The sequence below is a fragment of the Canis lupus genome, chromosome 30 (genome assembly GCF_003254725.2).
Source record: "Canis lupus dingo isolate Sandy chromosome 30, ASM325472v2, whole genome shotgun sequence".
Taxonomy (NCBI): Eukaryota; Metazoa; Chordata; class Mammalia; order Carnivora; family Canidae; genus Canis; species Canis lupus.
Window position 1 is genome coordinate 15,120,663 of NC_064272.1, and position 121,896 is coordinate 15,242,558.

At 36.6% G+C, this 121,896-nt stretch overlaps 1 protein-coding gene across 2 annotated transcripts; it reads right to left on the minus strand.

The window, feature by feature from the left end:
* Positions 1–30,039: 30,039 nt before the first annotated feature.
* Positions 30,040–119,069, minus strand: CEP152 (centrosomal protein 152). 2 transcript variants are annotated; one of them, XM_025472859.3, is made up of 27 exons: positions 118,922–119,069; positions 113,377–113,470; positions 104,671–104,774; positions 104,382–104,454; positions 104,022–104,300; positions 102,053–102,218; positions 99,659–99,799; positions 98,431–98,570; positions 94,701–94,901; positions 89,869–90,016; positions 87,942–88,033; positions 86,950–87,113; positions 72,166–72,370; positions 65,721–65,849; positions 65,036–65,145; positions 64,122–64,250; positions 63,854–63,989; positions 58,781–59,062; positions 55,997–56,128; positions 50,449–51,099; positions 46,767–46,908; positions 42,722–42,889; positions 39,387–39,483; positions 38,516–38,619; positions 36,436–36,592; positions 36,083–36,186; positions 30,040–31,457 (listed from the first exon to the last, which is right to left on the minus strand). In XM_025472859.3, the coding sequence occupies exons 2-27, from the start codon at positions 113,461–113,463 to the stop codon at positions 30,442–30,444; spliced, it is 5,157 nt and encodes a 1,718-aa protein (XP_025328644.3). In that variant the 5' UTR covers positions 113,464–113,470; positions 118,922–119,069; the 3' UTR covers positions 30,040–30,441. The 2 variants fall into 2 exon arrangements, with proteins under 2 accessions (XP_025328644.3, XP_025328645.3); XM_025472860.3 differs by lacking the exon at positions 42,722–42,889.
* Between the last annotated feature and the right edge of the window lie 2,827 nt (positions 119,070–121,896).

Consider the following 121,896-nt stretch of genomic DNA (forward strand, 5'->3'; position numbering starts at 1 on the left):
AACCCACCTAATGGGGTTTTTAAAATCATTAAGGCCAAGCCATTTCTATTATGAGAATTTCATGAGTTTCATTTTCTAAGTCAGTGGCTATTAAGTGGAAAATATGCTAAGACCCAAAGTCCCCAAATTACTATCTTTATTTCCCCTTCACTTTAATTTTAACCAGAGGTCATTCTCATTAAAAAGCCTCTGGGGTCTTTAGTAAATGTAAATTTTATACTCCCTGAGAGATCCTTGGCCCTTTCCTGTGGCTGTACTCATGCCAGTCATCCAGCTGCTATCAATTAACATTCCATCAATTTCTCTGTCAGTCTGGGTTAGGCTTGACTGAGTCACAGGTACAGTCTACTTGGCAATATTTTGATCTCACAATGTGCTCACCATAGTAGAGTTAGAACCTTTAATGAAGTTTCATTCAAAACCAAAAATGTTTATTGAGTGCTTACTATGTGAAAGGCATTATAAATTTGATTTAGTTCCAATGACACGAAACCTCTTTGTTCTTATTAGTGATGGCTAAGCTAATTTTCTAAAAAGAGATAAAATATTATTCGTAGGCCAAATTTTTTGGTCTTTGTTAAAAAAATTACATGAATGATAGAAAAAGGAAGGACGAGGGCAAGAAAGATAACAAAGAAAAAATAGAGAAACATGAGAATAAAAAAGACAAAAAAGAAAAAGACAACATCAAGGACAAGTGAAAAGAAAAACAGGATGACAAAAGAGAAAAATGGAATAATGAAAAAGCAATTGAAAAAACTAAGAAAGGCAACAAAGAAAGAGAGAAAAGAGAGAAAAGAGAGAAAAAGTCAAAAAAGAAATCGAGTGAAAGGAAGCAAGGTATTTCTGTTTCCTTCAATATGCTCAACTATATTGCCCCTAATTTTCTTCTAATAAATATATTTTAAAATATTGAATAAAATATTATTTATTATTATTTTTAACATACAAGTCTTTCAATGAATAGTTGACATGATAAAAGTAGAAATAATTCTTAGAGGCCCAATAAAGGATGAATTGAAAGGGTAAGCCAGCAGTGAAGCCAAAGTTTGCATGAAAAACATGTCAAGCCCTTGTAGCCTATGGAAAAGGGGCATAGAAGAAAAACAATGGGGCCCATGCAAGGTGAGTCAGATCAGACTTTCCCACATTAAGTCAGACCCCTGGAAGGTAACACTTTTAGTGAGCAAAATAGAAAATAAAGATACAAGAGCCCCAAAGAAGGATATTATAAAGGAATTTGCCTACTTCATTCTTGCTTTAGGTAAAAGAAAATAGAAATTGTTACCTGAAATTTCTAAGCAAAATCCTGGTTTGTGGTTGAATTTGTTAGGTGCTAAAAAAATTATTTTTTTTAACTCTTTTTAGGTTGTAAAGTCTCCCCAGACATGTGCAGAAGCAAACAGAATTCTTTGCAGAGTAACAAACCTTAATTAAGCCCAGGCTTTGGTGAATCCCTAAGGATAAAGTTTGAAGGCACTGAGTTCTCATTAAAAAAAAAAATCACCAAATTCAAAATGAAACAAAATACCATGAGGCAGAAGCAGAACAACAGACTTCAGGATTATACCTTTAGAGACTGGATATATTAGAATAATCAAAAACTAATATTAAAAAAATCCCTGTGTTTAATATACTTAAAGAAAAATGAAAGCTATCAAAAATTTACAAAGAATGAGAGTTTATCAAAAATGGCTAGAAATCATCTTTTTGAAAAACACATAAAATATTTAGAAACTAACATTAGAAATTCAATGACAGGCTAAACAGCAAATTAAACACAGCTGAAAAGAGATTTGTGAAGTGAATAATAGGGCTGAAGGAATTGATTAGAATGCAACTCAAGAGATATAGAAATAGAAAATATGAAAAAGAAATCAAGAGCCATAGATCATAATTTGAGAAGTGTTATAACCAGAGTTCCAGAAGGAGATAATGAAAGAAGCAATATTTTGTAGAGATTATAGCCAAGACTTTTCCAGTCTTTTTAATATGACTATTAATATGAATTGTCATAATCAGGAACCTCCAATGAATCTCAAGGAGAATAAATACAAACAAATCATCTAGCTGCATTGTAGTGAGAATGTAGATATTATATTTAGAGAGTTGTCTTAAAATTACTCCTAGAATGAAAGAAGAACAGATTATCTTCAAAAGAATATCAATTAGACCAAACGATCTCTCAACAATAACAGCAAGACAATGGAATAGTCTCAAAATCCTGAATGAAATTAATCAATTTACAAACACAGAAAATTTCTCTTTTAATATTGAAATAAAAAAATAGAAGGAAGACATTTTCAAACAAACTGAAGAATTAACTTCCAACATATCTTTACTAAAGAAAATCTCAAAGTGAGTAAATCAGGAAGAAAGAAAATCTGAAAAGAAAATTCTTTTTTTTTTTTGGAAGTTCTGAAATACAAAAAGAAATACTAATGAGAAAAATGATAAGAATATGGGTAAATCTCAATAAACAATAACTGCATAAACAATAATAATATATAACTTGTGGGATTACCTTTAAAATGAATTAAAATTCTGTACACCAAAAGTATAAAACAGAAAGTTTCAAAGTAGAAGGATGACAGGGCAGCCCTGGTGGTGCAGCAGTTTAGTGCCGCCTGCAGGCCGGGGTGTGATCCTGGAGACCTGGGATCGGTCCCGCGTCCGGCTCCCTGCATGGGGCCTGCTTCTCCCTCTGCCTGTGTCTCTGCCTCTCTCTCTCGCTCTGTGTCTCTCATGAATAAATAAAAAATAAAATCTTTAAAAAAAAAAAAACAAAGTAGAAGGATGACAGAGATATACCAGGAGAATACAAATGAAAAAATCTGGAATAGCTATATTAATTTTAAATGGAAGGGGAAAATACTACTAAATGTAATAAAGGCTACTAGGTAGTTTTTTTTTTTAAAGTTTTAATAAACCAGGAAGGAATAAGAATTCTAAATGTACATGAACATAATTTCAAATTTATAAAGAAAAATCGAAAAATTGAAATGGTTACAAGGAGAAATTGATGAATTCACTGTTTTAGTGAGAGATTTCACATATTTATTAAATGGACAGATTGAGTGAACAAGAAATGGTAAGAACATAGAAAATTTAAACACATGCACATTTGTCAAGCTTAATCAAATGATCACACATGGAATGTGGACCTCTAGAATGGATAATATATATATTTTTTAAATACACAAAGAACACCTGACAAAAATTGGGAAAACTGAGTGTAAACTATTCTGATAGAAAAAAGAGAAAGAGAGAGAAATCATTAACACCTTTTCTTGGGCTCTAATCCTTGCCCTAAATACTAACTAGTAGCCATTCTAAATACGAATGAAACTCCTTCAGAGAATCTCAGAATTGAGGGACTTTGAAGTCATTTACTCCAACTGTACGCCTAATATAAAAGTTTCCATAACATCCCCTAAAACCTTAAGCTACCTTCTCCTTAAACTTCTTCCATGATGGGGAACTGTGGTGGTCCCTGAGAAGCCCTATCATGTCCAGCCCCACTCAGTCTTTCACCAACTTGCATGCCTGCAAGGGAGTCATTCTTTCACAGAAGCAATTCAACTGTACCTCTAACTAGTTCCTATCTTACAGTCTGTGTCACAGGATGGGTCTGGTGATGATGTAAAAAATTCTATGTAGAACCCAGATATTAGATCCAGAAGACAGGGCTTACTAAAAGCAATTGTATCACCATGCAAGGCAATTATGTGGAGTTTCAGTATAATGTAATTAGACTTTGTAAGCCCCACTTAGAGCTTCTTGCAACCTTGAAGTATTCCAGCTTGGACTAGTGGAATATCTATATCTATATTGATATCTATATCTATATCAATATCTATATATAGATATATCTCCCATTAAGAGTTTTAAAAAGTTATATAGAAAAACACATAAAATGAAAAACAGCACAATTCTGCCCCCATCTTTTCCTATTCCCAATTCCTACCCTCCAGGGATAGCAACTTTCAATTACTTAAGCTATAGTTTGCCAGTATTTACCTCCAAATTTCTAAACAATGTGTTCAAAGTAATTTTTCTTAATTTTTAAAATTTTATATTTCATCTATTTATTTCCAACTCTAATAGAAACTACAAACTTAGCTCCTATACAACCTATCTGACCGTACATTTATATACTTTTCTAGTCTGATAATCTCAATGTAGCTTTTTATTCTTCTTTGCTTACATCAGTTTAAAGTGTTTACATTATTAGAATTAAATAAATATTATTTAGGGATGAATATATAGTATACAATGATAACATTACTTTTCACATGCAAGTTTTTGTCTTCTGTAGAGGAAATACTGCCTTTTAAAAGATGTTCTCAATTTTTTTTTTATATACCTCTTACTGCTTCATCCACAGTTCAACAAAACTAAAAATATTATCTCAAGTTCAAACTCATCGGGTATTCTACAAGTTTAATTTTTCTTGAAGAACTACCTCTTGTGGGTATTTCCATCCTTTCCCATTATTTTACATTAGCTGCACTTAGGGCTTGTTGTACACTGGGACTTCCCTTCATAATCACTCTGGGAATTTCCTTCCTTCTCTATAGTATTGCATTGCATACTCATTCTCTGGGTCCTGTGTCTTCTACTTTCTTCATTTCCACCTTGTTTGGGTGAAGTACATCCCGTAATAGTTTTCTTTAAAAAAAAAAAAGTAAAGTTTAAAAGACATTGCATTATTCACATTGACAGGCTGAGTATTGAAGTATGAATTAGAAATATTTTTTCATCAGATTTTAAAAGTACCGTTTCACTGTCTTCTAATTTTATTCATTGCAACTGAGAGGTCTGACTGTCCTTCTGGTTATATTATTCTTTTTTTAATTTTTATTTATTTATGATAGTCACAGAGAGAGAGAGAGAGAGAGAGAGAGAGAGAGAGAGGCAGAGACACAGGCAGAGGGAGAAGCAGGCTCCATGCACCGGGAGCCCGACATGGGATTCGATCCCGGGTTTCCAGAATCGCGCCCTGGGCCAAAGGCAGGCGCCAAACCGCTGCGCCACCCAGGGATCCCTATATTATTCTTTTTGAAATATTTAATTTATTTATTTATTCATGAGAGACACAGAGAGAGAGGCAGAGACATAGGCAGAGGGAGAAGCAGCCTCCCCAAAGGGAGTCTAATGCAGGACCTGATCCCAGGACCCCAGAATCACAATCTTAATTTTTTTTTATTTTATTTTTTTATTGGTGTTCAATTTACTAACATACAGAATAACACCCAGTGCCCGTCACCCATTCACTCCCACCCCCCGCCCTCCTCCCCTTCTACCACCCCTAGTTCGTTTCCCAGAGTTAGGAGTCTTTACGTTCTGTCTCCCTTTCTGATATTTCCCACACATTTCTTCCCCCTTCCCTTCTTTTCCCTTTCACTATTATTTATATTCCCCAAATGAATGAGAACATATAATGTTTGTCCTTCTCCGACTGACTTACTTCACTCAGCATAATACCCTCCAGTTCCATCCACGTTGAAGCAAATGGTGGGTATTTGTCATTTCTAATAGCTGAGTAATATTCCATTGTATACATAAACCACATCTTCTTTATCCATTCATCTTTCGTTGGACACCGAGGCTCCTTCCACAGTTTGGCTATCGTGGCCATTGCTGCTAGAAACATCGGGGTGCAGGTGTCCCGGCATTTCATTGCATTTGTATCTTTGGGGTAAATCCCCAACAGTGCAATTGCTGGGTCGTAGGGCAGGTCTATTTTTAACTGTTTGAGGAACCTCCACACAGTTTTCCAGAGTGGCTGCACCAGTTCACATTCCCACCAACAGTGTAAGAGGGTTCCCTTTTCTCCGCATCCTCTCCAACATTTGTTGTTTCCTGCCTTGTTAATTTTCCCCATTCTCACTGGTGTGAGGTGGTATCTCATTGTAGTTTTGATTTGTATTTCCCTGATGGCAAGTGATGCAGAGCATTTTCTCATATGCATGTTGGCCATGTCTATGTCTTCCTCTGTGAGATTTCTGTTCATGTCTTTTGCCCATTTCATGATTGGATTGTTTGTTTCTTTGGTGTTGAGTTTAATAAGTTCTTTATAGATCTTGGAAACTAGCCCTTTATCTGATATGTCATTTGCAAATATCTTCTCCCATTCTGTAGGTTGTCTTTGAGTTTTGTTGACTGTATCCTTTGCTGTGCAAAAGCTTCTTATCTTGATGAAGTCCCAATAGTTCATTTTTGCTTTTGTTTCTTTTGCCTTCGTGGATGTATCTTGCAAGAAGTTACTATGGCCGAGTTCAAAAAGGGTGTTGCCTGTGTTCTTCTCTAGGATTTTGATGGAATCTTGTCTCACATTTAGATCTTTCATCCATTTTGAGTTTATCTTTGTGTATGGTGAAAGAGAGTGGTCTAGTTTCATTCTTCTGCATGTGGATGTCCAATTTTCCCAGCACCATTTATTGAAGAGACTGTCTTTCTTCCAATGGATAGTCTTTCCTCCTTTATCGAATATTAGTTGCCCATAAAGTTCAGGGTCCACTTCTGGATTCTCTATTCTGTTCCACTGATCTATGTGTCTGTTTTTGTGCCAGTACCACACTGTCTTGATGACCACAGCTTTGTAGTACAACCTGAAATCTGGCATTGTGATGCCCCCAGATATGGTTTTCTTTTTTAAAATTCCCCTGGCTATTCGGGGTCTTTTCTGATTCCACACAAATCTTAAAATAATTTGTTCTAACTCTCTGAAGAAAGTCCATGGTATTTTGATAGGGATTGCATTAAACGTGTATATTGCCCTGGGTAACATTGACATTTTCACAATATTAATTCTGCCAATCCATGAGCATGGAATATTTTTCCATCTCTTTGTGTCTTCCTCAATTTCTTTCAGAAGTGTTCTATAGTTTTGAGGGTATAGATCCTTTACATCTTTGGTGAGGTTTATTCCTAGGTATCTTATGCTTTTGGGTGCAATTGTAAATGGGATTGACTCCTTAATTTCTCTTTCTTCAGTCTCATTGTTAGTGTATAGAAATGCCACTGACTTCTGGGCATTGATTTTGTATCCTGCCACGCTACCGAATTGCTGTATGAGTTCTAGCAATCTTGGGGTGGAAACTTTTGGGTTTTCTATGTAGAGTATCATGTCATCGGCGAAGAGGGAGAGTTTGACTTCTTCTTTGCCAATTTGAATGCCTTTAATGTCTTTTTGTTGTCTGATTGCTGAGGCTAGGACTTCCAGTACTATGTTGAATAGCAGTGGTGAGAGTGGACATCCCTGTCTTGTTCCTGATCTTAGGGGAAAGGCTCCCAGTGCTTCCCCATTGAGAATGATATTTGCTGTGGGCTTTTCATAGATGGCTTTTAAGATGTCGAGGAATGTTCCCTCTATCCCTACACTCTGAAGAGTTTTGATCAGGAATGGATGCTGTATTTTGTCAAATGCTTTCTCTGCATCCAATGAGAGGATCATATGGTTCTTGGTTTTTCTCTTGCTGATATGATGAATCACATTGATTGTTTTACGGGTGTTGAACCAGCCTTGTGTCCCAGGGATAAATCCTACTTGGTCATGGTGAATAATTTTCTTAATGTACTGTTGGATCCTATTGGCCAGTATCTTGTTGAGAATTTTTGCATCCATGTTCATCAGGGATATTGGTCTGTAATTCTCCTTTTTGGCGGGGTCTTTGTCTGGCTTTGGAATTAAGGTGATGCTGGCTTCATAGAACGAATTTGGAAGTACTCCATCTCTTTCTATCTTTCCAAACAGCTTTAGGAGAATAGGTATGATTTCTTCTTTAAACGTTTGATAAAATTCTCCTGGGAAGCCATCTGGCCCTGGACTCTTGTGTCTTGGGAGGTTTTTGATGACTGCTTCAATTTCCTCCCTGGTTATTGGCCTGTTCAGGTTTTCTATTTCTTCCTGTTCCAGTTTTGGTAGTTTGTGGCTTTCCAGGAATGCGTCCATTTCTTCTAGATTGCCTAATTTATTGGCGTATAGCTGTTCATAATATGTTTTTAAAATCGTTTGTATTTCCTTGGTGTTGGTAGTGATCTCTCCTTTCTCATTCATGATTTTATTAATTTGAGTCTTCTCTCTCTTCTTTTTAATAAGGCTGGCTAATGGTTTATCTATCTTATTAATTCTTTCAAAGAACCAACTCCTGGTTCTGTTGATCTGTTCCACAGTTCTTCTGGTCTCGATTTCGTTGAGTTCTGCTCGAATCTTTATTAACTCCCTTCTTCTCTTGGGTGTAGGATCTATTTGCTGTTTTTTCTCTAGCTCCTTTATGTGTAAGGTTAGCTTTTGTATTTGAGTTCTTTCCAGTTTTTGAATGGATGCTTGTATTGCGATGTATTTCCCCCTTAGGACTGCTTTTGCTGCATCCCAAAGATTTTGAACGGTTGTATCTTCATTCTCATTAGTTTCCATGAATCTTTTTAATTCTTCCTTAATTTCTTGGTTGACCCTTTTATCTTTTAGCAGGATGGTCCTTAACCTCCATGTGTTTGAGGTCCTTCCAAACTTCTTGTTGTGATTTAGTTCTAATTTCAAGGCATTACGGTCCGAGAATATGCAGGGGACAATCCCAATCTTTTGGTATCGGTTCAGACCCGATTTGTGACCCAATATGTGGTCTATTCTGGAGAAAGTTCCATGTGCGCTTGAGAAGAATGTGTATTCAGTTGAATTTGGATGTAAAGTTCTGTAGATATCTGTGAAATCCATCTGGTCCAGTGTATCATTTAAAGCTTTCGTTTCTTTGGAGATGTTTTGCTTAGAAGACCTATCGAGTATAGAAAGAGCTAGATTGAAGTCACCAAGTATAAGTGTATTATTATCTAAGTATTTCTTCACTTTGGTTAATAATTGATTTATATATTTGGCAGCTCCCACATTCGGAGCATATATATTGAGGATTGTTAAGTCCTCTTGTTGAATAGATCCTTTAAGTATGATATAGTGTCCCTCTTCATCTCTCACTACAGTCTTTGGGGTAAATTTTAGTTTATCTGATATAAGGATGGCTACCCCTGCTTTCTTTTGAGGACCATTCGAATGGTAAATGGTTCTCCAACCTTTTATTTTCAGGCTGTAGGTGTCCTTCTGTCTAAAATGAGTCTCTTGTAGACAGCAAATAGATGGGTCCTGCTTTTTTATCCAGTCTGAAACCCTGCGCCTTTTGATGGGGTCATTAAGCCCGTTCACATTCAGAGTTACTATTGAGAGATATGAGTTTAGTGTCATCATGATATCTATTCAGTCTTTGTATTTGTGGACTGTTCCACTGAACTTCTTCTTAAAGGGGAATTTTAAGAGGCCCCCTTAAAATTTCTTGCAGAGCTGGTTTGGAGGTCACATATTCTTTTAGTTGCTGCCTGTCTTGGAAGCTCTTTATCTCTCCTTCCATTTTGAATGAGAGCCTTGCTGGATAAAGTATTCTTGGTTGCATGTTCTTCTCATTTAGGACCCTGAATATATCCTGCCAGCCCTTTCTGGCCTGCCAGGTCTCTGTGGAGAGGTCTGCTGTTACCCTAATACTCCTCCCCATAAAAGTCAGGGATTTCTCGTCTCTTGCTGCTTGAAGGATCTTCTCTTTATCTTTGGAATTTGCAAGCTTCACTATGAAATGTCGAGGTGTTGAACGGTTTTTATTGATTTTAGGGGGGGATCTCTCTATTTCCTGGATCTGAATGCCTGTTTCCCTTCCCAGATTAGGAAAGTTTTCAGCTAGAATTTGTTCAAATACATATTCTGGCCCTCTGTCCCTTTCGGCGCCCTCGGGAACCCCAATTAAACGTAGGTTTTTCTTTCTCAGGCTGTCGTTTATTTCCCTTAATCTATCTTCATGGTCTTTATGTTTGTCTCTTTTTTCCTCAGTTTCCCTCTTTGCTATCAACTTGTCTTCTAGGTCACTCACTCGTTCTTCCACCTCGTTAACCCTCATCGTTAGGACTTCTAGTTTGGATTGCATCTCATTCAATTGATTTTTAATTTCTGCCTGATTAGCTCTAAATTCTGCAGTCATGAAGTCTCTTGAGTCCTTTATACTTTTTTCTAGAGCCACCAGTAGCTGTATAATAGTGCTTCTGAATTGGCTTTCTGACATTGAATTGTAATCCAGATTTTGTAACTCTGTGGGAGAGGACTGTTTCTGATTCTTTCTTTTGAGGTGAGGTTTTCCTTCTAGTCATTTTGCTCAGTGCAGAGTGGCCAAAAGCAAGTTGTATTGGGAAAAAGAGAAAAAGAGAGGAGAGAAAGAAGGAAAGAAAAGAGAAAGAGAAAAAAAAGGGAAGAAAAAGAAAAAAAAACGAAAAAAAAAAAAGGGAAGAAAAAGAGAAAGAAAAAGAAAGGAGAAAAAAAGGGGGTGGGGGAAGGGTACAAATCAAAAAGCAAAATAAAACAAAAACAAAAACAAAAACAAACAAAAAAAGAACCACCGGGGAGTATCTTCTGATTCTGTGTACTTTAAGTCCCTTGGCTTCTCCTGGAAGTTGTCCGTCTAGCTGGTGTTCTGGGGGAGGGGCCTGTTGTGCTGATTTTCAGGTGTTAGCAGTTGGGGGAGCTGCTGTGCCCCTGCCTGGTGCAGGGCTCAGTGGGGGTTGTTTACCCCGTGAGGCCGCAGGAGGAACAGCCCCAGTGGCGGGGCAGCTCTGGAAACCTGGATTCAGCTCCGGCAGGAACTCCGTCTGCAGGGCCTGGAGGCTCCGGGCGGGGCCGCTGATCTGCTCAGCTGGGGCAGGAGCGTCCTCGCTGTCCTGGGCCCTCCCGGCCTCTGCCTGTCCCGGAGGAGGCCGGATCCTGGGCTGTGTCCCGGCGCCCTGTGCTCCGGAGCCTGCGCTGGTGGATTCGCGCTCCCGGGCCGCGCAACCCCCTCCGCGGAGCCGCCGCCCGAGCCCCTCCGAGCTGCTCCTGGAACCGCGCAGGCCCCTCTGCACGGAGCCTCTTCCTCTGCCCGAGCCCGGCCGAGCTGCTCCCGGGGCCGCGCAGCCCCCTCCGCGCAGCCCCCTCCGTGGAGCCACCGCCCGAGCCCCCCGAGCTGCTCCGGGTCCCGCCGTGCGCGCTGCAGCCCTTAGGGAGCTCGGCGCACTCTCCTGGGTGCGCAGTTGCTGTTACTGTCCCCGGGAGCCCGAGGGCATCCTCGCCCTCCTGGTTCCTGCTCCCACTCCCCGCGAGCCCCTTTCCGCCCGGGAAGGTCGGTGCAGCTCCTGCTCCTCCGGGACGGGGCTCTCCTGTCCTGGGGACACTCGCCCCGGCCTCAGCCTGGCTCCTCGCGGGGCCCCTCCCCCTTGGAGGCCTTTGTTCCTTTATTTCTTTTTCCCCGTCTTCCTACCTTGATAGAAGCACGAACTCTTCTCACTGTAGCATTCCAGCTGGTCTCTCTTTAAATCTCAGGCCGAATTCATAGATTTTCAGGATAATTTGAAGGTTTTCTAGGTAGTTTGGTGGAGACAGGTGATTTGGGGACCCTCCTCTTCCGCCATCTTGCTCCTCCCCCCCCCAGAATCACAATCTGAGCCAAAGGCAGACACTCAACTACTAAGCCACCCAGGTGCCCCTGTTTCTTATTCTGTGATCTCTTTTTATGTGAACATTTATTTGAAAATTCAAAAACAACATATATGTCAAATAATAGGAAAATTGTTAAATTTTTACAACTTCATAAAATTCATAAATTTAGCCATTAAAATCATATTTTAGAAAAACATTTAATGTTATAATAAGATCAGATATATTATATCTGATAAAAAGATATAATAAATGAATGTTTTAAAATACTGAAAGATAACTTACCAAAATGTCAAAAGTGATACTTGGTATATGATGAAATGTTGGGAGTTTCCTTTTTTAGTAATTTCTTGTTCTGGATTGAATATTTAAGCCCCCCCACCCCCAAATTCATATGTTCAATTTTCAACTTCCAGTGTGATGGTATTTGGAGTTGGGGTCTTTGGGAGGTAATCAGGTTTAGATGAGATCATGAGGCTAGGGTTCCCATAATGGGATTAATATCCTTGTAACAAGAGAGACTAAAATTTATTCTCTCCACATCATGAGAGAACACAGGGAAGGGCAGCTGTCTGTAAACCAGGAGCCAAACCTTCCAGAACTAGTCTTGGATTTCCCAGTCTCTAGAACTGTGAGAAATAAATGTCTATTGTTTAAGCCCTTCAGTCTATGGTATTTTGTTATAGCAACCCAAGCTGCCTTGGGTTCTGTCATGTATATTTCTGAAACTTGTACTTTTAGAGTTGGGTTTGCAATTTATTTAAATGTCATAAGTCCTCTTTAAACCAGTAATAAGGGATGCCTGGGTTGCTCAGCATTTGAGGGTCTGCCTTTGGCTCAGGGCATGACCCGGGTCCCAGGATCAAGTCCCACATTGGGCTCCCTGCGAGGAGACTGCCTCTCTCTCTCATGAATAAATAAATAATTTATTTAAAAAATTAAAAAATAAATTAAAAATAAACCAGTAATAAATATCATCATCATACTGAAAAAAATCAATAAAAGAACACATTGATGCAAATCTTTATAATTTTAGTTTTAATCTCATCTTTCCAACCTTTTTAGTAAATACTTTCTAATGTATTTATTAGAAGTAGAAATGTAAAAGAATTTTTCAGTGAACTATAGACCTATTAAATTATACCAATAATATTTTACTATATTTGCCTTATTGCTTATCTATCCATTCCTCTAGTCATACATTAATCTCTCTTATTTTCTTAGGTGTTTCACAATAAATAGCAGACATGAGTACACTTTAAAAGTTTCAGCATACATATTATTAACTAGGGCTTAATATTATTTGTAGTACTTTTAAAAATATATTTTATTTATTTATTCATGAAAGACACAGAGAGAGAGAGGCAGAGACACAGGCAGAGGGAGAAGCAGGCTCCATGCAGGGAGCCCGACATGGGACTTGATCCCGGGTCTCCAGGATCACATCCTGGGCTGAAGGTGGTGCTAAACTGCTAAGCCACCCACGCTGTCCTATTTGTAGTACTTTTGAGGTAAAATTCATATACATTAAAATGTACATATCTAAAATGTACATTCATTGAATTTTGAGAAATGCGTACATCTAATCTAAATTATGTACGCATAATTTAGTTTTCTTTTGTCTGAAAAGGTCTTTATTTTGCTTTCATATCTTGAAGAATATTTTTGTTGACATAGAATTTGAGGCTCACAGGTTATGCTTTTTTTCCTTGCAAGTTCTTTAAAGATGTCAGTTGTCTTGTCATTGTTTCTGAGACTACAGTGCTGATCAAATCATTGTTCCCCTATATGGAATGTATTGTTTTTTTCTGGCTGCTTTCAGGATATTGTCTTTATACTTAGTTTTCAGCAGTTTCAATGTTCTCTGACTTAGGATTTCTAGAGCTTTTCTAAACTGTAAATTTATAATTTATATCAATTGGCATTATTTTGGCCATTATTTAAAAAAATATTTGTGTCCCATTTGCATCTTCCTCTCTCTTCTGGGCTTCCAATAATAAATGTGTTAAACCTTTTGATTTCGTACCACAAATCCCTGAAATTTTATTAAGTGCTCTTGCTCACTGTACTTCAGATTAGTTAATTCCGTTGATTTATCCTCAAGTTGAGTAGTTCTTTCTTCTCTTATTTCCTGCTGTTAAGCCCACCAGGTAAATTGTATATTTAAGGTACTTTAATTTTCAGTTCAGTAATTTGATTATTTTCATGATTTATTTGCTTCCTGAAATTTCCTATCTTTTCATTCATTGCAAGCCTATTTTCTTTTATGTCATTGTGCATAATAGCTGCTTGAAAATTTTTGTGCAATTCCAACAGCTAGATCATATTGAGTTTTATCTTTATTATCATTTTTCTCCAGAATAGATCATAAATTTTTGTTTCTATTATGTTGAGTAATTTTGGATTGTATTCTGGTTGTGACCATTAACTGGTAAGGCTGTATTCTATTACATTCTTCTGAAGACTATTACATTTTGGTTTAGCAGGTAACTTATTAAATTTAAACTGTAGTCTCTTGGGCATTAACCCAAATCTCAATTCAGTTATTTTGTCCTTAATTAAGTTAAGGACAAAATAGAATTTGACCCACATAATACAGAGTTTAGGAATCAGCAAGGATTTTAACAGAATTTTAACAGCATTTTTGGTTCCCTTCTCTGTTTTTCTCATTGCCAGGATTTTCCTCTCATTTTCCAATGGCTTTGGTTGCCTTAAACTCTGTTCTGATTCTTCAGACCAGAAATATTGTTTTTTTGTAGACATTTTTCTTGCTGCATATAGTCAAACATGGTCTCCCTTGAAGCTAAAAGCTATATTAAAGGAAAAAAAAAAGAAAAAACAAAACTCACACTTTCCCATTTTCTCCTTCCAAATGCCAACTTCTCTCCATAATCTGTTTAATTTTATTCAGCTTTCACTGCCTCCAGGTAGTTGTTTTTTGTTTTATTTTGCCGAGAGTTTATAGTAGTTATCTGTGGGAGGATCAGTCTGGTAAGTGCTTAATCAGACACTCTTGAAATGAACAACCATTGTAGGAAATTATTTCTTTTTAATACTTTCCTATATTGTCTATATTGAATAAGAGTTACTTTAATAAGAAGAAAAAGTTCTTTTTTATTATTATATTAGCATAGTATCAAGAATTAAAACTTTGCATACAAAATATGTGACTAAGTTTATATGGAGAATAAAGGGAAGTAGAATTGCTTTGGAGAATGATAGTGAACATTTTAGGAGAGTGAAGCAGAACTGAAAATTACACAGCAAGAATTCAGACTTAAAACAGTAAAGTCTCTAAGCCAAAGGACACCTCTGAGCAGTTACTGCATCCATGAGCAGCACCAAGAGGAAGCCAAACCAGAGCTTATCTGTTCTTAATTTTCAACAGTAGGTATCCTTCTTAACATTTCATCTTCCTTTCCCTGTGCAAGTCCCTCCCCTCCCAGAGTATCCATAGTCAATAATACGCTTACTGAATTTGATTTCCAATTTCCTCTAAGGCATGTCTTTCCTCATTTGATGACCGTTGGAGTGGACAGATCTAGGCTTTCTACTTCCATGAGAACCACAGGTTTATATATTTTAAAATTGCCATTAGTGATACAATGACCTATTAGAAACCAACTGTGTGATCTTGGATGAGTCATTTCCCCTTCCTAGATCTTAGTTTCTTCACCTGCAAAATAAGGAAACTGACAAAACTTTACTTTTTTTAATCTTTGATATTCTACACAACTGCACAGAAATTCTATGGAACATGAATGTATCTTAAATATATTTTTAAATTCTTCTTTCCTTTAAAACCTGCTATCCTATATCATACTTGGGGTATCATGTGCTATAAAAAAAAATCCACTAGAGGGGAGTAAAACATTAGATGAGAGTTTACAACTCAACTTGGGTAACCTGCATAAATTATATTTGCAACTGTTGCCTAAGAACTATTGTTTCCAATCAATCACACTTAATTGCTTTAAATTACAAAGATGTGAGGGAATCACCATTTCCATGTGGAAATCTTCTGCCCAGTGGAATAAAGCCCACCCCTGGGGCTAAGGAGTCTTTGTACTCTTTAAGGCCACTCAGTAATGGAATAAAAGCTTGTTCCCATTCCATTTCTAGTTTTCTTTTCATTTACAACTGAGTTACAGTGACCAAAAGGATTCCCTAATCCCTGTTCTAAGAGATGCTTCATCCTGACAACTAATTCTTACTGAAAGGCCAGAACAACCCCTGTGTTCCCATCTCTTTGATAGTTCAATATTTAAAGAGACCTCAGAATCTTGCCTATGTTCCAAGTTCTTTGCACCCTGAAGGCTGAAGGAAAGATTTTGTAGGTGGGAGTACAAGATGATTAGAGACCCCTGCCCCATTGGTTTGTACTTTTACTTTGAAGAAATACAATTTTAATATAATTAGTTCATGTTGTTCTTTTTCAGAGTAGTCTTAAAAAGAGATCTGGGCCTCTGGTTCTTATTCTCAGGGAGCCAGTTTCAGGGGAAGGGAAAGATGGACAATGGCAAGAGAAAGATGGTGGTACCCTGGTGGGGCTCTATGGGAGAATCAGCTCAGGGGCCAGGTATTAGCTGCGAGTTCTTCCAGAATGAGTCTGGCCTGGCAAGAACTGGGGCATTTGACCAGCAATTGCCCACTATGTTAACTATTTGTGGTGATTTTGTAATGTTTCAATTTGTTTGGGTTAAATTGTGTTAGCCAGAATTTCCTCTCTAGAATGTTTCTGGATAAGGTGGACTATAAGACATATTTTCTTGCAAGAATTGGAAAATGAAAGAAAATGGCAGCCATTTTGTTGCATTCACATGTCTCCTTCCAGTTATTCTATCAAACACTAATCTAGGTGCTGCTAGATTTAACCTTAGTCCCTAATGAGAATATGTACACTAGAGAGATTATCCTGGGCGGGCCTAGCTTAATGACTTGGAAAGCCTTATAAGAAACAGAGGCCTTGCCTGTGGGCAATAACTTTAGCCTGTTCCCATGGGGTTCCAGCCCCATTGGTGTGCTTCCCTTCTTGACTGCCTATTTTAGACTTTGGACTTGCTTATCTGGCTTCCACAATTGCATAAGCAAATTCCTTGTAATAAATCTCTTAATATCTGCCTACCTACCCATGCCTCCCACTGACTCTTACTCTCTGGTTGAACCCTGACAACACTACTTCTTACAGATGAGCAGGTAGGGAAGGCTGTGGAAGGCAGTCTTGATTCCAGCCCCGGGGCTATTTCCTCCACACATCACCAGTTCAGTGCCATCCTCTCCAGACTCAGCCTGCTATGACCCTTTCTATTCTTCTCATGACCCTCAATACCACAGGTAGCTCCTCCATTCCAACTGAAGAAGGAAGAACCCAAAGATAAGGAAGGGCAGTAGTCAGGGAATCCAGAAAGGGTAGAAAGGATGGAGGTGGAAAGAGTGGATGAAAAGAACTGAGAGTGATTTGCAGAAGAAGGAAGGGGAAGAAGAGGGGTGGATAGGTAGGATAGATGGACTGGGAAGATGGCACAGAGGGTCTGGGAAGATCTGGAGGAAGGGAGAGTCAGACAGTAAGGAAGAGGAGGTAGCAGGGGACACTTGCATTTAGCTAATCTTTGTCAGGTTGCCTCCATCTTCATCTTAGGGTAAGGAAGGTTGTCCCCACTAAAAGGTCACCTCACACTTCAGTTATAAATCATCTGTGAAAGACCACCCCATACTTCTACTGACCATGTTTTATCCAGTTTTTTTTAATCCAGTTTTCACTATTTTTGACTTTTAAAAAATGCCAATTTATTTTTCATACACTTGATTGAAATTTTTTTATGTAAAAGTAAGGCACAGAACAATTGGCAAAATATGCCACCACTTATGTAAGATAAGGGCTAGCTATATACTTCTATACCTATATGCACAGATTTAGAGTGACAGTTTTGCTTCAAAGTGAAAGAACTAAGATCTGGGGATCAGTGCTGGGAAGGAGGGTTTTCACAATACATCTTATTTAACTTACTATTTGCTACATTAACAATTTAAAAACAATATGAACTAATTTTCATCATAGAAATGGATCATTCTATCTGTGACACCTGTGGTGTGTCTTCAGATATAAGTAAAATGCACTGCTATCCTTATCTCTTTCCTAACCCTCTCCAAAGCTTAACCTATTAACAGGGATGTGATACTCTCCATGGAGGTATTCTCACTTATGATTCTATCCCTCCTCAGTGAACACAATTTGTGCCAGTTAATTTAATAGGTTGCAGTGATTACGCTTACCATTGGCACAACCATCTGTCCCTATGTGCCTTATGGGAAAGGAGAAACTCCAATAACATATAAAGCCAAGTTTTCTGGACAAACTTAAGTGAGCACTCCAGAACTAAGGGAGTGGATTTTTATACCCATTTAAATGGAAAGCAGGCATCTCTGTTTAACAGGATGTGCATCTTAAGAAAACAAGGCTGCACCCACTGCAGAGGAGTCAGTATAGAGATATATTGTTGGAGGGGCTCTCTGGTTTTTCTCCAATAGAAATTCACATTATGGGTTTGGAGCTTCAACAATTATCCATGGTTTCTAAGCAAAGGGGAATGAGAGTACATCAAATTATTTTGCATTTTAAAAAAACCACAGAGAAGCTTTGTGTGATTACGAAGTAACAGATCCCAATGAGAGTGAGATTTGCCAGCTGGAACTATTGAGGAAAAGGCTCTTGGTGGTAAAACAACTACGTGTCTTGAGAAAACAACTAGTATGCATTGCAGGCTCAGTGGAATTTACTTAATAAGTTGCACATTTGTCACTGGAGGTTAGTTCTTTGGGTGCCAGGAGACATAACTTCTTCATTATATAATCAAATATTTGTCCTTGCTGGAAAATGCGCACTGAAGAACGTCAATCCCTCTGCCATTTCCAAAAGCCTTTCTCTGGCCAGCTGAGTATTCTGAATTGAGCGTCCATCACATGGAACATTTTGAAAGCTAAGTCTGGCATTGAGTTTTGGCTCCTCTGCTACCTATCTATGCATCTTTTCTGGGAGACTATGACCTGACCACTCTAGAAAGGCTGATGGGAAGGGGGAGGAGAGCAGCTGTTTGCTTGTGATCTTAGGCAGAGGTGGGAAGTCAGAGGATTCCAAATTTTTCAACTTGCAAGTTTCTATCTGGCCATAGATTTTGTCAGCTACAGCAGCAACATGTTATTCATGTTCAGCAATTTATTCATGTTCTCAGGGACTTACCAACAAAATATCTTCATTTTTTGAGTTTTATTTTGTTTTTGTTTTAATCTTATGGTGTCTCATCAGGGACAGAAGCAGAAAATTATTCACCGTTAGCCCAGAAGGCTGACCTATAGCCTGTGTAGTTTCAATAAGGATCAAATAGGCACTGGCTGCTATGTTCTTAAAGGGTCTCATGACTGTCTGTATGTCTCACTAATAATTAATACCAAGCTAAATGATAAGCACCAAAGAAATCTTGGGAAAGTTTTAAGAGTAGAAATTCGAAGAAGACACTTAGGATCTAATACTGCCTGCCTGGCTTCTCCCCTTTGAACACTAAGCATATAACCACCAGCTTCATACAACAAAAGTGCAGCTCTTTCTGCCCTCGTGTCCTGTCCCCATGCTACTTAAATAAGCTTACTAAGTTTATACAATGTCTCAATAGTTTTTTTCTTGACCACTGTACTCCATGACCCCACAACACTGCCCATATCCATATGTTTGGCTCTAAAATCTGTGAAGACTTCTAAGAACATCAAAACTTTTCATGTCTTCTAAGGAAGCCTCTTTGGTTAATCTTACATATTCTGATTTGAGGTATGTTCAGCATTTGTTATTCATTTTTGCTTCCAAGTGGGCAAATAGATGTAAATGATTTTATTTGCTCTAAGGAAAAGATCTTTGAAAATAAACTTCATACAAAATTTATTCAGGAGGAGGTGACCTGAAGGACATAATTTGCTTCTAATGAGCAAGACATCTCTAAAAAGTGGTTCTCACCACTGATCTAGAAGTTACACACTTATCCTTGTACATCAGTTCTATCCAGTGTAGGAGATACTTTTTAGGAAAGAATATTTTCCCAAAGCCCTCCAGCCCTTCTCTTATTTTTTTTTTTTTAAGATTTTATTTATTTATTCATGAGAGAGATAGAGAGAGAGAAAGGAGCAGAGACACAGGTGGAGGGAGAAGCAGGCTCCATGCCGGGAGCCCAACATGGGACTCAATACCAGGTCTCCAGGATCACGCCTTGGGCTGAAGACGGTGCTAACAGCTGAGCCACGCGCGCTGCCCAGCAGCCCTTCCCTTATATCACATTGTCCAGAACTGAGTCATATGCCCCCCCTTAACCAATCGCGCAATAGAATTGGAGCCATGGTGCTGAAAGCAGGCTAAACATGAGTTAGCTCTTGAGTTGGGACAGTCATGAGGGGAAGGAACAGATATCCTTTCCTGGCTCTACCAACAAGGAAGAAGTGGGTGATAACACTGTGTATACAGGCAACAGCCACATATCCCCATTTTCCAGATGTGGAATCTAGGCTCACTGATAAGTGATGTAATAGATTCAAACCGTATTTGATTCCAAAGTCTGATCTTCAGCATTACCTCAATATTCTAAGAAAAGTATGGTTTGTACTTACTGGATTTGAGCTATGCAGCAAACCTAATCTGATTTTAAGAAGGCATTTCTTTGAGACAGTGCAACAACTCCTAACTATTTCTAGTATGAAGGCCTCTTATCAATGATACAGTAGAATCTCCACATATTTTTGAGGAAAGAAGCAGCATCAATGCTAGAAATATATGGTTTTGGTTTATAGACAATGCATGGTAAACATCTGAGTTTATAGCTACCTTGTAGTAACCCTGTGGCCACTCTGGATACTTTATCAGATGCTTGAGAATCCTTGCATTAAGTTCCTTCTTCTCTTTCTCTTCCGTAAAATGAGGATTAAAAAAACAACTTTGGAAGGATGGGACCAAAGTATATGTATGGAGCTTAATATGATAACTGGTCCATTATAGATACCTCAAAACCATATGTGATTACTTGTGTTTACACATAGCCCAAACCTTAAGATATCTAACAGGTAAGAATTTTGAAAACTTTTAACCAATAACAACAGAAATTTGAATTCATGGGAAGATCAGAAACCATAATTATGTGAGTGCTTGAGCATCCAAGAATCAAAGTAACTGTTTAATGAACAAAAACTTGGAGACTACAGGGTAGATTGTGAAATTGCACCACATTAAAAAAAAAAAATCTCCAGAAAAACTAACTGGTAGCCAATGAAACCATTAACACCTAAAGGGCCATTGTGATAATGCATGAACTGGGTTCACCCTATGTTCTTATAAAAATGAACTGTTTCTGGGATTCATAGGGTTGGGGAAGTACAGGAAGTAGAATTGTGTCTAGTACATTATGTACACAACATGATTAATAAAATTGTGAAATCAAATTTGTGAGGAAACAAAAATCTTCCAGACAAGGACTATGCCTGAACCAAAACAAAATAATTTTAAAAACCACATTATTTGTTGATTTTATTCAATTTACTCATCAGACAACATTTTTAATACAGGATTTAATTTGATCTCAAAGTTTCCATATTATTGCTGAACTTTAAGGAAGAAGCCATTCTGTTTATATTATTTTAAAAAATAAAGTTTCTCTTTAATGACTTTACCATTTTGATTTCTAATTAATTTGCTTCCTGGTCCTTAAGGAAAAATGTTGTTATAATAATATCAGGAAGCATTAGAATGGCTTATTTACTGCTAGGAAATTTCTAAATGTCTTTTCTTTTCAGATGAACCATTACTGGTTGAATTTTAAAATTATAAAAGATGATCCTATTGTATTATACGTTTTTCGGTTGTGTTGGTAAATTCCTAGCTCCAAAATAGGCTGCCTCCACATAATGTCCTATTCTATAAATCTTCACTAAAGAGTAAGACCTGGTTTTTTCCTACATCCTACCAAGAAAGCAGGTTAAACATTTCACATGTGGGAAAGCCTGCTGAACTCATTTTCCTTCTTGGGAGCATAGGGTAGAAGTGGAAGGAGAGGGAAAAAAAAAGCACTCTCTTTAAAATAAATTCCAGCTCATCTATAGGCCAAGTCAAATAAACACGGTATAGGGATTAGGGCTGTGGACTCTCAAGTAAAAAAAAAAAAAAAAGTAAAAACAAAACAAAACGAAAACAAAAAACCTAGATCAAATCAGCTCCTTAGTTGTGGCAAATGGAAGATGTGAACAATCAGGCACTCTGGGTGAAAGGTATATGGCAATTCTCTGTGCTATATTTGCAACCTTTTTATAAATCTAACACTATTTTAAGTGAAGTTTATTGAAAGAAAGAAAAAAGAAAGAAAGAAAGAAAAAAAGAAAGAAAGACCGACCAACCGACCTGGATGTGACTTCTGGCTCTTCCACATGTTAGCTGTGTTAACCTTGAGCAAATTATTTAATCCCTCTAAGCCTGTTTCATTTATCCAAAAAGTGCCCCCATGGACCCTACTTCAAAAGACTACCATGAGGATTAAGTGAGCTACTGAAAAGCTTGCCACAAGGCTGAGCATGAAGTTAATGTGTGTGAAATAGGTGTTATCACTAATGTGTGCCCACCATAGGCCTGGGCATTGCGGTTTTCAATGGAAGGCAAAGTCAGTTAAAATCACCATGTCCTAGTTTCTTCCTGATTTTTCAATACTTATAGATGGGACAATCATCTTCACAATCACCCAGATTCTAAAATCACTTTTTGTGCCTCTCTTTCCCTTGATTTTATATTCAATCAAGCAGCAAGTCCTGTTAAACCTATTGCTGTACCATTCCCAATCTTGTCACCTCTTCATTCCTACCAGTTGCACCTGGGCTCTGGCCTGGATCCTGTCTAAACTATGCCAGGACATCATTCTCCTGGCTTCCCTATTTCCTCTGTTCCTCAAAGGCCTCCTACAGCAGGGTCTCACTAATCTCTCCACATCATGCTACCTAACTTCCAGTAACTCTCCATTTTCTATGAACCAAACCTCTCATTCTTTGCTTTTGCATTCAAGGCCACCCATGATACTCAATTTACCTTTCCAGCTGTATTTTCCCAGTACTCCCCTTCATTCACTCTCAGATCTAGTTTGCTTGAATCATTAACTAGTTGTGAGCCATGCCTAAATCTTAATAACAGCAGCCACTGAGGCCCAGAGATGTTAAGAAAACAATCAAAGGCCACAGAGTCAAAAGCAAAGCAGATTTTCAGTAACTGATGGCATTGTAAATTAATACTTGGGGAGTACCCAACATCTGACAACATGTAGCAATGATGGAAAAAAATTAAAAGATAAGGCATTATAAAATAAGATATGTCTGAGGACTTAAAAAGTAAGGTACTACCTGTTCTGGAACCAAAAGCAGTACAGGTGGCCAGTCAGCATATCAAGTATTTAAAGTGTCCTACCTAAAAAATAAAAATAAAATAAAAAATAAAGTGTCCTACCTAAAGGGGATAAAGGAAAAACTGACTAGTAACCCAGGTGGAGCTTCCTTACCCCAGAGTGATTGAGAACAACAATCATTGCCTGAGGCCACAGTTTATATAAAAACAATGCACCTACAGAGCCTGGAGGACACAGACAGTCTTGCAGACAGGACTTGGGCCAAGTTGCTGCTGGCTCAGTGACTAGATTTAAGATAGCCTAATGGATCAGAAACCACCTATATAAATCCTGCTCTTGAAATGGGGACATAGGGGTCCAGGCAGAGGCAACCACAAAAATCTAAACAGGATGGAAGGAGAGAATTCAGAAAGAAGAAGAAGAAAAAAAAGTCCACTTCACTATTACGCTGCAAGCTAAAATTCCATACACAGGGAAACTAATTCTATGAAAGCCAATTAAAATAGCAAACAATTAAAATAACAATTTGGATAATAACTCATTCCCAAGTGACATCAATATTACTCTCGAAGTAACTTTAAGTATTTTTAAGTCTCTAAAAATATAAATAGAATCTACTTTTTAAAAATTACCAAACAAAGCAAGCAGAAATTATACAAAGAAAATACAGGTATAAACACATCAACTAGAAGTTCTGAAAGCGAAATTTTAAAAAACTCCATAAATGGAATAAACAAAGAATTAGCAAACTGGAAGCTAGCACCAAGGAATTCCATGAAGCAGCCGGCTAAAAATATCCAAAAGAACAATTAAAGGACACAGAGGATGAGGTTATGCTTAATAAGAGTTCCTGAAGTAGAGAATATAAGAAATGATGAAGCTATATTCAATTCCTTCAAATCTTTACCCAAATATTACCAGCTATGTGATCTACCCCCACTATTCCATTTAAACTTGTGACCACCTCTCTCCTATCACTCCTTCCCCTTACTTGACCTTATTTTTCTCCATAGCACTTAACCAGCTTCTAACATACTACAAAAATTATGTTTACTGTCTCCCCTGACTAGAATGTGAGTGTTGTGATGATAGAAACTCATCACTTTTAAGTGCTTTATCCCCCTAGAAAATTAAAAAGTAATTGTTACACGTCATAAATATTTAGTGAATGAAAATTAATGGCTGAGTAACTCTGGGTCATAAGTTTTCTTTCACTATGGAAGAAAAGCAGTGCGTCCTCAGAAAGTAGAGAGCAAAAATCTAAAAAAAAAAAAAAAAAGCTATAACAGATTATTGTGATAATTAGAGCAATCTTGAATATAGACTATATATATGTTTATCAATATACTATTTTCTAAAAGTGACAATTGTATTTATGTAGGAGAATGTCTTTGTTCTTAAGAGATGCATGTTGGAATATTTAAGGATGAATTGCCATGCTGTCTGCAACTAACTTTCATAGTTAAGAGAAAAAATGTATATATTACATATATGCGGGTGTGTATTTACAAATAAATATAGAGCAAATACAGGAATTTAGCAATTGGTAAATCTAAATGAAGAGTATACAGGTGTTTATTTTCTACAGATTAAGAAGTTTTTCAAGATATTTATCAAGATAAAGGAAAAATGAGTACATAAAGAAGAGTTTAGGAGAAAAAATAAGAGAACTTCTGGCAGAATAAGAAGTCTGCTATAACAGTAGGGGGAAAAAAGTCAAAACCCACCATATTTCAGGGGTCTGGAGATAAACCAAAGGGAAATAGCAACTTGAAAAGGGGAGTCTGAGGCATTCTTACCTGGGGCTATTTCCATTCTCTCCAGCTTGATGAGCAGGATGGTAGTGAAAACTAAGAGCTTCTCCCTCCAGCGTGGAAGGCAGGAAGCCCACACTCAGCAGTTTTGTTAGTCAAAATAGAAAGCTGTTAGAGGGGCAAAACAAAGTGTATAGTTTTGCTTGCCAGAGATTGTGGTCCCATTTGAGACAAGAATCCAGTGGACTAGTGAAAAAATTGGCAAGAAGACTGCAATGAGGGGTTCAGTATGCTCTCTGCACATCTGTGCCTGAGTGGCTGCATGATATAGGGAAGACTTAGAGGGCCCAAGCTCACCACATATCCCTGGGCTGACAAAGAGGATGTACACATGTGTACAAAAGATCTGGAAAGGCTCAGGGAAATAAAAGTGGAGGCAGACAAAAAATTGTCTGAACTTGGACTGCATATCTCCACACACCCAAAGGTATTATCAGCAGAGGGTGGAAGAGCTACTTATTCAAGATTTTTGAGTACTAATATTTGGATGACTATATATATATATGTAGTCATAAATAGTCATATGCATATAAAACAGCATATATGTATGTATGTATGTGTGTGTATATATATATATAGGCATCCTCTAAAAGCCAGCTTAAAAACTAAAAAAACAAACTAAAATAACTGAGCAGAGAAATCAGCAGACACACGGAAGGAGAGAGATTTTTCAGATTAAGTCCAGGCAAATTACAAAACAAACAAATTAATAACGATAATAACAAAAGCCTTGCTAAAACACTCAGGAGAAAAAAATGCCAAATTCAAAGTTGCTATAATGTTACATAATATCTCCAGTTTTCAGTAAATTTATGAAGCATATAAAGAAATAGTAAAGTGTGACCCATACTCAAGAAAAAAACTATCAAGAGAAACTATGTGCTTAGATGTTGAATTTAATAAACAAAGACTACAACTCACAGAAGAACAGATACTGCACAATAATACATATATGAGGTGTCTCAAACAGCCAAACTCCTAGAAACAGAATAGAATAGTAATTGACAAGAGGAAGAAATGGAGAGTTGCTGTGGGTATAAAATTTTACTTATGCAAGATGATTAAGTTCTAGAGATCTGCTGTACAACACTATGCCTATAGTTAACAATACTATATTGTGCAATTCAAAAACGATTAAAAGAATAGATCTCATATTAGTGTTCATAGTACAATAAAAAAGGACTATAATGCAGCCATTATAAATTTGTTTAAAAATTTAAAGGAAACAATGATTAAGAGGAAATAGGACAATGAATCAACAGGGAATCTCGAAAAACAGCAATTATTAAAAAGAATCCATTAAAATTCTAGAGTCAAAAACAGTAACTGGAAATTCCTAGACAGGCTCAATAACATAATTTAGATGGTGTTAGAATCAGCAAACTTGTAGATGAATAAAAAATGATCCAATTAAAACATAAGATAATAAAGATTAAAGAAATATGTACAGAACCTTAAAACCTGTGGCACAGCAGCAATATATCAATATACATATAAGCCCCAGAAAGGGACAGAAAAAAATAACGGAAAGAATAATGGCCAAAAAGCCTTCTAATTTGATAAAAGTATTAATCTACAAATCCCTACATCTCAAGAGATCCCAAGTAGGATAAACACAAACAAATGCACACCTAGACACACTATGCTCAAACTGTTGAAAGCCAAAGAGAAAATTTTAAAAGCAGTAGGAGAAAAACAATCACAAATAGGAAAACAATACGATTAACTGCTAACTTCTTATCAAAAACAATGGTGGCCATAAGGCAGTGCAAGGACGTATTCAAAGTGTGGGGGTGGAGTGGTAGGAACCAAAAATTCTAAATCCATCAAACTCTATCCTTTAAAAATTATTAATTTGAAGTATATTCCTAAAAAAGACTGAGAGAATTTGTGGCTGGCATACTTACCTTATGTGGATTAAAAAAAAAAAAAAAAAACATAAAAATTAAAAAAAATTAAAAAGTCCTTTAGATGAAAGGAAATGAAAATAGACTCAGTAACATGAGTCCAGGGGGAAATACGAGAAGCAGAAGCAATAATAAACATTTTTAAATGTATACACGTTCCCTTATACATATCCTCTTTTCTTAAATTCTTTAGGAGACATTGTATAAAACAGTAATTATAACAGTATTGTGTGTAGTGTGTGTGTGTATATATATACATAATAAAACATACATGTAATATAAATGACAATAGCACAAAGGAAGGGGAAGGAAATAAAGCTATGCTGGAACAAAGTTGCTACACTATACCAGAAGTTAGTTATTATTAATCTGAAGTAGTCTGCAATAAGTTAAGATGCCTAATGTAATACCTAGAGCCACTCAGAAAATGACTTAAAAATAGTAAAAACTTAAAATAAAAATGGTACCCTAATAAACATGTTTAAAACACAAAAAGGGTAAAGGAATAACCCAATAATAAAAAGACATAAGATATAGAGAAAGCAAAAAGCAAAATGGCAGATGTAAATCCAACCATAATTTTATTAAATTTTATGGACCAAAAACTCCAATCCAAGAGCAAAGCTGTGCTGTATGTGTGTGAGCAAAGCTGTGGGAAAATAAACAAAGAAAACAAAAACCAAGACCCAACAATGTGACGACTGCCAGAAACCCACTTCAAATTAAAAGACACAGGTAAGTTAAAAGAACAGAAAAATATATGCCACATAAAGTTATAATAAGAGTGTTGAAATGGCTGTATTAATAAAGGACAAACTGGACTTTAAGAAATATCACTTGAAACACAGTGAGACATTTTATAATAATAAAAAGGTCAATACATCAGAAAGACATAACAAATATAAAGGTATGTATGCCTAAAAACAGAGTCCCAAAATACATGAAGTAAAAACTGACAGAATTGAAAGGAAAAATAGACAATTTAACAATTATGGTTGAAAGTGACAATGTTCTACTCTTAATAACAGAACAGACCAAAAAAGTCAGCAAGACTATAGCAGACTTGAGTAACACTGTCACCAAACTGACCTGACATTTTCTAACTCTCCATCAAATAAGAGAAGAATATGCATTCTTGTCAGATGCATGTGAAACATTCTCCAGCATAGACCATATGCAAGACCATAAAACAAGTCTCAAGAAATTTGAAAGGGTTCAAATCATTCAAATTATATTCTCCGACAAATAAAAACAAAGAAATTCAGAAAATATCCAATACTTGGGAGGATGAAGTGACATATTCCTAAATAACCCATGGTTATAACCAAAAGAAATCCTAAGAGAAATTATGCAATATTTTAATTAAATGAAAATAAAAATACAACATATAAAAATTTATGAGGTATAACTTATTCAGCGCTAAGAGGAAAATTCGGAAGTTTAAATATCTATACTAGAAAAGAAAGGTTTCATATCAATAATCGAAGCTTCTACTTTAAGAATAGACAAAGAAGAGCAAATTAAATCTAAAGCAAGCAGAAGGAAAGAAACAATGAAATAGGAAACAAAAACAAAAAAGAAAATCAAAGAAATCGAAGTTCTTTACAAAAAATAATCAACAAAACCGGCAAAACTTCGATTAGGCTAAGAAAAAACAAGAGCTGACACAGAATACCAAAATCAGAGATGAAATAAGGGACATAAATAACCACCCAAATTAAAAGGGCGATAAAAGAACTAATCTTAAACAAATACTTTCAGAAAATAGAAGCAAGGGAACTGTCCAACTCATTGAGACCAGTATCCCTTGTGAGCATTCACATGCAAATCCTCAACATGCTAGCAAGTAAAACCCAGCAACATATAAAAAAAGATAAGCACAATGATGAAGTTGGATTTATGTGACCATGACATCTATGAGGCTCCAACTTCCTTTCTGTTCTGACATCACCCTTCAAACTGATGTAAATTGCTGGTAGTTTGTGCAATCTCTTAATTTATACATGAATCAATATAAACCTTCCTTGGTGGTTGTTGTGTAGAGTGTACAAAATAAAGTAACTTAATCTTACTGAAATTATGGACATTAAAAAATATTGAGGATACCATAAAAGCAGCAGAGACCAAGAAGATTTCCAACTTCAACCTTGATGTTGAGGGTTGAGATACCTATACCTAACAAAGATTTAAAACAAAGATGAAAAAGAAGGTAAGCAATGAGCTAGATTTTCAGTTCAGTTATAACCGGAGTTTAAATCAATCAATCACCAACCAGATCCATGAGAAACATGGATGGTTTAGGGGTTTGCCTAGAATGAGAAATGATACCCTAACTGTTGGAAAAGGAGCATTGTGTCTCCAGGAATACAAGAAGGACTTATATTCCTGCTCATTTCAACCCAAATTCTGAAATCCAGGTCTAAATTTTAAGATTATCTATATCAGGTCACCAATTTCCAACTTCTCAAAGGTTCACTTCTAGGTTCTTGCTTTTAGAGATGGTTATCAGCAGGATGATGATGCACCTTGCCAACCATCCAACCACAACCCAACTTAGCCTGGTAAAAAATACACCCAATCAATCCATAAATACAGTCCATAACACAATTGAGGGTAAGGGATATGAAGGAAAGCTATAATAAACGTTTTAAAAGCATTTGCACTCACCAAAAACTTTCATATCCATGTCTAGGAAGCTGAAAAAAAATTCATCTAGAAACAATATTTAGGTGGACATTCATTTCTGCACGGTTTAGAATTATAAGCTTCTCCCCAAAGCATTAGTAAGTTAGCCAGTTTGGCACTATGAATGAACATAAAAATCTAATAGTTTAAAATTTTTGCTATATGATATTTTATTATTTCAATTTTTTAAAAAGATTTTATTTATTTATTTGATAGAGAGCACACAAGCAGGGGGAGCTGCAGGGAGAGGGAGAGGGAGAGACAGAGGGAGAGGGAGAAGGAAAAAGCAGGTCCTCTTCTGATAAGCAGAGAGCCTGATGCAGGGCTCAATACCAGGACCCTATGATAGCGACCCAAGCTGAAGGCAGACACTTAACTAACTGAGCCACCTAGACACCCCTATTATTTCAATTTTTAAAAAGTAGTATTTCAGATTAAAAAAAAGACTCTGTAAAACCACAAAAGACAAAGTCTCTGGCTATCACGTGAGATTTGAAATAATGCAAATGTCAATTTTAAAAATTCAGATTAATATTTTAAATAATGAAACCAGGACACAACTATGAATTTTGTGGCAATCCTTGCAATACTTCTTTTCCGCTGATTGAGAGCAAGGATCCAAAGTCTGAGTAGATATTTCCTGGAAAAGTACGTCAAGTAAATCTACAACCTCAAAACATGACTAATTTCAAATATTGAATTTGGCTGATCATAAATACAAATCATCAAGATTTATATTTTATTCTGGATGAATTTCAAACATATCAATATAACATTTCTATATTATGAATTACAAAAGAATTCATAACTATTCAATAGACCATATGCAAGTTTATTTAAATAATTTAACATTGCACAGAAAGCTAATTTAGAAGTATAAAAATAGATGGTTTAGCAACCAGATATAAAGCACCACACAGAAGCAGATTACATATACACCATCAGGCCTTTGGAAGATTAAGGCAACATTAATATCTCATATAATTTTATGAGAACACTTTACTCATATGATAGATGTTATTAAGCATCTCAAAATAGACAGAGCCCACCATTTTTTCAGTATGAAGTCTTCCCTTCCAGTTTTCTTGTCAATATATTAATGATTCTTCTTAAATACTGTACAACAATTAGTCTAGATTGACAAATGGGCTATCAAAGCCACTGTCTTGTTGGCTAGATAGAGGAGCAATTAATTTTCTCGAAGGCTGCTGACATACAGATGATGGTACTGCACTGCTCAGTTTTTTGAAATCTGACTTTAATTTATCAGCCTTATGGTGATGTAGGTGTCTAAGAGTCACACTGATCTCTGGCTGGGAACAAAGGGTTTCTTCTGACAGGTCTGAAGTGTGACCACTCTGACATTTCATTGGTTGACAAATCACATTATTTTTCTCTGTATCTGAAAGACAACTGGCTGCAGAAAACTGTTTGAAATTAACAGCTTCAGCAGGTATATCCAGAGTTTCTTGTGGTCTACCGTGTAAGAATGACACTTCGTGACTGTTGCAAGGTAAAGTGGCACTGCTGGAATGCCAGCCTATGGAGTCATCAAGGTCCCCTCCATCCTTTACTGGAGTTTCCCGAACACTCAAACTTTGACTTTTCTCAGATGCAGCATTTTCACTTTCCATTAGTGGATTACACTTATATACTTTTAAACCAAGTCTTTCATTAGGACCTTGAAAGGTTGTATGTGTGGATCCAGATTCAGAAAGATTAGGGGTATATCTAGGGGAGGGTTTATTTCCAAAGGATCCAAGAAAGGAGTATCCAGTTGAATGCTGAAGTGATTCAGAGCCAGTATCACGGAGGTCTTTCTCCTTGTGCAAACCAAAGCCTTTTTCACCTTCACAAGGAACAAACTCAGGAGAAAAATTTTTTGGCAACATGTCTGGCTGTCTGTAATTGTTATCTCCAAACTGGAAGTCTGAGTGTGACCCTTTGGAACCCATGTGCTTTATGTACCCATGCTCTATGTCCTCTAACCGTCTTCGTAAGTTACAAGCAGCCCTTCTCTTCGGAACTTGGTCACACATACTTCTAGGAACAGTTTGTATACTGTTTGATTTGCTTTCTGTATGACGTGGTGTATTCTGATTCACATCATTTCTTTTTGATTTTTCAACTCCAGTCAGCATCTCTGAAGTCACAGGTAGTACCATTATACACAAGGGAACACAAAATTAGGGGAAAACAAAATTAGGAGAAATTTAACATTGAAAGATGAGGGGAAAAAATTGTTTTTATGTATTTCCAAAGAATGCATATGTTTTAATCATTCTCAAAGAAAATACACTAATGCTGGACATTTTAAAATACGATCTTATATATTCCACTAAATAAAGTTAGGCAATTTTGTTACTGAAATCTGACATTATTGTTATGCATCTGATCTATTATTTTCTGCAACAGATATAGCATTTCAAGAGCTAACTGTAATGTTTCCAATTCTGCTCTGATGAAGAAAATTTGCTAGAAGAACCCCAACGCCCAATGCCTACATAAGCACACCTACACACACACACTCAGAGTAAAAGCTAAAATAGAGTTTCTGATTTAAGCTACGATTTAAGCTACCTGACACTAAATCTAATCAGAGGCAAAGCAGCCACACAGCAAATATCAGAGGCAGCATCTCTCTGAGTAGTGTATCTTAGACCCTGGATCATGAAAAGGGTTTGCATTTACTAGGCACATTTGCACAGCTGCCCCAAATCTTTTATACCCAAGGTTTACACCACCAATCTCAAATTTATACAAATAATCTTTGTGCTTTTTTGAAGAATGTCTACTAGTATCAGACTTGTGGATTCCTGAACAATCTCTGCTTCAAGCTTTCTAGAAGTTCAAAAGCCCCATTTCCCCACAGATACGTTCAAAATCCCCCAGTGTGACTGGAAATGTATCACATTTTTTACACATTTCCATCAGCTTTTGCTTTATATATTCTAAACCTATTTTATTATAAACAGAACCCATTTATAGGTTTTTAGGAGTCTTCTTTACCATTATCAACTTCACTTTAATCCCTTCCGATGCTAAGTATAATTTGCTTAATACTGTATTTATCTAATATCAACACTGCATTGCTTCGTATATTATTCTTAATTCCTTCATTTTGAATTTTTGATGTTCTCATAGAAATAACATGTTTGGATTTTTAAAAAATTAAAATTATGGTCTTTTAAAAAGTGAGTTTAACCTATTTATGTTTAGCATGATTGCTGGTGTTTGATCCTACAATAATTTTCTATTACCCATGCTTTCTAGTTGTATTTTTCCTCTTTCATGATTCTGCTAGATTGAAAACCTCTTCTTACAAGTTTTTCGCCCTACTAGCTTGAGAGTTATATATTCTATTTCTCTACAGACTAGGCTTAAGTCTTAGTACACATACTTAAACTTGCATTTTTCTAGCAATGGCTAGAGTTATCAGTAACTGTATCTTTTCCTTGAAAAAGTAAACCTTTTAGCATATTTGTTAAATTTCCTCTACAATATGTTCTTATATCATTTTGAGAATACTATAATTTTCTAATATTCTCAGATCCTTCTGTTTGTTCTATTGTTTCCATAGGTATAAGTTCTGTTGGTTTTTTTGGCTTGTCTTACTTTGAGTTTGGTACCTTTTACCATGGTGCTGGCTTTCCACAGATACTTGGTGATTTTAGTTGAATGCTTATCTTCTAGATATTCTGAGTATAGCATTAGCTTGTTTAAAAAAGTTGAGGGCAGCCCGGGTGGCTCAGTGGTTTAGTGCCACCTTTGGCCCAGGGCATGGTCCTGGAGTCCTAGGATCGAGTCCCATGTCGGGTTCCCTGCATGCAGCCTGCTTCTCCCTCCACCTATGTCTCTGCCTCTCTCTCTCTATGTCTCTCATGAATGAATGAATGAATGAATGAATAAATAAATAAATGAAATCTTAAAAAAAAAGTTGAGAGTGTAGTGAAAGGAACAAGCTGAAGGGCAGAAAAACCTAATAGCTGGTACTCTGGACATGTAGGCTCTAAGTTCCTCCTTGGTGTGACCAGCAATCTAGAGCCTTTCCAAGACTCTTTGTTCCTGTTGCTCTTACTCCAACCCAGTGTTAAGGGGAAGGGAAGGGAAAGGAGAAGGAGAAGGACTTATAAAAAGGGTGACTCCACCTAGTTATTGTGCTCTAGAACACCAACTATTTATCTCACTGGTATCCCCTAGGCTTACAACTTTTCCTGCAACATCCTGCCTTCACACATGGAACAGTCTTGACTTTGCTCCTACTTTTAACTGTCATTTTCTGGCAGTTTTGAACTGAGGTTTCCATGTTTCATGTGTCTGTTGGCCACTTGTATGACTTGTTTGGAGAACTGTCTGTTCATTTCTTCTATCTTTTGATTTTAAATTTTTGGATTATTTGTTTTGCGGGTGCTAATTGAAGTTCTTGATATATATTTTGGATATTAACTCCTTATCATATATATCGTTTGCAAATATGCTCTACCATTCAGGAAGTTGCCTTTCTGTTTTGTCAATTGTTTCCTTCACTATGCAGAAACTTTTATTTTGCTGTAGTCTCAATAGTTTGTTTTTGTTTTCCTTGGCTAAGAAGACATACTCAGAAAAAAGCTGCTAAGGCCAATGTTCAAGAGATCACTGCCGATGTTTTCTTTTAGGAGTTTTATGGTTTGAGGTCTTACACTTAGGTCTTTAATATATTTTGAGTATATTTTTGTGTATAGTTTAACAAAGTGATACAGTTCATTCTTTGGCACGTAGCTGTGCAGTTTTCCCATCATTAAAGAGACAGTTTTCTTCCCATTGTATATCCTTGCCTCCTTTGTCGTAGATTAATTGACCATATAATCATGAGCTTATTTCTGGACTTCCTATCCTGTTCTACTTATCTATGTGTCTACTATTGTGCCAGCACCACTGTTTGATTACTACAATTTGTAGTTTAGGTTGAAATCTGGAATTGTGATACCTCCAATTTTGTTCTTTGTTCTCAAGATTGTTTCTGCTATTCAAGGTCTTTAGTGGTTCCATACAAATTCTAGGGTTGTTTTACTTCTGTGAAAGATACTATTAACACTTTGATTGGGATTGCACTGAATCTTTAGATTGCTTTGGGTAGTATGGGCATTTTAACAATATTACTTCTTCCAATCCATGAGCATGGTATGTCCTCCCATTTGTTTACACCATTTTCAATTTCTTTCATCAAGGTCCTAAAGTTTTCAGAGTATAGGTCTTTCACTTCCTTCATTAAATTTATTCTTGGGTATTTCATTCTATTTGATGAAATTATAAATGGGATCATTTTATTTCTCTTTCTGATACTTTGTTATTAGCACATACAAACACAGCAAATTTCTGTATGTTAATTTTATACCCTATACAACACTACTGAATTCATTTATTTTAGTCATTTTTAGGTGTTGTCTTTAGGGTCTTTTATTTATAGTATCATGTCATCTGCAAAAAAGTGACAGTTTTGCTCCTTTCTTACCAATTTGGATTTTTCTTATCTGACTGCTATGACTAGGACTTCCAGTACTATGTTGAATAAAAGTGGTAAGAGTAGACATCTTTGTCTTGTTTTTGATTGTAAAGGAAAAGCTTTTAGTTTTTCCTCATTATGATGTCAGCTGTGGGTTTATTATATATGGCCTATACTATACTGAAGTAAAATTCCTCTAAACCTACTTTGTTGAGAGTTTTTATCGTAAACTGATGTTGAGTTTTATCAATAGCTTTTCCTATATCTATTGTGATGATCATATGGTTTGTGGTCTTAATTTTGTTAATGTAGTGTATCATATAGATTGATTTGTGAATAATGGACCATCCTTACATGTGCAGAATAAATCCCACTTGATTATGGTGAATGATCCTTTTCAGGTAACTACTGAATTTAGTTTGCTAATATTTTTTCAAGGATTTTTGCATCTGTATTTGTCAGAGATTTGGCCTCTAATTTTATTTTTTTATAGTATCTTTTTCTGGGTTGGTATCAGGGTAATGCTGGCCTCATAGAAATGAATTTAGAAGTTTTACTTCCTCTTGTATTTTTTGGAATAGTTTGAGGAGGATAGGCATTAAGTGTTTGGTAGCATTCACTTTTGAATCCTTCTGGCTCTCAACTTGTGTTTGTTGAAATTTTTGTAATTACAGATTCAATTTCAATTCTAGTAACTGGTCTGTTCAGATTTTCTATTGCCTTCTGATTCAGTCTCAGAAGACCCTATATTTTGAGAAATGTATTCCTTTCCTCTAGGTTGTCAATTTTTTGACAATAATTTTTCGTAGCAGTCTCTCTTACAATCCTCTGTATTTTAGTTGCTACTTCTCTTTCATTTCTAATTTTATTTATTTGAGTTCTATCTTTTTTTCTTGAAGAGTCTGGCTAAAGGCTTATCAATTTTATCTTTTTAAAAAACCAGCTCTTGATTTTGTTGATCTTTCCTACTATTTTCTTTAAATCTCTATTTCATTTATTTCTGCTCTGATCTTTATCATTCCCTCTCTTCTACTAACTTGTTTAAAATGTTTTCTGTCATTTCTAGGAATGGAAATAACTATAGGGAGCTGATGGGTATGCTCAGTCTGCCTACTTGAACTGAAACTCTACACTCTTTTTTGTAAGTTTCTAGCATAAGTAAAACACAGGCACAACTTTATAAATTCTCACTCCTTACATTCCTTGTTCTTCTTCATACTAAAAATATTAAATATTTAAAAGAGAAGGGAGGAAAAAAACTCTTCAAGTGACTCATTTTGACATACCTGACTGTGGAGTTTTGCTCTGGGATTTATTAGAAATTGGTGTTTCCAGCAATTTTGCCATTGTAGCAAGTTTGCTAGCAGCATTCATAATCTTTTTCTCAGCCCTGTGGGGAATTCCAGAATATTAAATTAATAATAGTTTAAAGGAAAAAATGAGTTTCCTTAGCCCCAGGATTTCTGTTTTCCTATTAGTCCTGCCAATATTTGGGGTAGTACAGACATAAGCCTCTCTTAACCCCTAATGGATGATCATGTAGAAATAGTTAATTTTGTGTTTCAGGAAAATGTTTAGAAAATGACAACATGCTGTCCTGGTAGTCTCAGGACACATTGTTTGTTTAGATTGAACTTACCCTTCCTGTTTTCCATCATCCTGTAAAATCTGTTGGAGGCAAGTCAAGTAATATTTGCGCATCTTTCGGGCGGTTTCTTGACGTTCTCGCAACACCTCTGCTTTTACCATTTCTGCAGCTCTTTCCTTACTCTCTTGAATATAACGAAGCATATCACCTAGTTGCGAGGTGAGGGAGGGAGTTGGTGGGGAGGAACCCCCAAAAATGCACATTTACTAGCAGTTTTTCAAAAACAGGGGAGGCAGACTTCAGATCAATTTTCTGGGAGGTGAAGTGACCAGAGATATAAACATTGTACTTTTCCACAATCATTAAAATGGAAATGTTTCAGATCCCTATTTTGGGAGATTCAAAGGAGAAATAATCTAAAAGTCCTTTTAGAATGATGATAGCCACATATGTTAAGGAAACAGCATATTCTTTAGCAAAACATTGTCATATTCCAAAACACTGAGGCAAGAAAATAAATATGAGATGCAGAAACTTACACATTTCAATTATGTATTGTCTGATTAAGAGAGGGAGAAAAATACACATAAAAGGTGAGGAAGAAAAGAAGAAAGAACCAAAGAAAGACAGAAGGAGGAAATAAGAAGTGGAGATTCATATTCCCATTTACTTATGCTCTGAAAATCCATGTTTCATTATTTATTCAATTCTTTCAGCAGCACTTATGAGAATCCAAGTAAATATAATACTACAATCCATGAGAGATATGTACAAAATGCCAGGGAGGAGGATAAGACTTATGTTGCCTTCTGAAATTTACATTTAAAAATAGTTCACTGCTTTGAAGTTTTCTTTTTATCTTTGATTCAACATGATTTGATTGAAACTACCATTACTTAAGGTCAACATTTTTTTTACTAAATCTAGGGCTACATCCTACCTCTAGAATATCATCACTCAATTATATTAAAGATTCAATTCATAGAGCTCTCCCCCTCCATATCAGTAAGCTCTTCCTGAAAATTAGATGTTCTACACAAAAAAAACACTAACTGAAAGATTATTTCTGATTATGTGAAGTGGGACAAATTAAATTGGAATACATGTCAACAGAAAACCTCCAACCAACATCTAGAATGTTAAACAATACACATACGTACAAGGTAGCATATGAGAATGAAAAAAAAGCTTAAAATTTCACTTCCCAACCAATATGATTGTTAACAAAAAGTTGCTTTGTTTGATTTGTAGTAACATGCCCTGTGTTGGCACCATCAACAACTGAAAAACAATTTGTCTTTATTGATACTGAGTGGGCTTTTCAAAACATCTACACAAGATTCTCATTTTGTTAAAAATGAAACCAATTTTAAAAGGTAAACATACATTTCTCCTGTATCAGCACTGGCTAATGTTTTGGGACAAACATACAATCTAAGCAATATTGTAATTAAAAAACAGGAGAGGGATCCCTGTTTGGCGCAGCGGTTTGGCGCCTGCCTTTGGCCCAGGGCGCGATCCTGGAGACCCGGGATCAAATCCCATGTCGGGCTCCCGGTGCATGGAGCCTGCTTCTCCCTCTGCCTGTGTCTCTGCCTCTCTCTCTCTCTCTCTCTCTGTGACTATCATAAATAAATTAAAAAAAAAAAAAACCTATTAAAAAAAACAGGAGATATTCTACTGAGAAAACATAAACCAAAGAAATGCTCTGCAGGGTATGTTGCATCACCTCTTACAGCAAAGGATCTGAAAATGGCTTAATCTATTACCAAAATATTTGAAAAAGAATAGAATGATGCCTAACTAGATCTAGTTTCTATGGTCTTTAAAAGCTTATGGTAGAAAGTAATACTTGCTAATTTAAAACCCACATGACATTTTTAGCTATTTAAGTTTTAAGATTATGAAATTTTTAGTTTAATATTAGTGACCAAGAAAGAAAAAGGATAATTAACAATATAAAATAACTCTACCCTCAGGTCACGTCCACAAGATATTGGGCAAAACGATTCATCGCTGCGTAATTTAGAAAAGAACAAGGTGGTTTGGCAAATTCTCTGAAATTACTAGTGCTACTAATAAAACAGGCTCAAACCACCTTAAAATCTTAGAACTCTCCTTAAGGACTTACGCTTAATTTTTTTTACAGCTTTAATGTACTGTCCACGAAGTTCTTCCAAGGCCCTCCCATTGCATAGCAGGCAAGCACTTTCTATGGCCCCTTCTGACAATGACCTAAAAATGAACCAAATATTGCAAATAGAGATTAAATATCTATCTATATATTCTAATACCATCCAATTGAGATGTGCTTTAAAAAATCATGTGAGAATCTTCACTATAGTTATTTAAAATAGAAGAAAAAGAAACAAATGTTATGGTTATTTATATAAATTATGATAAATCCACATGATGAAAATATATGAAGTTACTAAAAAGCATATTATAGGGGAATATTTAATGACATATGGAAATGTTTATCTTATAACATTAATAAAAGCTTAGAAAATAGCTTACACAATAACCTCAGTTTTTAAAACATGTACATGTGAGTATAAAGGAACTTAAATGATGTAAAACAAGAGGTTAACAGAGGGTATCTACTAGGAATAGGGTTTGGAAGATTTTCTTTTTTTATAGTTCTTGCTATATAACAAGTTTTATATTCTTGGTATGAACATTATTTATATAATTGATGTTAAAAAATTAAAAATACTTAGAAATAAATAATTTCTTTAAAATAGTAAAAGTTGGGGCACCTGGGTGGCTCAGGTGGTTAAGCAACCAACTCTTGATTTCAGCCTCAAGGACGTGATCTCAGGGCTGTGAGATCAAGCCCCAAGTTGGGCTCTGTGCTGGACATGGAGCCTGCTTAGGATTCTCTCTCCCTCTCCCTCAGTCCTTTCCACCCCCACAGGTTCCCACTCCCTTCTCACATGTGTCCTCCCTCTCTCAAAAAAATAAATAAAAATAAATTTAAAAATAAAATAGTTAAAATCTACCTTGGTGGTGTTTTACAAAGTGTTCTCAGTTCTTCCAATTTATTCTTCATGTCATTGTTTTCTTCTATTAATTCTTCAACAACTTTACTATTCTCTTCTAAAAAAAAGAAAATTAATGGTATATTGGTTAATCTCTTCTTTCCTTAATCTTCCTCTCCCTGAAATTCCCAGTGCACATGGTGCACATAGAGGAGATTGTAGAAATGGCAGTTGCTCCCTGTATCATTCATTCCCTGATAATCCTAATCTGACTATTCCCTATTCCAATTTCTCAGCACTTAAAATCAATATTACATCCACATCTTGCTTTGGGTTACACCTTGTCTTGGAATAGGTTTCCAACTGTTTCATATGCATCTATTTTGTTTCCCAGCTAGATTGAAGCTCTGTTGAAACATACTGGGTCTTCTATTCCCATGTTTCTCCTGGATCCTGGTATACAGTCTATACTCATATAAATGAACATTGAACAAGCACTGCTATACAAAATAAGAAGAAAATTAAGATTAAGTAAGTACCACTTTCACAATAATGCAAGATTTTCAATTCTTTGGACTTTTAAAAAGAGGATGAGAAGACTGATGGAGTCCATATGGAACAGAAGACAAAGCATGCACTTCAGAGTGAGAGAGACATGGGTTTAAATCCTAGCTCTGCTTCTTGGGCAAATTACTTAAACTTTCTGAACCTGAGTTTTTTCATATGTAAAACAGAGATAGTATTACTTACCGTTAAGATAATAGAAATAAAATAATAAGTCCACAGCACCTTATATAAAGTCTGGCAATACCAATGTTTAATAAATATGAACAAGACACACCATGTTTCCTATGCCACCCTCTCAACACACCCTGTAAATTGAGTAATGAATCATTCTATTTCTCCTAGTGATTGATATAACTTGCATATTTTTAAATCACTCACTCTTATTCCATCACTTTTCAATAAGCGCTACCAAATCAACATGGTGAAAAATGAAATTTAAGAAACAAAAAAGAAAAAAAACAAAAACAAAAACAAAAAAGAAGTAACCAGTATAGCAAAAACATTGTCAACTAAAAGATGTACACTAAGACAAACACTGAAATCAAATTATCCAATGACTTAATTCTGACCCTGAACCCTTTTATAGCCTCATGTTTTGAGCTAAGTACCAATTTCCTAGATTATTTCTAAATCTATGAATTACAGAAGATAGCCTCAAAAAGCACTATACAGAATAACTATAATCACAATGCATGGTGATAAATATTATTTATAAATAATAAACGTATCCAGCTGCCTTTGTCACTTTATTACGTAAAATAAATATTCTTGATTTTCATCAAACTTTAACAAGAGCTACAAATAGCTTGTTTACCCTTCTGGCCTCTCCCAAAGAACTAAACCATCACCATGGGAATTACAGTTGTTAAAGTTTTTACCTCAAAATTCTTAAAATCCTATCTTGCCTTAAAATAATTATTATCTATTACTAACAGACTTAGTAAGCAGTAGGTGGAAATGAAGCAGGTGGCTTCTCTTTGTCAATATTATTTACCGAGTGTGCTATGTTGCCAGGTACTGTGCGCTAAGTGCTCAGTCAGGACTTGATCCTTCTCATCACCAAGGCTATGCTCCAAAGGACAATATAGACAAAAATTAATTACAAGGATGATATGGTAAATGTTAAGAAAATCATTGGAGCTGCCGGTAGTGTCAAACAGAAGCTACCAAGTTGGGGGTGGTTAGGAAAGCTTCCCTGAGGAAGCAATGTAGTGGGGGAGGGAGGAGTAGGAGTTAGCCGGGCAATGTGATCAGGATGGGAATACTGATGTTTTGGTAAAAGGAGATGAAAACAGACAAGAGAAAAGAGACAATAAAATCCATTCTATAGCCCTAGGAGAGAATAAAGGGGCTGGAGCAAGATGAGGCTAAGGGGCTAGCAGATACTAAATCATGAAAGGCTTCTTAGCCTTAAATAAAGTATTTCTATTTCGTACTGAGGGCCAGATAAGCCACAGAAGGACTTTAAACAAGACAGTGTCATGATCCAATTTACTTTTTTAAAAGGTCACTCGAGCTGCTTGATGGGGAATGGATATGAGGGACAAGATTAGAAACAGAAAGGGCCAGGAGGTAACTGCTGTCCAGGCAAGCAACAGAGTTGACATACAGAAAAAAAGAAAACCTATCTATCCGCCTGTTTTTTTCTGGGTCACATAATTTTGGGGACCCTTGCATTCAATCCCTCATTCATTGAAACATTTATTATCATCGGCATGTTAACAGGCATCATGACTACAATGATGAACAAGATACAATATATTCCTTATTATCAGGGAACTTAAAGGTTGGAAATGGTATCAGGCAAGTAAGCAAAAAATTAAATACAGAATGGTAACAGAGTAGGAGCCAAGAGTGCTATGGAGCTACACAGAAGTGGTCCATTGGCAAGGAAAATCAAAGAGGTCTCTGCAGATAAAGGCATCTTTCTCAGCTGAACCCAAAAGGAGGAGGAAGAATTAGGCTAAATGAAAATGAAAGGATATGATGTAGGGCAGGGTGACAACACTGTACGCAAGGTCCAGCAGTACAATTCCTGACCAGCTCAGCAATCTGAGCATTTCAAGTGTACAGAGAATGAGCACAGGAGATAAGTTTAAAAGGTAAGAGGAAGCGCCCTCAGAAGCCCAGTAGCCTCCCTTATGCAAAAGGGGAAGTGGAGACAGCAGCAGATATCCCTTCCAGATAATCTCCCTGACAGCACTGTGAAGAACAGACTGAAAGTACTGGAAGGATGCCAGATTGGGCCCATATGTCTTTGTGCACATGTCTCCCCTCTGCCTCGAATGCTGTCCTCATATTTCAAGGCTTAGTCAAGCCTTCCTTAACTCAAGCAAGAGAAAGAGTTCATTCATATCCTTTCTTCCAAGTTTACACAAGCATATCACCAGGAGCACTCGGTGCTGCACTTACTTATTAATCTCTTTTTAGGTCTCCTCACTTGAGGACAAGCTTCTTGAAGGAAGGAAACAGTCTTGTACACCTATATCAGAACAGGAATTCTGTATGATGTATTCACTGCTGTGTCCCTAGTGCCTAGAACACTGCCTGACACATAGTGGGCACTCAGTACCTATTCAATCCAAAAAGGAAGAAAGGAATGTGACCTTTTAATCAGAGCTCCAATTTTCCTCTTTGTAGTTCAGGAATAATAATTTGATCGGTAAAAATAGGGGCCAAATTAGTTTACCTTAATCCTCAAAGAGAATTGGTGCCTACATTAACTAAAATGTCACATTTGAACATTTCAAGGATCAAACACCGGTAGTAGGGCTACTTTAAATGCTAACCTCCAATTTTTTCCACTACAGCTTTGTGCTTTCTTTCTAAATGCTGAAGATGCCTACAGCATTTCTCCAGTTTTCTTTTCAGATCTTGACATTCCTGCTTTGCCTTTTCAAGTTCTTGGAAGCAGTGTCCACAGCATGAATCCTTAATTTCAAAGATCTTTTTCTTATCTGCAAAAATTAAATGATAGCAAACTTTTACATCAATTTAAACTAAGAACTAAAAAAGGAAAGGAAAGGAAGGAAGGAAGGAAGGAAGGAAGGAAGGAAGGAAGGAAGGAAGGAAGGAAGGAAGGAAGGAAGAAAACCAGGTGACATGACTAGAGGCAACAGTGCAATCAAAAAGAATGTGATGCTTAAGAGAGAGAGATCTGGGTTTAAATCTTCTTTATTTATTGGCAATAAGGCTCAGAGTATATTATATAACCTGAGACTTAGTTTTTTAGTATGTAAAATAATACCATCTATTTTAAAAATTGCTCTGAAACATAATGTTCAGCTCTTAGTATTGAATACCATTCCCTAGTAAAGGAACCAAGGACCTTCAAGAATTGGCTAATTCCAGTACTGGGACAAGGGATATACAAGATGAAAGCCAGAAAGAAATTCCCAAAAAATACAGGCATGCCACAAGGTCGTAGCAGCCAGTTTGAAAGGATCCACCAGTTGAATATGGGGCAATTTTAACAGTAAGTACAGTAATGAATCATAAAATAATAAAAAAATAGAAATTCATGAGCCATACCAATAATCCTACCCATAATGGAATGGATGGGTAGATAGATGGATAAGTAGATTAAGTTGATACATAAATAGGTAAATGGATTGAGGGACAGATTGATAAATAAACAAAAAGACAGAAAAATAAATAACTATACCAACTAACAGGAGGATTCACAATTATAACAACATGCCAAATACCAACTGATAAAAGTGGAGGGAAGTCTAGAGCTGGAAAAATTATAATTTTGCAAATACCACAGTAAAGATAGAATCAGACAAGCATCATCAATGATTACTAAATATAAGGGAAATGTTTATGAGAAGGTGATTTTCATAGTCTTGGAAGTGTCTGCTAGAAATTGCTTATTAGTTGTGAGGTGGGGGAAAGCCACTGAAGAAACTGGACAACACCCTGACCGGGTGCTCAAATGAACTTCACCAATAAAAGACAAATGGACACTGTGCACCTCCACATGTGATAACACATCACCTATGCAGCGTTTCAGCCCAGAAAATGCAACCTGAATTTAATTATGAAAAAACATCAGACAAACTCAAAATGAGGAAAAGTTCTACCAAAAGCCGGAGGTGGGGTGGGGTGGTGGGGAGAAGGGAGAGTAAGTCTTTCAGAAATGTCAGTATCATAAAAGTAAAAAAGAGGCCTGGAAAATATTCTAGGCTAAAGGAAACTAAAGAGATGTGACATCTAAAGATTATACCTGACCCTGGACAGATTCATGTACTGTAGGGGGAAAAAATAATGAGACATTATTGGGTCAGTTGACAAAATCAGAATACATACAAGTTGATACAATATGTTTATCAAATGTTAAATTTACTATACTAACGTTATAAAAGAAAAAACTCCTAATTTTTGAAAATACCCACTGAAGTATTTAGCGGTAAAAGGGCACAATGTATATATTATATAACATCCTCAAATGGTTCAGGAAAGGGAATGTTCACATATACACACACACTGAAGAGCATAAAACTGTATAAAACATCAACAAATATATCTAGGTAAAGGATATACGAGTGCTACTTGCAACTATTTTTACTTTTGTAACTTTTCTGTAAGTTTGAAATTGGCTCCAAATGAAAAAAATATTTAAAGCTATCAGGAGGTACAAATGTATATAAATGGTGTGGCACGGTACCTGGCAGAGAGCAGCATACAATAACTAACAGCTATTGCTATTAGAAATATATGGAATTTGTAAAATTTAAATAATATAAAAAATGATACAAAAAATAGATTATTACTATTCACATAATTGGTATAATAAAGTAGGACACAAATTGGCACAGGCTCAAAAGCCGGTACCCAAAAATTTGATGTAAACTCACTGGTCCAACAAAATTATTCTTGGATCTTCCCTGACTTCAGTTTCCTTTAAATAGTGCCATTTATGTCCACAAGCATCAAAGAATTAATGAAGCATCACGGTGGTATTATACATGGCATTTATATTTTTCATTTAAGATACTGTTGTAAAACTAGAAACCAGGCAAATGCTCACTGACAAGATAATAAATTACAGTATATTCATAGAATGGAACACTACGCAGCAACTAGAGCTACATGCATTAGCAGAGGCAGGTATCAGAAGCTTGCTATGAAGCAGAGAAGAGCAAATTACAAAGACTACAGTGAACATTTTTATAATGCTATTAGACAACACAACAGCTTTTTCAGGATTACCTGTATTTGGTCAAAACATAAAGAAAAGCAAGAGAATAATTTTTAAAAATCAGAATATGTGTTACCTTGGATTGTAAGGAAGTTACAGGGATGGGACTGTGGTCAAATACACAGGAGTCTTCAACAGTACTGGTGACGCTCTAGTTCTTAAGTCAAAGAGTGGGCTCCTGGTTGGTAGGCTTCATGACTTATAAGTGCATCACATATTTTCTTTGCATGTATCAACTATTTCATAAATTTAACTTACTTTAAAGAATTATAAGATATTAGGAGAATATAATCAAACAGTTAACATTGGTACTCTCTGGTGGTAGTATTATAAAGGACTATAGCACTTAGTATATATTTAGGATTACTAGCCCTTTCTAATGAATTGGTTGATGTGTTTGGTTTTAGGGAAAAAAAGACTGAAGAAAGAAAAATCCTTTTGTACTCTGATTTGTCTTAAGTAAAAACTAATTCCTTTCATATTGATAGGACTTCCCAAAGCCAAATAATATCCAAAATTTGTTGCTACGCATTTCATAAATTTGTGAATAAATTCTCGGGTTATTCCAAATATAGTAACAGACATACAATGACACTGAAAAGTAAGAAACAAAATATAAATTAAGTAGTATTCCCATATACCTAATTAATAATAAGTTATCCTCAACCATCTAGAATCTAGAAGTGAGGAAAAAGGGCCTATGGATGATCAGGAAAATAAACTGTCAACTCTTAGGAAAGGCAGGGGTTCTTTACAATTCTGGTAATATAACTGACTAAATTAGAAATTGTGGAAACTAAAATTATTAACCTAGTATATATGAGTTGTTCTGACAATTCTTAGTTCTTTTCTAGGCTGCAATAGAGGCAACAGAAAAGAAACAGAAAGAGTGGGTATGTGTTTGTATGTGGAGGGAGAGCAGGCTGCAAGAAAAGGATTGGAGCCTATAAAGGATATATCAGATCCTTGTTCAGAATTCTAGGTGATTAGGCAATATAAATCCAATCAGCATGCCTCAGTGAGCTCTGAATATGTCAAGGGGCTTCAGTACAATACAATAATTATTTTTCAGAGTAACAACTGTAAGTCATTATGGAAATGTTAAGCTATTAATTTACCAAATATTCAAGAACACAAACTATGTGCCATTCACTCTGCCATGTATTGGAGAGGAAAAGATAAAACACTGCTCCTGCCCTCACAAAACTCACAAATCAGGAAACACCTCTTCAGAAAGATTTCCATCAAAAAATTGTTGAAATAAGCTTCAATTATATGAATGAGAAGGTCTCCGTTATTTGGCAATTCTTTTACATGAAACCCGGGACTTCTCAATAAAGCCAGGGAATGAAAACATGACTATTAAAATTCTCATTATTCTCCTTATAATAAGAACTACTTATGAATGGAGCGAAGACCATGAAAAGATAGAATTCAGAGGGTCTAAAGCAGCCCCATTTCCTAAATGCAAAATGAAATCTAAAGAGAAGACACAGATTAGGCACAAGTAACAGTAGCCACTTATTTACTCATAAAAGTTGTCCACATCTTTGACTTCCTTTTATCCTCAAACCAACCGGAACTGTTGAGTATGAATGTTACAAAGACCAGTAGGAATAAAATCCCATTACCAGCTTCTGCTTCTGTTTCTTGAAAGGCTAAGGGCTGAGCACAGCGTCCAAAAGTAGGTGCAGGAAGGACTGCCAGGACTCCAGGGTCTCCTCTGCCAGTGACATCTGTGGCAGGATCCTTAGAGATCTTGGCCATATTTCTCTAAAAGAGATTATATTCACAGTTAATGCCATGTAAAAATCTTTACACAATTCTCTATTTAAAATGCTAATATTAAAAATGTAGAAAGAAAACATTGCCTGAAAAAAATCTTGCCTAAACCATCACCAGTACTTTTCTTAGGGTGTCACATGAATACTGTCATTACTATGAAGTAGTCTACTATGACTGTAATTCTCAAATTAGAACATTATCTGACAGAGGACTGGTGGGCCAACTATGAGACAGACAGGAGATAGTTTGCACACATACATGTGAATTTAAGATTTTTAATGGTCTATGTGATCAAATCACAGGACAAACTATGTGAAATCACAAAGGTTCTTGAAAATCCAAAACATTTCACTGCAGTAGGGATCGAACTCATTAGAAACTATAATACCAAACTTTTGCCTTTCGAGAATTTAAAGTAACAAGAGAAAAAAAACATTTATACAGTATGTCACATTTCTAAATACTTTAATATACACTGTCATTTTGTCAGGAAATTCAGTTGAATTCCAAAGTTAGAAAGAGAAACTGAAGCTAACCTAAACATTCTGTACAAGACTATTTCTTCACTAACCCTTATTGAACACTTTCAGTGTCCTAGTCCCTGCTATGACAATACAGCTACTAAATTCATGAACGGTGAGACATTCTTTTTAGGCAGTATTTTCAGGTTCTGGACAACTACTAAATCCCAGTGGAACACAAGTGATCTTGAGAAAGCTACCTTGTTTAATTACTTAAAACAGATCATATAAATTTGATTCTAGAAGCCTTGATTTTGATTATAAGAAACTCATTTAACTGGCTTTTGGGAAACCTACCTATGATATGCATCAGAAGCAGAGGTCAGCAGTTATCGAGAAAATGCAAACTCCAGGCAATCGAGAGGATATGAGGCTGAGGCCAAAAGGAGTAATAAAAGTTGAACTCTAAGGTAGCCAATGTTTCCAGTTTCTGCTCAAAACTGGAGAAAAGCCAGGACGACAAAAAAGCAGGAGCAGCAACCTTCTTGTCTTAGTTTTAACTTGACTTTGGTGGTAGAAGACAGAACACACATCCTTAAATTTGTTTGAAAATTCTGTTCCAATTGATGTTTTTGTTTTCTTTCTTTCCATTATGACCTGTAGTATTGTATTCTGATAAGGCATTCATTTTCTTGGAAACTACATTTTTAATTGATTGCATTCTGTCCATTTTTAAAAAGTTTTGATCACCTAAGTTATTTTAATGAAGACTTGTTTTATATATACTGATCATTTTTTCCTGTCTTAATGTTCATGAACAGTTCTAAAAATGACACATTTCATTAATTATAATTCATAGTTCTTCATATTTATGGCACCTATATTGCAAATTTATTTTTTTTTTTTTTTAATTTAATTTATTTATGATAGTCACAGAGAGAGAGAGAGAGAGGCAGAGACACAGACAGAGGGAGAAGCAGGCTCCATGCACCGGGAGCCCGATGTGGGATTCGATCCTGGGTCTCCAGGATCACGCCCTAGGCCAAAGGCAGGCGCCAAACCGCTGCGCCACCTAAGGATCCCTATATTGCAAATTTATAATCACTGTTTACAGTCATTGCTTACCTCAAGCTCCTGAGCTCAGATAGCTCTCAAACAGCAGAAGATCAAGTATTCTTCTATGACAAATGCCAGAGAAGGCATTTGAAAGCCATGATTATCTCAGGAATAGAATCTAATCCCACCCAACAAAAGCCACAAAAGTCTAAGTTCTTAACCAAATTATGTGGTTCTACCTTCACAGACATGTGAGCTACATTAAGTCATACACTTATGTATGACTTCACACTGCCATAGCACAATTATAAGCCCAATACAGAGACCCTAGGATTGATTATATATTAATAGCAGAGGAACAGTATTATATTTTCCTGATTTTTGTAGCAGAGATTGCCTTCTCAGGAAAGTAAACCTGAAAGCATAAAACATGATTTTCCATCACTGCTTATGCTTATAACTGGCTATAACTAATTCTTCATTTTTTTTCCAAAAATTTTCAGTTGAGTAGTATAAGCAGTATTCATGGAAAGTGTGATTTTTTAAAAAAGATTTTATTTATTTATTCATGAGAGACACACAGAGAGAAAGAAAGAGAAAGGCAGAGACACAGGCAGAGGGAGAAGCAGGCTTCATGCACGAAGCCTGATGTGGGACTCGATCTCCGGATCCCAGGATCACGCCCTGGGCCAAAGGCAGGCAGGCGCTAAACCGCTGAGCCACCCAGGGATCCCCATGGGAAGTGTGATCTTACTGTGTTATTTTTACATTGAAAACAACTCCTAACAACTCTACAAAACCCAAGGAATTAGGCCAGACATTTGTACCTTCTTTTTTAGATAAGCAACTATAATATATGACTACATAGGTAACAGACTAGTTGTCCTCAAGTGTGGAACTGGAACTTAGATTTTTTTCTTCAGTTTATAACTCTTCCCAGTAAGTATTAAAACCAAATGTTCAATCTTGGCCTTGAAAAATTGTTAATCATGATATCTTAATGAAACTTAACTTTATTTTAAGATTTTATTTATTTATTTATTTATTCATGAGAGACATAGAGAGGCAAAGACACCGGCAGAGGGAGAAGCAGGCTCCCCCTGCTGAGCAGGGAGCACCACATGGGGCTTGAACCCAGGACCCCAGGATCATGACCCAAGCTGACCCAAGCCAAAAGTAGACACTCAACCACTGAGTCACCCAGGCATCCCATGAAACTTAACTCTTTCGTCTCCTCTCAGACAAACCTTATAATGTCAGCAATTTTTTTTCCACCTCTAATTCCAAATGTTGAAATTGGCTGATCACAATGCCTACATATCATTCTGGATTTTTCATGCATATCTCATTTCTTTAATCATAAGCCAACAAGACTTCAGTTTTTTCAGATCTTCCACAGAAACTAAAAGCTGGTGTCAGAGACTATTTAGACAACTAAAAGGATACAATTAACTCATTTTACATGTCCACATATAGTACACCAACAAAACTGGGATTCAGAGTTTTGTGTGAGTGAGCCATACTTCTAATTGCTTGTTTCTACAACAATATTTTTTGTACTTGGTTGGCATTTTTTGGCCTTTGTGACACATATTCCTGGAGGGCAAGAAACAGGCTTCCAAACTCTTTAGAAGCTCTTAAGAAACCCTAGTTTAATACAATGCATATTTCTTGAAGTGGTCATGCCCAAAAAACAAAAACAGGAATGAAAGTTATTCAGTTTTTCATAGCTCAGGCCCCTACAAAGAACGGCATATATTTTTTAGGAAAGAGGTCTAGTGCCTAAAAGCTCTGCCTCATATCTGTAGCACTCTGAAGAAGCAAAAGTTTTTTTGGCAAAAAGAAATAAGATTCTTTGGATTCGCTACAAAAAGTTGTTAAGCTACTGGTAAAAACACAAGTTTTATGTCTATAAAACTGTAAAACGAAGAAAGGAAAAAAATACCATATGCAACTTCTACAATCACCTTTGATGTTTATTAATAATGCTTTTCACTTATCAGGAACATACCTTTTCCCACTCTGAGTTGGTACTTTCTATAGCTAGGGAGAGGATATCTTGAAATGCTTTCTGTATGCAGGCCTTTAGTTTTTCAAAATATTGTGCAGATACCCATTTTGAAGAACAAGTTGACATGAGTTCCAAGAGTTGCTTGTCCTCTGAACCACTGACATGTTCCTTTTGGGTGTCCTTCAAGAGAAATTCAAGTACACTGAGGATGTCTTCCTCATACTGATAGATTTCCAGTTGGATCCGCCTGGCTTCCTGCATGGCCCATTCTCTACGACTCTGGTCTAGACATGTTTGCAATTCTGTCTCCTTCTGAAGAAGTAGTTCAGTTTTTTGTTTCACAAAGTCTTCTTTGGCTGCTGCAAGCACCTCATTAATTTTATTTCGATGATCATCTAAAAATTGCCGGTAATCTTGCTCATTTTGTTCCTGAATTCTGTGGATTTCTTCTTGCTTTTCTTTGTTCCATTCACTCCGGGCCTTCGCCAGCTCAGCCCTGACAACCACAGGGACTTCCTCGTTCTTTAACTCAAGCTCTCTCTGAAGAGAATGAATCTTCTCTTCCAAATCTTTTCCAGGTATTCCACTTTTTTTCATATTTTCAAGCTCGCTTTTCCATTTCTCTTTAGCTTCAGAAATAGCAAATGATATCTAAAAGATATAATGATGTACATTTAAAATCTTTAGGATCTCCTCATGAATTAAAAAATTAAAGTAACTATTTGGGATAAGACATTGCTCCCAAAATATACTTATACTATACTCCAAGATCCTTTCCCTCACTGTTTTTAAAATACTTCATTTATTTATTTGAGAGAGGGAGAGAAAGAGCAGGAGGAGAGGCAGAGGTAGAGGGACAAGCAGACTCTCCTTGCTGAGCAGGGAGCCCCAACATGGGGCTTGAACCCAGGACCCCGGGATCATGACAGAACTGAAAACAGATGCTTAACTGACTGAGCCACCCAGATACCTGCCTTTCCTTCACTTTAAATCACCTAATATATTTTATGACTTATATTATTTAGAAAACACAAGTTTCTTCAAGGAGAACTAGAAATTTAAACAGACCCCCCAAATATGTAATTACACAATTATTCAAAACTAATTTCTGAAAAAAGTTCATATTGGTTTTATACAGATGTAGCCTCAAATTTTACCTAAGCCCATGACAAATGAAGTATCTTTTACATGAAGCAAAAGCAGCTTCATAAATAAATCTTACTATTAGAAATATAATATACTATTAGAAATATACTATTAGAAATATATAATAAAAAATATATTCTAATATATAATATATTAGATTATATAAATATAATCTTACTATTAGAAATATATTCTATAATTAGAAATAGATAGAAATATATCTATTTCTATATAAATAGAAATATATTATATAAATATAATATATTTGCAAATATATATGCAAATATATATTTGCATAACTTGCTGGCAAACATAACTATATTTTAATGGAAGCACAGTGGTTAGCAAAATTCACTAAATGACAATACCAAACATAAAAAGTCATTTTTTCATTAATCTAATTTTCTTTTATGACAAGGCTAGCAGATCACAGATAATAATAGAACATAACCAAAAAGTCCTAGGGAATCAAAAAACTAAGACTTAGCTCTAACCCCGCCTTTGACTGCTGAGGCAGCCTAGCATGGTGCTCAACAGATCAGGCTCTAGGGATACATTGCTGCAGTAAACTTAGCAGCTGTGGAACCACAGGCCTTAATTTCTTTGAGCCTCGGTGTCATCAACTATAAAATGGGGACAATTATAATTCTTACCTGATAGAATTTTGTTAGGAATAAAGGACAAAAGAAAAAAATACATCTAAAGCACTTAGTCCAGAGTCTGGCAGATAAGGACTCAAAAAATGTAGTTATTTAGTTACGTAGTTATATAGTTATGTAGTTATTAACCTTTGGATGCATGGCCTTAGAAAAAAGTTGCTTAATCTTTTTTGTACTTCTTGTCTTCACCTACATAAGGAGCAGATTAGATAATGACCTAGAGTCACTTTTTATAAATTCAAAAAAGTTACAAGGATATAAGTGTTAAAAGAAGTGGGCACTCCAAAAGTTTGGCCTAGAAAGTGGTGATTGCTAGAAATCAATTCTATCTATCTATCCATCTATCCATCCATCCATCCACCTATTCTGGTTGTTGAAATAGGGTATCTATTTCCTGAATCTTCAGGTATTATATAATCTTAGCAAACATCAACTACAAAAATTCTTAAAGATGTTATATGGCTTTATTCAATACTGCGTTCCTGAATAGTTGAACATAAATCAAAATTTTCAAGTTGTATTTTAAATTTACCATCTAAGATGAGCTTTACAAAAGAATTCACAGCAAAATTCTTTTGCTACCAGCAGAATGATTGAGTAGCAATGTGAAACATGTTTAAAGAGTGCTGTTTGGGAAAACAGTCTTGTCACAGTGGATCCTGGAAATCATTACCAGGTAACTTGGTGGAGGTGGCATATCCCATGGAATTTGGATGACCTGCTGACCTCACCAAAAGTGTGCATCCTCTCACATGAAGTTGTACAAAGCAAATCTGACAGCATTAATCAAGTCAGTGGTTCCTGATAGTTGCCACACATTAGATCACCCAAGAAGCCTTTAAAAATCCTAATACCCAGGCCACACTCTGTACCATTAAAACATAAAGCCTGGGGGATGGGAGCTAGGCAATAGTATTTTTTTTTTTTTTTTTTTACAGATTCTCAGGTTTTTCTAATGTTTTCTAATGCAGCAAACTTTAGGAACTTTGACACTTCCGGACTTCAGAAAAACTGGCTTTAAATTTTTATAGATCTTGATTGATCACTCTCATCTTACAAGAATTCTCCAGCCAATGCTATGCAACTGGCCCTTGCTCACCTTTTTTGGTTTGGAGGAGGGATCCACAAAAGGTTAACATTACGTTTTGTGGCTGAATAATTATTTAGAATGGTGCTACTCAAACTCTACTGTGCTCTAAAAAACCAGCAGTGTGTATCACCTAGAAGCCTGTTAGAAATGCAAATTCTCAGGATTCACTGCAGGCCCACCAAATCAGCATCTCTAGGAATAAAGCCCAGGAATCTGCTTTAACAAACCCTCTACAAATCTCATGCTTGCTAAAGTTTGAGAAGTAACACATTGTCCTCTCATTTCTTTTTCTTTTTTTTTTTCTAAAGATTTTATTTATTTATTCATGAGAGACAGAGAGAGAGAGAGGCAGAGACACAGGCAGAGGGAGAAGCAGGCTCCATGCAGGAAGCCCGATGCAGAACTTAATCCTGGGACTCCAGGATCACTCCCTGGGCTGAAGGCAGACACTCAACTGCTGAGCCACCCAGGCGTCCCTGTCCTCTCATTTCCGTATTTCTGCATCCACATACATTTGGGTCTCCTGTGTTCTTAAGGAAAGGTCTCTTGACTACTTTATTTTCTATATCCTACCCAACTTAATTATTCTTGACTTCTGAGGTCTGAGACACATGCACATTACCACATTATTTCCTCTTTCTCTTAAATTTCCTTCTGAAATATTTCAGCATACTAAAAAAGTATAGAGAATAATGCAATGAACACCCACATATTATCACATAACTTAAGGAAAATGTTAAAATAGTTTACTTAGGCTGAATTATTTCCTTAAGTAATCTGTGGAATAAGATCATGAATATGACACATGAATGCTTCAATGTCTATTACACACTTTTTTTTTCCCAAAATGGTTGTAATATTGTGAGAACAGTATATATCTGACACTGCAATCTATTATAGTGTTTGTATTACAATTAGGAAGAGAGACTTTACACATACGGCAGAAAAGAGCACCTTAAGTTTGTTATTTGGACTTCTCATGAAGACTGTATGTCCATATTCTTGGTGTACTTATCCATAGATTCTTGTTTTTCTCATAAATTTGTATTGTTTTTCTTATATATTAATATTAATGTTTCTCATATTTAGTTCATTTATTTTGCTTATTTTTATTATCCTGTCACTTTTTTTTTATTACAAAAGCAAATGTGTTAAATGTTTGTACCTGTTTTATCCTCTTCATCTATCTTTGCTACTTTTTCCGTTGTCCCAAAATTAAGTTATTATGGTATAGACCTGAAATATTCAATTTCCTTTTTTTATACTTTCATTTAAAAATGTTTAACTTTGGGGATCCCTGGGTGGCTCAGCGGTTTAGCGCCTGCCTTTGGCCCGGGGTGCGGTCCTGGAGTCCCGGGATGGAGTCCCACGTCGGGCTCCGGGCATGGAGCCTGCTTCTCCCTCCTCCTGTGTCTCTGCCTCTCTCTCTCTCTCTTTATGTCTATCATAAATAAATAAATAAATCTTTAAAAAAAAATGTTTAAATTCTTTTGGGGGAGCAGGGGGGCAGAAAAGCAAAGTTTACTGAGTGATAGTATAAAGCTCCAGAAGAGGTAAGGGACCCTACTAGAGAGTTGCCCTAAAAATGTTTAACTTATATTTTTGTTTTTGTTTTTTTTTTTAAGATTTTTTTCATAGAGAGAGAAAGGGAGAGCCAGTGACAGAGAGCATGAACAAGGTGGAGGGGCAGAGAGAAAGGAACAAGTAGATTCCCTCTGAGCATGGAGCCCCATGCGGGACTCAATCCTGGGACCCCAGGATCATGACCAGAGTTGAAGGCAGATGCTTAACCAACCAAGCCACCCAGACACCCCAAAATGTTTTCTTGATCAATTTAGACTTTCTTGTGATGTATGTGTGGGTAATCTTAATTTTTCCAAAGTGCTATCTGGCTATCATAAGACTACTTATTATGGATTAACTCCTTATCCCCTTGCTTTGAAACAATTAAGCTTTTACTTATAGTTGGGCCTATCTCTGAAGTCTATATTATACAGAATGAAAAAGAATTCTATTTTTGTGACTCAACACTGAATTGTCGCTTTCCAACATATTCTATTATGTGTTAGGGCTGGACTACTATTTCTTTTCCAGAACATTTAAAAAATTTCTAGTCCTTTCCAAGTAAATTTTAGTACTATTGTGTCAAATTTCAAAACCATGTTCAGTTTATTGGCATCTTGATTAGAATTGGTTTACTCTAACAAATTTTAAGAATGCAAATGATTACATTTCTGGTCAAACAACATGACATATCTGGAAAGGAGAGTTGGGCTATTTTCCAAGGAGATTATAAGACAACTGACAGAGCATAGGAAACAAAGCATATGAAAGAAAATGGACAGCTATTAATAAACAGATAAACACCTGTTCTGAATTTCTTCTATAGATAAGGCAAGATCAAATGGGATTTAGTTTTACAGTTAAGGTTACCTTCCTGATTACGAGTTTCAAGACTCTAAAATACATTCTTTCTCCCTCAACATCTTGATGATGAGAACAGACACCATCAGCTAGGCTCTGAGCTAATGCTTAACATGCCTGACTGTATTTAATCCTTCTATAACACTGTGAGTAGATACAAATTCCTGGGGTGAAGATGAGAGGTCAGGAAAGAGGCCTTCTTGAAGCTTCTTTCCAGGAGAGTGCTTACCCGTCTGGCCACAGTGATGTCTTGTTGTTCTTCCCACTTCTTCTGTTCTGCTCTTACACGTGCTTTATACTCTGCAAGATCAGGCATTTCTTCCAGCCATCGATGACGAGCATTTTGTACAGCTGTTTCTACCTGCAATTGGGTATTGCAAGAGAAGGAGGTAAAGTGAGGTATAAACTTTCAGAAGGATCCCATATGCAAATAGCAACTATGATTTCATGTGCATTTTATATTGTATTGCACTACATTAGGTACACTGACTTCAAGTACTCCACCTTATCCCAAACAGTAGATTCTAGTCCTTCTGTTCTAAACTTCTCATACTGTTCCATGCAAATAGCACCACAGGAAGTAGGAATCTGTAAACATTTGATGGCCAATACTATTATTGGAAAGCTTCATACAAAGTAACGATTATCATTTCCAACAAACTCATATTTATCTTGAGAAAAAGGAGAAGACATGCAGGAATGCTGCTTGGAGTCAGCGGCTGTCCCATCAGCACACTCACCATATCCACAGACTTCATGCCTTACCTATAAACACATTAACACATGCCAGCATGCACCAATATAGTTTATAGCCTTGTACCTAACAAGTTTTCCTACTATCTTGAGTTTGCAACTAAAGAATGAGGGTGATACATCAATTCGGGAAAAAAATTTAAGACCTGATGAATTACGAAGGCAATCTGGTTGTAAATCTGTCACCAGTTACCACAAGATCATTTATTAAATAATCTTTCCTTATTTCCTTATTTTGAAATACACACAGACACATACATATCTATATCCATACAAACATACAAAACCAAAATTGACATAAGGGGCTGAATTGTTTTGGAAAATGCTAAATACATTTACAGGTAAAATCTGGGAGTCAAAAATACAGGGAAGAGATAAAGCTCCTATAGAAGTTTATATTCTTTAAAAAGTTATTATAAATATTTCCTTCTGGGCAGCCCCAGTGGCCCAGCGGTTTAGTGCTGCTTTCAGCCCGGGGTGTGACCCTGAAGACCCATGATCGAGTCCCACGTCAGGTTCCCTGCATGGAGCCTGCTTCTCCCTCTCCTTGTGTCTCTGCCTCTCTCTCTCTCTCTCTCTCTCTCTCTCTCTCTCTGCGTGTCTGTCATGAATGAATAAATAAAATTTTAAATAAATAAATAAATAAATAAATAAATAAATAAATATTTCCTTCCTACTGTATCATGCTGTTTTTCTTCATAAGATCTATGATTGTATACACCAGAGCAGCACCCATAATACATCTCTTTGCCCACAGAACATTTTATTAACTCTGTTCAAACCTTAAGCATTACAGAAAATTATTTAACTGACTGAAGATGCCCTCAATTCCATTACATACATTTGTACATACATTACATCCTATACTGTAAGGATTCTGTAAAATCATGTAGAACAATTTTAAAAATAGGCTGAATTCCAAGTATTTATCAAAAGCTAAATATATTTTCTAAAACTTTAGGTATTATCCTAAGATTTTATAAGTCTAAAATAGTAAATAAAAAATAAATAATATTATAGTAAGGTCCAGGAACCTCTAAGGAACTAAATACCCTGTCAGGTGCTCTGTGAGGTCAAAACTATTTTCAAAATAATATTCAGACCTTTTCTTTTTTCACTCCCATTTCTTCATGTGTAAGTAATACAATGCTCCAGAGGCTACATGCTATGTGGAATGTCACTGCTCTGACAGCCAATGGAAAGTGTGCTTCAGTATTTTTGTTTTTTAAAAATTTCTCATATTCATTTTCCAATAAATAGATATAACACATACAGAGAAAAGCTTTATAGAGTCGTAAGTTTTTAAAAGTGTAAAGGCATACTGAAACCAAAAAAATTCAAAAATCACTATAATGATATAGATTTTTTAAAAATTAACTCTTTATTCCATTAATACAGAGCTATACTTTCTCAGTATGACATTTCTTGGAAACCAAGTAATATGCCCCAGTTAAAAATGAGCTAGCTTTCTGAGCACATCCAAGGGAAGGCAATGGCACTGCTTTCTGGCAATGTATGGGATTTACAGACAACGTCCCATTTAATGGGGCATGCTTGCAGATTTAACTCTGCAAGTCTCAATGTAATTACCGGGGAATATCTTACTTGCTTTAAGTTTGCTTAATCTAAAATTACCTTAGTTTAGTTTATATTAGTTAACTATATTTAGTTTATATTAGTTAAACTATTAGTTTATAGTGAAGTATGAACATAGAACATAGTGGAGTATGTTCTATAAAGTTAGATACGAAGATTCACAGTGAAATTATGGTTCATTCCGTTGTAAAACCACCACCTTTAACCTCAAGCATCCTAATGCTTAGACTGAACTCAATGGGGCAGTCTGAAAACTTAAAGAATACACAGAAAAGGGATCCCTGGGTGGCGCAGCGGTTTGGCGCCTGCCTTTGGCCCAGGGCGCGATCCTGGAAACCCGGGATCGAATCCCACATCAGGCTCCCGGTGCATGGAGCCTGCTTCTCCCTCTGCCTGTGTCTCTGCCTCTCTCTCTCGCTCTCTCTGTGACTATCATAAATAAATAAAAATTAAAAAAAAAAAAAAAAAAAAGAATACACAGAAAAAACAAGGAGTAACAGAAACATAATGAAGAAAATTTTAGTAACAACCTAAGAGGTTCTCTATCCTAGAATGTACAAAATTTTTAAAATATAAAGTTATGAACAAGTTCAATGGTACCATTTTACATGTTTTCATTAGTAGGCAGTTTCAATAATTTTACTATAATAAGCCATAATATTACCTGTTTGGCAATATTTTCACAATATTTGAGTTCTAATTCAACCTCAAGTTTCTTCAACTCCCCACTGATAGCTGTTTCTTTTTCTTGCTCTAAATCTTGCCGGATCCTTCGCTTCTGTTCTTCTATCATGGCTGTCATCTCTTTCTTGGAAATAACATCTGCAGTGGTTACTTGGTCAGTTTGGCTGCAACAATCTGAGGTCTTCTTTTTCATTGCCTTTATAGTTTGATCCAGCTTAGACTGCCACTCCTTTTCAAGCTGTTGAATAAGTTCTTGTTTGATCTGTTTTCAGAAGAAAAATCATATGAAAAGAAAAAATATTCAAATAAGCAAAAACTGGAATTAATAGCTAGCCAAAAGAGCAACCACAGCTGTGTTTGAAAACCATCTAGACATTGTTGTAGTAATTCCATGAGATTTAGAAACTTAGTCAATGAAAATATATTCTCAAGTAAACCCTGAAAGTTACTGTTGGACCCTATAAATGTGACATAAATCACATGGAAGATTTGAGTATACTGCATAAGGTCAGGCTATCTTGTTCTCAAGATGCTCCTTCTGGAAGCTTTGACATTGCCACTACAAAGATGGCATGATTTTTTTTTTTTCTTATGAAGAAAACTTCTATTATGTTTTTTCCATCAACACCAGGCTTTCCACAAAGCAGGCACTGGGTTAAGTCTAATTAATGAACTTAAAACTGAACAATCTAAAAAAATAGTTTTACTTACTTGAACAAGTTAGAACCTTATTTGTTATGATATTAAATTCTACTGAGTCAACTGTGCGTTCAAGAAGGGGGAAGCAGCATTATTAGAATAATATCTTAATGATAACTTTCTACTTTCAACAGTGTACTGGGATGGATCCAAGCAGTCTGTCTTAGGCAAAACTATGAAACAGCAAAACTTGCTTTTCCCTTTTCCTGTTTTCCACCTTCTGGGTATCCAGAGTTCTCAAACTGCTTTCCTGGCTATCACAATCCCAGGCTGCTGTATTGCTGCATTTGAAATGGCAACCTTGTGTAACAGTTTATGCTTTCCTGATAGTCTCACAAAAACATCACCAATTCAGATTGGTGTTTTTTTCATTACTAAAGACAAAATGTTTTATCAAAACTAGCTGAAGAATTATCAAATAGTAACTGTCAAGTGTCAGATAAAATTTAATAATTTGAACTATTCATATAACATTCTCTATGTACTCTAGAAATCCAGTTGATCTGAAAACTCTAATAAAGTTCTACTCAGGGATCCACTAACCTATAACAGTTTCCATCTAAAAATTTTTAAAGCGGTTCTCTGGAGGTTTCACCGAGATGCAACGAGAAATATCACACTGAAGCCCACAAGACATAATGCTAAAAAAAGTATACACTTCACATACCTATTGACATTCAAAAGAGAGCTTTTGTTCAGTGTCCCTTTACCATTAGTTCTGAGTCATGACTACCTGGTTGTCTGGATTTTTTCTGGTTCACACCTGACCTGGCTTATTTTGGTCTGAATTGCCATCTGATTCCTTTCCACCAATGGCACATGCCGAAAAGATGCTATCTATTTTTTTTTCAGTGTTGTATGATGTTGGAAACTGGTGACTGAAGAACCCATTTCCTCACAATCCGGTCATGGAAACCATAGTTGTACTAATGCTATAGGGCAGTCTCAATTACATGGCTGAGAAAGTTGTTCAGGATCATATCATATATCACTGTTACTTTCTGTTGACTTTAGAAGGAATCTTCAAATTGTCTTATCTGTGTATATCTATCCTTCAGGAGTTGTTCCATATGTATCCACATTTCCTTTTGACCCACAGCAGAAAACTGCTACCAATTTTCTGTTTGTTTGTGCATAGGTAGATTTACTACATAAAAAGCCAGCCAAAATTTAACTATAACAGAACTAAACTAAAACAGCAAACATCTATTATTTCTTATCAATCTCTGGGTCAGCTGGGTGGTGGTTCTGACCTAAGTCAACACTGTTGATCTCTGCAGGCAGTTGAGGTACACGATCTATATAGTCTCTATAGTCTCATTCACATGTCTGGAGGTTAGCTCGATATCTGTTAGAAAGTTGACTTGGTCAATGTGTCATCACTCAACAGGGTATCCCAGATCATTCACACAGTGGTGGTCACTGCATTTTTCAGAGCATCAAGCTTGTATGCCCCAATGCATAAATGGCTTGCATTTTTAAGGCTCTTTTTACGTAATGTTTACTAACATCTCAGTGGCCAGAGCCAATCATGTGGCCAAGATCAGATTCAAGGTGTGAGAAACAGACCACCTCTTACTGAGAATAGCTACAAACTCATACTACAATACTAGTGCGTGCATTCACTGATGGGAAGAACGTGTGGCCATTTTTGCAATCTACCACAGTGGGGAAAACCTTGCTTACCTCTCTTTATAGAAGTAACAGATTTATCAAGCACAGGGATCTGCCATTTGAACATACTAGAGGTATATCTAACTTTAAAAGTTTTATCATTAAAAGGAAGTACATTTTTGGATAGTTTTAAAATATTTAAGCTTGATTTGCATGCCCCAGAAAGCAAAAGAACTCTAAGGACAGACTCAGCATGTATTACAACTATATAAATGAGCCTTAAGGTGTATAGAAGTGAAATTATGAATGGGAATACTGCCCACTTTTGCCTTGTCTGAAAATTCATGACCTCCAATGATTATTAATACACAGGCTGAAGAGTTCTGTGTATGTGACCTTTTCCCATTCTCTGAACAAGCCAGGCAAAAATGTAAGCAAAGTTCTGTGTGTCAATAAAAGTTCTAAAACATGGAATTCAGCCCCTACTTAACCCACAGCCTGACTCAATAAGCATTTCAGAAAAGAGCACATACAGAACAGGAAAATACACCCCAGGACTCTCGGGGTTGCCTATCTTATGAATTCTGTATCCAGACTAAGTTACTGACCCGAAAGCCAATTGCAGGGAAAATGGTTTATGTCCTGCAAAAAAGGACTACTCTGAAAGTTCCCTAGCTTGCTTGAGTTTAGAAAGATTCTTCTATTGTGTGCGTGTGAAACATTACCTAGGAAAACAGATTGGTATATCTTTGCCTACCTCTAGAGGATATGAAAAGATTAAATAAATTCTCTTAAATTTAAAGTTCTGTTCTGACTGGCTTATAAAGATTAGTAAGTTTTATAGTAGGTTTATGTAAGTCTAAATAAAAAACTAAAGTATTTCCAGAGAAGGGAGGAATTATATATACTTCTAATGTGGTAAGTACTCTGGCCCTTTCAATGAGGGTGGATATAACTACACAGGGCTAGCACAAAGCAGTGTTGCAGGGTGATAAGTCTTCTGTACCTTCATCATTCTATACATGCATTAAATCCTATGTTAAAAAAGTGCAGAACGCTACAACAAATGAAAAAAGTCAATTTCATTACATGACCATTAAAAATTTTCAAAGAAAAAAAATATATCCTGTAAGCTTTTTTTGGAAGGGCCAAATAGTAATATTAACTTTTCTTCTGTCCTTGTGTACAAGCATTCATGAGCCAACATCGTAGAGCTGTTCATTGCAAGTGACCAATTTATGTGATCCAATTTTATAGTTCAATTGATTCTTTAAAAGTAAAATATTCCTGAAAAGAATGACCTCTTTGAGAGAATTGCTCTTTTGTTCTTGTCAATTCATATATTTATAAAGAAAGAATCAAAAAAAAAAAGAATCATAGTAGAGATCTATTTCAATTTTTTTAAACATTACTAAAAGCTAAATCCTTAATTTCTAAGTAATTTAAGATCCCTTCTAACTTTTAAACTGCCAGCACTAACTAAAATAGCTCTTTAGAAGCTCTTTTTCCATTAGATGACATGTATACATGACATGTTTTTCTATTCAAAAATAATCAAAATATTAAATGAGCTGAATTCCTCATCTGCTCTTTACTATTCTTTTTAAGTCTGTAGTAGCAATAGCCTGCTTTTATATAACTTTGTTCAGGAGTGCGTGGCTGGCTCAGGTAGTTAAGCATCTGCCTTCAGCTCAGGTTGTGATCTGTGGGGTCCTGGGATCCAGCCTTGAGTCAGGCTCCCTGCTCAGTGGGGAATCTGCCTCTCTCCCCCACTTGTACTCTCTCCTGCTCTCTATCACTATCTTTCTTTCTCTCAAAAAATAAAGTCTTTAAAGAAATATATAGAACTTTGTTCAGAAAAGGCTCTGTATAGAACATTCACTCAAGCCTTTAAAAATATTTTCTAATCTTGACGCAGGTGGCTTTCAAATTGTGGTCTGTCAGCTGGTCCAAAGTGGAAGGGAAAATCAGACATGTGTCTGGATGAGACTCTGGCCAGGACAGGGAAGAAAAGAGGGATGACTGTTTACATGTGATTTTACTTCTGGACACTCACCAACAGCAACTTGGATTCGGGCAGGAGGAGGGAGTACAGCTTCCCTAAAAACAAGAACTTCCCTGGAAGAGGTCACATTAACAGTGTGACCTTGCTCTCCAGGGCTCCATACCACCACCTTCTTTGTCTTAAGTCCCAAGTTCAAATTCCTGCCCTTCCCCCCAGAAGAATAAAATGACACTTAGGTACTGAGAGAGAAATGGGTCGGAGAAAAATGTTTCTGAGCCAATGTTGTATGCAGTGCTCACAGGACTAGGTAGGTTCACCTGCAGCCAACAAATGATTGCAAACTGAGGATCCCTGGGTTTCAGACTCACAGTGACCCAGGTCCACTCTTGTTTATTCATTCATTCATTCATTCATTCATTCATTCATTCATTCACTTATTCATTCATTCGTTCATTCATTCATTTATTTTTTAGCCCAGTTTTGGCTCTTAGAATAAAGACATAAGGAAGAATCATTTTCTTCTATATGGATGTCATTTTCTACTAAGATTTTAGTAATCATCTCAAGATTTCTATGCCTTATGAGCTATATTGGTGTGATACAGCCAAAAGTAAAGGGACTTACTTCTATGTATGCCTTCCACATGTCACAAAAGAACAAGTGTACTGGTTTCTATGACAACAGTGAAGCCAGAGGAATGAGATGGAGCAAACATAACATGAACTTTTCCCATACCTTCTGCTCCTGCGCCTGTTGCTCCTTTTCAATGGTCTTCCTGAGAGTTGATTCCAGATCATCCTTCTCTCTGCACACTTCCAGATAACATTCTTGCACAGCAGCCATCTCCTTATTCATCTTATCTAACTCAGACCTTGGATACACAAAACCAGCAGCTAAATGACCACAAAAAATATAAGGGCTGCAAATAATTTTTCTCTCAACTACAAAACAGGAGAATGCTGTCTCTACAGCTTAAAGGATAGTTATACTCTCTTGTTCTCACCTAAGTTGCAAGCGAGCCCCCTCGTAAACTTCAAAGAGCTGCTGCTTCTCCAAAGCATGCTTTGCTAACAGGCTTTCACGTATTTGGGCTTTCATGGCTTCATGGTGCTGCTGGTAAGTCCTCTCACATCTAGAAAAAAAAAGAGAGCAGACAGCAGAATCTAAGGCAGTACCTAGCATTACTAGAAACACCAAGATGAATTGTTGTTCTTTTTTTTTTTTTTCTTCCTTCCCTACCCACTCCCTCCCTCCCTCTAATACATATTATAATTAAAGTCAGGTTGGTTTGCTCCAACCAAAAGTGGTAATAATTAATTCCCAATGAAGAAGCTTAAAGAATCTTCAAAATTTTCTTTCTTCAAATGTTTCTAGAGAAAAACGTGGGTAGGAAAAACATGGGTAGCAACATGGGTAGGAGAATGCTCCAGTCTTTCAAACAGATAATAGTCTTTGGTTGAGGACTTGTTTACAAAAAATTAATTGAAATAACATTGTTCCAAAATTTCAAGGTATCTATACTAAACATAAATACTAGCAGTACTCAACTCACAAGTAAGTTATGTTCCAAAAATCTGTTTCCAAGTTTATGATTTGGTATTTGGAAGACATACTCTCTTCCAGATTTCTTCCTTATAAAGAATAGTTTCCCAGATAGTCTATAAAAACCATAAAGCTATACTATTTCAATGAACTACAGCTTTGATGGTGATATAGAACCCAACCCACTACATAACATCACTGCCATGGAAAATGTGTTCCGAATTCTAATTTGAGAAGCCAGAGACTCATCTTCTTCAGTCTGAGATCTCAGTAGGGAGGGTTCATTCCATAACTTCTCTTGAATCTTTTCTTTAGCCACAGGGGGAAGGAGGATAGAGGCTGGAGGCAGGCATTAGACCTCCATATACTCCTTACCTATCCACAGCTTCCTGTTTGTCACGGTCAAAATCTTGTACCATTTGTCTCATCTGATTACATAAGTCTTGGTTTGTATTTCTCAGTTTTTCTTCCGTTTCTTTAAGTTCCTATATACAAAAGAATACAGTAGAGGAAATAAACATCATTTTCATTGATGTGTCCAATCTTATTTTTTAATATCCTCTGTGCTTTATCTCTAGCCTGTAATGATGATGTATCATTTTCATCATTCTACAAAGTCTCTTTAAGCCTTCTAAGAGTAGAGAATCATTTGAGAAGCAGCTTTCTGGTAGGGCTAAGACTTAAAATTTTGTACTCATTTTGAACTATATGAAATGAAAACATTAAACGAGAGAAGTATTAGCTAACCAATGTCTTAAGTCTTAGAATTCAATAATCTTCACAACCATATAAATAAACAATGTTGAACTATTTGGTCAAGAAAAGAACACCTCTAGTAGCCATGCTTCTCTATAAACAGGAAACTGGAATTACACCAACTTACCTTCTGATGAAAGTACTACCTCATGACCAATAATGGAAAATAACTGGAATCCTTATTCACCTACTAATAAACCTATCTACTAAATCACATTACCTCTGGATTTTTGAAGTCTGTTATATCCTTTGAATTTAATGAGGTCATAAAAATTCTCATAAAATACAGGAGACTTTTAATTACCTGATTTTGTTGCTGTAAAACATGAATTTCATTTTCAAATCGCAGAATGTCATCTTTGACAATCATATCAGAATTAGAAGAGCCAGGCCAGAATTGATTAGTTGGGTTTTCCGAGGTATCTATTTTAGTCTAAATGTTAAAAGAAATCAAAAGCTTTTCAGATTTTTAAAAAATTCTAAGTTATGCTTTTAAAATAATTTCATACTTAAAAAGAAATTGCAAAAACAGCACAAATAATTTCCATAACTTTTATCGCTGTATCCAAATATAACCACAATACAATGATCAAAACCAGAAATTAACTCAGATGTGATCTACAGACCTTATACAAAATTCTCCAATTTTCCTCTAATGTTCTTTTTCTCAGTCTGGATCTAGTCAACAATTCCACATGGCATTTAGTTGTCATGTCTGATTAGTCTCCTTCAATCTAGGGACAGTTCAGTCTTTGTCTTTCAAACCTAAGACTTTGGAGGATCCCTGGGTGGCTCAGCAGTTTAGCGCCTGCCTTTGGCCCAGGGCGCAATCCTGGAGTCCGGGATTGAGTCCCACGTGGAGCCTGCTTCTCCCTCTGCCTGTGTCTCTCTCTGTCTATCATGAATAAATAAAATCTTAAAAAAAAAACTAAGACTTTTTGGTGCCAACTAGTTATTTTGTAAGATGCCTTTCAATGTAGGTTTCTCTGATATTACTTCATTACTAAATTCAGGTCATCTGTAGTGATGTGTGTGCTCTTCAGGAAACACATGACGTCAGTGTGTTTCATCAACTGATTATGATCAATAAATGAAGGATAATATCTGCAGGAACCTTCACTGTAAAGTTACAATTTTTCTACTTGTTATTAGGAATAAGTATCTTATGAAAAGATACTATGAGACTATGCAAATATTCTATTTTTTTATCTTATACTATGTTTAGCATCTAATTTATTTCTGTACTTATTTATGTAATCAGCATTAACTCATAGATCTGTATTTTATTCAACAAGTACAGTATTTTAAGATTCATGACAAATTTTGGCAAATTGTTTCCCACAAGATCATGCAAATGTATATTGTCAGGTAGTCCATCTGTGAGAATCTGTCCAATTCTCTTTGCCTCCAAGGGCAATGACTGTTTTGAAATAATTATTGTATTTTATGGGGAAAGGGTAGCCAACACCTGCTATCATTTGCATTTCTTGCATTGCCATCAGAGCAGAACCTCTTAACATGCCTTCATAATTCGTTTTTCATCTTCCCAGATTTGTCTGCTTATACTATTTCACATTTTACTCTTACCATCTAAGTGTCTTCTTTATCTACCTTTGTGAATTATTTATTCATTGTAGGGGCCACAAAGATTTTTTTTTAAATATCTACTCCATTTGACTTGTTGGTTTATGTATTTACCTGAAGTCTGAGCTCTCTTTTACAATGTATAAAAAATATCCTGTATCAAGATTCATTCTCCTCATTGGGGAGGTACGGGTATCTCATTCACATGTAGGGTAACAGAACACCCAGGTTCTGGTTCAGTCTTCTGATTCTTAGCCTCCACTTTTCTTTACAGGGAGACTGCTCCAGTTGTTGATTTTCCCTTTTTCACTTGCCATCATTGTCCAGAAGCCACTGCTTCTACGCTAGCCAGAGGAGAGAAGAGCTACGAATATCTACTCTGTGAGGTTCTCTCCAGATGTAGAGGTACTAATGAGACTTTCAAGGATTTTACTGACTCATTAGAATGGCTTTAATTTTTCTAACTTGGCCTCCACTTTTTAAAGTTTATGATATTCATTTGTGCTTCCTTCCCCATTGGTGAGTTTTATATTATTATGAAAGGAAATGATTGAAAATAACGTCATACTGATATGACAGGGGAAACCAATTTTCACAGCTAGGTATTACGCTCTGTTTTGACATATTATCACACTGCAGGCACACACGGACTAGGTACTTGTACCTATCAGCACAAAACCCTTACTTAAGGGTTGCCTGGGTGGCTGAGTTGGTTAAGTGCCTGCCTTCAGCTCAGGTTGTGGGCCCAGAGTCCTGGCATCGAATCCTGCATCAGGCTCACTACAGGGAGCCTGCTGCTCCCTCTGCCTATGTCTCTGTCTCTATCTCTCAAGAATAAATAAATAAAATCTAAAAGAAAAAAAAGACCTTTAAAAAGAAAAAGACCACTTGAATGTTACAATGAAACTTCTTTCTAAAGTCAGAATACTAAAGATATTACCTTGAAGAAAAAAAGACATGTAATATACCAATTCTTACATTACCTTCCTAATTTCTATGTCTAAAAAGACTGGATAAGAACTTTCTGAGTTGGCTACTGAACATTGCCTATCAAGTACCTTGGAATCAGAGTATTGTTTTAACCACAGCTCGTGGCTAGGTAATGATCTCCACTGAGTAGCAGATACAAAAAGGCCTCTATGTTTTATTTATTATGCTAACAAAAAATTCAGTGTAGATATGGATCCTGACTGCTAGACTTATCTTCCTAAGGACTTTACTACATTCTACCTTAAAGGCCCAGTTGTTCAACTGGAATGAACAGCATAGAATTTAGTTCACTCCCAATTAGTGCATAGTGCTACATATGGACAAGTTCCTAATATTCATCTTAATGATCCTGGAAATGTCAGAGAACAGTACTGTTTGAATACTCAAATGATATGAAAGCAAAAACAACAGAATTTCTGTGATAATCTTTAATTTTTCTATATAAGATGGATATGAATAAAAATAAAATATACTACAAAGTTATAAAGCAATAAATACAACCAAATACTTTTAAACATTCATAAAAGAAACATGCTAATTAAGATTACAGAGTAAATATTTTGCTGCCCTTTTCAATACTTAGAAAGGCTTTAGGAAAGGATTTTGATGACCTAGTTCTCTTTAAAAAGATATCCAAGGAAGTTTAAATTGACATGTTCTTTCTCTTAACATCCCTATAGCAAGCAGAGAAGTTCAACATTACTTCATTAACCTCAGGATTTAATGCCAGCTATATTATTCCAAAAATTGATATAACATCTATATGTTTTTGGCCTCAAAGATTCCAGACGATTGAAACTTATACAATATAGACTTCTAGACACATGCCCTACTCCCTAGTTATACCAGTTATTTGTTACATCCTTTTTTATATACTTCTGCTCAAGTCTGACATGTTCCTTCCTACCTTCTCTCCTGCCTTTATCCTTCAGGATAGAGATCAAATATTCCCTCCTTAAAAACCTCACTAAGGTTTGCCTTACCATCTCCCCTACAACCATGCCTGGTTAGTTATTCTTTCTTAGAGCACTTTGCAACCAGTATCATCCTTATTACACAAAGTTATACATGTTCATCTCCCTCCGGATCTGTACTGTTGAATACAGTAGCCATTAACCACAGATGGCTATTGAGCACTTGAAAAATGTTCATTGACAGATGAACGGATAAAGAAGATGTGGTGTGTGTTTGTATATACGTGTGTGTGTATATAAACACACACACAATGGTAAATGTAAATGGTATATATACACAAAGGCAATGGTAAAGATCTCTGTGATAGAAAGATCTTGGGGGAAAAATATATATATATGTACATGTATATGTACACACACACATACACACATATATAATGGAATATTAGTCATCAAAAAGAATGAAATCTTGAAATTTGGAATGATGTGGATGGAACTAGAGGGAACTAGAAAGACAAATACCATATGATTTCATTCATATATGGAATTTAAGAAACAAAACATGAACAGAGAGGAAGGGAAGGAAAAATAAATTAAGACAAAAACAGGAAGGCAAAGACTTGACTACAAGAAAAAAACTGAGGATTGCTGGAAGGGAGGTGGGTGGTAGGATGGGATAATTGGGTGATGGGCATCAAGGAGGGCATTTGAAGTAATGAGCACTGGGTTTTATATGAAACTGATGAATCACTAAATTCTATCTCTGAAATTAATAATACAGTATGTTAATTAAATTGAATTTAAATAAATAATTTTTAAAAAGAGAAACATATCTTATCCAAATTGAAATGTGCTATAAATGGACAACACAGGTCAGATTTCAAGGACTTGGCACAATCATAAAAAAAGCAAATAAAAAAAAATGCAAACCATCCCATTAATAATTTTACATTGATTACATATTGAGAAGATAATATTTTGAATATATTGGGTTAAGTAAAATATATTATTAAAATTAATTTCACCATTACTTTTACTTTAATGGAATCACTAGAACATTTTAAGTTACATATGTAGCTCCATTATATTTCTATTGGATAGTGCTGTTCTAGATTCTAAATTCCTTCAAGGAATGGCCATTGTTTCTTTCACTGAATCCCACAAGACCTTGCATAGAGTAGATTTAAAAAAAAAAGCTTCAGCTGAATGATTTGCTCTTTTTCCATGTACTTCCCAACCCTGCTTTCTAATGTTACAGACTAAGTAGAAAGTTCATTAGAAAAGATGTGGGAAATAAGCAAAGGCATAGTTTGAAGGTGTCCATGAACTAATTAGATAGATGACCATGAACTTGAGTGTTTATCTAAAAAGTATGTTGGTTAAATTACTACTTCCTCTCCCTTTCCCCCCTCTAGAAAGGGATCAATATGTGTATTAATTCAACAAGGATTTACTGAGCAAACATGCAGAAAATCATCAATACTCCCAAGAAATCCCTATATAGTAAGTGGAAGCAAGACAGACATAAGCAGCAGAGGCTGGCAAGTCACACTTATAAGAAAAACCAAACGTGGACTGCTGAGAAATCACTATGGTAAAAGAGTGGCCGGACAAAAAATATTCAACAATGAGATAGCTCTCTTCATACTATGGAGGCAAAAGTTAAAATTTTAAAAGCATAAGACACGGCCACCATCATCTGCTACATACGTGGATGTATATCTGTAGAGCAAATGCCATCAGTAATTCCAGTACAGAACAAAGAAAGAACCATGGACACCTGAGCTAAAGTTCAAACTCTAAACCAGGTTCCTATTCTCCTAAATCTTAGGCTACTCTCACCAAAACACTTGAACTAACCAACTCTAACACAAATTGAAACATGAGGGTTTATTCCCATCTTTTGTAAAAAACATGGAAACAAGACAGCTTGATTTAGAGATGTTACATGTGCTGGGGGGAAGGGAGGTTCTTTCTCATTTGATTATTAACACTGAAATCAACATTGTCATTGTACTTATCAAATACAGTTACTCAGCAGAAGGAACCAGACTGGTCAGAACTTTAACAGTGAAAACACACTATTATTTTTTGGAAAACTGATACAATTAAAATTTCATAATAATAAACATCATAAAACATCTTGCATAATTTAATAGGATCATTTTAATGAATACAACTCCTAGTTTAAAGGATTAGGAGATAAAACAGTAATAAAGGGGGAAGTAAAATATCATTTCCATCCAGAAGGAAAAGGAATATAGCACCCACATTCATTTCCTCCTTCCCTTTCCTTTTAGTTACTAGGTCTTACATGTATCCTTTTCTATTGAGACCATAGATGGATTGGGAGTTGGACATATGGTAGGGTGAAAAGGCAACTATGAAATGAGGTCAATGGTAAAGATCTCTGTGATAGAAAGATCTTGGGGAAATAACCTTGACCAACTCACTAGTCAAGTGTTTTCATTTCGATTTGCCTTAAGACTGACTCTGTGACCTCAGAAGTGTCACATTTTCTTCCAGCTTCCTTTTCCTCATCTGTAAAATGAGGACACTAACTGAAGGATATAAAAGTGGATTCAGTGATTTTGACTTAACTGGTTTCTGCACCTTTCCCACTCATAACATCACTACTACATAATTAATTTCCTTATATAGAATGAAGCTTATTACAGGAACATGGGCCAGAGAAATCTCATGGACAAAGTGCTAAAGGATCTAGTTGTGGAGAATTTAAGACTAGAACACTGTTGGTATAAGCCAATCTTGAGGAAATGTAGGTATTTGTTACATAGATTACTTCCTGGATTTGTGGTAAAGGAATTTCACCTAATTAGCATGTTATTTACAAGATGCCAAAAGGAACTAGAAAATATATTACTTTATGTGGCATTCCTTTCTTTATACTGGACTTCTAAATAATGTCAAATGAAACCCTGGAAGAGAAAGGTTTGATTTAAACATGAAGATTGGGATCCCTGGGTGGCGCAGCGGTTTCGCGCCTGCCTTTGGCCCAGGGCGCGATCCTGGGGACCCGGGATCGAATCCCACATCGGGCTCCCGGTGCATGGAGCCTGCTTCTCCCTCTGCCTGTGTCTCTGCCTCTCTCTCTCTCTCTCTGTGACTATCATGAATAAATAAATAAAATCTTTAAAAAAAAAAAATTTATAAAAAAAATAAATAAACATGAAGATTATAAGCATGTTTTTTAATTAAAGCTTTTAAAGATGCGTTTTTAACTCTACAAATTCTACAAACCTCAACCTTGATGCTTTTTTCATCTTTCTCCGCTTGTTGAAGAGTTTCAATTTTCTTACGACAGTCTCTGAGATCATTTTGTAACTGAGACACCAGATGACGCTTTACCGAGTTGCTACCCAGCAAACGCTGCACTTCTGCTTTCAGCTTCAGAATGACCTCATCTTTGGAAAGCTCATCATTTGGCTCTTCTTGCTGTACAATGCTAATGGAGAAATTATCATATTTAATATTAAAGCAAGTAACAAATCAAGCATGGTCATTCCCTGACTAACTGCAGTTGCGACCAAGTTGTGTGACCTATACAACTACACACTAGTATTTCAAAAACAATTTTAAGCTTTGTCTTAAACAAGGATATCATTTTTGCTATGTCCCCATATATAGAAGTAAGTTTATTCATAAGAAGACTATTATTATGCTTAGATTGCCTGCCTCACTGAAAGGAGTTCAGTCATGTGAACTTCAATATGGCATGCTTTTTTTGTTTTTGGTTAAGTTGCATACTATATATGCATGCCCTTTATGACCCTATGAGAAACAACATGAAAATAAAGGAGGCAGTGAAAAGTAAAATACTAGTCATCTTAACAATTTCTGTATCTCTATTATTAATACACAAGTCTGGGTGGTTATCTGAGCAACTGGGGCAAAAGTAACAAAAATAAAGGCTATGCTAATTTAATTCCAACTTTAGTTTCGATATATTTCAGAACCGAAATTAGAACTTTGCTCCTAGCCATAATGGATTCAAAGTACCAGATTTGTCTTCCTGCCTTAAAAAAGAAAACCTAGAAAACCAAACAAAATATATTAAATGGTGGTTTTCAATCATTAGACAATAGGCAGCACTGCATAATGATCTCTCAGAAAAAGAAAACAGACAAGGTGAGTTCTGATTGCTGTTGCTTTCTCCCTGGGAATTTTCCAGCCTGTGGCACAGGGAGAGAAAAGCCAAAAGCAGCCTAGCAATTTCACCAAGTTGTAGAGCTCAGTTTAGGAAGGCCAAAATGGCTAGAATTTGATGAGGGAAATACTATGGGAAAGGTAGCTACACAGAAAGAGAGCTCTAGATATTTGTATATCCATGTGAGAATATTACTGCAAGGCCAGGGAAAGAACCATAGGAAATGAATAGAGCTGGGGATATTGGGGATTCCAATGAACCATACTGGAAAGGTCTCCAAATTCACAAATTATCAAATATTGCCTTAGTAATGGGGCCAAATTAGCCCCAGATTAAATAAAATCTCCTCTAAATCTGACCCAACAAAACCTATAAAGCCGTGAAAGGGCCAAATGGATTCCAGGAAACTTAAGTGTGTCACAGAAAAAGAATAACAATATTTTTTAAAAATACAACAAAAATCTAACATCTCAAACATAAAATTCAAAATGTGCAGCATCTAATCAAAACTTATGAGGCATGCAAGTAAGGAAAGAAAATATAAACCATAACCAGAAGAAAAATCAATCAACAGAAACTGACCCAGCAATGATGCTGGCAGTAGAATTAATTAAATATATTGCATATGTTCGAGGCAAGAAAAAAAGCATGAACATAGTGAGGAGAGAAACAGAGGATATAAAAATGACCCAAACTAAAAAAAAAAAAAAAAAAAAAAAAAAATGACCCAAACTGAACTTAGACTAAAAATTATAACATCTGAAATGAAAAATATCCCGGATGAGATTAACAGCTTATTTAATATTGCAGAAAAAATCATCAGACATAAAGACATAGCAATAGAATCCTACAAAATTAAACACAGAAAGGCGAGTAAAACAGAAATATATTGAGCATGTTAAGCTTTCTAACCTCATTGTACCTGAAATCTTATCAAAGAAGAAACGAAGGGGGCAGAAAAAAAATTTTTTTTTTAGGATTTTATTTATTTCAGAGAGAGAGAGAGAGAGAGAGCAAGCAAGAGCGGGAGACAGAGAGTGGAAGAAGGGGAAGCAGACTCCCTGCTGAGCAAAGAGCCTAGTGTGGGGCCAGAACCCTGGGATCATGATCTGAGCCAAAGGCAGATGCTTAATGGACTGAGCACCCAGGTGCCTCCCCAAATTTTTAAATGACCAAAATTCTATTTGATGAAAACTAAAACCCTACTAAAACCTACAAGCTCAATGAATCTCAAGTAAAAAAATGAAGAAAACCACCATAAGTTATATTAACATCAAATTGCTGAAAACCAATGATAGAAAGCACAGGAAAACTCCTAGAGAGGAGAGAATCAGAGAAAGGAGTCATGAATTCTGTGCATAAATACGTATAAGCCTCAGTCAAAACCCTGAACTATGTATACATGCACAGAATAGACCCACAAGCCAACAGAGCAAATATTTGGAGAATTTAACTGAAATTTGAACCACACACACAAATCTCACAATGACTAACTCTTGAGCTATGCATTCAAGGACAGATTGGTACCAATGTGGCAAAGGCTTGGACAAATAAACTGAGATCTGAAACACCCATACAAGCTTCTACGCAACCTAAAAATCTTAACATCTAATACAAGCACACCACAGTGGTATCACAGATTTGGATGCAGACCACCACATTAAACAAATATTGCAATAAAGTGACCCAAATGAATAGTCAACTAAGTTGAGCAATAGTGTGGCCTAAAATACAATACACGAATTTTAATTAAAAAATACTCTGTTGCTAAAATATGTTAACCATTGTCGGAGCTTTTAGCGAGTTGTAATTATAGATCACAGATCACCACAACAAACATAATAAGAAAGTTTGAAATATAGTGAGAATTACCAAAATGTGACACAGAGACATATGATTGGCAGACACTGTTGGCGAAATGGCATCAATAGACTTGATTGATGCAGGATTGCCAATTTGTAAAGAAAATGCAGTATCTGCAAAGCACAATAAAACAAGGTATCCTTGTATATAATCTAAAATTATTCAACATGCAACTAACCAAGAAAATGGGACCAATTTGCAAGAAAAAAAGAAAACCTATAGATGACACAAATGCTAGAGCTACTATCACAGAGTCTTCAAAGTTTAAAGTAGCTATTATGTCTCTATTCTATGAAATAAAGGAAAACATATTTAAAATGAATGAAAAGATAGGAATTGTCAACAGAGAAATAAAAACTATAAAGGAACCAAACAGAAATTTTATCATTGAAAAATACTTAAAAAAAAGAAAAAACCCTCACTGGATAAGTTTAATAAAACAGATGACAGAAGAAAAGAAAAGAATGAGTAAACTTGAAAATAGCTCAGTAGAAATTATCCAGTGTGAAAACAGAAAAAAAAAAAAAAAAAAAAAAAAAAAAGAACAGTGTCTCAGGAACTGTCAGACAATATAAAAAAATTTAAGTTGCATAATTGGAGACCTAGAATAGGACAGAAGAAAGAAGGACAGAAAAATATCTGAATAATGGTCAATATTTCACAAATTTGATAAAAGACATGATAAATTTACATTTTCAATAAGCTCAGTAAACCCCAAATGAAATGAAAAAAACAAAAACAAAAAACAGACACATCATAACCAAAATGCTGAAAAGAGGAAAAAAATTCTTTAAAACAACAAAAGAAAAACGACACTTTACACACAGGATAATGGTCCAAATAACAGATTTTCCTTCAGAAACCACCAAGGCCAGAGATAGTAGAAGAACATATCTTTAACACGCTGAAATAAAAGAACTGTTGATCCAGAATTCTATAATCAGCAAATAAAAAGACGTTTTCATATAAGGACACCTAGAATTTGTTGCCAAGAAATGCTAAAGAAAATTCTTCAAACTAAAGGAAAAATGTTACCTACCAAAGGGAAATCTCTAAAACTACAAAACATTACTGTAGAGAAACTAAAGATGTAAGAGAGATGTATAACATATGCCCTGAAATTGGAAGACTCATTTTTTCCCCTCCAGCTTTATTTATGTATAATTAAATAGCAATTTCTTAAGATATCAATTCTCCCCAAAATGGCCTATAGATTCAACATAATTCCAATTAAGATTCAAGTAGATTTTGTTGGAGATATTGATTAGCTAATCATTAAATTTATTTTGAGATACAAAGATCTTCGAATACTCAGAACAATTTTGAAAATAAACAGAGTTGAAGGACTTGTCCAACACATTTCAAGACTTACAGTAAAGTTACAGTATCAGGACTGGTATTAACAAAAAGAGTAGGGAAACAGAATGGAGAGTACAGAAAGAGGCCACAAATGGTCCATTAATTATCAACAAAGATATTAAAGCAATTCAACGAGGAAAGAAAAGTTTTGCTGACAAATGGTATTAGATCAACTGGATATTGCTATGAAAAAAATGGACATCAATCCTTACCTCATATCATATTAAAAACCTAATTCGTAATGGATCATAGATATAAATGTAAGAGGTAAAACTATTAAATTTCTAAAATCTTAAGAAAATTTTTGTGATATGGTTACATTAGAACACAAAACCATGAACTACAAAAGAGATAACTAATAAATTTGAATTCTTAAAAACTTAAACTTTTGCTCTTCAAAAGATACCATTAAGAACATGATAAGGTAAACCAGAAAGTAGAAGAAAATATTCACAACATATATATATCAGATAAAGGGCTTGTATCTTGGAATATATAAAGACCAAACAACATATACAAATAGCAAGTAAACACATCAGGAAAAAAAGAAGAAAAAGAAAGAAAAGCACATCTAAAGATGCTTAGGGGTATCTAGGTGGCTCAGTGTTAAGCATCCAACTTTTAACTTTGGCTCAAGACATAATCTCAGGGTTGTGAGATTAATCCCAGTGTTGGCTCCATCTATGCTGGGCCTGAACCTGCTTAAGATTTTCTCTCTCCTTCTGCCCTTTCCCCCCCACCCCCACCTTGTGCATGTGCAATCTCTCCCTCTTTCCCTCTCTCTCAAATAAACAAATACATTAAAAGAAAAAGAAAAAAAAGATCCTTAGATCATTAGTCATTAGGTAAATAAAAATTAAAACCAGGGGATCCCTGGGTGGCTCAGCGGTTTAGTGCCTGCCTTGGGCCCAGGGTGTGATCCTGGAGACCCGGGATCGAGTCCCACATCAGGCTCCCTGCATGGAGCCTGCTTCGCCCTCTGCCTGTGGCCTCTCTCTCTCTGTGTGTCTCTCACAAATAAATAAATAAATAATCTAAAAAAGAATTAAAACCACAATAAGATTATCACTACACACATTACAAATGCTCAAATTAAAAAGATTAACACCACTAAGTTTTAACAACAATGTAGAACAACTGAAACTTCAGACATTGCTTTTGGTAATGCAAAATAGTATGGTCACTTTGAAAAACAGCATTTATACTATCAATATCTACATAAAATAAAACAGAGGACCTCTAATGCAACCTTAAAGAGAAAACAATTTGGAGCATAAGTGGAACAAAAATGGCACAATTATCTCCATTATTTGCTATTAATATAATTATACCTAGAAAAACCTAAAATATAATGGAAAAATTACTGCAAACAGTAAGAGTTAGAAAGTAACAGGTTAGGGACACCTGGGTAGCTCAGCGGTTGAGCAACTGCCTTTGGCTCAGGGCATGATCCCGGGGTCCTGGAATCAAGTTCCACATCAGGCTCCCTACAGGGAGCTTGATTCTTACTCTGCCTATGTCTCTGCCTCTCTGTCTCTCATGAATAAATAAAATCTTAAAAAAAAAAAAAAAAAGGTTATAACTCTCTCTCTATATATACACACACACACACACACACATATATGTGTGTGTGTATATATGTACAAAAAATACTCAAGAAGAAATAATAGAAATGAATACCCTATTTACTACTGTAAAAATACATCAATTTTACAAGAATTGTGCAATAACCTAAATATAAAAAACTAAAACATTCTTGAGAGACAAAAATAGATATAAGTAAATGAAAAGGCATGGTATATTCTTGGATAAAAAAAATTCAACATCATTATAATATCAACTCTCCCTAGGTCAATGTATAAGTTTAATGTGATCCTAATAAAAATATTCTCAGGATTTTTTTTCCTGGAGCAGAACAAGTTAATCATAAAGTTCATTTGAATGTAGGATCAAGAATAATCAGAAAAATCCTAACAAAAAACAGCAATTCCAGAGCGATGGTAAAAACAAAATATAAGGCAAAGCATTAAAGCTTTTAGAAGGCATCATAGGGCTAACAGGAAAGGTTTCTTTTTTTTTTTTCAAGATGTATTTATTTATTTTAGAGAAAAAGTGTAAGCAAGAGCATGAGCAGGGTGGGAGAGAGAGACAGAATCACTAAGTCAACTCCCTAATGAGCACAAAGCTGGATCCCAGGACTCTAGACCATGACCTAAGCCAAATCCAAGAGTTGGTCACTTAACCAACTGAGCCACCCAGGCACCCCAACAGGAAAGATTTCTTAAAGGGAACATACAAAGCACTAATGATAAATTTGACTAAAGTTAAAAAAAAAAAAAAACTTCCATTCATCAAAAGACAAAAGGTTAAAAATGAGAGATATTTACAATACATATAACCATCAAAGAATTCATATGTGGAATAGATATTTATAAAAGAAAAAAACTTCTAAAAATCAACAAAACACATGTACACACAAAGTCATTTAAAAATTGAAGAGGGACATGAACAAGTCACACACATACACTGACAGACACACACACACCCCACACCCAAAAGCCAATAAACAGTTTTTTCAATGGAGCTCAATCTCATTAATATAGGACAATACAAATTAAAACCACAATAAAATATCACTACACATTATATGGCTTAAAGTAAAAAACTTAAAATATCAAGTGTTAACAAAGAGACAGAGCAACCAAGACTTTCATACACTTCTCATGTAAATTGGAACAACCACTATGGAAAAGAGTTTCCAATACCTCTTAAAATGAAACACATATACCACAAGCAATTTTACTTCTATGTATATACCCAACAGGAATGTATGCACATTATACTAGGAAGTAACATAAAGAATCTATGGTTAGTAGGATGGCAAATAAACTAGACTATTCATTTATTCATAAATAAAGCACACATATACATATTTGTATATCTAAGTGAATGAGCTACAGTTATATGCCACGCCATGAGTTTCACAACAAAATGTTAAGTGGAAAAAAAATCTAAAGAACATCTATGTCTATGAAAAACACACAGGATTAGCATTAATGCTTAATGGAGAATGACTGAATGCTTCCCCATGAGTTGAAGAGCAAAACAAGAGTATCAGTTTTTACCACTTCTATTCAACATTTTACTAGAGATTCTAGCTAAAGCAATTAGTCAAGAAAAATAAAAGGCATTCAGATTGGAAAGAAAGACATAAAATGATCTCTATTTTCAGATGATATGATCCTATACCAAAAAAAAAAAAATTCTAAGCAATCCACTAAAAAACTATTTGAACTAAATTAACAAGTTCAGCAACATATCAGGATACAAGATCAATATATAAAATTAAATGTTATTTCTATACACTAGGAATTCACCACCTCAAAATAAAATTAAGAAAACAATCCAGCAAAAAAGAATAGCCAAGAGAATAACTAGGAGTAAATTTAACAAAAGAGGTATAAGACTCTAACACACTGAAAACCACAAAAATACAAAATACATTAGTATATGGAAAGAGATGAAAGACCTAAGTAATTGGAAAGACATCCTGTGTTCATGAATCAGAACCCAATATTGCTAAGATTATAATACTCCCCTAAACTAATCTACAGACTATATGCAACACCAAACAAAATCCCAGCTGGTTTCTTTGTAGAAACTGATAAACTAATCCTAAAATTTATTAGGAAATGCAAGAGATCCAGAATAGCCTAAGCGATCTTGAAAAAGACAAAGTTGAAAGATTCATACTTTCTAATTTCAAAACTTACTACACCAACAAGACAGTATGGTACTGGCATAAGAACATACAGGTCAATGGGATAGAAGTGAGAGCCTAGAAATAAACCCTCCATTTAGAGTCAACTGATTTTTCACAAGGATGTCAAAACAATTTTGGTACTGGGTCAATTAGATATCACATGCAAAAGAATGAAGTTCTACATCATATCATATCGTAAAAATTAATTCAAAATGAATCCAAGATCTAATGTAAGAGATGAAACTCTTGGAGAAGAAAACATAGGTATAAATCTCCAGGATCTGGGATTAGAGAGTGGTTTCTTAGATAATCAAAAGCACAAGCAACTAAACAAAAAATATGTTGTTTGACTTCATAAAAGTAAAGACTGTGCTTCAAAGGATGCTATCAAGAAAGTGAAAAGACAACCAACAGGAGAAAATACTTGCAAATCATATATCTGACACAAGATTTGTATTTGGAATATATAAAGAACTCTCAAAACCAAAAAAAAGGACAACCCAATGTTAAAATGGGCAAAAGATTTGAAGAGGGCTCTCCAAAGAAGACATACAAATGGTCAAAAAACACATTAAAAGATGTTCAACATCATTAGCCATCAAATAAAAACTATATCATTGGCAAATCAAAGCCAAATAGCAAGTGGTGGCAAGGATATAAAAAAACTGGAACCCTCATATATCGCTGGTGGGAACATAAAATGATACAGCCACTTTGGAAAACACCATGACCATTTTTCAAAATGCTAAACACAGAATTACCACATCACTCTGCAATTCCACTCCCAGATATACAGTTGACCCTTGCTTGAATAATATAAGTTTGAACTGCATAGATCCACTTATACATGGAATTTTTTTGATACGGTACATTTCGTAAATGTATTTTCTCATCCTTATGACTGTCTTAACATTTTCTTTTCTTTAGCTTACTTTAAGGTAAGAATAAAATATATTAATACACATAACATACAAAATACATGTTAATCAACAGTTTATGTTATTGGTAAGGTTTCTGATCAACAGTAGGCAGTTAAGTTTTTGGAAAGTCAAAAGTCATATGCAGATTCTCAATTGCACAGCAGGTCAGTGCCCCTAATCCTGTGCACTGATCAAGGGTCAACTGTTTATCTAAGAGAAATGAAAACATATATCCACACAAATCTGTGTACAAATGTTCCCAGTAGCATTATTCATAATAGCCTAAGTAGAAACAACCCAAATAAATGTCCAATCAGCTGATGCATGATTAAGTCAAATGTGATATATACTCACACAACAGAATATTATTTGGCTACAAAACAGAATGAAGCACTGCAACGTGAATGAACTCTGAAAGCATTATGCTAAATGAAAGAAGCCAGCTACAAAATACCACATACTATACAATTCCATTCATGTGAAGTATACCGAATAGGCAAATCCATAGATAGAAGGCAGATTAGTGATTCCCTGGGGCTGTCAGGACAAGAAGGGGTAATGAAGAATGTAGGTAAAGCGTTTCTTTTTGGGGAAACATTCCCAAAACGTTTATTGAAATGTTCTAAATTAGGTTATGGTACTGGGTGCACAACTCTCAATATAGTAGACATCACTGAACTGTACACTTCAAATGGGTAAATTTTATGGTATTTTAAATACATCTCAGTAAAATTATAGAAGAAAAAGAGCATCTAATGTATGAGTTACCCTTTGTATAAAGGCAAACCTAATCTATAGTGTTTAGGTATGATTAGGTCTTACAAGATAACAGAAAACAATTGCTACAGCATTTAGGATAGTCATTAACTTCAAGGTTATGACTAGGAAGAGGCATATGTACAGCTGCTGGCGTTTATTTCTGGGGGGTGGTTTCATGGGCATTCACTTTAAAAATCTGTGTTTAAGCTATACACTTAGGTTTCATGCACTTGTCTCAATTTTAAAAGGTTTTAAAAGTAAAACAAAACTATAAAACTTACTAGAAAAATCCCATCAAGAAATCATACAGCTAGAGAGTGATGGATCTAACTGCATAAAAATTTTAAACAGGAAAACTCTCAGTACCAGCTAGGATACACAGAAATAGATACTGCCACACAATGTGGGTAATAAACTACAGAGCTGCTTGGTAGCATGTATCAAAAACCTCAAATATGTGCACACCTCCTAGCGAGGATATTCACTCACATCCTAAGGAAATAAAGATGTGAATGAAGACTTGACTACAAAGATGCTTATGATAAAATAATATTGTATTACTTATCATAAAAAATTAAACAGTGCATTACTATAGTTGCTTCATCTACAAATCCATCTCTAAATATATACAATATTTATTGACATCTTGAGACTTCAGAATATACTAAGTTAAAAAAACACATTAAAACAATACATTCAATATTATTTTCTTTTAGAAATATACAAAATAGATAATATGGAAATTATACATCAAAATGTTGAAGTGGTTTTCTTCATGGCAGGTAAAGTGAGGTAATGTTGCCTTTAATTTTCTTCTATTTTCTTAATCTGCATTTTCTAATTTTTCCATAATAAAGGAAAAAGTTACTTTTGACAAGAAGTAGTTGATAGTATATACTCTTAATATGTGATGAAAATGGCACCTCATCTCTGTGAGATGCCACAAAACCCATGAGAAAAACATCAAATTCCAAGAGGGGCTTCTACAGAATACTTGACCAGTATTTCTCAAAACTTCAAGGTCATCAGAAACAAGGAAAGTTAAGAGAAACCTAAGGAAACATGATTCCAAAATGCAATGGGGGTATCCTGGATGCAATCCTGGAACAGAAAAAAGGACATCAGGCAAAAACTGAGGACATCTAAATAAATTATGGACATTAGTCAATAACAAATGTGTCAATATTAGTTCATTAATAGTAACAAAGGTATCATGCTGGTATAAGATGTTAACAGAGGAAAATGGGTGCAGAGTATAGGGAAATTGTACTAGTTTTTCTGATAATTAAAACTGTTCTAAAAACCTAAAAGGTAGTTCTAAGAAATAAATAATAGTATCTTAGTTTAATTTTTACTGTTCTTCAGTTTCAGAGGATTCCAAATGAAATGTTATACACACACACACACAGAGTGACAGAGGGGAAAGGAGAAAGAATGAACAAAATATTCGGGGTTTTTAGATGTTACATTATCAAAGGAGTTCCTTGTAATACACTACATATTTATCAATATACACAACACCTGTATAGGTAATAGATATGGTGTAAGTATGTCTATATAGATCTCATCTACTTCAGCCACTTCTATTTATACAGAAATATAAGATAAAAATATAATTCACAGAAATATAATTACATAAGAAATATAAAATATATTACAATGCATCTTCCTGTGCTGTAAGATGCGGTGAACTTTTAACAGAATGCTTACTTTGCTCAGTTAACAAATTAGGCATCCCTAATTTCTTTTCTTACTGAATGCTGACCACTGAAATAGCACATCATGTACTCCTAGAGAGAGCCAAGTCAGAGAGTGGGGAAAGTGCTTGCTAAAATAATTTTCTCTTCTTTCCCAAAAGGGAAAAAGTCAGCAGTGGTGACCAGTCCTGCTGAGCCCGGTGGAAGTCAGTTCCCCTAAGTCCAAATAAACTGTAGTCCCTTATGAAGCCTGCTGAGAAGACCAAAGGGAAAAGGCATTCCACTTGTTAAATGTTTATTATTTGAGCTTCGCAGCCAACTATAATACGGGAGAGGGGAAGCTGTCTGCAAGCTGCATGCAGATTTAGCTACTCAAATTCCATGAATGTGAAATAGAACACTGAGGCTAAACCCTTCAAATTTACTAGGCAGTAGCTTAAGGGAGGTGGTAGTTGAGAATAAAAGCTTGGAGCCGCTAATATTTGGGTCAGTGATTTGAAAGCAGCTCAAGTCAACAAAGAACTAAAATTCTCGACACTGGGAAAACTGTGGCTTCCTCTTGTTCTAAGAATCACAATCCAGCAGAGAAAAGGTACAAATCTCTTCTCTCCTATATCTCCTCTCACTTTGATCTACGAATAAATATTTTTACTTTTTCCTCAAAGCCGAATATCTATTAAACTGCTGGTGGGTGGGATGACTAAAAGCTAACTTTTTTTTTTTTTCACTAAACCCTGTGATTCAGACAGAGACTTCTAGCTAAATCTCAATGACCACTCATTCTGTGCTTAGTTATTCTCCACTTTCCCAGCTACATGTGGTAGAAGTCCTTTTACTATGTCAGTGATGTGATATGTCTCAGGTTGGATATCTATAGGACGGTGTTTTATATTACTATAGGATTTTGGCTATGAGTACTAACTAAATACAAAGGGAAGAAGCAGAATACATTTTAGAAGTTATCGTGATGAAGTTAGTCTACCTGAAAAGGTAAAACATATAGACACACACACATATATATATAATTTTTATATAACATATATATGCATTATTTTCCCAATTCCCTGGTTAATTATAGCTCAAAGTAAAATAATAACTAGAGAAAAAATTTTTTTGAGATGAACTAAATCTTTAACCCTCTAAAATAGAAGACATAAGGAAGAATGAAGTTGAAATTAAAAAGGTTTGTCATGTAAACACAAACCAACAGATTTACATGACAATAAAGTTTTGGGCTCAAGTATTGGTTCTGCTGCTAATGGTCTCTCTTTATAGGCAAAAAGAGTTCAGATCTTTGAGAACTAGTTTTCCCAACCCGAAAATGAAAATAGAGATCTGATGTTTCTCCAAGGTTGAAATGAAGATCAAAAACTTTTTACAAAGTATATGTTGAATTAAAAAAGAATTAATATGAAAAATGAATGCTATATTTTAGCCAATCATCTACTAAATAATAATATTAATAGCTATCAATGACTAAATGTCTAGTATGTGCGGGGTGCCTGGGTGGCTCAGTTGGTTAGGCGTCCAACTCTTTGATTTTGGCTCTGGTCATGATCTCAGAGTCCTGGAATCCAGCTTTGTGTTGGCCTCTGTCTTAGTGGAGAGTCTGCTTGAGATTCTCTCTCTCTCTCTCCTTCACCCCACACTCTACCACTCACAGGTGCATACTCTAATAAATAAATAACTATTTTTTAAATGCCTAATATGTGCAAGAACGTATTATATGAGGCCCTTTATGCCTTAATCCTCATTTTAACCTCCAAGAGACATCTATAATCTACTTAACAGAAAAAAACTTGATACAAAAACAGGCTCAGAAAAGCCAAGAAATTTGCCCAGGATCACAAAGCCAGTGATAAATGGCAAAACTACAAATCAAAACAAAATCTGGATGTAAAGACCATGCTCCTTCCACTAGCCATTTAGAACTAATCTGGCATTAACAGGAAACGAGGCATTCACAGTAGTAAATTTTCCAGATAACTACATCTTAACTTCAAACTTTTATGTAAATCTACCTATAGATTTATAATACATACAACCTTTTTTTGCTTTAATTAACCAAAGGTGAAGGCTTTTTTCAATAACAGGATCATGTCTGTGGGCATTTTGAGGGAGATCACAGCTATAGTTCTGTAGCTCTCTCCTTGCTAAGGCTGGGCTATCTGACCAAAACACTGGTATTACCTCCTAACCCTCTGCCCCAGCTACTCTGCAGTCAGGAACTCAGATAACTCATGAGATACAAACACAAATCTAAGTCAATAAGAGCCTGAGGGTGCTAGTTGTGCTATTGGCATCCTAGTTGTGCACATATGCTAGTTATGCTATTGGCATCCTAGCTTCCTTCTGGATTGTATCTGTAATCTGTTGATGAGAGTCCCTAAAGATTGACCCTACAGATAAATGGAGCCTTATTAAACCGAATTAACATCTTGTTTCACAGGATTACCAGATCACTTGATATTTCAATTTTCTGAATGTCATCTTACTATTTTGAAAATGAAATCACAGGATTAAAATACTTAACTTCTAAAATCTATTATAGAGCAAACCCTTCAGGAGATTCATATACGTAAACATAACAGGTAGTAAACACTCTCATGGAACAAAAATGATGGTACCCAGTCTGAAACTATACACTTGCTGGTGCAAGTGTGACATTTATATGTATTCAAGAAAGGCTCTCCTTAGCCTAAATGCAATCTCTGCCAAATATCCATCTTTCATCCTTTTTCCACACCAGCAGAAGGAATGACTGGATAGATGCCTCTTTGTATATCCAGGATAATGTGTAGCACACAGCATTTAGCTGCTCACAAGTATGCCTCCCTTTCCTTGCCCACACACATGTGAACTCCCTAGAGGGAGAGTTTCATCCTCATCTTTTGTCCTCTACTCCTAGAGCCTTGCATAGCACCTTCCAGACCGCAAGTGCTTCAAAAATATACATCCTGTCCTTCATTCAGCTCTTAAGTGTTTAACAGTACCAAAATGTGTTCCCTCTCCCACCACCCCACCCTTTTCACCTCTGTTCCTTTCATGAGATTGCTAAAGCATCTGTGTCAAACAGTGGTATAAAAGACAGAATCCGTATTTTAAAAGTAAGATCACAGTCAAGATCCTAGGGAAAATTAACGCTTATTTTTTCACATGCCATTGATAAATGCCTTCCACACACAGTACAAATAAAAATAATACATCCTTACCTCAATAATAAAAGATACATAACCTCAGTCATAGAATTTACTCTGTATATTTTAACTTTAATCATTTTATACCTTATTGAAATTGACATGTCTATTGGTACTGAAGATAGTTCAATATCAATAGTTGAGGTTTCTGTTCATTTTTATTTCACACATTTACACCTCATTAGAAATAACTAAGGCATACTGTCCCACATTCAAGAATCCCTAGTCAGCTCTCATTTCATGCCTGGTGCCACTCATTTACATGTCTCTTCAGTACTATTAATGCAGACTCTTCTATAGTAAACTATTTGCTTAATACCTCTTCACTTTGGATTTTTTCCAGTTGACTTTCTTAATACCCAAATCCACATATGATTCAGTGAGTTCTATATTTAATTCTCCTTCTGAGTCACTTGGAAGTATTCCTAATTTTGCGGCAGATTCATAGAGAGAAATTTCATCTTTCAGTTCTGTTAATTCTTCCTAAAACACAAAATTGTTGACAATTATTTTCCTACATGAAGGAATCAGTCATTTATCTATGCTTCTAAATTCATTTTAATGATCAACAGAAAGCAGAAAGGCTTCTTCACATACATCAAATAACAACTTTAAAATGATGCTGCTACGAACATGGGTGCATAATTAAAATATCTATATAACTTTAGAAAGGCTAGCACATATCAGGTTTTCCAGAAAACTGAATGAACCAAGGAATAAATGAATGAGAAAGCAAACATAAGGAGCTTCTCTCATCCCTCCCTTACTTTTTGTCCTCCATAAAAAGTGTCCCTTGAGCTGACAAACTGATGGCAGCACTTTTTGGCTTCCTGGAAGACAGAGTAGACCGGTTTGCCAAGAACGTGTTGTACTTTAGTCTGCCGGTGGGAAAAGGCAAAATACGTCTTTCCAACAGAGGTAATACTGGAACTCTTCCTCCAGTGGAAAATGTAAGTAGCGCTGGAGGAGGATGTGAGAGAATTGCAGCTAAACTGCAGGTCTCCCACACCTGTAGATATACTTATCTCTGGGATATACCCATAAATGAAAGGACATGCCACATGGAGGCAACAGACAGGCAGACTGATGGGGGGTGGGGATGTGGACAGGTGGTGGACAGGCCCTGGCTCTGCAGTCCAGACAGACCTGGGCTTGACTACCTATGTGGGTGAGACTGTGAACAACTCTCATTGCCTGGTCTGGAGATGGGCCAACCACCTCTTTTATAGAGAAATCCAAGGTTTAGAAAAGTGATGTAAGCACTGCCTAATTCAGTTACCCACAGAGTCTCTTCCAGGTGGCAACACTCACTTGCAAAGCCTTGTTCATGTTTTCACTCATAGCGTGTGCTTTTTGTGCTTGCTGCAGCTGGAACCGTAGCTGAGCCACCTCCTGTACTGAGCCTATGGAGGGGGGGAAATCATAGAACACACCAAAAGTAAAGGGACAAAGTACCTATGATGTACAGAAGACTACAGAAGGTGGAGTTCTGCATTATCACCATTTCATTACTTTTCTAGGAGCTCGAAGGTATAACCAGTGGGACCCAGAAAGCATGGGTCCAGACACCTCCAAGACATGTCCACACACTTAGTATGGCTCTTCATATGTCCTTGGGAGGTTGAAGACTTGGACTACTGTGACCGTGCTATGAATCAAATCAGCCACGTCTACAGACCTTAATACCAAGAGTCCTTTAATAGGAGCATAATGTTCCAACTCATAGAAAGCCAAAGCAAAAATTCTTTGGAACCCATTTCTACCCTCTAATAAGAAAACTACATCTTGCTGCCTTTAGCTTCTTTCGAAATGCTTTTATTTCCACCACCCCCACCTCCACATGTGAAAAAAGCATATTCGGGCAATGCTTTGGAAACTTCGGTAACCTAATGTTTTAAATGTACTAGGGGAAGGCTCCCATGTAAAAGGGACTTTATTGGGCTTCCTCAAAAGAAAAAAGAGCATCTGGGAAATGGTTAAGCAAAGCAATGATGGCATATTATGCAACTAAAGAAAATCATATTTTCAAAGCCTTTAGTGGCAAGGAAAAAAGGCTCACTAAATAATGCCATGTGAAACATGAGGATACTAAACTGGGAGAGGGGGCCAAACAGTGTATGAGCCAAATTCTGCCCCCACCAAAAACATATGCACACTAATATTCTGACAATCTTTGAAATCTTTCAACTTTTGAGTAAGCTGCTCTTATATACATTGTGCCAACAGTCTGAATTGGCTTTATATGCCATTGTGTGACTTTCATATGTCAGCTAATGAATAAGCATTGAGCTATTTTCACAGTAGGAGCTACTCACCAGCAAACAGGGCAGTTTTGTCTGTAGGGCAGTTTGCATATATGTGATTATTTTATTGCCTTTTACTCTAATATCATTCTATAAAAACAAGAAACAAAAGGACTGCTGAAACTAAGGACAAAAAGTGTATGTCTCAAACTTAATACCATGAAAACCATATGAGAAATCATAAGCGGGATGCCTGGGTGGCTCAGCAGTTGAGCATCTGCCTTTGGCTCAGGGCTTGATCCTGGAGTCCCGGGATCAAGTCCCACATCGTGGTCCTTGCCTGCTTCTCCCTCTACCTGTGTCTCTGTCCGTATCTCTCTGTCTGTGTCTCTCATCAATAAATACATAAGATCTTTAAAAAAAAAAAAAAAAAAAAGAAAAGAAATCATGACAAAAATATAACTCCCTAGCTTCAACTGACCAGATAAGTGTGAAAGGGGAAAAGAAATGTAAAGAAGTTTCACAAAATGGTGGAAATACAGGATCAGTTTGAGTCTAAAAAGTGGGATTTCATAATCATTTTTACTTCCCAGGGAGAGAATCTGCCTTAAAACATATTTTATTGTTCAATTTTTGCACATTCGGCCTCAGTATGTTTTCAAAAATGCACTATGTACAGAAGCAGGGAATTGCCTACAGTGTGGGTAGGTAATTTTGCTTGAAGGAAATACATTCAAACATTAACAATAGTTCTGTGTAGTAGGATCATTGGTTATTTTTATTTGCCGTTATCTTTATTTGCCACTTTGTACTTGCTTGTGTTCTCTAAATTATCTAATGAAAATGCACCATACCTTTATGCATATACAGTTAACAATGTTAAAAAAATTGTCACTAGTGAACTTTTCTGGATTTTTATAATTCATGGATCCTATGTTCTCTCTGCTCATCATACTAGCCTCGTGGGATGACAAGAGCCAATCTTGGACACCCACCTGAGTGCAAAATGTTGGCACACTGCTTCTGACTCTCCTCCAGACTTCTCGTCAATCTGTTAATGATCTCAGTCTTTTCTAATTTGGTTGCTTCTTGATTCCTTTCCAGTTCTTTCACTTGATCTTTCAAATGACAACAGATATCTTCCTAAGGAGAAAAAGTATCCAAGAAGTCACTTTCATGATCAGTTATTAAATACTAAGCTAACAAATATGATACATAGGTCAAACATAAAATCACTACAGAGCAGCATCACCTCTTTGACAAGGTTAAGTGCACAGGACTGGGAGTTAGAATAAACTTTAATGATCTTGGGTGAGTCATCAACTTCTCCATCTGTTTTTTCTTTTGTAATTATGTTAATAAAGGTTAAATTCAGTAATTTCTAAAGTCCTTTCTGTTCTACAATCACAACTCACTGATATTCTAAAATTAGATTCTATTCAAGCCAAAGAAAATGTATTATAGTTCAATTTACATTTTACACTGTCACTATAAGGGTATGTATATATATTTAGGCAGACCACTTTGAACCATGCAATCTGTATCCTAAGACAGCAAGGATACAGATAAACACATGGAAACTCACTCTATTCTGAAGAGCCAAAAGCTCATTCTACTGAGCAGCCAAAAATAATCTCTCCCTCTTCTGAACTTCTTTTATACTTAATCTGTTTCTCTTATATTTTTCTTTCTACCTTTTATGTATTTTTCTTAATAAAATCTCCTTGAAGGTACCTATGCAGTATCTTACACACAGTGAGTGATACAAAAACAAACAAAAAAACCTTTAAAAATAAATGACAAAGAAAACCAGACAGGATAAATGTGTATGTGTGTTTGTATGAGTGCACCCATTCATTCATGTGTGTAACTATATGGAGATATATAGAAAATATGGAGCATGCATACAATATATTCAAATTTCTTTAAAAAGAAAAATGCATTTGGGAGTAATAAGCCATGGGAGTCCCATGCCTAGGTAGAAGAAATCACCACTTCTCATTCAAAAAAGACTATGTAGGCTGGATTCCACACAAAAAGCAGAGCATGAGATAGGCAGGAGTAAATTAAAGGAACTGGTTGAAGTTACCTGAAAAAGCCTGAAGAAAGTAAATAGTAAGAAGAATATCAAAGAGATTTGAAGCAGAGAAGGCAATTGGGGCCTGATCCATAGGATAATCTAAAGCTTAATAATGCCCTAAGGACAGTACCACAAGGTACACCTTATAAGGATAATGACAGCATCATTAAGCAGGGGAAAGAGACTCTGAAGTCTCTTGTTTTAGTTTGCAAATCCATGTGAATTTTGCATACTATTTCATAATGTAGTCATGTCTGCTTTAAATTTTTTCTACCAAATTTCTGAGCAAAGTGAAACTTCTGGAAACTGCTCCATGTTTATTCAACAGTGCAAACCTCTTGGCACACTGCTGCTGATTCCCAGGCCAGCTTGAAAAGCATGGTTCTGAAGCGCCAAAATAACATGGCAAACACAAGAATGGGCTAACATTAATGACAGTATGAATGTGTGTGAGAGAAGGGGTGGGGAGACAACACATATGGGCTGGGGAGGCCATAATACCTTTTATAAATAAGAGACTAAGAGCTGACAAAAAGAAAGTTCAAGAAAAGGGAGATATGAAAAACACTATAAAGAGAAGGCTGACTGTGGCAATAACTTGACTAAATGCAACAATCAACTGAACCACATTTTTTCCTGTTGACAAGTTCAGGGGAAACCAATTACACTCATAATAAACCTGTGCGGTCTCTCTTTTTTTTTTTTTTAATTTATTCAGAGAGAGAGAGAGAGAGAGAGAGAGAGAGAGGCAGAGTCACAGGCAGAGGGAGAAGCAGGCTCCATGCAGGGAGCCCGATGTGGGACTCGATCCCGGATCTCCAGGATCACACCCCAGGCTGCAGGCAGCGCTAAACCACTGCGCCACCGGGGCTGCCCCCTGTGCAGTTTCAATATCAAAAAACAAAATGAGTGGTTCCTTCTTTTCTATGAGTAGCTTGAGTGAGAACATTTAGTTCAAGAGGGTTAAAGGCAGACATCTTTAAGACTGAATGAGAAGGGTGGTGATAGAATAGCTGAATCTATGGGAGCAAATAGAGCTCAACAAGATTTCTAGTGCACAGAAAAATGAGGATTAGGCCACACAGAGGTCTGTGGGAATTTCTCAGCCAAGAGAAAGTGTTTCACTGGAGCCTTTAAATCTAACACTAAAAGAAAGTTAGAAAGTAGACCAGGCAAAAGTCATGACATAGAAACCGAAGTTCACAACTTTACCTAAAGCTGTAGATTTCAAGACCAGAATGAAGAAAGATTCTTTACCATCAAAGAGATAATCGGAGATCTTAGCCTGACATTCAGAGATCTCAGAACACGACATCTCCATGAATGGGAGACAGAAGGCAGGAGAGCCCAGGAGAGGGTTTGCTATCAGTGTAATAATATGATTAGTTTACAATTATAGTCCTTTCCCACCAAGAACAAGCTGTTCATAAAGCAGTGATTTTTAACCTTTTCCAAGAACCTCTTGCACGGAGAACCTCTTGCATGAACTTCTTGGGAAATCTGAGCACGTTTGTGGGTCTTCTCAAAAAACAAAACGAAAAACACATATACGGACGTGTAAAAGAAAATTGTATCCACAATTTGAGAGGATCTATCAAAGCCTTGGCGTCTAATCATAAACTGCCTTCAGGGATGCCAGGTTAAAAGTGTATAACTAGCACAATGTGCTCCATGTAAACATGGACTCTGTTAGCACCGTACGCATATAGTGCATAGCACATAGGGACACAGCTAACTATGTGAAAGCTGCTCAGAACCTTCCTCAGAAATTGGCAAACTTATTTAAGTTCATTTACTAAATTATCCAGTTATTTGTACCTTGCTCCTATTTTCAAAAAGTTGTTTTACTTGTCTGGGTGATGTGCTGAATGGAACATAGGAAAAGGTTTATCTGAAAGGGAAATACGTTATAGCTCTTCAATAACTTTTATAAAGAAAAAAAGGGCAAGGGGCAAAATGAAGAATGTATGTATGGTTACCAGTTAGTTAAGAAATCAACCTGCTCTATATAGAATACACTCATATACTTTTCTGATTAAAGGCAGGGATCTCCCATCTCCTGGTTGATCTTTACAGCACCTCTCTAATCAGAAATCTCAATATGGATTCTGAGATAATATGGATTGTCCTTTTATTAAAAATACTGCTGAGCCAAATGATTCCAAATTGACAACACAAAAGAAATAACCTCAGAAACATCCCCAAAAGGAGAAACTATAAGCACTGTGGAATCACCACTTTGCAAAAACAGTTATGCAATTATATCCACAGGCTAGTCTCAGTGCTATGGTCTGCTTAAAAAAATAAAATAAAAACAGTCACAGAATGTAACAGTGGAAAAGATCTTAATCACACTTTCAATTTATGGTTCAGGTATCTGAAGCCCAGTCAGCATAGAATCAAGACTTGGTTCTGTGTTCTAGTCCAGGGTCCTTCTATTAAAGTGAGGGTCAAGGGAGTGGTAAGAACAGAGAATAGAGTGAGCACAGGGGTTGAACACAGCAAGAATTTCTTCCAGCCCTTCTGTGTAACCAAAGTCAGCAGAGAATGGCACTCTATCCTCAACCCTGCATGGAAAAGCCAACCAGATTCCACCCCTCTTGTCATCCAGGAAGGACCACTGTCCAAGTCCAACTAACTTTAATGCTACTACACAAACACAGCCAAGATAAATAAAACTATATCTCAAAAACAAAACAAAACAAAACAAAAAAACTATATCTCAAATGCCATTTGCTTAAATACTAAAGATTTTGTCAATAATTTGGCATAGCCCTTGTCCTTCCCCACATATTCTTCACACCAATCAAAATCACAATATTTCTATTAAAAAAAGCTATTTAGGAAAATAAATATAATTAAAAAGTCATATAAATACATATAAAAATAAAATAAGACAGTATACATTTATTACTGGCAATAATTCAGTACTTGTGTACTTATGTACATAATCTTCTGTACTTCTACCTAAAACATGGAAAAATTTAGGCAGGTGCATAAATAAGAAATAACCCAAATCAGGATGAATTTTAAGTGCACTGGGATTTGCCATACCCTCCCATCTTATTTTTCTGCTCTTCTTCTCTCGGGTTAATTCTGAAATTACATGAAGAAAAGTACACTCTGAAATTTTATTCATTCAAGTGATTACCTGGGGTTTGGAACACAAGCAAACCCACCAACTGACTCACCCACATCTTACATTTTGTTCCCTTTGGGGCAAAAATAATACACAGAGATGCTCAAGTTACAAAATCTCAGGGATTTTAGGTCAGACTTTCTTCCCCCCCCCCCTTTTTTTTTTTTTACACTATTCTCAAAAATTAACTCCCAAGAACCACTTCTAGAATTGTCTAGAATTTACTGACAGGTTAATTACTCAAGAAAGGCTTTCAGTAACTTGTGTCCCAGGATACCTCTCAAATTCAGACCAGCTCCCAGAACATTCACTCTTTTCAGTATGGATTTACTCCAGGGCAATAAGAACAATATGTATAAATACTCTACAAATAAAGGACTAGTAACGTGAGAATTGAGAAAGTACTGACCAGCCCTCTAAGAGAATTTCCAAAATTAAGCCTTCAGGGCATATTAATAGATTGAAAATATTTGGCTCTTAAGTTTTACTCACAAACACCTACTGCAAGCATCCAAAATTTCCGTATTATGAACCCCACAAAATATCAGTTGCAAAAAATAACCAGCTTTACTGGTTTAGAACAGTTGTTCATGTGAAATCATCCTAACCTGCTCCTTAAGTGCAGTAACTGTAGCATCCAATTTCCTTTGTAAGGACAACACTTGCTCTTCATGCTTCTTCGTGAGGCCCATAACAACACTCTCATGTTGCTCTCTAGAACGCTGAAGTGATTCAGAATGATGGAGGTCCAGCAGCTGCTGTTTCAGGCTCTCAAGAGCCATTTCAGTTGTCCTGGACTTCTTAATCATCTAGTTAGATACACACAAGATAGCCATGTTTAAAGTATTTTGACTTTAACTGTACTCTCCTTATGGACTTTAACTCTAAAAATCTACCATCCTTTAAGAAAAACAGACAAGGAAGGGTCTCCCTATGGTGGCTCTAGTTCCTTAAGACTTCCCCTAGCTGGAACCCACCAGGCCCATGGTTGCTGGAAACACTATTCTCTGAGAAAAAAAGTCTGTAGTTATCTGAGGAGAGTGATAGAGGATTTTGCTTTGCATGATGGCAGTATGGGTACCAGAAAAGGAATCTGCAGCTACTGTACTGGCCCCAGTGCTGTTTGCATTGCTCTGAGCCCAGGGGGGGTGGGGACGCAATCCAACTGTTAAAAAATTCCAACTCACAGAAAAATGACAACTGTTTCTTGAAAGACTAATGAAAATTGTCAATGATCACTTGCTAAAAACAAAGTTTTGAAAACTGTATCTATACAGTTGTTGAAAAATAATGCGGTACTAGGCTAAATAATGGCTCCCAAAAGAGGTCCATGTCCTAATCCCTAAACCCTATGAATATGTTATGTTACATGGCAAGGGAAAAGTAAGGCCGTAAACCAAATTAAAATTGCTAATCAGATAACCATAGAATAAAAATGATTATCCTGGATAATCTGGGTGGGCCCAATGTATCCAGAAAAGTCCTTAAATGAGGCAAACTGAGGCAGGAAATTCAGAACCAGTGACTTCTGGCTCTGAAGATGAAAATGGGCCATAAGCTAAGAAATGCCAGTGGCCGCCAGTAGCTGGAAAAGGCAAGGAAATGGATTCTTCCCAGAGTCTCCAAAAAGCAGTACAGCCCTGCTGACACCTTGAGTTTTGCCCAGTGAGACCCATGTCAGACTTCTGACTTCTGAACTGTAAGATAATAAGCATTGTTTCAAGCCATTAAGTTCATGTTAATGATAGAAAATCAGTACACTTTGTGATTCTGTTTTACTTATATTTTCATTTATTTTTTCCTTAAGATTTTATTTATTTATGAGAGCAAGAGAGAGAACCTAAGTAGGGGGAGGCGAAGAGGGAGAAGGAGAAGTAGACTCCTTGCTGAGCAGGGAGCCTAACAACAGGGTTCTATCCCAACACCTGACCTGGGGATCATGACTTGAGCCAAAGGCAGCCACTTAACCAACTGAGCTACCCAACCATCCACTTATGTTTTCATTTATGCTTTATTTCTTATACATGCAATTTCTAACTTATAAAAAGATTAAAAAGTTATAACCGTTTACTATATAAAAGTAATTCAACTTTTCTATAAGAGCTATCAGTTTTCAAAAAGTTAAAAATGTTAATAGTCTATATCACACACAAAAATTAAAATTTCAAATGAGGCTTATTCTTCATTTCTATTCCAGAGATTGACTATTTCAATATTGTTTTAAGTGCTTAGGACATTTATTCATTTGTTCAATAAATAATGTGAATACTTTGTACCAAGCAGGTTCTAAGCACTTAAGGACATGATGACAAGATAGGCAAGGTCCAAACTCTTACAACTTTCTGGTGGGAAGAGACAATCAATAACAAGTAAACAAATGAGATTGTTTCAGATAGTTTTAAAATAGAATAATAGGATATGGCATGATGAAGGAGAGTAGGAATATGGAGCTATGGGCTACTTTAGAGATAAAGTGACTTGTTTGGGGGGACACTGGAAGGATAAGGAACCAGATATGACACAGCACTGTTCAAATTCTTTCACAAAACCATCCTCAGAATTAGCCACAAATCTCATCCAAAACCTAACTCACAGGGATCCCTGGGTGGCGCAGCAGTTTAGCGCCTGCCTTTGGCTCAGGGCGCGATCCTGGAGACCCGGGATCGAATCCCATGTCGGGCTCCCGTTGCATGGAGCCTGCTTCTCCCTCTGCCTGTGTCTCTGCCTCTCTCTCTCTCTGTGTGTGTGTGTGTGACAATCGTAAATAAATAAAAAAAAAATTTAAAAAAAAAAAAAAACCCTAACTCACAATTTTATAGTCACTTCAATTTTAACCACCACCCTCCTCCAAAATGTTATTACTCTCATGAGTCACCCCCACCCCCACCGCCACCCCCACCCAGCTTGGCTACTAATGTCTTGGGACCATTTCCAATCATTATATGGCTATCTATCTCATTAACCAAAGAACATACCACCACTTTATCTTTGTTTTTAAGATTTTATTTTGAATTAACTTCTACACCCAACTTGGGGCTCAAACCCACAACCCCCAGACCAAGAGTCACACGCTCCACTGACTGAACCGCCCAGGTGCCCCTGTGCCACCACTTTTTTTTTTTTTTAATTTTTATTTATTTATGATAGTCACACACAGAGAGAGAGAGAGAGGCAGAGACACAGGCAGAGGGAGAAGCAGGCTCCATGCACCGGGAGCCCGACATGGGATTCGATCCCGGGTCTCCAGGATCACGCCCCGGGCCAAAGGCAGGCGCTAAACCGCTGCGCCACCCAGGGATCCCTGTGCCACCACTTTAAAGGTAAGTCTGTTGGGGTCAGGAAATTTAGGTGCTGCTGTTTTGTCAATAACTGGCTTTGTAACCTTGGGCAAGTAATTTGACCTCTCCAAAAGGTCAAATTGATTTATTGATTAACTCATCGATAAAATCATAAACACAATGCTTCACTAATCAAAATCCCAGTAAGATTTCTTACAAACATGAAAAGTTGATATGCAAAATCTAGTAAAGAAAATGTGAAAAAGAGCTACAATATTTTTTAAGAATACTAACAGTAGCCCTTGTTTATCACATTTCAAAACAAACCATAAAACTATAATCATGATAGTATCAGAGTAGGAATAGAGATATATATGTGATAGAAGGCAGGGAAGACTTAGAAAAGAAACCCCTTGAGCAAGGGGTGTTAATCAACTAGCAGTGTGCTGTGGAAAGGACCTTCCAGAGAGAAGAGACAGCATATACAAGTACATAAAAACAACACACCCACTACTGAGTTTGAGGAGAATAAGGGAAGACGTAGGCAAGGATCAGATGGCCATTTCAGTGCCATACCTCATCCCATAAGCAAAGCAGGGTCAGGCTTTAAGCAGGGGAAAAACAATCAGTATTTCAAAAAGACCAACCATAAGAGAGAATTTGGGGAAGGGGTAAAAGACCAGAGACTTTTACCCTGCACCTGAGTGGCTCAGTCAGTAAAATGTCCAACTCTCAATTTTAGCTCAGGTCATGATCTCAGGGTCATGAGATCAAACCCCAAGTTGGTCTCTGCACTGGGCGTGTAGCCTGCTTAAGATTCTTTCCCTCTCTCCCACCCTCACTCCTCTCCCCCAAAAGAGACTAGAGACTATCACAGATGACTGGGTGAATGCAAGCACCATCCCTCCGAGGTAAGGGAAACAAAAGCAGACTTATGGTAGAAAATGATATAAACTGTAAAGTTCTGCTACATTTAGTCCCACATTACCAAAAAAGTTAAGTAACCATTTCACTAAAATAAACAACCTTTTACCACAAATAATCATGATAAAATATTTACCTGTTCTTCGTTCACTTTTAATGCTTGTATTTGAGTCTCCAGTGCTTTTATTTGTGCTTCAAGCTGTATTTCTCTTTCTTTTCCATTCTGAAAGAGTTTCTGTGATTCTCGAAGGCTGAGGGTCAAACCATCCTTTTCATCTAGAACATTAAAAATGTTTATATAAATAATAAATTACTGTACAGGGATCCCAATTGTCACAATCTCTATCACGTATCAGATACATATCATATAAATGTTCAGTTCAATTCAGATAGTAAACTTGAGCTGATTTAGAGAAAACCAGGAAAAATTCCAAAAAAGAATGCCCGAGTGACACCAAAAAAAATTGAGAGAACCAGAACCACTTCCTTCAAAAATTTTACTGTATTTTTTGGGGGACCACAAGATTTCCTAACAATGATTTCAGCATTTGTTTACTTGAGAAGCAACATGGATGTGACAAATCTCTACTAACCAAAGAAAGACTCTGAGAACTATTTGTTTTTTATACACAATGCAATGAACTTTTAAATTCACCTAATCTTAAATTCTTCCCACATACTTTACTGTAACAGTTTACAAGTTCTTCTCTCAAAATAAATTCTAAAAATATTACAGAAAGAGACCTTTTCCCTATCAATTAAGTTTGAAACAAGTTAGAGTTCAGTCACAAAATTATTCTATAAATGAAAAGTCCAGCACTGACCAAAACTACAGAAAGCGTGAAGAGTAAGCAATTTTCATTTGAACTTGTGTTTATTCTATGTGCTTTCCCAGTAATGGCTCCATTTTTCTCCTTGACACACCCAAAGGAGTTCAGGATCACTAACTCTTACTTGGATTAAAATCTTATGTTAATTTGTAGGCTTAGAAAATGTATTACAAACTAAACACAAGTCTCTGGGAATTGGAATACTTCATCCAAGGTAAACTGTACAAGGAAGCAACAACTTATTAGGATAGAATGCTATCAGCATAGTTAAATAATGTTCACTGATTCTAACAGCCTATAGAAGAGAAAGGGAGAAAACGAGGACCTCGAAATAGAATGTTCTGGTGAAAAATAATCCCAAGGCAAGGTGTCAAAAGTCCGGGGTTTTTGTTTCATTTTGACTGACTCATTACTGAGCTCTCTGACCAAGTACATCAACTCTCTAAGCTTCATATTTAAAGTGAGGCTATTAGAAAAAGATATCTAGCTCTAGTGTACCTCATAAATGATAGCACCCAACAGGTGTCATCTTACCTTTGATTATTAGAAGCTGGTGATTCAGATATCTAATTTGATGCTCACTTTCACTTAACTTTTCAACTAAATTGTCTAGTTGTCTCTCTTTTGCTTTGTTAAGAACCTGAAGTTGGATAATCTGCATATTTTCTGCAGAATCTGCATTAAAATTAAAGATAATTTATTAGATAAATGTAAAATTGTGGATACAACTCATTATCATGAAATCAATTCAATGGATTGTGACTAGCATTAAAAAGAAGAATATATCAGAGTACATCATGTAGTATGAAAAACGATTATTTTGTGAAACTTTTTAGTTATATATACTTATTTACATAGATAATATTTAAAAAATGTACTTCTTACTGTAGTCACTGTTAGAAAAGTTTAAGTCGTCACTGGTCTAGAGTGTAACTCTGAGTCACTACTATTTTGGCTGAAGATTAGCATTTAACAATAACAGTGGAACAGCATTCAGTGTGCTCATAAAATTGAAAAAAAAATCAGCTTCTATAAAGCCATTTTTAAAGAACATTTCTGGACATTCTTCTCAAAATATTTTATTTTAAACAGGAGTGGGAATTATAGTGCATTCACATTTATGCTAGCACATAACTGCTACATTACCAAATGAATGAATAGATTAATAAAGAATTTTGAGGTCTTCTTTCAGACATGATTAAAGTCATTTTAAGGACCATTTAAAAATGACTGGGGATTAAAAGAAAAAATAATGTGTAGAAGGATAGTGCCTCAACAACAAAATGACAAATATTTTCTTAATTTTCTACTAGAACAATGCTTCTACTTGCTAACAAGCAAAACAATCTTCATTTTTATTTAACAATCTTCATTTTTTAAAAAAGAGATATGGTTAAGACCAAAAGAAACCCTTAGAGACTGAAAATTTTGTTACAAATCAACTTAGAATAGGGCTAGCCCAGGAATGAGCAGCCTATAGGCTACACCTCTCCCCAAAGTCATCTTTTTAAACTACTGTAGCTAAAAAGCTGTAATCACTAAATTCAGCACTATCATGCTATGAAGTTATTTAATTAATTTCCAAATGTCAAATTTAGACAAACATGTAACTTACTTAACCAAAAGATAAATCAACTTGATAAAATTCAGACTGTTAGAGTGACAAGGTTATATACAAAGAAAGGCCAGAAATACAAATGCAACTAACACAATGAAACTGAAAGAGCAAATACCAAGATGTGAGGCCACGAGGTGATGCTTATTTACTCAGTCTAAAACCAGTTATGCCACACAGGCTGGACTTCCTCATCTCATTCCATAAAACCTCTAAACAAAGAGAGGTGACCTCATATTTGCTCTTGATTCCTTTGGAGGAAGTGAGGTCTCGCCTCCCCCTATAACTACCCCACAGCCCACGTGTATGATGGAAGCAGTACTCTGAAGTTATAGCATGAAGTCCAGTTTACTTGGTGTAGCCCAGGAAACCCAGAAGAGTCAATGACTTTTCCCCTGCCTCTTAAATGTGAAACAAACAAAAGTCTTGCTGCCACACTCTAGAGTCACACTGGCTCTTCAAAATGCACAATAACTAAAAGTTATTTCACATGCCAGAAAGTGTAACAATAAAAGTTAAATGTATGAAACACTTCATAGGTCAGTCACAGCATAAGTTCTAGCTTTTGGTTTTGGATGTGTCCTCACCTTAAAACTCTAGTAACACTTTTCTCATTCTCATATTTATATATGCACTATATAAAGGAAAATTTTTTTTTTTGGAAATGCCACATGACTAAATTTGAGAAAAAGCTAGTTTAAATTCTGAATATTAAATACTTTATATCAGAGTTGCCCAATTATTACACTAAAAGTCTAAAAATAAAAACTTAAGATAATGGCTGACTTACTAAATTACATATCTACGTAGTAATGAAAAATCCAAGATTGAAGAGAAAATTCTATTTCACTCTCCAAATTAGACTTCAGTAAGAAAAACATGAATCTAATGAAAAATCTTAACCAATTAGAACTGAAATATATCGTTGAGAAGAACATTATTAATGTTTTATTTTTTTATATTAATGATTTATTATGGTAAGTTTCAGATATAAGGTAGAGAGAAGAGCACAATGAACCCCATGGACCCATCACCCAGATTCAATAATTATGAACCTATGGCCAGTCTTGCTTTATCTATATCTCCACCCAACATTTCTTCCAGCAACATATTATTTAAAGTAAATCCAAGACTTCAATCAGTTTACTCATAAATACTTCAGGATCTCTAACAATAAGGGAACTTAAAAAAAAAGAAAATCAACCACAATTCCATTATCATACTTTGAGAAGAAATAACGACTATTGAGTATGTCCAGTGTTCAAAACTCTCCATTTCTGTTATTAAGAAATAAATATAAACTTGATACATACTTCCATTAGCTTCTAAAAATTGTTGTTGCAGGCCTTCAAATGTGTCACTTCCTGCTATCTCCTGGGCTGGTGAGTCATTATTCCGGGCAGAAGACTGATAAGGTTTGTACGTCACTTTATATGGTTCCAAAGCTTGACAACTGGGACCTTGTGATGTAACAAATTGCTATCAAAAGATAATAAATGAAATTGACAATCAGGATTTGGCGTTTTCTTTGAAAATGATCTAAATTAGACACCTCAATTTTGTTATGAAATTTAATTGTGGTACAATCACAAACTTTATACATATAATCTTTGCTTAAAAATGTATCGCTTAGAGTTATTTAACTCTTAATTAAAAGTCTATAAAATATATAATTTTATGTACCTTAATTATACTTCTGAGCATACAATGGGGCCAATTCCATAAATAACACTCAAGAATTCCAAAGATTGTATATAAATATTTAAGAATGATTTAGTTGATGCCAACATCTTGGGAACATAAAAATGTATGTATTAAATAACAAGAATATGTGGTACAAGGCCTCATATGTAATAAATATTCAGTAACATTTGTGGAATAATTAACATTCCACAGAGTTAGAAGAGAAAATGACCACCTTAAAAGGATCAAAAAGTCATCCTGTCATTGGGTGACAGAATAGCTGTTGGCAAAAAGAGAAAAGCTATTGGCAAAATCGATGTCACTCAGACTAAGAAGCAGCCACCTATATCCTAAAATCTTATAAACTCTCCCAGGATAAGAAATTTTAAAAGTGTTTCTTTCCTTAACATTCATCCTATCTACTGCTGTTAACATCACAAAACAAGTATCAGCTTAAAAGTAGTCAACCTGGGATCCCTGGGTGGCTGCAGCGGTTTGGTGCCTGCCTTTGGCCCAGGGCGCGATCCTGGAGACCCGGGATCGAATCCCACGTTGGGCTCCTGGTGCGTGGAGCCTGCTTCTCCCTCTGCCTGTCTCTGCCTCTCTCTCTCTCACTGTGTGCCTATCATAAATAAATAAAAAAATTTAAAAAAAAAAGTAGTCAACCTAGGGCAGCCCTGGTGGCTCAGTAGGTTTAGCACCTGCCTTCAGCCCAGGGCGTGATCCTGGAGACTCGGGATCGAGTCCCATGTCAGGCTCCCTGCATGGAGCCTGCTTCTCCCTCTGCCTGTGTTTCTGCGTCTCTCTCTCTCTCTCTCTCTCTCTCTCTCTCTCTGTGTGTGTGTGTCCCTCATGAATAAATAAATAAAATATTAAAAAAAAAAAGTAGTCAACCTAAAATTTGTCATAAAGGTGATAAGCTAGACAAATCAAGATAATAACTAAACGGTGTCATCTACATAGATTTACCACTTTAAAACTATATCAAGAGACCTGAATGTGGGGATCCTGGGGTGGCTCAGTGGTTTAGCGCCTGCCTTCGGCCCAGGGCGTGATCCTGGAGACCCAGGATCGAGTCCCACATCAGGCTCCCTGCATGGAGCCTGCCTCTCCCTCTGCCTGTGTCTCTGCCTGCCTCTCTCGCACGCTCTCTCTCTCTCTCTCTCTGTCTTTCATAAATTCATAAATGAATAATTTTTTTTAAAAATCTTAAAAAAAAAAAAAAAAAAGGAGACCTGAATGTAGCTTCTCACTGAAGCTTGGTGAAGTGGTAGAAGCCAGAAGCAGCAGCAAGTGAGGATGGTTATTCTCTGGTAAACATAACTTTTGCCATTTAACTGTTTCTATAAAGCCTCTCTTTAAAAACTCTAACTTAAGATCATGATTTCATTAGATTGTAAACAGAAAACAGCATGACTAATTTAACATGAACCTGAATAAAAGCACTCTCAGGGATTTTTGTACTGAAAATAAAGCCTATCTTTGCACTTATGTGCATATTTTAAATATGCACATTTTATGTACATTTTTTAAATATGCACACAAGCAAATACGTGCACACATACACACAAATTTCTGAAAGTCAAATTCTTACAATACCTGGAAATGATTCCTTTGAGGTTCTGAAAATTTAATTACATTGGTTGGTTGACTATTAAATTCCTGCTTCTGACCATTGATAAATGGCCTAAAGTTTTCCGGAAGATGATATAAATCCGTCTGTTCATAATTACTTGGAGGACTATAACCACTCCCGCCTTCATCTCCACCTTCTTTGGGATGGTAGCCAGGATGCTGGTCATCATTTTTACTTTGATTGTCTTCCCAGCCGTTGCTACGTTTCTTTCCAACATATATATCCCGAATCTCATTATAGTCCTATTAGATAACAAGAGTAAAAACAAAGGGACTATGATCCATTCCCACTCTCACCAAAGTCATTACCCACCAGATACTTACATTTACATTTTGAGATTTAGGCAGCACTTGATGCTCATGCCAGTTCATCTCCAACTGCTCAGAGCGATGTAGCCTTGAGAAAAATCAATACTTTAGAGCCTATCACTTATTTGGACATAGATATCACAAAGAACCCAATATTTTAACATGTTTTTCCTCCAATCTTCACCCAAAATTCTAACAATTAGTCTACAATTTTTCAACCATGTACATACATTATTGCTACTGAGAATCAAAAGAAAGAGCATTATAGAATTGCAATGTACAAGAAAAAGCGTTCAGTCCTTACTCTTCGTCTGTGCCATCCTCGCTGCAGTCCGAATAGTGGAGCTCGGGGGAGGACAAGTCATCATCTAGCATATCATGCGGAAGGTCAGTGAGTAACTGCTGCAACTGAGACAGGAAAGTCAGCATCAATATCACCCTGAATGAAACATGAGATGCCGAACCACAGCTGCCTTGCAATGAGTGATTTTGACTTTAGAAGTCAAAGAAGTTCCTAATTTCTCCATTTAATAAATTATTGAAATTCCACATAAATTATGTTCATCATTTCACTTGGGAAACAGGGGAATACACAATATCAGGATTTATATTAGAAGGCTTTTTTTCTACAAATGTCTTAAATACACTTAACATTACAATAGAATTTTAAAACTTCTTTATGGAAACACAGCAAGTTGTGATAATGGTACAATCATAGTATTATGTTATCATGGGGCAGACTGGAGTCTCAGAGTCCTGTCCTGCCAGTAATCAGACCTTGGGGACTTGACAACCACACATCCCCTCGGGGAATCTAAGTAGCCAGCTCTACTGTGCCCAGGTGGTAAGAACAGAAATACCAGCAGCAGGTGGCCAGAAACCCTTAAAAGCTCTAATAATTTGATAGAAACCCTTTGGAGAGTGACTAATTAACAGACTGCCATCTAATTCCAAAGATGAAAAGATACATGATACTCAGCTCTGGTAACACAGTTGAGTAAAAACAGAGCTTTAAGATTCAGTTTTCTACAGAAAATACTCTGAAAAGCATAATTCCAAACCTGACATAAAAGCATTTGACTTCACTCTCCAATTTTTTTTCTAGAAAAAATTTTTCTTTAGCATTCTGCCTATAAAAACTAGATAAATTCATTTAAGTTTCAAGATAAATGGTGATTAAGAGATGAATGAATTGTCTTATTTGTCGACTGTCAGTATCTGTAATGTCTTTCTTCAAGTCCCAATATATTGTCCTACAATGTATAGCAATCAGAAGATTCAAATACTATATTAAACAGAAGAGGGCTGCTTATGACTTCTATTTTTTTTTTAAGATTTATTTATTTATTCATGATAGACAGAGAGAGAGAGAGGCAGAGACACAGGCAGAGGGAGAAGCAGGCTCCATGCTGGGAGCCCGACGCAGGACTTGATCCCGGGACCCCAGGATCACGCCCCAGGCCAAAGGCAGGCGCCAAACCACTGAGCCACCCAGGGATCCCCAGGACTTCTCTTTAAAATTAAGCACTAGTTAAATCAACAAGTTGACTGAGTCCTCCATAGTACATAAATGAACCCTAGAGAATTATGCAATGAGTGAATTTTAAAGATACTAAATACTTTGTAAAACCTTGGGGAAAAAATGAGATGCTCCTTAGTCTATGGCAAGTTATTTTTCTCCATTTTAGAAGAAATGAAATGTAGTATAAAACATTTTTCATTATTATATTTATAATCAAAACCTTATGAAAGAAAATAAGTATGTGAAAAGTTAAATGAAAGTATTACGGGGGCACCTGGATGGCTAGTTGGCTAAATGTCCAACTTTTGATCTGAGCTCAGGTCTTGATCTCAGGGTCATGAGTTCAAACCCTCCATTGCCAGCATGGAGTTTACATGTATATATACACACACACACACACACACACACATATATATATTAAGAAAGGTCTCAAAGGAATGTTTCAATTGCTAACTGAATTTTGGAGAAGTCAAATTAGGGAATGGAAATGGAGTATGTGAAGAAGGGAGGGAGATACTTCCTTGATCCCATATATATTTCTAATATTCACTGTATTATTTTTTTTAAGTTTTCTCAATCCATTTTGTTCTTTAAAAATGACACAAGAGAGGGATCCCTGGGTGGCGCAGCGGTTTGGCGCCTGCCTTTGGCCCAGGGCGCGATCTTGGAGACCCGGGATCAAATCCCACGTCGGGCTCTCAGTGCATGGAGCCTGCTTCTCCCTCTGCCTATGTCTCTGCCTCTCTCTCTCTCTCTGTGACTATCATAAATAAATAAAAATTAAAAAAAAATCATTAAAAAAAATGACACAAGAGAACAATATTCCATTCCAATGAAAAGTTAATTTCATCTCAAAATTTATTTGATATTAATATTAATAACTAAGACCTTGATTTATTGGTCACCTGCTCATGCTGGGTAATTGAAAAACCATTTTGAGAATTAGCTATATCAGTCAGACTTAACCCAAAGATATAAAGAATAAGAATCACACAAAAGAATCACTAAAAGCTAACAGAACACATCAACATATTAGTATGCTACATGTGTGCCTCAAGTGAAAGGTAGCAAAGTGATTTGAGAAAGATACAAAATTCACTAAGTAAAAAACATATATAAGGTCTTTCAAAAGTAGTCCAGCCTGTTTTGTCTGTAATTATGCATCACTCCTTTAAGGAAAAAGACCGCCCCCATATACTACACAGAGAAAAATTACAACAAAATAAATTTCTTATGCTTACATCAAGTAAGGACTCCTGTACAGAAAGAATATTTTCTTCTAAGCCTTCAGTGAGGTTCAAGTACATAGCCTTATAATTAAGGAAAACGTTGACAGGGACATCTGTACAGTACATAGTTTCCTCTCACCAGGATAGAAAAAGCTATACAATAACTAAGCAGTTCTTGTAGTTTTGTGATACCACAAAATTAACAAAACTAGCATCCACAGAGGAAAATTAATTTGAGCCTAAGCAGTAAGTTCATCAAAATGCTTCTGGATCCACGGGTGAACTTAACAACTAGCAAAATCATCCCTATAGTGTTTTATAGGGATGACTATAAAATATTTTACATATATGCTAACACTTTGAAAGCGTTTCATTCACCTTCAAAAAATTTTTCCATGATGTTCTTTGGCATAGCTGGGCCATATTCCTTGGCTTCCGTAACTCTCAAGACAGGGAAAAGCTAAATGAGGTGAGTTCTCCTAATAAGGCCATTCAAGAACAAAATCCCACCCCCCAAGGCTTCCATTCCCAGAACCCAAGTGTGCCCTTCCCATATACATTGTCAAATGGATTTTGGTTTTGGTCACTAAACTTTATAACATAAAACACAGAATTATCAGATCAACCTAGCATGTTACCAAGTCGAGAATTTTATAAACTATAAATTTTCTTCGTTAAAGATCCACTTAGCTACCAAATACAGATTCAAGGGCAAAGAGAACTATCTTTATAAATAATGACATTTAATCCCACTCATTACTTTGAAATTCATCAGATTGCTTTTTGGTCCCAAATGCAATCTTTTCAGTGGGATGTTATTGTGCGTCAACTGAACTTAATAATTTTTTTTTGAACTTAATAATTAAAGAGATACCTTCCCTACAAAAAAAGATCATTTGCCATTGCTAAGGCTTCCACTGAAATGCAATCTAAACCAATCCATAAACTCCTCTCCCTTTACTACTTCACAGGTTTCTTCTCTAACAAGAAAAAACTGAGGGAATTTTACTCAAAGAATTTCAGCAGCAAAACACTTTGCAATTACCCATGCAGAACATCCAAAACAGCTATGTTTAGGGGGAATGTAAAACAGAGAACATGTAAACCTTTTGTTAGGGTTTTCGATTTAAATTAACGAAACAGACTGTCTTTGGAGACTATGATCTTCAATATTCATGAAAGAAAGAGTTCTGATTACAAACCAGACATATTCTTCCTGCAGAAAAGCAGCATATGGAGTAGCCAACATTCATATGGCTTTTAAACAGGTTAGTTCATAAGTATACCGGAAAGATTCTGATATTTTAAAATATAAATTATTAAATAATGCTTTTGGGAATATACAGTAAATAGAATCTTCATTTTAACCTAAGAGCCAAGTTCAAAACATCCTTGGAAAGGCTCAATACGGGAATGAGAAAGGGCCAAATAACTTGGCAGCTAGAGCCTTAGTTTATGAATTATACTACATGAGGAATTTTTTTTTTAAATCCATTCCATTAGTAAGCTACATTTTATGTTAGTGGGGAAAACTCCGTCTAGATTACCATATCTGAAAAAAGAAATACAGCAGCATTTGTTAGACAATATCAGCCCCACAAATGACACAGTACTTTAGGCCTGGAAGGAACACTGGAGCTCCTCCAAGCCAAATCTCTCCTTCTAAAGGGTTTGAACAAACCAAGGCCCAGAGGAGGGGAAGGGCATGCCCACAAAAGTGAGAGTTACAGCCCCAGAGCTGGCACCAGAACCTGTATCTCTCTATTTCCACTCCAATTTTCTTCTACATGACATTCCGTTGGTCACCAGAAGTCACTTATTTCTACCTGTTTGTATACAATCAAGCTATAGTCTGCCAGTCACGTTTTTGTTCCCATTGTGACAGTCCCTGAAAAACACCTGTATGTTTTGAGAAATATCCAAAGAAACAATCCAGATGAAGTATAAGAAATTGCTAAAGAAAAACATCAACCATATGAATACTCAACCATTTGTTCCTTTTTCTCAGGTGATAACAAGAAAAGGCCACTAAATAAGTTAAATAATATAAAATGTAAACAAATACTAGCTTCATAACTCCCTCTAGTGGGGACAAAATGCCCATCTTTCTATAATTACATCAAACAAGGCAATTAAAAAGTAGAAGAAAGGCTATGCAGTAGAAACCCTACCTTTTTAAAATATAGGATTTCAAGCTCAGATGTGCTTTATTATTCTATTAGAGAAGCACCAATATAAAAACCAAATGGACTCAAACCAGCATGGCCAGGTGTGAGTTTCTCTCTGCCATCTGCTTCTAAACCACCTACATTTCTACTCAGGATCATTTTTCAGACTTCAAATTAATCATTACTAAATGAACCATCATCAGCAAGTCTCATTTTGACATTGCAGATTACTAGTACTTTTGCCCCAAAACACCAGCTCCAAAATACATGCATACATACATAGAGTCAAGCAATAATCACAGAGCTGTTTTTGGTGACACTGCAGAAAGTACATGTATACTCCAGCAAACTGTGAGATCCCCAAAGGACAATCTACCCTAACCTATGGGTGTACCAATAACTTTGGAGCCTGTAACCACTCCTATCACAACAGTAACAACTATAGGTCTCTAACATTCCACAGTGAAATGACAAGGCACACTGACTTAAGTGAAAAGTATTTTGAAAAAAATCACATTGTTACATTATGAATGAGTTAATAGAAGAACTTTTGAATTCCTCTTTCCTGGGACAGCTTTTTTTTTTTTAATATAAATTTATTTTTTATTGGTGTTCAATTTGCCAACATATAGAATAACACCCAGTGCTCATCCCGTCAAGTTCCTGGGCCAGCTTTATAAGTAAAAGTTTGCCTAGAATACTTTGGATGAGGTCTACTTAGTAGCAAAGACAACTACATCCATAATTCTTAAATGGTACAGCAAGAAAGTAAAGGGCTCCAATAAGCTGCAAGGAATATGGGTGATATAAATACTAACTGATGTAACAGCCTATCTCTATGGTATCCTCACCCTTGCTCATCTGCACCCTAATCTGCTGTTTACTGCGTAGAAGATTGAGTTTTGGGTTTAACATGGGGTGAGGCTGTGGATTATGCACCTCTCTGCTATGCCTTGGCCCACAGTGAGCAAACTTTTACCATTAAAGAACTGGTACTTTAGAAATGATTATAGTAACTCACTTTTCTGCAAAACTCTTTATTTTTTTTCAAAATACGGGTCTCATCATGTGGTTTGAGATTCCACTGGTCTAAATGTCCTCTGAATATTGAAACACTCTAAAAAATGAAGTGATTATTCCTTTTCTGAAGATTAAATGCAAATGTACCTTCTCCCTTCACTCTTCTAAGCAAACAATGGCTTGAACGGAAATGGAAAAGGCAAGATCATAGAGCTCCTACTGGGATGGCATGGAAGTTGGAACTTGACTGTGGCTTATTCACTGACTTAAGGATAAGTATAGACAAAATCTCAATTGCCCCAAAGTACCCAAATTAAGCTCAGCAACTGGCCATTCATACCAGAGGGTCAAAATCAGGATTACTCTACCATTTACAGAGAGAGGAGGGATCCCTGGGTGGCGCAGCGGTTTAGCGCCTGCCTTTGGCCCAGGGCGCGATCCTGGAGACCCAGGATCGAATCCCACGTCGGGCTCCTGGTGCATGGAGCCTGCTTCTCCCTCTGCCTATGTCTCTGCCTCTCTCTCTCTCTCTCTGTGACTATCATAAATAAATAAAAATTAAAAAAAAAAAAAAAAGAGAGAGGATCTCACAAATCCTTAGTAGGGGAGACTATGAGTCAGATATGGTCCACTTGGCCCTACAGTACATCCTCAGGGATACAGACATTCCCCCTACATATGTGAACTGACTACCAAGTGATTCACTAAGTAGAGAAAGCAATATGCATTAGCCCTCTACTAACACTTATAAGCCAGCTGTTGATTCCAAAACTACCAACCAGGGAACAGGAAAAGACCACTCTTTTCTTTAACCCCGCAAGGCTGTGAAATGTTTTTCTATAGTAGGTTTAGACAGGTCAATCAGAGGAGATTGAAATAGCCTCTGGATATGCAAACAAACCTAGGTTTGATTAACCAATTTGTCATTTTAACTTGCAGTGATGATATATACAAAACTGAATTTTTATGAATAATCCTGAATTTTGTTGGTGAAAATCTGAAACCATCTAGCCTCTGATCTTACTTCTTCCTTTGCAGCAATTAGGAAAAAAAAAAAAGGCAAAAACACTTATTAACATGAAACATAATCATCATGTCAGAGTCAGGTTGGCTAATATGGTCTTTTCTTCTACTTTGCTAGAAACACTCATTCTTAGATATTTTTACTTCTTGAGAGCTCTTTGTCCTCTGGAAATTCCCTATCCCAGTTTAAAACCTATCAAGAAGTGATCCCTAGGGCTATTTTCTATATACCTAGAATTAATTGCCTCTTTAACTAATGTCCCCCTTAAAACTTTCACCACACAATACACCTCTAATTAGTTCCCTCTAATACCCTAACCATCTCTCTAATATCTTTTCCAATGAAAAATCACCTGTCAGATTGTTTTTTCTTCTTCTTTAAAGTCAACTATAATAATTACTTAAACTGATCCCCTCAAGAATCCCAGTAGCTAAATTCCAGCAAACTATCCAAAGCCATCAGGGGTCATGAAGACCTCGTGCTGTGAGTTCACAAAGTAATAGAAAATCCTCACCCCCATCCTTGCCACAACAATTGTGGTGAAGGACCCTGTCAAAAATCTAGAAACCCCGGTCGGGGTCAGACTCCAATGCCCTCAGCGGCCTGGCAGAGAATTTACAAGAGCGTAGCTGGCAAGTCCAAGTGAATCAGCCCATGTGGTGTGAGAGGACCATGGCCAGCTGGGGATGGACAGCCACTGCTCAGATTCAGCCTGCCTGCTGCCATGTGCATATGTGGCCAGGGCTTAGGACCTTTCCAGACAAGCCAGAAATTCTGAGTTGTTACATGAAATTTTCCAAACTTTAAATATAGATTGAACTTTTAAAAACACTGCACAACCAAACAAGACAAAATGTCTATGGACAAAAATCCACTGAGCTGCCAGTTTTCTATCTCTACCCTAACTCTACTGCCAACTACATGGGCAAATGATCATATTCTTTGCTTCTTCTTAATACTAGTCCACAGTAACTATTAAAAAGGATTGTTTTACATATTAGAAAATGGATCATATCAAGCATAGCCTCAATACAAAAGAAGCTTATTATCATAGTCAATCAAGAAATTTATCTCAAACTAAAAACAATCCTAATAAATTGACTTTCACCAACTGCTACTACTACTGCTGCCACCATTTACTGAACATTACTATGTGCCAGGAATTCTGTTAAACTCGTAGATGTATATAAAATATAATCTCCTCCTCTTAGTCCTTTTCTCCTTGAGTCTATTCACCACACAGCATACAGTAAGATCTTTATATACATGATCAGGTAACACTTCCCTGCTTAAAATCCTCCCCTGACTTCCATTTTCTCCTGGAATAAAATACAAACAACTTACCATGACATACGATTTGGCCCTAGCCAACCTCTTTAGCCTGTTTCCACACTCATTCCTTGGTTACCCAATCCCCATATCACTGCCTTCTGGTTGTTCTGCAAATATACAAGGTCTCTTCCAACTTGTATGCTTTACACTTGTTGCATGTCTTGGCCGAGAATATTCTTCCTCAGGCTTCTGCACTGGCTGTTCCTTCTCATGAGTCAGAGTCTAAGCTCAGGCATTTCCCCCTCCAAAGGACCTTCTTTTATCAGTGCCCTACCAGTTACTTTAATTTCATTCTATTTTGTTCCCTTATCATTTATCAGTGCTAAATTATCACTCACTCAAATTATTTTATTCATTGGTTTACTTGCTTATTGCCTGCCTCCACAAGGATGTAAGATACCTGAAGCAAAGAACCTTGCTGGACTTGTTCAAGGCAAAGTTCCAGGCAACCAGAAACAAGGTCTCTGCCTCCAAAGCCAACCACTACCTCCTAAATGAAAAGATCTTAAAGAATCTAACCATTCACTGCATTTTAGTCTTGTTTCAAAAAAGGAAACATTCCACTCAACCACATTTTAAAAGTTCAAATACTGATCAAGTTTTAGGAGGTGACAAAAAAATTCTAAATCCCTTCAAAATGACACAAGATGGTATCATTTTGATCAGGATAAAAACTTCAAGATTGGGTTTAGAGTCTTTTTTCTGAGTAACTTACCTCTTTCTCCCTTTCATAATCTTCTTTGTCATACTCTTCATCTTCATTTTGTGTCTGCAGTGCCACACTGCCAAAATCTAATGACATGGTCTTCCTGTGGAAAGAGGAAGATGCTTGATTCCTAAATATCCCATAAAATCTCCCCAGACCAAACTACACAAGAGATGCCATATGCAAAAAAGACAACAGCAGCCAGGGAAAAGATATATGTAACTCATGCATGACAAATGGTTACTATTCCAAATATAAAGACAGTGCTTACAAATCAATGTGATTTACAGAAAAATAGCCGTATGACATTAATTCATAGAAAAGAAAAATGAACCGAGGTGGCTTAGTAGGTCAAGGGACTGCCTTTGGCTCAGGTCATGATGCCAAGACCCTGGGATCCAGCCCTGTGCTCCCAGCTCCCTGCTCAACAGGGAACCTGCTTCTTCCTCTCCCCACACCAAACCCCCCACCCCATACTTGTGCGCTCTCTCTCTCTCTCTCAAATAAATAAATAAAATCTTAAAAAAAGAAAAGAAAACTGCAAAAAGCTAATAAACCTGTGACTAGACCTTTCTCATGGTCTGGAACATATAACTTAAAACAGGAAGATTTTTTGTTCACACACAAAAAATAAGATAATAAATTAGAAATATTCCAAGACAAAAATTTTAAGAATATGCTCAAAGTTACTAAGTTGGTTTATTAAATATCGCAAAGGGAGCATCCTCCACAATTTGTTTCATCCTTTGAATATCACAAATCCAAATGTCATGTTTCACAAAAAGAAAGCCACTAAATCCTGAGTTAATGACTGCCACCCAAAAACCATTTACCATTGGTAAACTGTGTAGCATACAACAAAAATATCGCTGTTAGACGTCCTGCTCTTTGGCTTGATAAAATCAGGTTGTAGCAAAAAAAAAATACTGAGGAAAAACAGAAGTGAAGACTGTGAAGCTGTACCACTGTAGAGTTCCAATTCCAAAAGCAACAGCAAAAACCTCTCTGCAGAATGGCTACTGCTGAGGCAGAAGCAGCAGCAGCAGCAGGAGGTGGGTTTTCAAGTACTTACAGTCAAGAGCCTGCTGATGATTTGAATTATACTTAGGAATGGTGGCTACACAGACTACCCAGAATTTCAAAGGTCCAAAGAATCCCAACAAAAAAGGAGGCAGGCGTCATCAATTACCCAGCCTAATACTGCCTTCCATTCACTCGCTCTTCTGCATGCCAGGGAAATGCACTTTGATGTGAGCCTGAGCCACAATTCATTCACTGCACTTTCCAGACTCTAAAACGATATTAAACTGGAAATGAATTGAGAAGCATAGGCCCAGGAATTCAAATACATTTTACCATAAAGAACTTAGCTCCTTCATGTTAACAGTTGAGAACTATGATCACAAACTTTTCGGTAAGGCAATAGCTCTACAAGCAAAAGATATTCCACTTCATCAGACCTAGCGCACCTCTGATTATATGACACCGTTCCATTTGTACCACTAAGAAAAAGATGTGGCCAATTAAATTATGACACATCATTAATTTTAAACTGCAGCCTGACTTTGCAGATATTAAAATTTGAAAAGAAAATGTGTACTTTAGAATGGATGAAATAGGGCATTACAGACTAACACAAATATGAATTTTAATGTTGAAAATCCCCATACAATGAGTTTCTGTTTTTCAAAGACTAACTTATGTTTCTTGTCCCAACTGTAATTTGCAGTCCACCTTCTTTATCCCTCCCTCTCTGGTTCCTACACCCAGACCATCCCTTTCGACTGATCAAATCAAACCCCTTACATCAACTAGCTTCTGTTTCTTAGACCAGACCTGCTCCTTTCTATTCTTGTGCCAGAGCTAAGAGGAGGAAGGGAAATGTGCATTTTTTCACTAAGAGGGAAAATACGAAAATTTAAGGAATCTAAACCTCATCTCCACCCAACCGCTAAAAGAACCTTTTTGTACACCTGCATAAGTTAGAGACCTGAATGTAAAGAGCCTATAACATAGCTGAAATGGTAAGGGAAAAATACACAAGCTCATGTCTCTAGGGTTTTTTCATTACTGCAAGTGAACATGAAGTCTACAGAATTCAACAAATAATGAAAATACTAGGCCATTGAAATCCTGGCTCCTTTAAAGAAATTAGATTAAATTGGACCTTAAGGACAACCCTGAATTCTCCAGGCAGAAATCATCTTTCCTCCTTCTGATATTTATAGTATTCTCCACCTCTTCTTGTATTTTATAGTTAAAGCCAAAATATTGATTTGGGTTAATTTCTCCTGTATTAGACAAAAGAAAGGAGAGGTTTTCTTTTTTCAATCCTTCACTAGCATGCCATCAATTCCTGTTGAATATTGAAAAAGAACATCAAGTTTTACAACAGCCTATTGCTAAATACAGCTATTTTAAATAAAGAGCTACTTTTTCTCAGAGAACAGTGAATTCTGCAAAGTATTTTCAAGTGAAGAAAATATAAGAGACCAAAGTGTATCTCTTTCCAATGGCTTTTTAATCCAAACTATGTCATTAAATAAAGATCTGCAAATATCTGGAAAGACCAAAATCTCTCCAGACTGGAGAAGAAAAGATACAAATAAGTTTTTCTTCTCAAAAGTGCAAACTACTGGAGACCTTAAGAAACTATTTCAGCATAAAGAGAAATCAGATAAACTTACTGTGGATAAATAATCAGCATTTTAACTAAAATTTAAAATAAAAGCTAATGCTTTTCCACAATTTATTAATCACTACTAATTACCACTGTTATCAGAGACTTTACTGTAATAGAACAATAAAAGAAACTTTTTTTTTTTAAGATTTTATTTATTCATAGAGACAGAGAGAGAGAGAGGCAGAGACACAGGCAGAGGGAGAAGCAGGCATCATACAGAGAGCCCGATGTGGGACTCGATCCAGGGTCTCCAGGATCACGCCCTGGGCTGCAGGCGGCGCTAAACCGCTGTGCCACCGGGGCTGCCCTAAAAGAAACTTTTTTAGAAGAAAAAAAATAATAGTAAGACAGTAAACCCAGAAACCATAAAGGAAAAACTTGACAGAAACTTAACCACAAAAAATAAATTCTTTATATGGTAAAAGAGACCTCATTGACAAGTCAGATATTATGTATGAAAAAAAAAAACACTAACAAAGTTGAGAGATAAAATAATAGTAATGTATCATAAGAAAAATATTCGCAAAATAAATAAAAAGAAAAAAATATTTGCAATACACATGACAAAAATCCCAATATACAACTTTCAAAAAGAAATGAGAAAGAGACAACCCAATTTAAAATGGGCAACCAACACAATTCATTTTTTAAAATAAGTGTTAAATGTTCAATTAACTTAGAAGATGTGTAAGTCATGAAGAATGCAGTGTTATTTAAACACTGAAATGATTTCCAACCGCTAAATTTAAAAAGAAAAAAAGGTTAATAACACTTAGTGGTGGCTATTTTGTAGAAAACAGGTAACCTCAGGAATTGCTGCTGAGAAGCATGAATTGCAAAAACCATCCTGAAAATTACCATATTAATGTATTGAAAAAGAACATTTGTCATAGTAAAAGTACTTTTGAATGAATTTGGTGATACTATACTATTAATAGAAATACTGATGTACTTCTTTGATAACTGATCAATAATCAAGATGAAGGATAAGTGTACTATATACTTTTTAAAAAATAGTTAATACTTTCTTCCCAAATAACTTTTTCTGAACCAATTCATAAGACTATGTTCTTTTTTTCTTTTTAAACACTGAGATCAGAAGGACTCCATCTCAGTACTCGTTTTGTAGTTACTGGCTACATTTTCTTTGCCTTTCTTGCCGTGAGAGGGAAAACCAATGAGTGTCTTGGGAGGACAAAATATCAAAAACCAAAAACACTGTTTTCATGGCATCCAAAAACCTGTAAGCTCTCTGAAGGCAGAATTAAAATGCATGTCCCCCACGTGTTGCACATAGCAAGCACATAATAAATATTTGTTGAATATGATACATTCATGGGGCCCTATAGGATTCAATATTTCAATAAAACTTTCCCGGGCACCCACTTTATAACCTAGATGACATGTTATCAGCCTTCGAGAAACAATGATATAAATTAATAGTTACCATAATACATTGTAATAAGCTCTGTAATAGAGGAAAGTATAAAGCATAAATTAGCTCTGACTAAAAAGAAAGGGCAGCTGAGAGAAGTTTCACAGAAAGAAAAGGCTTTTGGTTACAAGGGACACAATACTGCAGAAAGTGCTCAATTCTAGCTCTCTACTTATCAGCTGTGCAAGCCTAAGGAGGTGGCTTCCATTTTCTTATGAATACAATGGGGGTAAAAAGAGTACCTACCTCAAAGACTGGTTATGAAGATTCACAAGATAATGAATATAGAGTGCTTAGTACTAAGTACCAATCGATACATTTTAGTTTTTGTTATTATTATAGCATTCCTACCAATGAAGAGCCTGCAGCTACAAAAGAGGTCAAAACAAAGAGGATTCAGTACATCCGAGAAAGGTGAATATGCAGCAGGTAGGAAACCTTACTTCGACTAATGCAACCTTTTCTAGGATGAAAATGCCACCTCCTTCAAGACGCCCTCCTTATCGTGTTGCCCCAGGAATTAGCCAGTTTCTTGCACTCTCAGGCTATATTTCTTACACTTTTCTTAAGCCTTCAATTTCAGCCTCTCACTCACTTAGTTGGGTGCATTTACATATCCAGGGAGTGCATATAAAGTGCCACGCGTTGTGAAGCATATGGTGAAATTCAGGCTTAAATCAAAGGCCAAGTGCCACAGCGGGGGGTGGGGGTGGGGGTCGGGGATGGTGTATACACGCCCTAGGAAATTCTACTTACTTGCTTACAGCCTAGCTTCCCTCCCAGAATGAAAACAGCCAGGACACTGTCTGAGACTTGCAACGCCGGGCTTGAAAGGCCTGGTCGCTTATTCAATGATCTACCAGGCACTTGTCCAAGATTTACAAAGTTTCACAGGACTTCGCAGAGGAAAAGACAACAGACGTGTAAAGGAGTGATGGCAACGGTCTGCGGTCAGCCACAGGACAGCAGCCTGGGCGAGGTGCTGACCCCGACTCAAGGTGCGGGAGGAAGGCGGCGGGAGGCAGCCGCGGGCTGCAGGGGTGCGCGCTGAGGAACCCGGGCCGGCGTCAAGCACAGCACCGCGAGCGCGAACCGCGACGGCGAAGCTGCAGCCTGCGGGCGCGGGGCCGGGGCCGGCTGCGGCCGCCACGCGTGGATCCCCGCTGTGAGCCACCACGGGGCTCCCCAGGACGCCGACCCCCGAGGCGCGGAGGGGCTCCCACCCGTCCCTTAGCACTGAGCGGAAACCTGGGGTCTCGCTGACTCTTCCAAGCCCAAGCCTGAGTCCCGCAGCCCGCGGACAGTCAGTCCACCGCCGCGGGGTGGAGGAGGGGGCGGCTCAGCCCCGGGACGCCACGGCCGGAATGCCCAGGGCCCCGCACCTTCTCCAGCCCCAGCTCCAAGAATTTACTTTCGCTCCGAGAAGCGAAACTCACCGGCGGCCGCGACGCTGTCACCACGGGGAAACCCTGCCCCCGCCGGAGACCGACTCCTAACAACCCCCCTTGCCGGGGTCTCTAACCCGCTAGCGCCTTCCTCGTCACAACCGAACCCAGGGGCGCGGGGCCGTTGATGAGCAGCCGCCTCCTCCAATCGGCGGCTAGAGGCTGGCCCGGTGGGCGGGGCCGTGCCTGCCCGAGCCTGGGCGCGGAGGCGGAGGTCTCCGCCCCCCCCAAGCTTGCTTGAGAATTCCGCCCGCGGTAGCGATCGTACGGCTGTTTAAAAGCGGGCGCCAGAGGTGGCGGGAAGGCCCTCCCGTGCGCCCATTGGTGAGTTAGCGAGCCAATTACGAAAGGGTTGGCTCTAGAGGGGGCGGGCTTACGGTTGCTTAGCGACGCCGAGCGCCAGGGTTTGGGCCTTCGGTCTCGACGGCGGGGGGGCCCCTTGCTGCCTCCTGCACCTGCTGGTACCCCCGGGGCCCCCTCGCCCCGCGCCTTCCACTCCTAAACCTCAGGTCTCGGCCGCAGCACACAGAATCCCTCACATTCCCCACCGAATCCTTTCCCTTAAAGGTTTTTGCACTCGCCCCTTTGATTCTATAAGGTTCCTGCTTCCCCATCACCTAAACACGCTTAGGTGTAGTTTTATTTTGTCTTCTTGCTTACTGGGTCCTGCCTCGTTTGAATTTGTGTTTTCTTGCATTACCCATGAGATGGCACATTTCCCCCACGTGTCTATTCACGTCTTGAATTTCCCCCAGGTGTGAATGTTCTTGTCACTTTAGGTATACGTTAGCCTGTCCTTTAGGAAAGGGCTGCCTAGTGTAGACTAAAGCCCGTTCTGTATCCACCTTCCAACTTAAAAGGCTTTCAGTGGATATCAAGGAGTTGGTAGCACTAGGTTCGCATTTCTTTTTAACACTTTCCCATATATACGAGAAAACCTTACCCATACAGTATGGAGCAAAATGGTTGTTTAAGGCTCTTCATAATCCGTCTAGTTTTCTTTTGCTACCTCACCATCCAACTCCTGTGATGCCTACACTGATCCCTGTAACCCCATTGACTAGCATAAGGGTACATATGCCACATAATAGGTACTCACTCAATCCTTAGCAATAAGTGTCTGAAATTACTGGCTGAGCTTCCTATGGTTCTCAGAGTGCTTTCGTTTAGCTCAAATTCTTTCTTTCTTTTTTTAAAAGATTTTATTTATTTATTCATGAGAGACACCGGCAGAGGGAGAAGCAGGTTCCATGCAGGCAGCCTGATGCGAGACTTGATCTGGGGACCCTGGTATCACACCCTGAGCTGAAGGCAGACACTCGACCGCTGAGCCACCCAGGCGCCCCTTTTTTTTCACCTTCATTGCCCTATCTTACTTATCTACTCAGTCTTCAAGATAGATGAGCAATTCCTCATCTATCTTGACATGTGTCTTTCATTTATCTTGACATGCCTTTCATGACACACTTGTACCCCTTGACAGAAATGATGCTCCATCTGTACACATTATACATATCTTATCATGTTTATTATCTTCTATAATTAGCTGTGTGTCTGTTTTACTCAGTTCAATGTTAATAACTTGAGGTACTTACATTACTTCTTGGATATCAAGCATGTTTCATGGTCCCTCATAGGCACTTAAAAATTTTTGTTAAATGAGTAAATGAATGAACAAATAAATGATGACTTCTGTGCCAGAAAAAATGTAAATAAAAGGCATTCAGGTAAATGGCAGTTGTTAACCTGAGCCAAGGTATCTGTTAGTGGGAACTAGGCTTGGGTGAAGATGGAATGCTATAGCAAGGATGCTAAGTGATTCCTGTTTCTTTTCTTATAAAAAAAAAGAAAAGAAAACTTTACTTATTCATGATAGAGGGGGGCGGGGGCGCAGAGGGAGAAGCAGGCTCTGTGCAGGGAGCCTGACGTGGGTGGGACTTGATCCCGGATTCCCCCCCCCCGGGGCCAAAGGCGTTGCTAAACCGCTGAGCCACCCGGGCTGCCGCCGCCGGTGATTCCTGTTTCTTACAGTGATGAACACATAAAAGATATAAGGGGGAAAGCACATGAGGTGACAATGTTTATAATCCCTTACCTAGTGCTTTAGAATTTGAGTTCTTTCACAGACACTAGCTCATGTCCTTACAACAAACTTATGAGGGGCTAGGACAGGTATTCATATCCCATTTTACCACAGAAGAAACTGAGAAAAAAAATTAAGTGACTTGTCCAAGGCTACACAGCTAATGCAAGACAGAAAGGATCTGAGCACATTTCCTTTATCTCCAAATCCAGAGCTATTTATATTTAATATTATATGTAAGTGAGAGTTAAACATGTATGTCACAAAAGATGAAAAGTAAAGAATAAATCAGAGCCTCAGAGCCCCCTTGCCTCTAAAAATGGATTTGGGTGAAGTTATGGGTATAATCAATGAAATTTTCTTGACTGCCTATCCTGTTTAATTCCTGGCCTAGGTGCTTGAATATAAAATGTGAGGCAGGACCCCACCCTCGAGATACTCATACTCTTTGACAGTGCAAAATACATAAGAAGACAAATACACACACGCACATACACAAACCCACAAAATAATAGTTTACTACATGCAATGTAAGAATGGGTGTGTTCTGAGGGAAAGTGATCATCTAGGAAAGGATCTATCAGACAAACTTCTTGGAGGAAGAGGAAAAGAGAGTCAACAGGAAGGTTGTTAGCATGAGTGATTGCAATGTGAAACCAGACCAGCAAAAATAAAAGATCCTTATATTTATGGGGCACCTGGGTGGCTCAGGTCATGATCACAGGGTCCTGAGATTCAAGCCCCACCTTCGGGCTCCCTCCTCAGTGAAGAGTCTATTTGTCTCCCTCTTCCTCCCCCTTCCCTCTCCTCCTCTCCCTGTGCTCTCTCCCTCTCTCTGTCTCACTCTCTCAAATAAATAATGTTTTTTAAAAAAAGGGTTCTT

Excerpts from the sequence above, each read along its gene's own strand:
- CEP152 (XM_025472859.3), bottom strand. The coding sequence starts at position 113,463 with ATGTCATTAGATTTTGGCAGTGTGGCACTGCAGACACAAAATGAAGAT. Across the intron at positions 56,129-58,780 it reads GTGAAAATATTGCCAAACAG|GTAGAAACAGCTGTACAAAA; the intron begins GTAATATTATGG and ends ACCCAATTGCAG. Across the intron at positions 36,593-38,515 it reads AGCTGTAAAAAAAATTAAGC|GTGATATGCTTCGTTATATT; the intron begins GTAAGTCCTTAA and ends CCTCGCAACTAG.